Genomic DNA, 121,426 nt, shown 5'->3' on the forward strand with positions numbered 1-121,426 from the left:
CATCATGAGTTCAAAGCCCAGACAGGTCTACGTAGTGAGATCCTGGACAGCCAGGGCTACATAGAAAGACCTTGTCTCAAAAACAGAAACAGACAAGCAAATGACAACATTAAAAAACCAACAACACAAAATAAGCAAAGAGCAGAACAGGTGGCTTTCTGCTCTTCAGCCTGTGTCAGGGACAATGACACAAGTCTGTCAGTGTGATTTAGAGAAGGAGGGGCAGATCCCTAAGAGAAGAGAAAGAAACTTCAGCTTGCTTTAGAGACAACAAATGAGTATTCACACCTTACACAGTGTAACCTATTCTTGTGTCTTTCTTTTCATATCTCTTTTTTAAAAATGAGATTTCTAGACTGCTAGGTGCACAAAAATCTATGAAATCTATGAAAGGCTATGTACTATTTAAAATAGGTTTTAATAGAATCTTCTTATTGCAAGTGGTAAGGTTTCATAGAACACATTTCATGGCTGATAATAAAAGCTGAAGTTCTGGAGGGTCCCCACAACCTCCTCCCTCCCTAGTTGTCTGTTTCCTATCTTTCTGCTGGCCCTCAGGGCTTCAGTCTTTTTCCCTTACCAGATCCCAGATCAGGTCCCCCCCCCCCCATGCACCAGAAACCTGGGAGGTGAGAGATTCTCAGGACTCAAAGGGAGGGACCTTAGATGAAATGCCTGACAGAAGGGAGAGGGAACTTATAGAGCCCATCTCCTGTAGGAAGACAGGACATCAAATGAGGGAGGGGGCGGCATCCCACAGTCACAACTCTGACCCATAATTGTTCCTGTCTGAAAATATTACAGGGATGGAAATAAGGAGCCTGAGGAAAAGAAGGTCCAGAGACAGACCCAAAGAGGAATCCAGATCAACAGGAGGTCCCAAGGCCTGACACTATTACTGAGGCTATGGAGCGCTCACAAAAAGGGACCTAGCATGACCACACTCTGAAAGACCTAACAAGCAGCTGAAAGAGTCAGATGCAGATATTTGCACCCAATCAATGGACAGAAGCAACTGACCCCTGTTGTTGAATTAGGGAAAGACTGAAAGAAGCTGAACAGGAGGGTGACCCTGTAGGAGGACCAGCAGTCTCAATTAATTTGGACCCTGGAGATCTCTGAAACACTGGACCACCAAACAGGCAGCATACACCAGATGATATGAGGCCCCCAACACACATACACCCGAGAACTGCCAGGTCTGTGTTCATTCAGAGATGATGCATCTAACCCTCAAGAGACTGGAGGCCCCCGGGAGTTTAGAGGTCAGGTGGGGTGGGTTGTGGGGACATCCACGTGGAGAGAGAGGATTGGGGAGCAGGTATGGGATGTGAAGCAGTCAGGGTGGACGGGGTGGGGAGTACAATATGGAGTGTAAAAAAAAAAAAGCTGAAGTTCATCATAAGAATCCTTGGAAATAAGCATATTATAATATACTCTTTTCATTACTGTGGAGTTATGTAATAAGCATTATGTATTTGGTCTCTTATCCTGATTCCCACATGTGTTTAGGGGGTATAGAAAGGGGTTGGTACAGTACTAGCTTTCAAGATAAAAATGCCACCATCTTCAAAAGCTCAACTGGGTCTTCTCAGAAAAGACTCCCACAGCTGAGCCTGTTGACTGTTTGCTTCCCTCGTAGAAAGAAGAGGTGGGTGGGTGGGTGGGTGGGGTCATGGGTCAATCCCCCTTCCCAATCAGAACACCACATGGCCTTGGGGTCATGAGATTTAGGGGATATAGGTGGGAAAGGATGAGGACAGCAGGCTCCATCCATACAGTCTGGGAAGACAGCATCCCTGCTGCATGCAGACCTTCCAATGTGGCTGCTTCAGGTTATTTATGGCCCCTGCCCATAACTTCTCACCCATTGTTCTGTAAGGAAATTTGGTGAGCTTGTTGCTGCTTTCCCTAAGACTTAGAACCTAAGCAAAACTAGGTGGAATTGTACCTCAGTTTGTCATCTTAGGAGGAGGGGTAGATATTGTGTGTGCCTACCTCAGGGAAAGAAGGATAGCAACAGTGTATGTATATGTCATGTCTAAGTGTACATGTGATGTGATGTGATGTGATGTGATGTGATGTGATGTGATGTGATGTGATGTGATGTGATGTGATGTGATGTGATATGTGTACATGATGCTGAAGTCTGTGGGCTTATATGTGCTCCCCTCAGCCAGGGCCAGTGGAGACCAAAGGATGGTTCAGGTTTTCTCTCTTTATTGTTTTTCATTTTTTAATCATCATTTTATGTTAATTTATATGGGTATTTGTATGCATGTATGTGTGTGCATCACGTGTGTATCTGAAGAGGCCAGAAGAAAACACCAGAACTGGAACTGAAGTTACTGATCATTGTAGGTGTAGGAATTGAACTCAGGTCCCCTGGAAAAGCAGCCAGTGCTCTGAACTGCTGAGTCTTTGCCTGTAATCCCACTTAGTCTTATTGTTCTGCATTAGTGGGTCTCGCAGAACTTGGAGGTCACTATTTTGGCTAGGTTAGCTGTTTAGGAACTCCTCGGGATCGTTCTGTGTCTAACACAGTTCTGTGTCCAATGATGAGGTTACAGAACTGTGCCACCACGCTCAGCTTTCACACTGGTAATGGTGATTTGAACATAGGTCCTTATCCTTGTGCATCAAGCACATTACCCCCTGAGCAATTTCCAGAGCCCGTTCCTGGTTCCTGTCAATCTCTCCTCTCCCACTGACCTCAGAATCTCAGTATTAGGGATAGCTTTTGGATGAAAATGAGACAGCTAGTAGTCAGGACTCCTGGGTAGCTTCTTGCAGGGGAGAGCTTTTCATCAGAAAGTCCAAAGAATGATTAGAGGATTGTGACTTGCTTGCCCACCTCTACCCTCTATAGGTGGTAAATAGACTAAAGGTTGACTTGATCCCTAATAGCAAATAATGCTACTAATGATGTAATGAACATTCATGAAATCCCTTTTTATGGTTTGAGAAGTGTCTGGACACAGGTTCCTGGATGGTGGTGTGCACAGAGAGGACATGTCACCGAATACCCCTTTCTCCATGCCTGGCTCTGTTCACCTCTTCCATCATAGGGATCTCATTGGTGTTTTCTGAGCTGCTCTGGCAAATAAAGAGAATTCAAGGGTCACAAGAGTCTCCAGTTTAGAAGTGGGGGTCAAGATGGGAAGGGTCATAGACTTGAGTATTGGATTGACACATTAAGTGGTGCACAGTCTAGTCAAGACTAGATATGACACCATCTCCAAGTAAATGGTATCAGAATTGATGTGAATTATAGGACATATAGCTAGTATGTATTGCAGAACTATTCAGTCTATGAGAAATACCAGTATTCCTTAGTGTTCAGCACTGAAATGTTTGTGTTAACTAGTATGTCAGGTTAAAACAAAAAGGAATCCTGTCCCTCATTTTTAGAAGAACTAAGAGAACAGAGAGAGCTTTTGTAATTTGGTAAGACTATCAAGTAGTTTTTGTACTTTCTAGTTTAGTTGACGTTTCCTGGATGCTGCACTGAGAGGCAGTATAAAAAGATGGTTGAACTTGAGTTTCAGTTTGACATTGACTCACCCTGTGGTCCTAGGAAGACAATTGCTCTAATTCTCAATTTCCTCGATAAGATTGGCAGCAACAAAAAGGACTTGTTTGTGAAGAGAAATGAGGGAATTGCTCACAGTACACTTAACACACTTTCTCATTTTGTTGACTTCTGGCTACGACACTATACTATAATGCAATATCAAGAGTGAATGACGAGCTATTGAGGAAATATTTTTGCCTGGGACTCTTGAGGTTGTATTTTCCGCTTCACTCCCATGTTTGAGCTAAGAAACTCTTGTTAGCTTCCATAAAGTAGAGAGCCAACTTCTTGGCATCCTTTTCTTTGTTCAGAGCCTGCTAAGTTAGAGACCAAGTTCCTTTTGACTTTGGGAGAAAGATGGAAAGGGATAACCCTGTTGATGGATATTATTATCCCATATTTTTGGTTTTGGAGAAACTTTGAACATCACTTACAGTGGATGTCCTGTCACTGTTAAGAAGGACATAGTGGGGAAGCTCCCAGTAACTCCTGACAGATTCTTCTCTCAGATAAGCTTGCCAAGCTTACTTGGGCCCAAAGGAACAGTTAGCACGCAGCCAAGGGGAACAGCTTAAAGCACTTAAGAGCTTTTAAAACACAACTTTTCTCTTCATAAATATAAAATAATGTTTATTGTAGAAAATTGTAAAACAGATGCTATGAATTAATGTGTCCACTAAAAGTTCATGTGTTAGAAACACAATGCCCTAAATCACATGTTAGGACGATTTAAAGACAGGCCACTGGAACACAGTCAGGATTAAAGTCAGGAAAGCAGGAACCATATGATGCCATTATAAGAATAGGAATGGAGACCTGAGCTGGCACATATGCCCATTGTGTTTCACCGTGCAACACTCTCCACCATATTATGATGCAGTGAGATGACCCTACCCAGATCCAACAGACACAAGCAGGATGTCTTTGGCTTTCCAGTCTCTAGAAATGTGAATCTAGCAACTTCTACTCTTGGTCAATTACCTGGTCTGGGACATTTTGACATAGCAAGAGACTTCCTGTGTGTATTAAAAATAAAGGCATTTTAAGTTAGTTTTTGTTATCTTACAGAGCTACACAGCTAAGAGGAAGGAATATCCTTTTGAGAATCGCTATCCCAGATGTTTTTATGGCTGCTGCATATTTTCAAGTTTTCTGTGTGGGAAATTTCTTTATAGCATGTTGTAAAAACAACATAATATAGATTAATTATCTATCTATTTATCTATCTATCTATCTATCTATCTATCTATCTATCTATCTATCTATGTATCATCTCTCTTTTTTCCCTCTCTCCGTTTATTCATTGTCTTTCTAGCCATCTACCAAACATTTGTCAATTTGTATCTGTCTTCTAGCATCTATATCTATCATCTACTTACCTACCTATGTACCTATCTATCAACCCTGATGTCAGAAAAAGCTTATCTTTTTAACAATTTTAATATTTTTTACTTATTCACTTTACACCATTCACTGCCCACCCCCTGGTCATCCCCTCCCAAAATCCTTCTGTTCTCCTCTCTCCTCTTCTCCTCTTGGTGGGTGGGGGCCTCCCTTGATATCCCTCACCCCACTCTGGCACTTCAAGTCTCTGCAAGGCTAGGTTCTTCCTCTCCCACTGAGGCCAGAGAAGGCAGCCCAGCTTGTAGAACATATTCCACAGATAGGCAACAGCTTCTGGGATAGCCCCAACTCCAGTTGTTTAAGACTCACATGAAGACCAAGCTGCACACCTGTACATGTATGCAGGGAGGCCTAGGTCTAGCCTGTGTATGTTCTTTGGTTGGGTGTTCACACTCCGAGATCCCCAAGGGTCAAGGTTAGTTGACTATGTTGGTCTTCTTGTGGACTTCCTATCTCCTTTGGGACCCACAATCCTCCCTCCTATTATTCTATAAGAATCTCCAAGTCCATCCATTGTTTGGCTATGGGTGTCTGTATCTGTTTGAGTCAGCTACTGGGTGGAGCCTCTGAGAGAATAACAAACTCCTGTGTGCAAGGATAACAGAGTATCATTAATAGTATTAGGGTATAGTGCTTGCCCATGGATGGGTCTCAAGTTGGGTCAGTTATTGGTTGGCCATCCCCTCAGTCTCTGATTCTCCCCCCCACCCCCAATGAAAACAAGCTAATCTTTTAAGAATGCAAAAATAAGTGACTTAAACCTCAAAGAAAGAATGTGAAGTGATAATTTTTTACCTGGAGTCTCATGCCAGAAGATCGTATTTCACACAGTAATCATAAAACACATTATGAATTGAGTCCCTCGAACAGCCCAACTTGTTCAGAAGGACTTCATTGCTTGACTTTAAGACAGGACACTCCGGTGTTGCATTCAGAATGGCACAAATACTCAATTTTCCTAAAGTTTGAGAAAATTATTCTTAGGGTACATGTTTTTCAACTTATCTTCCAACAATTCTTTTATAGTTGCTCAGAAAAATCTTGGGAAGCTGGGAATTAAAAATCTTTCTTTCAGATGAATGGATTGTTTTCTGTTGGGTCACTGACCCTGGTCTCTTCCTTGGACTGCTTGTCTACTCTGAACATGCAAAGGGTAGCATTCCGAGTCATCTGTCAGGTACCAGGGGAGAAGAGGTGCTTTCAGATATGGTAATGCCAGAGGCATGTGCTTTGTAGGAATCCAAGATTTTCTATTTTACCCTGTAGCAAAAAGAAACACGAGTCCAAAAAGTCAATGTATAAGGTACACAGGGCAATCTTAAGGAGGCTTTGGGTAAAAAGAAAGGGAGAAAAGGATTTAATGGAAAGAATTCTAGATATTTTAGTGGTTATTTTAACTCATTGCTTTACCTGTAAGTAATTTCTTTTGGGTGACAAATCGGTCATCAGTTGTGTCTAGAGGCTCTGTGGAAAAGGCTGTAGCAATTAGCTAGGTTTCTTGGCATGTGGCTTATTTGTTAAGACTCTGCTGAACTCCCTCCCAGCCGGAGGACAGTGGTCCGCCCTGCACGGGAGCCCTCTGCCTCAGGAGCAGGGAGCGCCATCTTGGTTCCGGGACTCGCCGAACTTAGGAACTTAGTCTGCACAGGGGAGAGTGTGCACCACAGGGGCAGACAGCTTCTGGGATAGGCGGGAGCCACAGAGCCTCTGAGGCAGCAGCCTTTTGGGGCCGCAGACATCTGGCACCCTCCCAGCCAGAGGACAGTAGTCCGCCCTGCACGGGAGCCCTCTGCCTCAGGAGCAGCGAGCGCCATTTTGGTTCCGGGACTCCGCCTAACTTAGGAACTTAGTCTGCACAGGTGAGAGTGTGCACCACAGAAGCTGACAGCTTCTGTGACCTGCCAAAGCAACACAGCATCTGGGAAAGGTCCTGTTTTGGGCCTTCTTCTTCGGACAGGAGGAGGTCCAAACACCAGATATCTGTACACCTTCCCTGTAAGAGGAGAGCTGGCCAGCAGAGAGTGCTCTAACCACTGAAACTCAGAGGAGAGAGCCTGTCTCCCAGGTCTGCTGATAGACGGTAATCAGAATCACCAGAAGAACAATCTCTAAACAGAGACAACTATAACAACTAACTCCAGAGATTACCAGATAGCGAAAGGTAAACATAAGAATCTTACTAACAGAAACCAAGACCACTCACCATCATCAGAACCCAGCACTCCCACTTCGCCCAGTCCAGGGCACCCCAATACACCCGAAAAGCTAGACCTGGATTTAAAAGCATATCTCATGATGATGGTAGAGGACATCAAGAAGGACTTTAATAACTCACTTAAAGAAATACAGGAGAACACTGCTAAACAAGTAGAAGACATTAAAGAGGAAACACAAAAATCCCTTAAAGAATTGCAGGAAAACATAACCAAACAGGTAGAAGACATTAAAGAGGAAACACAAAAATCCCTTAAAGAATTGCAGGAAAAACAGACCAAACAGGTGATGGAATTGAATAAAACCATCCAAGACCTAAAAAGGGAAGTAGACACAATAAAGAAAACCCAAATTGAGGCAACGCTGGAGATAGAAACACTAGAAAAGAAATCTGGAACCATAGATGCGAGTATCAGCAACAGAATACAAGAGATGGAAGAGAGAATCTCAGGTGCAGAAGATTCCATAGAGAACATCGGCACAACAATCAAAGAAAATGGAAAATGCAAAAAGATCCTAACTCAAAACATCCAGGAAATACAGGACACAATGAGAAGACCAAACCTACGGATAATAGGAGTGGATGAGAATGAAGATTTTCAACTCAAAGGACCATCAAACATCTTCAACAAAATTATAGAAGAAAACTTCCCAAATCTAAAGAAAGAGATGCCCATGAACATACAAGAAGCCTACAGAACTCCAAATAGACTGGACCAGAAAAGAAATACCTCCCGACACATAATAATCAGAACAACAAATGCACTAAATAAAGATAGAATACGAAAAGCAGTAAGAGAAATAGGCCAAGTAACATATAAAGGCAAGCCTATCAGAATTACACCAGATTTTTCACCAGAGTCTATGAAAGCCAGAAGATCCTGGACAGATGTTATACAGACACTAAAAGAACACAAATTCCAGCCCAGGCTACTATACCCAGCCAAACTCTCAATTAACATAGATGGAGAAACCAAAGTATTCCATGACAAAACCAAATTCACACATTATCTTCCCACGAATCCAGCCCTTCAAAGGATAATAACAGAAAAAAACCAATACAAGGACGGGAACCACGCACTAGAAAAAACAAGAAGGTAATCCCTCAACAAACCTAAAAGAAGACAGCCACAAGAACAGAATGCCAACTTTAACAACAAAAATAACAGGAAGCAACAATTACTTTTTCTTAATATCTCTTAATATCAATGGACTCAACTCCCCAATAAAAAGACATAGACTAACAAACTGGCTACACAAACAAGACCCAACATTTTGCTGCTTACAGGAAACTCATCTCAGAGAAAAGGATAGACACTACCTCAGAATGAAAGGCTGGAAAACAATTTTCCAAGCAAATGGTATGAAGAAACAAGCTGGAGTAGCCATTCTAATATCTGATAAGATTGACTTCCAACCCAAAGTCATCAAAAAAGACAGGGAGGGGCACTTCATATTCATCAAAGGTAAAATCCTCCAAGAGGAACTATCAATTCTGAATATCTATGCTCCAAATACAAAGGCAGCCACATTCATTAAAGAAACTTTAGTAAATCTCAAAGCACACATTGCACCTCATACAATAATAGTGGGAGACTTCAACACACCACTTTCACCAATGGACAGATCATGGAAACAGAAACTAAACAGGGACACAGTGAAACTAACAGAAGTTATGAATCAAATGGATCTGGCAGATATCTACAGAACATTCTATCCTAAAACAAAAGGATATACCTTCTTCTCAGCACCTCATGGTACCTTCTCCAAAGTTGACCACATACGTGGTCACAAAACAGGCCTCAACAGATACAAAAATATTGAAATTGTCCCATGCATCCTATCAGATCACCATGGACTAAGGCTGATCTTCAATAACAAAATAAATAATAGAAAGCCAACATTCACGTGGAAACTGAACAACACTCTTCTCAATGATACCTTGGTCAAGGAAGGAATAAAGAAAGAAATTAAGGACTTTCTAGAGTTCAATGAAAATGAAGCCACAACATGCCCAAACTTATGGGACACAATGAAAGCATTTCTAAGAGGAAAACTCATAGCTCTGATTGCCTCCAAAAAGAAACTAGAGAGAGCACACATTAGCAGCTTGACAACACACCTAAAAGCGCTAGAACAAAAGGAAGCAAATTCACCCAAGAGGAGTTGATGGCAGGAAATAATCAAACTCAGGGGCGAAATCAACAAGTGGAAACAAAAAGAACTATTCAAAGAATCAACCAATCAAGGAGCTGGTTCTTTGAGAAAATCAACAAGATAGATAAACCCTTAGCCAGACTCACTAGAGGGCACAGGGAAAGCATCCTAATTAACAAAATCAGAAATGAAAAGGGAGACATAACAACAGATCCTGAAGACATCCAAAACACCATCAGATCCTTCTACAAAAGATTATACTCAACAAAACTGGAGAACCTGGATGAAATGGACAAGTTTCTAGACAGATACCAGGTACCAAAGTTGAATCAAGATCAGGTTAATGATCTAAACAGCCCTATATCCTGCAAAGAAATTGAAGCAGTCATTAATAGTTTCCCAACCAAAAAAAGCCCAGGACCAGATGGGTTTAGTGCAGAGTTCTATCAGACCTTCAAAGAAGATCTAATCCCAGTTCTTCACAAACTATTCCACAAAATAGAAACAGAAAGTACTCTACCCAACTCATTCTATGAAGCCACAATTACTCTGATACCTAAACCACAAAAAGACCCAACAAAGATAGACAACTTCAGACCAATATCCCTTATGAATATTGATGCAAAAATCCTCAATAAAGTTCTTGCTAACCGAATCCAAGAACACATCAAAACAATCATCCATCCTGACCAAGTAGGTTTCATCCCAGTGATGCAGGGATGGTTCAATATATGGAAATCCATCAATGTAATCCAGTATATAAACAAACTCAAAGACAAAAAGCACATGATCATCTCCTTAGATGTGGAAAAAGCATTTGACAAGATCCAACACCCATTCATGATAAAAGTCTTGGAAAGATCAGGAATTCAAGGCCCATACCTAAACATGATAAAAGCAATCTAGAGCAAACCAGTAGCCAACATCAAAGTAAATGGTGAGAAGCTTGAAGCAATCCCTCTGAAATCAGGGACTAGACAAGGCTGTCCTCTTTCTCCATACCTATTCAACATTGTACTTGAAGTCCTAGCCAGAGCAATTCGACAACAAAAGGAGATCAAAGGGATACAAATTGGAAAAGATGAAGTCAAAATATCACTTTTTGCAGATGATATGATAGTATATATAAGTGACCCTAAAAATTCCTCCAGAGAACTCCTAAACCTAATAAACAGCTTCGGTGAAGTAGCTGGATATAAAATTAACTCAAACAAATCAATGGCCTTTCTCTACACAAAGAATAAACAGGCTGAGAAAGAAATTAGGGAAACAACACCCTTCTCAATAGTCACAAATAATATAAAATATCTTGGTGTGACTCTAACTAAGGAAGTAAAGATCTGTATAATAAAAACTTCAAGTCTCTGAAGAAAGAAATTATAGAAGATCTCAGAAGATGGAAAGATCTCCCATGCTCATGGATTGGCAGGATCAACATTGTAAAAATGGCTATCTTGCCAAAAGCAATCTACAGATTCAATGCAATCCCCATCAAAATTCCAACTCAATTCTTCAACGAATTAGAATGTGCAATCTGCAAATTCATCTGGAATATCAAAAAACCTAGGATAGCAAAAACTCTTCTCAAGGATAAAAGAACCTCTGGTGGAATCACCATGCCGGACCTAAAGCTTTACTACAGAGCAATTGTGATAAAAACTGCGTGTTACTGGTATAGTGACAGACAAGTAGACCAATGGAATAAAATTGAAGACCCAGAAATGAACTCAAACACCTATGGTCACTTGATCTTCGACAAGGGAGCTAAAACCATCCAGTGGAAGAAAGACAGCATTTTCAACAAATGGTGCTGGCACAACTGATTTGTTATCATGTAGAAGAATGCAAAAGGATCCATTCCTATCTCCTTGTACTAATGTCAAGTCTAAGTGGATCAAGGAAGTTCACATAAAACCAGAGACACTGAAACTTATAGAGGAGAAAGTGGGGAAAAGTGTTGAAGATATGGGCACAGGGGAAAAATTCTTGAATAGAACAGCAATGGCTTGTGCTGTAGGATCGAGAATTGACAAGTGGGACCTCATGAAACTGCAAAGCTTCTGCAAGGCAAAAGACACCATCAATAAGACAAAAAAACCACCAACAGATTGGGAAAGGGTCTTTACCTATCCTAAATCAGATAAGGGACTAATATCCAATATATATAAAGAACTCAAGAAGGTGGACTCCAGAAAATCAAATAACCCCATTAAAAAATGGGGCTCAGAACTGAACAAAGAATTCTCACTTGAGGAATACCGAATGGCAGAGAAGCACCTGAAAAAATGTTCAACATCCTTAATCATCAGGGAAATGCAAATGAAAACAACCCTGAGATTCCACCTCACACCCGTCAGAATGGCTAAGATCAAAATTTCAGGTGACAGCAGATGCTGGCGAGGATTTGGAGAAAGAGGAACACTCCTCCATTGTTGGTGGGATTGCAAGCTTGTACAACCACTCTGGAAATCAGTCTGGCGGTTCCTCAGAAAATTGGACATAGTACTACCGGTGGATCCAGCAATACCTTTCCTGGGCATATATCCAGAAGATGTCCCAACCGGTAAGAAGGACACATGGTCCACTATGTTCATAGCAGCCTTATTTATAATAGCCAGAAGCTGGAAAGAACCCAGATACCCCTCAACAGAGGAATGGATACAGAAAATGTGGTACATTTACACAATGGAGTACTACTCAGCTATTAAAAAGAATGAATTTATGAAATTCCTAGCCAAATGGATGGACCTGGAGGGCATCATCTTGAGTGAGGTAATACAATCACAAAGGAACTCACAGAATATGCACAATATGTATTCACTGATAAGTGGATATTAGCCCAAAACTTAGGATACCCAAGATATAAGATACAATTTTCTAAACGCATGAAACTCAAGAAGAATGAAGACCAAAGTGTGGACACTATGCCCCTTCTTAGAATTGGGAACAAAACACCCATGGAAGGAGTTACAGAGACAAAGTTTGGAGCTGTGATGAAAGGATGGACCTTCTAGAGACTGCCATATCCAGGGATCCATCCTATAATCAGCTTCCAAACGCTGACACCATTGCCTACACTAGCAAGATTTTGCTGAAAGGACCCAGATATAGCTGTCTCTTGTGAGACTATGCCGGGGCCTAACAAACACAGAAGTGGATGCTCACAGTCAGCTATTGGATGGATTACAGGGCTCCCAATGGAGAAGCTAGAGAAAGTGCCCATGGAGTTAAAGGGATCTGCAACCCTATAGGGGGAACATCATGATGAACTAACCAGTACCCCGGAGCTCTTGTCTCTAGCTGCATATGTATTGAAAGATGGCCTAGTCGGCCATCACTGGAAAGAGAGGCCCATTGGACTTGCAAACTTTATCTGCCCCAATACAGGGGAATGCCAAAAGAATGGGAATGGGTGGGTAGGGAAGTGGGGTGGGGGTATGGAGGACTTTTGGGATAGCATTGGAAATGTAATTGAGGAAAATACGTAATAAAAATATTAAAAATTAAAAAAAAGACTCTGCTGAACTTCAAGTCTCATCTGCTTTTTTGAGGAAATTATGTGAACTCAGTAGAACAGGATGGAATGATAGAGATGAGGCTGTCATTTATAACTATTTCATTAAAAAATATCCCCTATTTCAGGTCAGAGTTGTTGAATATGGATGAGAGGGAGTGTAAAATAAAGTACACATAGTAGCAAAAAGAAAAGACTTCTCCAAATGAACAGACTAGGTGTCAGGGCGAATGTTTTCCTAATAACAACTAAAATGAATTAATAAAGGAAATTAAAGACAGAAAGAACCTGGGGTCTTCTGAGGCAGTGGGATTTTGTGAATCCTGAGCGGTCGGAATGAGAACTCAACAGTAAGTTCCATTTTCCTTTGTAGCAGAGTCAGGGCTGACGTGCTTGATCGCAGATCTTGGTTAATCATGGGGTTGGCAGTGCCATCGGTGGAACCTGGAACTCAGCTGGTTCCAACTGAAAACAGACTAATTCTCCTAAGGCAGAGGCCCAGCTTCAAAGGTATTCAGTGCCCAAACAGACCAGACAAGATGCAAGCCAGTATCACCCTGTCTTCCTTTTATACATTTCCCAGAGAAGCCAAAGCCAACCCCTCCCTTGGGTTTTGTTTCTCTTAGGCCCACTCCGTGAATTATCCTTGCTCTCTCCAGTACTCACAGTCACACTGTATTGCTTTTTTGTTTTCCAAGCATTTGTTTTAAAATTTGGTTGGTGGGTATTACAGCATTCATGTGAACAGATTTTTAACAAATCAATTTTTTGAGTTAAGGTATGGTTGCATACCTTAGCTGGTGTCAAAACCAAAATCTTCTACCTCAGACTCCTGCATGCTAGGATTATAAGGGTGTGTCAACATGCCTGGGCCTAGGGGATTTTCTTAAGCTGATCTTCACAAAAATGTGTCTTTCAGCAGAATGTAAAGTTAGACAAACATAGAGCTTTCTTGGAGCTACCTTCCTCTTCCCAAGACAATTTTCTCAAATGTGATTTTAGATATTATACCATGCTCAGCATCTTAATTAAACATAGTAGGGGACTAATAAAATTTCATACCATTGCATATGTGCTTGGCATTTGGTTCCAAGGCTCTGGTGCTTCTCAGCACCAGAAAAAAAAATATGCCAGATTTCTTGTTACTCTCAGAAGAGATCAGTATGTTTAACCCTATCGTACCTAGTACATTCTCACAAGTTAGATGACAGAGGAGTAAACGGTGCTGTGTTGCTCACCACCACATGTTGTTCAGTTTTCCTTCTGGACACAACTGCAGGCAATAAAGCACACGTAGAGGTTGTCAGCTCTCTTATTTCTGCTTCAGTTTTTGCTTTGAATGTCTATCTGTATTTGAATCTGAATATTCAGGTAGCAGTATTAACCACAAATGACACAGCTTGCTCAACAATTCACAGTGTAATGGGGACTGGATGTGAAATTTAATTGCTCATAAGCAAGCTTACAATTCTCAAAATGACAGCACAGTGGGTTACTGACTAATCCTTCTGAAGACCAATGCTAAAGCTCAAAAAACAAGCTTTGTCAATTTTCAAGGCCAAATCGAATTCTGGTGTGTTTCTCTTGAACATTTCATTATACACAGTTTTTGAACATCTTCAGTACAGTTTACTTTATATATCAGCATATAACAGTCCGAGGAGTGCCCGGATGCTTAAGAAACATCCCATACCCTACAAACATGCTCTCTCTCCTGGATTCCAATTGGCTAGCCAATGTTCATGAGTGGGCACTAAGTAGCAGTTCTGAGGATGGCTATCTTTTCATCTTTCTGCTGTCTGTCCCACACTATATCATTAAAATCTGAAAACTTTGATCACTTGATGTCTTCTCTTCTACTATTACATTTTACATTAAAATTGTACATCCATTTTATTATATGTAATATACATATAAAGATTTATTACCAACAGTATACCTTCACAGTTTTGCCTCAAGGATATACAAACCATCACATTCCACTCCCTGGTCCCCATAGACTTGTTCAAAAACATGAGTCTATGGGGACCATACTTAAACATAGCATAATGCAAAATGCATTTAGTGCAACTTTCAAAGTCCTCATAGTCTATAGCAGTTGCAACAATGTTAAAAGTCCAAAGTTCAAGGTCTCTTCTGAGATTCATTCAACTTAATTAACTGTAATCCCCAAAGCAAGGCAGGAAACCAGCCCGGCAAACTCCAAACTCTGCATCTCTATGGCTGATGTCAAAGTGGTCTTCAGATCTCCACTCCTTTTTCATCTTTTTTGACTGCAACAAACTGCTTCCTCCTGGGCTGGTTCCACTCCCTGTTAGCAGCTTTCCTCAGCATGTGTCCCATGGCTCTGGCATCTTTAACATCTTTGAGTCTCCAAGGCAAGTTCAATGTTACAGCTTCTTCTTTCAGTGTCTGGGATTCCACTTGATCTTTTGGACTCCTCCTAAGGACTGGCATCACTTCTCCATCTCTGTCCTCTGTAGCACTCTATGCTCAGGTTGATCCACTCCATTACGGCTGCTGTTCTTGGTGATCATCCCATGGTACTGACATCTCCAATACACTGGGGTGTTCCACTCCAACTAGGCTTCACCAATAGCCTCTCATAGGCTCTCTTCAGGGTGCCAAGCCTCAAATCCTTTGCATGACCCCTTCAATCCTGGGCCATCAACTACAGCTGAGACTTCACCTTCTCCAGTGGGCTTCCCTGGCCTCTCACAGTGCTAAGCCTCAGCTTCTCTCCATGATCCCTTCATTCCTTCACAAGCAGTACCACCTGAGTGACTCTTACACATTATCAAGTCCAGCCACAGCATGAGCTACAACCTTATCTATCTCTGGAACACAGCTTCTTTGTGCTCCCAGAAAACAATTTCCAGAAGATTTCACCTCAACGATGCTGGTCTCTTCTTAATCACCGCTAATTCCTTAGCTCCAGCTAACCAGCATCAATTTTCCCAGTAGTTCCTTCCATTCTTAACTCTAGAGCCAGAGGCACAATGGCTGAAGCTGCCGAGTTCTGCTGCTTACAGGAACTAGAATATGATCCCCTTGTATTATTACATTATCACTAGCTTTATGTTTTCTAAATCCTTCATTGCCTAAGCTTGGCTATCCTGGTTCTTGCTCTGTAGATTACCCTGAATGTAGAGATCAGCATGCTTGTCTCATGGGATTAAAGGTGTGTACCACCATGCCTGGATCTAATTTAGCTGGGTAGGATCTTGCCCCAAGATCCCACTCCCTTAATCTTTATCTCCTAGAACACAAGATTTTGCTCCATTTCACTTCCTGGTACTCCTTTAATACTCAAACCATATATTTTATATTTTTCCTTTCTAAGCTTGCTATGCTTGTTCAAACTTCTCTTCATAAGACTTAACCAGAGAACAAAGTCTCTGCTGGGCTTTTTTGAAACTTCTTTTGTCAATGCAATTAATCCAAGTCTCTTCACCTTAGCCTCAGGCAAACTTTTCAGACAAGGGCAAAAAGTAGCCACATTCTTCACCAAAATACCACAAAAACAGTCTTGATGCCACATTCTGAAATTCTTCTCCTTTGAAATCTCTTGGGCCAGGTCAACACAGTTCAAATTACTCCCAGCAACAAAATCTTCCATATTCCTACTAGGATGACCCATTAAGCCCCATTTAAAGCATTCCACTGCTTTCCAAATCCAAAATCCCAAAATCCACATTCTTTCAAATAAAAGCATGGTCAGGCCTATCACAGCAATACCCCACTCCCAGTACCAACTCTGTATTAGTTAGGGTTTTACTGCTGTGAACAGACACTATGACCAAGGCAAGTCTTATAAAAAAACAACATTTAATTGGGGCTGGCTTACAGGTTCAGAGGTTCAGTCCATTATCATCAAGGTGGGAGCATAACAGTATCCAGGCAGGCATGGCGCAGGAGGAGCTGAGAGTTCTATGTCTTCATCCAAAGGCTGCTAGTGGAAGACTGACTTCTAGGCAACTAGGGTGAGGATCTTATACCCACACCCACAGTGACACACCCATTCCAACCAGGTCACACCTATTCCAACAAGGCCACACCTTCAGATGGTGCCACTCCCTGGTCCAAGGATATACAAACCATCACATTATTATTGTATCTTTATATTTTGTTATTATATATTATATATTTTATATGTATTATTTATTTTGCTTACATGCTTGTCTGTGTACCACATGCATGCCTATTAGCTTGGAGACCAGATGATGGCATTGGATCCTCTGGAACTTGAGTTGGAGACAGTTCTGAGATACTTTGTGGGTGCTGAGAATTGAACATAGATCTTCTGCAAAAGTAGCATGTGTTCTCAACTTTTGGACCTAATCTCTAGCCCACAATTTTCATTAAAAATTATATATATAATTTAAATATAATATAATATAAAATAAATTATATAATATAATATAAACTATATTACAATAAAATATATGATATTATATAAATATAACACATAAATATAAATATAATTATAAATAAATATAATATTGAGCAATGTAAATATTTATAAATAATATAAAATATATATAGTATATAATATAATGCAATAAATATTATATTTTATTATAATAGAATTCTATTATAGTTATAATATATTATAAATTATATTATAACTTATTTAATGAAACAAATATAATTATGTTATGCTTATTATATTAATATTTTAGTATTTTATTATATTATATATTATTATGCTATGTTTTATTAGGCTTTATCATTGTTTTTTCAAAAAGTTTTCTTTTCCTACTTTGGTCTCAGTTTCTTTTCAATTCCTTTGCATTTAATTTGAGAATGTCACACATGTATAGAATGTATTATTCTCATATCATTCCCTTTGCTCCCTTTCAATTCCTCCAAGTCCACCTTCCAACTTCATGTTCTTTTATCATGACTGTCTTCCCATTCCTGCTGAAATTTTGACTGGCTTAATCAGGTTGTCAGAACCGCTGTTTATGCTGTCTAACAACCATGTCACATCCATTCCCAGCATTCCTCTCTGTCTTCTGGTTCTTATAGTCTCCCCTCCTCCTCTCCCATGATGTCCCCTGAAACGTAGACACATTCTTGGCTGTGTACTTTGTACACTTATTCAGCCCTGATGGCTTTAACAAAGTTGCTTCAGGGATTCCTCTCAAGAGAGTCCTTATTTGTTATGGCAAATTGAGTTTGATCATTTGTGTCACAACTTTCAAATCTACGTTTCTGACCATGAAGTTGCTGCAGAACTCCAGATCTAAGCCACTAGTCACCTATTGCTCCTATCACTGCTAAGGTAACCATGCTGTTCCCTTGTAAGTTCTCCCAATGAGAGGCTCACCACCTAATCAATTACACAAGCTTAACCTGAAAGCATTACCATGGAGTTTCATCTTTGTCTCACTTTCCACATCCAATTTTCTATCAGGACTTGTGTCTCTATATGGTAAAATGTGTATCCCCTTTCTCTCTACTGATGGTCTCAGCTCTTCTCACATTTTGAAATGATTTATCCTCAAATGAATCTCACCTGGATATTTTAAAGAATTAAATCTGATTATAGAATTCTCCTAACCCTTAACACTCTATATTACCTTTAGAATAACACACTGACGTGAGATAATTTTGACTCTCTTTTCAGTTCCAACTCTTTTTCACTCTCATTTTTTTTCTGCGTCAATCATTCTGAAGCATTATATCAATTTCTGAATAAACCATTCTCTCTTTCCTCTAAGGCACAAATAGAAATCCTGAGCAAGAAATCTCAACTTAATGATTTGTGTATTAGAGACAATTCATCCTTTCCCAATAATGGGTAGCGAATTTGTTCTGTTAAACTCTATCCCTTCTGGAAAATAAGAAATCAAATAATATGTCAGTCTCATCAAGAAGTTCACACCTGCTTCTTAGAAAAAGCCATTTGAATTTGAGGGAGCCAGCTGGCTATCTGCTTTCTTGGGCAGAGGCTGGGCATGGCTTATGTATGCTATGCTTATTGGATAGTGTTTCCTGTAACACTGTGTGTAGATTGTCTTTAACAGTAGTCTGTGTCTTTTCACTGCCTTCTCAATGGCTGCTGTACTGGTGACAGTATACAGAGGTGTGTGTGTGTGTGTGTGTGTGTGTGTATGTGGGGGGGCAGTGGAACAGAATTATATGAGAGCAGAGTTTCATTGCCTGTTCTCAGTGAGTGTATTGTAGTCAGGGCTTAATCTCCTAATAGTCACTATTTCTTTGTTTTATGATTTTATAACTTGGGATATTATTGGGAAAGCCGGCTCCCTGAATTATGGCTACAGTCAGAGTCAGCTTTTGAAATGTCCTCTGCAGAAATCAAGACTTGTTTGTAAGTAAGAAATTAAATATATAATGGTCTTTTTGCATTGGCTGTTTCTATCCATGTACATTTTTTTTGAGCCTTGAATTTACCGCAGTAGAGCCAAATTTCCCATCCAGACTGTTGGCAGATTGCAGCCAAGCATTTACTAATAAGACAGTGGTGCGGTTTGTCCCCTCTTGTATGATCTGACTTTAGCACCCAAGAAATGCAGAGCTCACAGAAGGAACATGCTCTTTCTTCCTGATGGTATTACTTTTTAACTTGAGATTTCCACTCTTCTTAGTTCACCCCATAAAACGGAGTTAAAACAATTTGAGATCATGAGGAAAAATTCCGTCAGGAAAAAAAGAGCATGGTTTCTGGAAGACGTTTCTTCTCCTAACACAGCACAGACTTTAAAGGTCAACAACTGGAGTGTGTGCTCTAGGAGCTCAACAAACTCTCCAAAGTAACAGACTTCGGCCCCAGCTCTATCCAACTTGGCATATGCCTGATGTGTATTATTTAGCATTTATTCCTTGTACATTTTTCTTGATATACCTTACTTAACAAGGGGAGGAACTAAATATTCAGTTTCCTGATCCTCCTTGAATGTACAGGTGGGCATGTAATGAAGAATTAGTCAGTGAAATAAGTACAAAGCCTTACAATTAAAAGCAAAGGTTCTCAATAAGAAGGGATTTCCCCCACCCTTTCAACCCTTGCCTCCTGCAGCAGTTGGAAGAGCTGGCTCCGGGGTCACAAAAATGGGAGAGTTGGCCCCACCAGTCACTCACTGCAGCACTTGGGAGAACAGGCTCTGGACCTTCCCTGGGCAGCACAGTAGAGCTGTCTCTGCTGGCATGGGTGTGGGTGAGTTAGCCCAAAGGTATGAGAGCAGAAGAGCTGGCCTTGCCTCTTGAGGGTTGCAACATTAGGTGTGCTAGTTGAAAAGCTCACTCTGGTGGTGCAGGGACAGGAGAGATGGTGGACTGAACAACTTAGCTAACACACAGGCTCAGATCTATGATTTTGAGTTGACTCACCCCAAAATCTGCCTCATCTGTGAACTGCTGGAGTGAAAGTGCCAGTCCTATAGATACAGTGCTGCGGGATCTCCACCATACAGGGCAAAACCAGGATAACCAGGATCTCCATGACACAGGGCAACAACAGGAAAACCAGGAGGAGTCCCAGGGAGGATCCATGATTTTGATGGTGTAGCAGAAGGCAGAGACCACCAACCAGAGTAATCAGTCATTGTAACAACATTTACAAGTAAAGAAGTGTGGACAAAAGGGTGTACTGTGTGACATACCGTGACACACTATGGTGTCCACAACTATGCTTTGTTTTATTCTGTTTATTTGTATTTGTGTTTTTATTTTCTTTTGGGGTGGAGGAGAGATTACAAGGGCAGAGGGTGGGTATGAAAAGAAGGGAGATGAGTGAGATTGCGGTGCATGGAGCAAAACTCACAGATAATGTTTTATTTTAAAAAGCATTTTTTTCTTCTTTTCCCTTTTATTCTATTATAAAATGAAATACTGTATTTAGAAACGAAGGTCAATTAGCAATCCTCTTTGACAGTGTGGCCATGAAGGAGCCCAGGAGGCTGTCTTGGGATTCTAGGCAACAGCATCAGTTAATAACCCTGGACTTTCTGTGAGTTTGAAGAACATATGTCCATTTTTAAACAATTATGTTGGGTTCCTGTTATTGTAGCCAGTGTAATCTGGCATCTAGACTGAGGGATCCATAGACCATTAGATCCATTGTCTCAGTTGGGGTTACCAATAATGTGATAAAAAATGATGGCCAGTTGGAGAGATAGCTCAATAATTGAGTATGCATGTCACCTCTAGAAGGCCCAACTTCAATCCCCAGTACCATGTCATATGGCTAGCTACTGTCTGTAACTCTAGCTCCTAGACAAAGCCTCTGTGGGCACGTGCATTCATGTGTATACAGACTTACACATAAATAAAAATAATGAAAAAATGTTGTTTTTTAAAGGTAGGGCACGGTGATACACACTTTTAATTCTAGTACTCAGGAGACAGAGGCAGAAGGATATCTGTGAGTTCAAGGCCAGCCTGGTCTACTGTAGGACCATGAAAGGCAGCCTGGTTCCCAGTTGAGCTAAGGTTGGACACCCTGAGGAATGGCAGGCATTTTGCAATGCTCCTGGACACTAGCATCCTGACAGGAGGCCACAGACCTCCATAGATTTGTGTTCTTTAGTCACGTAAAGGCAACGCCCCAAGCCCCTCCACAGGTAGAGGTCACATAGCCTCATGACAGATCTTCATTTTAATGAGGTATCTAAAGGCCTGGAGGCTTAGCCAATAAACTCCCTTCCCAGACACTCTTCTCTGCAAAAGGTATTTAACCTCAGGTAAACCCGGAGAACTGGGTTACGGTTTTATTCATCTACTTTCTGCCATGATAATAAATTTCTTAAAACCATGGACTGCCTCTTTTCATTGAGATCTGCTATGGGGAGCAATAGAACAGGCCTTCGCCCAAAGAGCTGACTGTCTAATATTCCACAAAAGGCTTCTCAGCACTTCCAGCCATGATCTCCACAAGCCAAGCTGCTTGCCAAACAAGCCAAGGACTCTCTCCTCCTCCCACCCATCCAGCCGAGTGCCCCTTTTCCCTTTGTCCCTGGGCTAGATCAAGCCTGTGGACCCCAACTTCATTCTCAGTTCTTCCACAGCATCCAGAGGCGCCTGTACGCCTAAAAGTCTGAGAACCACACAGCCCTAGCCTCCTTGCAGGCCTGGGGACCCATGAGACAGCTCCAGTGTCCCTGGGACCTCAGACTGTGCTCCCCCATCCCCAGAGTGGTGTCCCACAGCTTCCCATAGCCTGACACTCACCCGGCATTGGTGCCTGTGCCAGCTTAGGGCAAGCACAGTCAAAACTCCCTCATCCCGCCTCCCCAAGAGGCTTGAGCCCTGTGGCAGAGCTGACGTGGGCCACCACAAACCCTACAGTCTACATGGTGAGTTCTAGGACAGCCAAAACCATATAGAGACTCAAAAATCTAAACCCAAACTAACAATTTTTTTTTACCATGATCCAAAATAACTTGTAGGAGAAAGGGTTTATTTCACATATAAATCCATATTATAGTCTATCCTTGAAGGAACTCAGAGCAAGAACTCAAGTCAGGAATTTGGAAGCTGAAACTAATGCACAGGCAATGGGAAATTGCTACTTATTGACTTCTTCCTTATGAGTTTCTTACAGTACCCAGGGCTACCATCCCACTGGAGCTACCACACACAGTGAGCTGGGCACGCCCTCCTCAATCATCAATCAAGAAAGGGCCTCACAAACCAATGTGGTAGGGGCACTTTCTTAATGAGAATCCCTCTTACAAAGGACTCAAGTTTGTATCAAGTTGACATAAAAGTAATCAACCTGCCCACAAATACTCTTTATTATATTATTGAAAAACAATCTTTCTAAGCATGTGAGATGGAGGCTTGAAGAATTTTGCTTTTGTGATAATAGAAATTAATATTATGGAAGTTGGGATGTTGTAGAACCTTTAGAAGCTTACCTGTTGTGAAAGGTCACTGGTAGGGTCAGAGAAGGGACATAACCTGGCTCTGGTTTTAGTGGAGATTTTTGCTTTGTGGCCCACCATGGTGTGAACAGCCTCTGGCACATATGCCTGCCACCATGAGTATACCTTTCTGTCATAACAGACTGAAACCTGACACCATGAGCTGATCATAGACTTTTTCCTTTTGTTCTATTTTTTATTGGATATTTTTAAAATTTACATTAAAATGTAATCCCCTTCTCCAGTCTCCCACCCCAGAAACCTCCTATCCCATCTTCCTTCTCCCTGCTTCTATGAGGGTGTTCCTTTACCCACCCACACACTACCAACTCCCTGCCTAGCATTCCCCTACACTGGGGCACCTAGCCTTCACAGGACCAAGGGCCTGTCCTAGCACTGATGCCCAACAAGGCCATCCTCTGGTACATATGCAACTGGAGCCATAGGTCCCTCCATGTATACTCCTTGGTTGGTATTTTTTGTCACAATGATGCAGACATAACTCACGTAGGGCATATAAGCTCCTTTTGGACAGCTTTCTACCATATTTCTTCCCTACTAGTCTCTTTCCAACATTCATGTCTATTTCATTTGTGTCTCTCCAGGTCTGGCCAGGGCTCTCTGTGTACTTTGGGACCAGAGCTTACGGGATATATCAGTGGGAATGAAATTGAAGACAGTGGTTACCCCTCTACCAGAATCTATCAGTAGCCTGTAGTTCATCAGTAAGGGGTAGTGTCCCATAAACCCTACTTTCATTCATGTCTGGTTGTTGAAGCACTTTTCTGTAGACCTACAGATGGAAGGTCAGAATTACTTTGGTTGCTTCCTATCTAGAGGACAGAGTTTTAGGGTTTCTCCTTGTCGTTTGGCTGTTAAATTCTTTCATTCTCTCTTCCACAAATTCCTTTGAGCCTTGAATGAGCAGTATAAATCACTCCTTTAAGGCTGAGGTTTCATCTGTCACTTACTCTCAGCATCTCTGGCAGACAGGAGTTTCTGCATTCACAGCAGTTCACTGCAAATAGCTTTTTGATTAGGGTTGAGAGTAGCTTTTGTCTAAGGCTGTAGACATAGATACTTAGGAGCCAGATTGATGCTATGTCCATTTAGCTAACCGCCACTAGTAGTGTTTTTTTTTTTTTTTTTTTCCTCCTGGGGCATGGGTTTGTTTATTTTTAACCAGGCTTCACTCAAAAAGATTTTTGTTTTTAGTTTTTTAACTTTCTGGTGAATCCTGATGTTTCTTGGCTTGTGATAACAAAACTTTAAATTCTCTGTTCATCTTCCCATCGTCTTTACCCTGGGTTTTCATATCATCTGGTTATTGAAAGATATTTAATTTACTTAGTGAGTGTGTAGTGTGGGAAGTGAGGGTTTCATGAAACAGGTATTGTCAGACAACAATTTGACAGAATTTGTTCTGTCCTTCTAGTATGTGGGTCGCAGGGACTGATCTTGGTTGATCATAGATTATATTTAGGATGATTTTTTAATTCTAGAGTAGGATTTATTACCTTGGTATATGCATATTAATTATATTTAAACAAATCTTTATGTGCAGATATCAGGGAATAGGACCAGGATGTGTTTTTAGACACAATTTACCCCTCTGCACTTTCTAGGGCTGGGATTTCAGTGTTTCCCAGGTCTACTATGAACCGTGGGTTTATCTTCCCAGAAAAAATGATTTTAACATGTTTTAACTGTTATTCATCTTTAACTGTATTCATCTTTAAGTTACTTGGGGCCAAAGCTGGGTACTTACATCCCTACCTATCTAGCACAGTGCCTGGAACATAGAAGAAAAATTGATAAGTATTACTAAAATGATGGATTTCAACCAGTATGTAGAAATACTGAGGCGGTAACATTTGGGCTAATATGAAAATACATGGAGAAATATTCTATTTCTTTAAAGTTAACTATGGTTTTTACTTGACTATTGTATGGGTCAAGGTTGGCATTAATGAAAAAAAAACATTCCTTTGCATACAAACTCCCCAAAATCAATATGCAAATACATATTCCCAAACTAATTTACACAGAAGGAGATAGAGTGTGAACTGATCTCTGTTAGTAAAAGAGGACTGCACACTGTTAGCTGGTAACCATGGCAGAGAGAGAGAGAGAGAGAACATGAGAAATAAGGCTGACAGAATGGGTAGGAGAGAGAGTAGCAGATCAGATCGTGAGCAAGAAGATGAGCAGTGGGCTCAGCTGAGTTGCTCAGTGAGCAACAATTGAATTCCATTGTTGCATATGAATAAGGGTCTGTCAAACCGTACATTCTAGTTGCTGCCCAGTAGCCCTGCCTACTCAAGAGTAAAAAGTCTTGCAAATCCTTTTCATACTTGGTGCTTTGGGAAATGAAATGTGGGCTAAGCCATGCACATCTGTGACATAATAATGTAGCAAGTTAATAGCAGCTTTTGGGAACAATGGGAAAAGATGTCCGTGATGCAGTGAATCTGAGCAGGCATCCAGAATGAAGGAAGTAGCATTGTAAATATATGAAATAGGAGCTTGAGACATCTTCCTTTTGCATTAATGGGAATTTGGACAATGGAGATTACTAGGGACTTAAAAGATGGTTGAATTGCATGTGTGTGTAAGTGTGCATGCACTCACACACATGTACACACACAAACTCAAACACACACACACACACAGACAAACCTGTTTTTTGGTTTTTAAACAGTCTAAGATGTATTCAGGAAAAAGATGCAATGGATGCTTTATCACTATCACTAGAAGACAACTGATAAGGGTTGATAAGTGTTGGGTGTGGTAAAAAAGGTACTCTGGGTATAGGTCAAAAGCTGAGATGCAGGACCTCCCACTAGGACATTCATGTATTTACTGCTGCTTTGGGAAGGCTGACCTTATTCAAGAGAACCCAAACAATCCCTTTAAGGAGTTTGAGGTTAGATGGAGAAAACAGTCAGATGTCTTCACATGGCATTACTGGGCTTTTTGTCTTCCTCTCCCACTTTTCAGTATGAAACACAACATAAGCAAGCATTGTAAACACAGACTACCTCATCTTATTGTTGCTCACAACTACCTCAAATACAAGTTTCTCCCTAATTAGTCTGTGATTGACTGGGTTAGTCCTATGCCACTTTCCTTTGGTTGAGTTTGCACTATACTGGTAGACACACTTATGGCAGGGAGTTGCACACTTTCTTCTTCAGTGCTAGGGACTGAACATAAATCTCACATTTGCTAAGTAAGTGTGCAATTTGAACCACACTCTGACCCAGGCTGTTGGCCTTTGAATGCTATTATCTATGCATCAGTGATTCTAAGATCCAAGGGCTCACTGCAAGGCAAAGTAACTTTTAATGGGGAGAAGGTTTCATTATTTCTATGGGTTAACTCTGAAATTAAGTAATTTGTGGGACATGATAGCAGAATGGAGGATGTACTAGCCTTCCACGTATTTAAACAAAGGTCTGAGTTCATCTTGTGTGCAACCCTGGCTTATGTTCTGTTTATGGAGTGTATACTCTTAGTGTCTTACTGGTTCCTCAGGAGCCTTCAGTGGGTTTGAGTTCTGCATGCAAAAATACTTGGTAGCTGTTGCTTCCATCCTGAACAGAATTCTATATTAACTTTCTCTAAGAGAGATTCAAAGTGTTCTACAAATTGTGCCTGGCATGCAAACCAGACTTAAAATAAAGTCCCAGATGGAGACGCCTACACAAATGTACAGAGTGAACAGCTAAAGAAAACAAGTAAATGCCATCACCACCCTGGGAGTTGGAAGTTCTATAAAATATTGTGTTGGTAAGTTGAGGGCTCACACTGAATCTGTACATTATTCTAGGTAGCATGCACATTCTAACAAAACTAAACTTTTGACCCACAAACACGGAATATCTTTTTACTTATTTGCACATTAATCCACTTTTAAAACCAGTTTTATATGTTTCAATACATGATTTCCCCAAATCTTTGGTTAAGTCTGTTTCTAAGAGTTTGATTTTATTTTTTTAAAACTGTTGTAAATGAGATTATTTTCTTGATTTATTTTTGAATAGTTCATTAGCAATATGTAGGATAGTTTATAGAAATGCACTGATTTTGTATCTCACAGTTTTCCTGCTCTTATTTACTAGTGGAGAAGGAGAATGAGAAAGAAAGAGAGAGAGAGAGACACAGAGAGAGAGAGAGAGAGAGAGAGAGAGAGAGAGAGAGAGAGAGAGAGAGAGAGAGAGAGAGAGAGAGAGAGAGAGAGAAAGAGAGAGAGAGAGAGGAGACTTCAGGGTTTCCTATGTGTGAAAGCATGCATTCTAACAAGATAATATTGTCCCCTTTAGACTTCTCCTGTTCCTCATTCCTTTCTCTTGCCTAATAATTCTTAATAATTCCAACTAGGACCAATCTAGCACTATAATGACTGTTTAACTGGCAAAAATGATGACTCTTTTTCTGATATTAGCAAAATAACTTTGAAGTTTTCATCATTTCATGTGATGTTGTCTGTGAGCTTGTCTCATTTGACTTTTGTTGAAAGGAAGGTTCCAGCACTTGGGCACATAGCAGGAATAAGAAAAGCAGCATTGAAGAGCTAAGGGAGGAGAGGGTTGAATGATGGGTGTCACCTCTCCCCTTATCACAGATAGCAGAGAATACACCCTCCATCTGGGAGCAGGGAGTATAATAATACTTTTCCTGAACCCTAAGGTTGAGACTATCTCAGTGAAACTCAGCACTGGAAAGCCCACATCCTCAAACTCCACAGTAGTCCCTGGTAAACCCACCAGACATATCTCACCACCACACTTGATACTGTAGCCTATTATAGCACCAGCCCTTGCACAAAAACTACCCAACAAACTAATGCTTGAGACTGGAACTCCCAGACCCAAGGATCTACACTGTCACATGACCACAGGCTTCAGTAATCTGTGTCCAGGCCAGTAACAGATGAGCCCATGGCAGGGATGACATGGTGGCTCAGGATGCTCTATGCTGGGAGGAAGCAGCAGGAGACAGCAGCTCCTCAGTTCCTGGAAGATGAGGAAGCAGAGAATGCATGTTAAGACAGAGCTAGGGACAATTCACCCATGAGCATCCTACAGTGGCCCACTTTCTCCTGCTAGAGGAAGGTGGTCCTGGAAAGTTTTATGTTAACTTGACACAAGCCATTTGAGATGAAAGTCTCATTTGAGATGAGAGAACCTCAACTGAGAAGATGGCTTCATAATACGGGCTGCAGACCAGTCTGAAGGGCATTTTCTTAGTGATTGATGGGTGAGGTTCCAGTCTATTGTGGGAGGTGCTATTGCTGGGCTGGTATTCCTGGGTTCCATAAGAAAGCAGGCTGAATAAGTCATAAAGGGTAAACCAGTGAGCAGTACTTCTTCATGGGCTTCTATCTCCAGGTTCCTGCCCTTTTTGAGTTCCTGCCCTGACCTCCTTTGATGATGTACAGGGATATAGATGTGTAAGCCAAATAAATTCTTTCCTCCTCAAGCTGCATTTGGCTATGGTGTTTGATCTCAGCGATAGTAACCCTAACTGAGACAACGGTCAATGTAATATTATCATCTGGGAGACCAAGTTTAATTCATGAGCCTTTCAGGGACATTCTGATTCAAACCATGTCACGTGGCATGGGAGAAAATAATGCCATATTTGTATTTCTCACCATATGTAATGCTTTCTTCTGTCACCCCGAGTTAGTCTTCCTCAAGCATAGTCTTCTTTTCCTCTCCCTCCTCTCACTCAGTCCCCCCTCTCTCTGTATTCGTGTGTATGCACATGTATGTGTGCATGCATGTGTGCGTGTGCATGCACAAAGACTGTGCATATGACAGAAAACATGTGCTATTTGTCTTTCTCAGTTTGTCTTCTTTCATTTGTCATGATGACCTCCAGTTCCATCCATTCTGTGCCAATGATATTGCTTAATTCTTCTTTACAACTGAATAAACACTATTGTGTTGAAGGAAGTGTTTCAAATTGAGAACAGGAAAATTGGGTGTTTGTTTAAATTCTATATTTTTTAATGGTTAAAAAAAAAAGAGGCCACTACCCTATTTTGAATAAGTATCACACTCCTTTTATCTATTGACCTGTTAATGGGGATCTAGGCAGATTCTACAACTATACTATATATATATTGTGAACATGCAGTAATAAATACAGAAGTGTAGACATGTCTGTGGAACCCTAACACACACACACACACACACTCACACACACACACACACACACACACACACACACACACACACACACACACACACACACACATACACAGTGTGGGGAGAGGGAGAGAGATTTGGGGAGTGGTATAGCTAGATTATATAGCAGCTATCTTTTTAGGTTAAATTTTTCTTGATTTTTTTCAGAAGCAAATTGCCCTCTTAATATAAGTTTTATTTTCTTATTTATATATTTAGTTAGTTTTATGTGTATGTGTGCTTTTCTTGTGTGGATGTATATGTGTGCCTGCTATCCACAGAGCCAGAAGAAGGCACCAAATCCCTTGGAACTGTAGTTAAGGATAGTTGTGAGCCACCTTGTGTGTTCTAGAGATTGAAGTGGGGGTCATCTGCAAAAGTAAGGAGCACTCCTAGCTGCTGAGCCATCTCTTTGGTCCTCTCTGCTTTTAGGTTTTTGGAGGCCTTCCATTCTGACTTCCACAGTGGTTGTACTAGCTGTGTCTTAGGGTTTCTCTTGCCCTGTATCTCCACTCTTGTTTGTTGTTTGTTTTCTCATGGCAGCCATTTCAAACTGGCTTAGGTGGACTCTTAGTTAATAAGGATATTGAATGTTTTTTTCAAACAGCGGTTGGCTTGTATTTATTCTTCAATTATTCTGAGAAGTTCCTGCTCAACAAATTTTTGTTAACTTTTTAAAAACAAATTGATATTTTCCATTTTAAATTAAAATATAACTATATCACTTCCCACTTCCCCATTTCCTTCCTCCCTAGTCCACCATAGATACTCAAAGTGAAAGCCTGCTTTTCTGGTATTGTTGCATATTTACTCTTCAAGCAGTATAAGTCAGTTTTCCCTTTACCTGCTCTAGATTTTTCCATTTAACGATACTTAAACCTTTCTACATTTCAATCAAGTTGTTTCCAACCTTGAAATGCAATGTACTTTTTCAACTGCCATTTAACTTATCTTCAACAGCGAGACACTCCTGGTTTACTTCCAACCATCTCCCTGCTATCAGAATAAAGGAAGACTGCCATAAGTCTCAGCCACAATGCACCCGAGTACCTGTAAGTGAAGTCACCCGAGTCTCAGATGCTTACCAATCTTTAGTTGAGAATAAGAGGCTTCAGAACAATAAGCCTAAAATTCTCCAAGAACTCCCCAAGAACAAAGCCAGCCCAGGCTAGGAAAGAATGCAAAGTATTTTATGGTGATGAATTGTGGTAATTTGACTTGGCACTTTGGACAAATACTGTAGGGCTTTTTTTTTTTTATAAAGGGATAAAATGGTGAGCCCTGAGCTTGGGTAATTCAGCCAACACTTACAACAGACTGGCTGCAAGAACCTCTGTGGAGTCTGTCTTCAGATCTCCATTTTCCCACATTTTTGTGTGAGTTCAAACCACTCCCCCTTTTGGAGACTTTACCCCTCCCACTGACAGGTTGCTAGTATGGAGCAGAAGAACTGGGACATCACAGAGAGAAGTCCTGGCTCTAGCTTGCCTCCTCAATACAGCTGAATGGGGGCTGTAAATAGCTCATTGGTTTGCTGGTCACTCTGTCTGCAGCCAGTTCCTCTCTCTACCCAGCAAGTGGCTTACAAAACATGTTTCCAGCCCATTTGTTCTTGTTCTCAAGGAGACAGCCAATATATATTTGGCAAAGTACATTATAGTAGAGACTCTACTTCAAAGGCAGCAGTTGGATCAAACTATGCTGAAAAATCCCTACTAACCTGTCATAAATTTAATACTTGTGAGTACAGTCAATAACTTTCAAATGCTAAAGGCATAAAATATGGTAGAAAAATGGATAAATATATTCTTAAGGAAGACTCTTGCTTCCTCCTTGCTATACAATCCTTATCTCAACAATGTGGACTAAAGGAGCTGGTCTATAGAAACCATCCATACTGACAAGTTGAATAAGCATTTTTTGGTTTCATATGTGAATAGACTACCTTTGCTATTTGCAGATATGTTGGCCATATGGAATCCTTTTTAGGGCTTTGTGCACCAAGGATTCTGCTTTTGTTTTGTTTTTGCCAGACAGTAGTTATTTCAACTTAATAATTCTAAAGAAAATCCCTTCTTACTTTTAAATACAAACTTAACATTTCTCTCAATGAGAGTAAAGTGTGAAAGAAATAAAGAACTCTCTATAGAAGTAAAGTTTTTGTTTGTTTGTTTCTGGTTTTAAATTCAGGACAACCAAATCAACTTTGTATAAAAATCAAGTAATAACCCTGGTCAAAATACAAATTACTTTGTTCTGATATCTTATATTGGAATTTAGTGATTAAAACATATAAGCGGGTTTGAAACTGGTTACCTTGAAGGGTGAGAAAACAAAATTATGACAGTGATGCATATGCTTAGAAAATATATTTTATTTATTCCTCATTTCACTGATCTCTACTTACCTGTGTGCTTATTACATCCCTATAAATTGTTGCTATATATTAGAAGTACAGCGAGATGCCGCTGCTGAACAAGTATACGTCACTGCATGTTAACTGTCCTTGGTCATATATTATAGAAATATACAATCATGGTGCAAGAAGAGAACCACCTCTGCAAAACTGTCCACTGACCTCCACGTGGGCACTATGGCATGCACACATCTCATAAAAAATACATAAATAAAGTAATAAAAAGTTTTAAAAATAGGCAATCATAATGTGAGCTTTTAAAAGCAAGGTGAGAGATACATGCAGAGTGCAATGGACTCTGGCAACATAGGTGAGCATATGCATGCAGGTGTGTTATTCATTTCTGCCGTCCTTCCAAACACTCTTCCTATCCTTTCAAGTGCTGTTTATTCAACAGGCACTAGTCAAGGTGCCGGAGATACCTTAGTGAATACAAAAACCAGTGTCAGTCCTTAAAGCGGAGTAATAGGCAAAAATAAATAAATAAGTTATATATAATTATTGTAAGGGTGTAAAGGAGTTTAGCAGAGTGCTGTGCTATAAGATAGAATAATAATGTATAGACCACAGGATATTGGAGTATCAAGGAAAAACTCTTTGAGAATATCCTATTATAGGTAAATTTACAGTCATCAAAAGAGCTTTCTAAGAGCAGGGAAGAGTTGTGTAAAGGCCCTGAGGTATAAAGAGTTTGACAAGTTCAAGATATGGTAAGGGATATGATATAAGTAAATAAGAATAAGAAAGTAGAATTGGAGAAACAATAGATACTTACACTTCTGTTCCCAGGCTTAATCAAAGAGCCCTCCTTTCCCGATGAGTAAAGGTGGTTGCTGAGACTTGTGGCTATAAAGGATGCTGGGAATATGTGATGGACAAGTGCTCAGCCTCAAGAAAGACATTCATACCATCTGCTCTAAAGCTCCAGGAATCCTGCGGAAGAGGTGGTGGGGAGAATGTAAGAACCCAAAGATAGGCAGAAGTGCCATGAAGGGCCATCTTTTGGGTAGGACAGACATGCTGCAATCATGAGCTCAGAGCAGCTGCAGATGTGTGTGCTGGAGTGGGCCAAGACCAAACAGATCAGGAATAATGTGAGGATGAAGAAGCAGCTCATGAGGCCCCCATCTCTCACTAGAAAACTATTTGCTACTGATAGGTGTAGGGAGAAGGGGAGTCATTCTCTTCAACTGAGCACCCACTCATGACCCCACCAGATGACAATGGGTAGTTCTGAGCCAGTCTCAGAGATAGTCCTGGTCAAATTAATGAGTCATAAAACAAAGTCAAGTCATGTATCTGGTAAAGTGAATAGTAGGGAGGGGTTAACAGGGATAGGAGAGAGATAAGCATGGCTAGGTAGGAAGAATAAATTGATCAGAATACACTGCGTGCATGTATAAAGTTGCCAAAGAATTTTTTACTAAATTTATTTATTTATTTACTTTACAAACCAATATTAGCCCTTCCTCTCCTCCCAGTACCCTTCATGCAAATCAACCCCCCATTACACCTTTCCCTTCTCTTTTGAGAAGGGGAAGACCTTCCCATCAAGTTGTTGCAGGACTAGGTACATCCTCTCCCACTGAGGCCAGACAAGGGGCAAGGGATCTACAGGCAGGAAGCAGACTCAGGGACAGCCCCTGTGCCAGTTGTTGGGGAACCCACATGAAGACCAAACTGCTCATTAACTACTTATGTTCAGGTGGCCTAAGTCCAGCCTGGGCTTGCTCATTGGTTGGCCCTTCAGTCTCTTGGAGCCCCCTATGGTCCTGGTTAGTTGACTTTGGTGATCTTCCTGTAGAGTCCATGTCCTCTTTGGGTCCCTCAATATTTCTCCCAATGGAGACTCCCCAAGCTCCATATAATGTTTGGGTATGAGTTTCTGCATCTCTTCCCATTGGTTGCTGGGTGGAGCCTCTCAGAGGACAGTTATGGTAGGTTCCTGTCTGTAAGCACAACGGAGTATCATTAATAGTGTCAGGGATTGGTTCTTGCCCATGGGATAGGTCTCAATTTGTGGCAGTCATTGGTTGGCCATTTCCTCAGTCTCTCCTCCTTCTTTGTCCTTGCATATCTTGAAGGCAGGGCAAATTTTGGGTCAAAGGCTTTTGAGTCAAAGGATATTTGCTGTACTTATCCCTCCACTGGGAATCCTGCCTGTCTATATGAATCCTGCCTGTTAGGAATTTCAGCTAGAGTCACAGCCAAAGAAATGTTAGTCAATAAATAATTTAAAAAATCCAGAAAACAAAAGTAGAAGTAAGCAGGTGGATAATCTGGAAACTTAACAAAAGAAGTGAGGTTTATTTTCAATAGATGGTGGTCTATCAGTCACTCTTTGTTTGTTTGTTTATCTACCTACCTATTTATTTATTTATTTATTTATCTATTTATCCTTCTACCATATATTACATCTCAACTGCAATTTCCCCTTCTTCATCTTCTCCCAGCTCCTGCCCCCATCTTCCTTCTCTTCTAGACACACTCCTCCTTCAGTTTCCCTTCAGAAAAGGGCAGGCCTCCCAGGGATATAAACCAAACATGGCACATTAAGTTCAGTATGACTAGGCGCCTCCCCTTATATCAAGGCTGGACAAAGCAATTCAGTAGGAAGAAAAGGCTTCTAAAAGGAGGCAAAAGGGTCAGAGGCCACCCCCACTCTTTCTGTTATGTTCTCCACAAGAAGACCAAACTACACAACCATAACGTATTCACAATGCCTAGGTCAAACCCGTGTGGCCTCTGCAATTTTCCTGTGAGCCCTTAAAAGCCCAGGTTAGTTAATTCTATGAGTTTTCCTGTGGTATGTCTGGCTCCTAAAATTATTCTTCCTCTTCCTCTTCCTCTTCCTCTTTGTCAGGATTCAGAAATCCCTTATTCTTTTCTCCTAAAGCTGAAACGGCTTGGTAGCCTATGGTTTGTCTCTTCTGAACCGTGGCACATGAGAGAATTTCCATCACTCAGACCTTCCTGCACAGTCCCCCTACACTCTGGAGGTCCTGAGAAGGTTCTTTTTGGATACAAGTCAGGTAACTACTCAGTAAGTGCCGGGATGTGTGTAAATGGACATATTAGATATTCAGGTTTTCCCCAGGGTCTTTCCCCAAATCAAAGCTCTCTCTTTGGTTTATAAAGTCGTGTGGAGTTGAAGGCAAACCGTCTGGTGCTTCTGACTCATCTGCATTTAACTCATTACCATGTTATTCTTTTACAGTGGTCTGAAGTTTAAGAAATCTCTTGGGACTTATTTATTTAAACAAGAAAAAAAAACCCATTTAACTTTAAAAGCCCCTTTTAACTTTTTCATCTTAGGAGCAGGAAATTATGATTTCATAAATACAAATAAATGAAAAAAAAAACCTAAGTCAGTTGGCGGCATAATGACTCACAATGCTTGTGTTGCTCTTAAATTAACTAAGTAGATGCCACAGATCCACACCACAAGAAAGCCTTGGCCTCACAGCCAATGGGTGTCTCTTTTGTAAACTGGAACACATCACAGTGCCATAGTTTCCCAATTTACTTCTTTACTTTGTCTCAATGTTAGGCTGTCAGACCTCAGAGATTCTTAAAGTATCAGTCCTGTAATAAGAGACAGCCAAGCCATGACTGCAATCACACTGACATGGTCTGAATAGACCTTTGTAGGAGGTCGTTTCATTGGTTAAAGAACTTGGGGTTAAAAGACTGGGTTTATGAAAAAGAAGATCTTTATCGGTCTATGTGACATCTAAGGTTACAGGTAAAAGGAAATGCAGGTATAGGAGACACAGAAGCTCAAATACGAGTCTCAAATTTAGAGGTGCTAACAGCATTGATGAATGCCTTCACGAAATGACAGCATGGGTAAAGTAACTTGACAGATGCTGCCAGGTTCCAGTGGGGCCCTCTAAGGACATGCCCTTGCTAGTACCTCTGTATTTGAGAATATCTAGGTCTTAGACTAGGCCAGAGGACAGTCCTAAACCAAGCCCTATGCTGAAAGCTCACAGTTCTCTCACTGGCCTGTCCTCAGCTGTGTTCTACACAGGGATCTGGTGGATTGACTGAGTCATGCTACACTCAGCAGGATGAAGAAGGGAAGGAACATTTGTTAGGTAACTCAAGGCATTGTTTCTACAAGAAGAGACAGTAAATACTGAGTGAAAGCTATCCAACAACATTTAATGAAAACAAGCAAGCTTAAATAGTCATAGATAAGTAAAGAGTTATGTAAATGGCCACACTGCACATATTCATCTGACATTTGAATCTCCATGGTGAAAGTGGGACCACAATTTGGATCAAAGTCCCCATTTTGTCATAAATTACCGAGTCCACTCTGCCAAGTCCTTTCACTTCCCTGCGCCTCAGTATCCTCATTTCTAAAAGGAAGGGCTTGAACTTGGTGTTCCCTCCAAGTTTCTCCCCGTGGCTCTGAAATGGTAATGATTCCCAGCTTGCCAAAGCAGAAAGGGAAGATTCTCCTGGCCTAGGATTTCATGGAAAAGAAAACGGAAGCAGACCCAGGTGCAGGGCAGAAAAGGGAGCCAGCAGCCCTTGGGCTATAAAGTGAAGGAAGCAAGCAGGATGCTCAGGGGACTGAGGTCAACCTCAGGACAGAACATCTTCACAAGCTGAAGAGCACCCTCCAGGTTCCTTGAGACTCTGTGAAATGAACACACTGGAGCAGTGGTGAGAGTTGCCATAGAGAGGGATAAATAGACTGTTGTTTAGTGCAGTAACTTGGATTCTGCCATAAGTCTTCTCACACTCAAAATAAATATTATATATGGCTTCCATCAGTGCTGCTTAATCCAGAAAGTAAAACGTACAGTGTCTTTTCTGAGGTGTTAGAAATATAATAATTTGGAGCCTGAGAGATGGCGTTGTGCTTCAGAGCACTCTGCTCTTTCAGAGAATCTGAGTTTGATTCCCAATACTCACGGGAGGTAGCTCACAACTGCTTGTGCCTCCAGTTCCGGGGTATGCAACACCATCTCTGGCCTCCCTGAACACCTCCACACAAGCAGCATGCACCCACACAGAAACATTTCCATACACACAAGTAAAGCATCACTGTGAAAAAGAAATACACTAATTTGACATGCCCTTACTCTAATGTAGAGTTCTTAAAATAAATGCATTTTTGAAACTGAAATTTTCTTCATATGCTAAAAAGGTAACATGAATTGCATATGAGCATTTTATACATATAAGTGTGTGTGTATATATATGCATGTATGTATGTGTATGCATATATATGTATATATGTATGTATGTATGTATACATTAGTTCCCTAGTAAGATATGTAGTTGCTTGCATTGAGAGAGAAAGGTTTCAAAGATCTTTTAGTTCAGGTTATATTGGAGTTTTGAAATTAATATTTGAAGAGTTTTTAGGATTTTCCAACATTGGGTAAAAATCTATGGTCCATGCACACCCCCAGTTAACTGACATTGCATCAGGTAAAGTAAGAAAAGAGGAATAGAGTCTGTGATGTCATTGAATACATAGTTGTTTTTTGCTATTATTTCAAGGTATGTGGAATTCAGTACCTTGCCTTTTCCCTCTCTGTGAATTGATGGTGTTGGAAACAAACGGTCCTGTCCCTCTTGCCACACTGCCTTTGTTCTCATTTCATTCCCCAGCCTTTCACTGATTGGCTCCCATTAGTCTATGAATGATGCTCCAGCATTTGGTGGGCTGAGTTTTCTCCCCAGCTCTTCCTTGACTGATTCTAGTCAAGCGGTACAGACCCTCTGTACATAGTCTTCCTTTATTTTTATTGGCCTGCTTTCCCTCTCCGTGCTCTGTACTGTTCCTTTTCTCTTGTTCTGCATGTTTTCATTGGTGAGTTCATGGATTGCCTACTGAGTTTATCGGCTTCCTGTTGTTCGAACAAAATACCTGAGATTATCACCTTAAAAAGTATTACTTTTGGTTTACGATTTGAAAGATTTTTGGCCAATGGTTGGATTTTGTTGACATGTTCTTCTTGGGCCTGTGGTCTATACAACTTGGTGACAGTAATTGATAGGCTGGGAGGCAAGTGGGGACTAAGGTCCCAAAACTCCCTTCAAGGGCATGTCCCTAACGACTACAAAGTCTTCCACTCCACCCCTTATTTTATCAGACCCCAGTAGCACCTCAGGGTAAGGAATAAATATTCAAGATATGGATCCTTTGGAAACACTTGAAATCAAACCTAGGGCCCCTTTCTAGGTGTTTCTGTCACTTGCCTATTCACATCCCCATCTTGGAGCTCTGATCTGACTCACCCAAATAAAACCAGGCCTTCATCTAGTCTACCCTTCCTTTTGCCCTTATACCCTCTGATCCTCCACCCACAGACACAGATATAGAAACACAGATACAGACGAGGACAGAAAAACAGACATGATAGAAAGACAGACAGACAGACAACAGACAGACGTGCGCATAAGCATGTTTATGCGCAGCTACTTAAGAACAACTAGCCATCCATTAACTCAAGAGAGAATCCTGAATGCAGGACTATCTGTTATATTTAATTTATCTTTCCTTTACACTTCTCTTCTCCGTCATTTCCTTTACCATTTTCTTAACTCATACTTTCTTCACCTACCCATGTCACTCAGCAGCCTCCGAACTCCCTTCCTTGTGCCCCATAACCTCTCTAGAACCCATTCTTGCCGGTGCTGCTGCTGTCTTTCACAAGGTGTGACCAGGCCAGCACTCTGCCCCCATGTGTGAGGTCCTGCCCTCAGGATTGAGGCCACAGTTCTTACAAAGATAAGACCCTAGGTTTCATGCTACTATGCTCCTAAATTCTCCTTTGGGTTCCCACTATGTAGTATGACCATAGTGGCTATTTATAGTACTCCAAAGTCAATCCTCACTTTCCTCGTCCCTTTACAGTTGTCAATCTCATTTTCTAAAGCTACTCTATCCTCTCAAAGCTTAATTAACGTACATTTATGATTCAAATTCAGCTTAGACATCTGTTCCTCCAGGAAGTTCTATTTTTTTTCTGATTATGCCCCGTTAATTAAAAACAAACCACCCTTCAGTAAGTTCTAGATCAATATGCAGGACCTCCTCCGCATACCCAGAAAACTGTATTTACAATCCTATTATATCATGGTTTATAGCATTCAATTTCTTTTACTAGATTCAAGCTGTGTGAGTAAAGGTCAGGAGGTTCGTATCTTCATTTCTGAGATCTGTCATTTCCTTCATGAAACCTGGGTTGAAAGATGGAACAAATATGCTTATTCATGTGCCCATACACATGCCCATACACATGTACACAGACCACACACATATTCAGCCTTCAAAACACATTCAATATGTTTTTATCGGACCATTAACTCTAGGAAATGATGTTTTAATTTTCATAATTCAAATGGGTAGTTATTGCTCAGGATAGGTAAGATTATTTTTTAGCGAACATATCTAATCTCAGACATCATGTAGCTTCAGCTCATTACATGGCCCTAGCAGGATAAGCCTAGCTTGTGTCTAGAATTGTGAAAAATATCTGTAATATTTGCCAATCAGAATTTTAGAAGTGAAGATTTTCAGTTTGTTTTTCTATATACTGGGATCCACATCAATGACAAGAAGTAGAGTTTAATCTCTTTCACATGTTGAATTTAAAAATATTCTAGATAATCAATGTGATTTATTATCTCTCCTACACTATCATTGTTAATAGTTCTTTGAAGGTGATTTAATTACATGCATGTGTTGGGTAGAATGTGAAGACAAGATGCATGTGGACAGTGTGTTGTGATCAAAACAGGGGAAGAGATGTCTCCATTTCTTTTTTTATTAGATATTTTCTTCATTTACATTTCAAATGCTATCCCCAAAACCCCCTATACCCCCTGCCCTGCCCCCTAGCCTACCCACTCCCGCTTCCTGGCCCTGGCATTCCCCTGTACTGGGGCATATGATCTTCACAATAATAAGGGCCTCTCCTCCCATTGATGGCTGACTAAGCCATCCTCTGCTACATATGCAACTAGAGACACAGCTCTGGGGGGTACTGGTTAGTTCATATTAGGCCAACCACAGATTTTAAGTTGAGTATTAACATGTAGTAATTGTACTCATTTGTTGAATATGGTGTGATATTTGAGTATGTGTATATCGTCTGTTCATCAAACCAGGGCAGGAATGATGCCCTACATCTCCTTATTGCTACTTTGTGTCTGGATACCTCAACCCTATAGATTTTTGAGAGCTCTGGTTACCCCAGCGGGTGTTGCTTCTATTCCCTATGACTTGGGTATCTGCTATTTAGCCTCTGTTCCCTTCAAATCATCGTCCAAGTCTTTCGACCTTATGCCCTCCCTGGCGAGCACATAGCCGAGCACCATAAGAATCCTTCCTGCCCTGCCTACTCTCCTTCCTTAACCATCACCTCCCCTAGCCTGAATGCTTGCACAGCATGCTGCTGCCCCCCTCTCCTTCTCCTCCCTTAACCTGATACATTGCACCTGAAATGTATCCTACTAAGGTCATTGTGTTACCGTGTGTCTCATAAACTCACAGAATAAAGAAGGAAACCTAAAGCTCACCACTCAGTGCCTGCTGCACACGTGTTTCCAAATTCCACTGTGACATTACTTTCTCATTATCTTCATGGGAAAGCCTTTGGATCATGCATTAGACTCCACTGGACCTTTTTATTTCTTATTGTTCCTCATGTAATATGGACAACCACTATCCCTTAGGGTTGTTTAATGATTGAATGAAGCAGTAAGCAATATTTGAAAAGCCCCGGTCACATAGTCACACATCCTGTCTGCCCTTGTTATTATTGTGTTGCACTGTTAAAAATACAAATGATAACTTTCTGACACTTCCATTAACATCTCCTCTTGTCTGCATCCACACAATATGCCAGTGTCATCATTCAATGTCTAGGATTTGTTGAGAAGAGAGAGTTTAATAAAAGGAATACAAATACTGATGGCTGGAAAGCTCAAAGACAAAACAGCCAGAGCTCAGATCTCTGCAATGTGTGCCTCCAGTTCTTATCCTTCAAATGGTGGCAGGCCTTTACTGTCTTCAGTTTTGTTAAGTTTCACTGAGACTGTCAACTATGAAGCAGCTGATCTGAGGTGCTATTAGCAAAAGATGGGAGAACCCGTCTTAGTCACTGCCAGGTTTTTACTGCATTCTCCCTTTTCAGCAAAAGAATTGCCAAAGCCTTTGGTTACCTCCTGATGGAGTTGTCAGGGTCAGTTTAAATCCATTGTATTTCTTTTTTTTAATTGTTTTTTATTGATTCTTTGTGAATTTCACATCACACATGCCAGTTCCAGTCCTCTCTCTGTCACTTCAAATCTTCCCTTTGCCCTTGCAGAGGGGATCCCATCCTGCTGAGAAGAAAACAAAAATTTAAAAACAAACAAACAAAAATCCATTTCACCATGGAAGCTGAAGTGTGTCACATAGTGTACCCTTTTATTCAAACAGCTCTACTTACAAGTGTTCATTGCAATGAGTCAGATTGAGTGGCCAAAGGTATCACACCATATTCTGGCACATTTACTTAGGACAAGGGTCACACACATTTGCCTGTCCTTTATAAATGCACTCAGACTTAATTGCTTGTAATAGTGCTATAAAATGTTATATTATATAAAACAATTGAACTATAAAATCTAGAAACTTGAGATTTAGTTAGTACCCCAGTACATTGTAAATACCTCCATTAATGATGACTGAAAATAACATGATTGCAATAAAGTTTATATTTAAGTCAAAAGTTTTACATATACTTCCATTGCATATGAATATATACTCCATTGCATATGTGTTATATATATACACACACATATATACTATATATATGTGTGTGTGTGTGTATGTGTGTGTGTGCAAGTGTGCATGCATGTGTATGGCACGGGGCTCTTGTACTGTTCAGAGAACAACTTGGAGGAGTTGGGTCCTGGAGATTGAACTCAGTTTGTCATGCTTGATGACAAGTACCTGTCTTCTCTGAGCCTTCTTGTTAGCCCCAAATATTGTTTAAGAAGCAAATAATATTTCTTCCTAAAATACAATTCAGCTTCAATTGTTCCTGAAGTTAACTTTTCTTTTGAATTAATTTTTTATTAGGTATTTTCCTCATTTACATTTCCAATGCTATCCAAAAAGTCCCCAATATACTCCCCCCCCCTCACTTCCCTAGCCACCCACTCCCACATTTTGGCCCTGGCATTCCCCTGTACTGGGGCATATAAAGTTGGAAAGTCCAATGGGCCTTTCTTTCCAGTGATGGCCTACTAGGCCATCTTTTGATACAAATACAGCTAGAGACAAGAGCTCTGGGGTACTGGTTAGTTCATAATAATGATCCACCTATGGAGTTGCAGTTCCCTTTAGCTCCTTGGGTACTTTCTCTAGCTCCTCCATTGGGGGCCCTGTGATCCATCCAATAGCTGACTGTTAGTATCCACTTCTGTGTTTGCTAGGCCCCGGCATTGTCTCACAAGAGACAGCTATATCTGGGTCCTTTCAGCAAAATCTTGCTAGTATATGCAATGGTGTCAGCGTTTGGAAGCTGATTATGGGATGGATCCCTGGATATGGCAGTCTTTAGATGGTCCATCCTTTCGTCACAGCTCCAAACTTTGTCTCTGTAACTCTTTCCATGGGTGTTTTGTTACCAATTCTAAAAAGGGGCACAGTGTCCACACTTTGGTCTTCATTCTTCTTGAGTTTCATGCGTTTAACAAATTGTATCTTATATCTTGGGTATCCTAAGTTTTTGGGCTAATATCCACTTATCAGTGAGTACATACTGTGTGAGTTCCTTTGTGATTGTGTTACCTCACTCAGGATGATGCCCTCCAGGTCCATCCATTTGCCTAGGAATTTCATAAATTCATTCCTTTTAATAGCTGAGTAGTACTCCATTGTGTAAATGTACCACATTTTCTGTATCCATTCCTCTGTTGAGGGGCATCTGGGTTCTTTCCAGCTTCTGGCTATTATAAATAAGGCTGCTATGAACATAGTGGAGCATGTGTCCTTCTTACCGGTTGGAACATCTTCTGGATATATGCCCAGGAGAGGTATTGCTGGATCCTCCGGTAGTATTATGTCCAATTTTCTGAGGAACCGCCAAACTGATTTCCAGAGTGGTTGTACAAGCTTGCAATCCCACCAACAATGAAGGAGTATTCCTCTTCCTCCACATCCTCGCCAGCATCTGCTGTCACCTGAATTTTTGATCTTAGTCATTCTGACTGGTGTGAGGTGGAATCTCAGGGTTGTTTTGATTTGCATTTCCCTGATGATTAAGGATGTTGAACATTTTTTCAGGTGCTTCTCTGCCATTCAGTATTCCTCAGGTGAGAATTCTTTGTTCAGTTCTGAGCCCCATTTTTTTTTTTTTTTTTTTTTGGTTTTTCGAGACAGGGATTCTCTGTGTAGTCCTGGCTGTCCTGGAACTCACTCTGTAGACCAGGCTGGCCTCGAACTCAGAAATCCTCCTGCCTCTGCCTTCCAAGTGTTGGGATCAAAGGCGTGTGCCACCACGCCCGGCTTGAGCCCCATTTTTTAATGGGGTTATTTGATTTTCTGGAGACCACCTTCTTGAGTTCTTTATATATATTGGATATTAGTCCCCTATCTGATTTAGGATAGGTAAAGATCCTTTCCCAATCTGTTGGTGGTCTTTTTGTCTTATTGATGGTGTCTTTTGCCTTGCAGAAGCTTTGCAACTTTATGAGGTCCCATTTATCGATTCTTGATCTTACAGCACAAGCCTTTACTGTTCTATTCAGGAATTTTTCCCCTGTACCCATATCTTCGAGGCTTTTCCCTACTTTCTCCTCTATAAGTTTCAGTGTCTCTGGTTTTATGTGGAGTTCCTTAATCCACTTAGATTTGACCTTAGTACAAGGAGATAGGAATGGATCAATTCGCATTCTTCTACATGATAACTACCAGTTGTGCCAGCACCATTTGTTGAAAATGCTGTCTTTTTTCCACTGGATGGTTTTAGCTCCCTTGTCGAAGATCATATGACCATAGGTGTGTGGGTTCATCTCAGGGTCTTCAATTCTGTTCCATTGGTCTACTTGTCTGTCACTATACCAGTACCATGCAGTTTTTATCACAATTGCTCTGTAGTACAGCTTTAGGTCAGGCATGGTGATTCCACCAGAGGTTCTTTTATCCTTGAGAAGGGTTTTTGCTATCCTAGGTTTTTTGTTGTTCCAGATGAATTTGCAGATTGCCCTTTCCAATTCATTGAAGAATTGAGTTGGAATTTTGATGGGGATTGCATTGAATCTGTAGATTGCTTTTGGTAAGATAGCCATTTTTACAATGTTGATCCTTCCAATCCATGAGCATGGGAGGTCTTTCCATCTTCTGAGATCTTCTTTAATTTCTTTCTTCAGAGACTTGAAGTTCTTGTCATACAGATCTTTCACTTCCTTAGTTAGAGTCACGCCAAGGTATTTTATATTGTTTGTGACTATTGAGAAGGGTGTTGTTTCCTTAATTTTCTTCTCAGCCTGTTTATCCTTTGTGTACAGAAAGGCCATTGACTTTCTTGAGTTAATTTGATATCCAGCTACTTCATTGAAGCTGTTTATCAGGCTTAGGAGGTCTCTGGTGGAATTTTTAGGGTCACTTATATATACTATCATATCATCTGCAAAGAGTGATATTTTGACTTCTTCTTTTCCAATTTGTATCCCCTTGATCTCTTTTTGTTGTCTAATTGTTCTGGCTAGGACTTCAAGTACAATGTTGAATAGGTATGGAGAAAGTGGACAGCCTTGTCTAGTCCCTGATTTTAGAGGGATTTCTTCCAGCTTCTCACCATTTACTTTGATGTTGGCTACTGGTTTGCTGTAGATTGCTTTTATCATGTTTAGGTATGGGCCTTGAATTCCTGATCTTTCCAAGACTTTTATCATGAAGGGGTGTTGGATTTTGTCAAAGGCTTTCTCAGCATCTAATGAGATGATCATGTGGTTTTGGTCTTTGAGTTTGTTTATATAATAGATTACATTGATGGATTTCCGTATATTGAACCATCCTTGCATCCCTGGGATGAAACCCACTTGGTCAGGATGGATGATTGTTTTGGTGTGTTCTTGGATTCGGTTAGCGAGAACTTTATTGAGGATTTTTGCATCGATATTCATACGGGAAATTGGTCTGAAGTTCTCTATCTTTGTTGGGTCTTTTTGTGGTTTAGGTATCAGAGTAATTGTGGCTTCATAGAATGAGTTGGGTAGAGTACCTTCTTTTTCTATTTTGTGGAATATTTTGTGAAGAACTGGGATTTGATCTTCTTTGAAGGTCTGATAGAACTCTACACTAAACCCATCTGGTCCTGGGCTTTTTTTAGTTGGGAGACTATTAATGACTGCTTCTATGTTTTTTAGGGGATATGGGACTGTTTAGATCATTAACCTGATCTTGATTTAACTTTGGTACCTGGTATCTGTCTAGAAACTTCTCCATTTCATCCAGGTTCTCCAGTTTTGTTCAGTATAGCCTTTGTAGAAGGATCTGATGGTGTTTTGGATTTCTTCAGGATCTGTTGTTATGTCTCCCTTTTCATTTCTGATTTTGTTAATTAGAATACTTTCCCTATACCCTCTAGTGAGTCTGGCTAAGGGTTTATCTATCTTGTTGATTTTCTCAAAGAACCAGCTCCTTGATTGGTTGATTCTTTGAATAGTTCTTCTTGTTTCCACTTGGTTGATTTCACCCCTGAGTTTGATTATTTCCTGCCTTCTACTCCTCTTTGGTGAATTTGCTTCCTTTCGTTCTAGAGCTTTTAGGTGTGTTGTCAAGCTGCTAGTGTGTGCTCTCTCTAGTTTCTTTTTGGAGGCACTCAGAGCTATGAGTTTTCCTCTTAGAAATGCTTTCATTGTGTCCCATAAGTTTGGGTATGTTGTGGCTTTATTTTCATTAAACTCCAAAAAGTCCTTAATTTCTTTCTTTATTCCTTCCTTGACCAAGGTATCATTGAGAAGACTGTTGTTTAGTTTCCACATGTGTGTTGGCTTTCTATTATTTATTTTGTTATTGAAGATCAGCCTTAGTCCATGGTGATCTGATAGGATGCATGGGACAATTTCAATATTTTTGTATATGTTGAGGCTTGTTTTGTGACCAATTATGTGGTCAATTTTGGAGAAGGTACCATGAGGTACTGAGAAGAAGGTATATCCTTTTGTTTTAGGATAAAATGTTCTGCAGATATCTGTCAGATCCATTTGTTTCATAACCTCTGTTAGTTTCACTGTGTCTCTGTTTAGTTTCTGCTTCCATTATCTGTCCATTGGTGAAAATGGTGTGTTGAAGTCTCCCACTATTATTGTGTGAGGTGCAATGTGTGCTTTGAGCTTTACTAAAGTTTCTTTAATGAATGTGGCTGCCTTTGTATTTGGAGCATAGATATTCAGAATTGATAGCTCTTCTTGGAGGATTTTACATTTGATGAGTATGAAGTGCCCTTCCTTTTCTTTTTTGATGACTTTGGGTTGGAAGTCGATTTTAGTAGATATTAGGATGGCTACTCCAGCTTGTTTCTTCCTACCATTTGCTTGAAAAATTGTTTTCCAGCCTTTCATTCTGATGTAGTGTCTATCTTTTTCTCTGAGATGAGTTTCCTGTAAGCAGCAATATGTTGGGTCCTGTTTGTGTAGCCAGTCTGTTAGTCTATGTCTTTTTTTGAGGAGTTGAGTCCATTGATATTAAGAGATATTAGGGAGAAGTAATTGTTGCTTCCTTTTATTTTTGTTGTTAGAATTGGCATTCTGTTCTTGTGGCAGTCTTCTTTTAGGTTTGTTGAGGGATTACCTTCTTGTTTTTTCTAGGATGTGATTTCCGTCCTTGTATTGTTTTTTTTTTTTTTTTTTTTTTTCTGTTATTATCCTTTGAGGGGCTGGATTCCTGGAAAGATAATGTGTGAATTTGGTTTTGTCGTGGAATACTTTGGTTTCTCCATCTATGGTAATTGAGAGTTTGGCTGGGTATAGCCTGGGCTGGAATTTGTGTTCTCTTAGTTTCTGTATAACATATGTCCAGGCCCTTCTGGCTTTCATAGTCTCTGGTGAAAAATCTGGTGTAATTCTGATAGGCTTGCCTTTATATGTTACTTGACCTTTTTCCCTTACTGCTTTTAGTATTCTATCTTTATTTAGTGCATTTGTTGTTCTGATTATTATGTGTCGGGAGGAATTTCTTTCCTGGTCCAGTCTATTTGGAGTTCTGTAGGCTTCTTGTATGTTCATGGGCATCTCTTTCTTTAGGTTTGGGAAATTTTCTTCTATAACTTTGTTGAAGATATTTGCCGGTCCTTTGAGTTGGATATCTTCATTCTCATCTACTCCTATTACCAGTAGGTTTGGTCTGCTCATTGTGTCCTGTATTTCCTGGATGTTTTGAGTTAGGATCTTTTTGGATTTTGTATTTTCTTTGATTGTTGTGCCGATGTTCTCTATGGAGTCTTCTTCACCTGAGATTCTCTCTTCCATCTCTTGTATTCTGTTGCTGATGCTCACATCTATGCTTCCAGATTTCTTTCCTAGTGTTTCTATCTCCAGCGTTTCCTCAATTTGGGTTTTCTTTATTGTGTCTACTTCCGTTTTAGGTCTTGGATGGTTTTATTTAATTCCATCACCTGTTTGGTCTGGTTTTCCTGCAATTCTTTAAGGGATTTTTGTGCTTCCTTTTTAATGTCTTCTACCTGTTTAGCAGTGTTCTCCTGCAATTCTTTAAGGGATTTTTGTGCTTCCTCTTTAATGTCTTCTACCTGTTTAGCAGTGTTCTCTTGTATTTCTTTCAGTGTGTTATTAAAGTCCTTCTTGATGTCCTCTACCATCATCTTGAGATATGCTTTTAGATCCGGGTCTAGCTTTTTTGGTGTGTTGGGGTGCCCTGGAATGGGCGAAGTAGGAGTGCTGGGTTCTGATGATGGTGAGTGGTCTTGGTTTCTGTTAGTAAGATTATTACGTTTACCTTTCACCATCTGGTAATCTCTGGAGTTAGTTGTTATAGTTGTCTCTGTTTAGAGATTTGAGCAGAGGCTGTGTTGCACTCACCAGAAGTCTTAAGATCCCATGGCGGGTGTCCTGGGTAGCTGGCACGTGTCAGCTGACTGCGCCCTAGCTACTCCTGTGCTGGTCGGACCGGAAGGAGTGAAGTTAACTTTTTAAAAGTTGCATTATTTTTGGAGTTAGCATTCTGAACAGAGAGTGGAGCCATGCAGAATTGCAGTCTTATTTTTATTGAGGAGTCTCTATTTACCCTATATAGATGTCCTAATTAGGGTTTTACTGCTGTGAACAGACACCATGACCAAGGCAAATCGTATAAAGGACAACATTTAATTGGGGTGGGCTTACAGGTTCAGAGGATCAGTCCATTATCATCAAAGTGGGAGCAGGGCAGCATCCAGTCAGGCATGATGCAGGCAGAGCTGAGAGTTCTACATCTTCATCTGAAGGAAGCTAGTAGAATACTGGCTTCCAGGCAGCTAGGATGAGGGTCTTAAAACACACACCCACAGTGACACACCTACTCCAACAAGGTCACACCTCCTAATAGTGCCACTCCCTGGGCCAAGCATATACACAAACATCTCAATAAGGAGGCATTAATGGACCAAAGAAATGCCTCTACTCAAGTGTAGCTTTTTGATGAAGTGAGTTTTTCTGGGGTTACTTAAGCAATTATGGTGGAGGGGTTACTAACATGGTTGTCATGCTAGCAGGAAGTTTCCTGCTTAAGGCAATTGTTAACTGCTTACATATCCTTTGGGAGGGCCAGAGCCTCTTGTGCCTAGTCAACTGCTTTGTGAGTCCACTTCTCCTTCCACAAGTAAATGTTAGTGGGTCCTAGCTTATGTGATCACAATTACTCTGGCCTGCAGGTTGGGGGAGGGATATGTGGGCACAGGGTTAGGGCTAGTCCCCATATTAAAATACAAGGTATGGGGAACATGCATGTAATTTCAGAGAGAGAGAGAGAGGAGATAAAAGCCCATGGGCTTCATGCACAGCTACTCTAGCCAAGCAATGAGCTGCAGGTTTAGTGAGAGACCTGTTCTCACACAAACAAGGTTGTGCGTGATGGAAGAAGATCTGGTGTTAACACCTGGTCTCATAAATATACATGTGTGCACATGTGTACATAGCAAGTACAAAAGAAAGCAGAAGAATAAACAAGACATGTCAAAGTCCACGCCATACATGGATGCGGAGCTCCACAAGGAGCAAGAGCTCTACAGAAGAGAGGGAATTTATGGGACAGAGGGAATTTGATGTGTATAGCTGTTTTTATTTCAGGGTTAGAATGAGAGGGAAGTTTGACTTCTACAAACCAGATCTGGGTAATGTTAGCCTCAGAAGAACAAAGCAGGGCCCAGATAGATACCTCTGGAGGGAGTCACTGGTTGGAGCCAGGCTGCTTTGCTCAAACAATGAGTCAAACACAGCTGCTGTGATTCTTACGACCCGGATAGACTCATTATCTAGACCACAGAGAAAAGTGGGACTAAAAATTAGGAGATTTATCTCTAATCACATCCCCCAGCCAGAGTGGAAGGTGTTTTAGCTGAAACTCAATTCAATGCTCCTTTTCTGGAGCCAACAGACCAAACTACCTGGAGAATGACCCGATTCTGGTCACAAAGACAATGACAATAAGGCTTACCATAGACCATGGCACTTTTCCTTCTGCGTGTACTCCTATTGTGGAATGTAAGTCGACTTTCAGAGGGCACTGTTAGTAACTTGATCACTGTGAAGGGTTTTAGCAAAGGAGGGAAGAACAGAAGGAGAAGGAATGTTTGCTAAGGGTGCCCCGTGTCTACTGTTCAAATTGTATCTGGGGTCATAGTGAATGATACCAGGAGGTGTTGGGAAGTCAGCTGCTCGTGGTAACATGTGGAATGTCCAAGAACATACAAAACACTGTTATGTTCAGTCCCCAAACCTCTGCCGCCACCCCCACCACTCTCTTACTGCCCTGTGAAAACAGGTATTCTAATCATATTCCAGCCCTCCATTGCTTTTCAGTCTTGAGCTCTGGTCGGTGCCTAAAGAGGGGCTGAGGTTTTTGGCTCTCACCCAGAGTAGCATGTTACACACTGCCTTAAAGTTTCATATTTCCCAGAGGAAAGAGACTCAGAATGGAAAATATTGCTGAAGTTTCCCACCCTTGAGCAGCTGCCTACCACATTTCTAAAATATATCCTGAGCGCCCTCTGCTGGCCGGAGGGAAGCATAGCTTACGGGACAGTAAGCATCTGTTTTGTTGTTTGCTTGTTCTTTGATCAATCAGAATAGAAATGGAAATTATTAAGTGGTCAAAAGAGAAAAGCAGCGAGGCCTAAGAAGAAATCTCACTTGTGGCTTTGCAATGCAAATATAAGCTCCGCCTAATGGGTTCCATGAAAAAAGTATTCTCATTTTGACCTGAAGTCTTGTTTGGGGACATTTCACCAGAAGAATTGATCAACTGATCATAAATAGCTACTGTGAGTGACCAGAACTCATTTAAGTTCTAGTTAGGGTTGGGCAGGGTTCCGTAAATTGTAAAACAGAACCCAATGGGAGCTTAAAATGCAGTGTCACATTTTAAAGAATTCAAGTATTCACTTGGTAGCTTAGTGACCAGTAAAGTACTTTAAGAAAGGATGAAAAGTTTATCAGGCTGGGGTGTGAGAACTAAGCTAGACAGAGATCAAGGGAGAGGTCCTCTTTCTTTTGTAAAATACTCCGTCATTCCTTCATCAGATTCATGATTTGTGACAAAGATTAGAAAGTCACAGCTCAGCTACTTGCGACAGGTTCAGGGCTATTACTTTGCAAGGCAATGAATGCCATTGCTTGCTGGCTGTGACACACTTCATGACACAGACATGGCTATATTCTGGATGTATTGCTGTCTTAGTTAGGGTTTCTATTGCTGCAATAAAAGATCCTGTATGGCCAAAAGCAACTTGGGGAGAAAAGGCTTTATTTGATCTTCCACTTCCACATCACAGTCTATGATCAAAGGCAGCCAGGGAAGGGACTCAGGTAGGAACCTAGAGGCAGGAACTGAAGTAGAAACCATGGAGCAATGCTGCTTACTGACTTTGCTCCATCTGACTTGCTCAGTCTGCTATCTTGGGTAACTCAGGACCGCTTGCCTAGGGCTGGCAGCAATCATAGTGGGCTGGGCTCTTTTCTATCAATCACTAATCAAGAAACTCTCACAATTACTTTACATGAGTCTCCTATCTTTTTTAAAATATATTTTATTATGTATTTTCCTCAATTACATTTTCAATGCTATCCCAAAAGTCCCCCATACCCTCCCCCTGACTCCCCTACCCACCCAGTCCCACTTTTTGGCCCTGGCGTTCCCCTGTACTGGGGCATATAAAGTTTGCAAGTCCAATGGGCCTCTCTTTCCAGTGATGGCCGACTAGGCCATCATTTGATACATATGCAGCTAGAGTCAAGAGCTCTGGGGTACTGGTTAGCTCATAATGTTGTTCCACCTATAGGGTTGCAGATCCCTTCAGCTCCTTGAGTACTTTCCCTAGCTCCTCCATTGGGGGCCCTATAATCCATCCAATAGCTGACTGTGAGCATCCACTTCTGTGCTTGCTAGGCCCCGGCATAGTCTCACAAGAGACAGCTATATCTGGGTCTTTCAGCAAAATCTTGCTAGTGTATGTCTCCTAGCTTTTAAGAAGCTCATTTATACATTGGTCAAAAATGATGGCCATGAGAGAATATACTTGAAATTGTGAAGATTAAATTTGATGTATGCAGAATTCTTAAATTAGTGACTAGCACACAATGTATGCTCAATAAATCGTATTGGCTATTTTTATTCTGCAGCCAAAAGAGGGGTATCACTCATGTGTTCAAAGCTCTGTTTAGTGAAAGAAATGTACACTCTCCTTTTGCAATCATCATGTAGAGCAGGCTGTAGAATTGTAGTAATTTTAAACATTCTTTGATTTGTCTAATTCTTTCCAAGGTTCACACAACACAGGGATGTGGATTTATTTTGTAAAACAGGTTATATTATTTGTAAGAGTTTTTTCATATAACTGTACCCATTTTTTGGGTATAGCATGATATTTCAACATATATATAAAACGCCTGATAATTGTGTCAAGGCAATTAGTATAAGGCAGCCTATCTTTACTGTTTTGAAATATATAATTTGTTATTGTTAATTTCAGTCTCCCACTGGGCATGAGAACACCGGGACCTTAATCCTGTCCTAGGTGCTATTTTGTACACACTGCCTAACTTCTCCCAATTATCCCTCTGCCTTCTCTGTACCTGAAAAGCCCTGTTCTACTCTCTGAAGTTGATTCTTTATTTAAGTGCCTTCAGATCCGGTTTCTAAAAGACAGCTCAAAATGTCAGAACAGATTTGAATTTTATAGGTTAATGGGAAATGTTGAGGAAGGCATAATAAAAATCCTTATGATGGATATAGAAAGAAAGCTTCATTATTCAAACTGAAGGGGGAAAACCCATGAATTCAAAGCAGTCCGGCAATAATTAATATCCCAGCAGCTTCTCTCACCCCAGAAGCTGCTCTACGTTTGCTTTGTTTCCTCTACTGTCAATCCAATCAGTGGTCCCGATTAGAGAAGACCATTCACTTGATTATGTGGCACGTGACATGTCCCAAAGTGGAAAAGTAAGAGGAACTTCAGGCTTATCACTTGAGGAACGGGACCGCTGTCAGCCATAGAGTTATTGTATTAGGATGCCAGTTCACTGTACACTGTGGATGTCACTCAAGGGATTATGGGATGGAGCTAGAGCCCCTAGGACAAAGCACAGTTCCTCAACCTGACCTGGATGCTTAACGTCTGCTGACACATACCACGAGTCCTGCAGGCACCACCCTCTTAGCCTCCATGCGCCATCAGAGCAGAAGCTTCTCCCTCCCTAAGCACAATCTTTTCTTTTGAGCCTTTACAAGTGGATACTGCTCTGTCATACCTGGTTCGAGATTTTTGATTGACTTTTCAGAGTATCCGTCTATTGCTTCTACCAAGAAGCACTCTGATCCATTTCCCCTTCAACTAGACTAGTTAGCTTTAAGGCCTTCTTCCTAAGGGTAACTAGTTTTGTGACATTGCATGTTTATTTCTGTGTCTGTCTCTTCAAGGAAAGCCACTGTATGGAGTCTCCTTCGCCATCTTACTCCCCCCTCTTGGACAGTGACCACCTACGTTGGCTGTCCTTAGTTGTTCTGAATGATTGAAAAGAGTTCTTCCATTGCTCAGAACTTCCAGTTCACAGTTGATACTGAACCTTCCTGGTGAAGCCACCCTTTGGGCATTACCATAAAGAATGCCCAAAACTCTGCAGATTGTCAAGACAATCAACAAAACTTTTCTTTTATAAAATATTGACTCCTAATTATAATTTACTGAGTGACTAGAGACTACGTTGCCACCAAGAATGGCAAGGACTACTGGCTGCCATTAGAAGCTATGAAGTTTGAGGGAGGCTGTGGGTCTCAGAGGAAATCTGGCTCCGCTGAACCTTGATTTCCAACTTCCACCATACAGAACAGTGTTTGGGTTGTTTTAAGTATTAGTCTGTAGCAATCTGTTACTATAGTTCTCTCTCTCTCTCTCTCTCTCTCTCTCTCTCTCTCTCTCTCTCTCTCACACACACACACACACACACACACACACATGAGAGAGAGAGAGAGAGAGAGAGAGAGAGAGAGAGAGAGAGAGAGAGATGCACATATGTAGAGGGGATTGAACCTCTGGCCTTATGAATACTAGGTAATCACTCTACTCCTGAGCTGCCTAATATATCCCCTGCCCAGTGTACATTAAGCCAGAAGCCAGACCACAACATTCCTCAATGGCTTCCCTGCTAACACAGAAAGAGTCCCTTGCAACTGATGAGAATCTCTTTCTATAAGCTTCACCCCGACCCTGCTTTTTAAAACTTTACCTCACGTAGTCCTTTCACTCCTGATTCTCTAGACACAAGATGCTTTTCTTGCTGGAGCTTGATCATACCAGATGATTTCTTAACAGGACCAGGTTATCAGCCTCCCCTTCAGCTGCAGGATTCCTCTTGTTTATTCTGTATTAGTCTTTCCTTCCCATCAGAGGTTAGAGTTCCCTGACCCTCCTATATGCTACTTGTTTTGATTTCTCTTTAGCACTCGTGAACATTTACCTCAAAATACACAATAACCATCTCTCAGATTCCATGAGAAATTGCCCCATGGAAACAAATCTTCATATGTCTAAGTCTCATATGACTATAAAATGGTCATATTTGCATATGACCTATGCACATCTTTGCATACACTGAAAATCATCTCAGCATTACTTATGCATTAAATGCTATGTGGAGAGTTGCTGTGCTATATGATATAAAGAATAATAGCAAGGAAAGTTTGCCTGTTTAGTTCAGACATAATTGATTTTTTAAAAATATTTTCTATCCGTGATCAGTTGAACCTGAAGATATACAGAATCTCAATCTACAGAAGGACAATTATATTTTACATTTTATATTTAGTGCCTCCTTGCCCTTAAGTGGAAGCCCCGTGAGAAGAGGCACTTCATTTTCTTTACATCTAGAACACACATAAGAATTAAATAAATGTATGTTAAATGAGTGGATGGATGAGAGATCTCTTAAATCTTCTGAGTTTCCCCCACTGGAAAAATTTCAGAAAAGCAGAATTCCAAATAAATGTCAAGATTTTGAAATTTTAAAAAGCAAAGTGTACTCAGTACTCTAGCAACTAGATTGCATCCTCTAATAATATGAGTTGAACAACGTTAACAAATTAATTTCCTATTTACTTGAAATGAACTTGAATTTACTTGAGATTCAAATGTAAAGGAGCCAGAAGCAGGTAGAAGACATCTAGTCACTTCAGGATTCAGGCTCCCTATTGTGCTGGTTTGAATTCGAGTGGCCCCCATAGGCTTGTAGGGAATGGCAACAGGATGTGTGGCCTTGTTGTAGTTGGTGTGGCCTTGTTGGAGGAAGTGTGTCAATGGGGCAGGCTTTGAGATTTCCAATGATCAAGTCAGGTCTGGTGTCACTTCCTGGTGTCTGGGGAACCTGATAGAGAACTCTCATCTACCCCTCCAGCGCTGAGTCTGCCTGCATGCCACCATGCTTCCCGCCATGATGATAATGGACTAAACCTCTGAACTGTAAGCTAGCCTCTAATTAAATGCTGTCCTTTGTAAGAGTTGCTGTGATCATAGTGTCTCTTCACAGCAATAGGAAGCCTTAGACAACTAGTAAGACATCAAATTAGCATATACAATCAGCAAACATGATCTAGTGAAGATCTAATGAGGAGAGCCATCCATGCTAATATGAAGGAACCCCTTACAATATTCCTGTACGTCTGCTTTAGCTAGCTATCTGATTCCATTTTTTTTTTGTATTGGAAAGGTAAGTTTGTTCAAATTTCTTCAGAGAACAAGAAGAACTAAGAAGGAAACAAGCTACAGTTAGCTACTGGAAACACAGTAGTTTATAGGACACTTAAGAAAAACTGGTGTTTCGTTGGTTAATGGTGAGTACCCTTAAAGATAAGATTTGATAAATTTTAAAATCTCAACTGCTTTATTGGGTAAATATAACCAGTATAACAGCAATCAGGGACATGTGAGGAAGCACTCCTATAAATGTAATGATCCAGATCACAGAAGGTATAGAGGGACGGATACTGACAAATGACAACTGGTGGTCAGTATAACTGCGGTCCTACAGAAGGATAAGGAAAACCTGAGGGTTAACAGGGAACACAGAATGTGTCAGCCTGCCTTATGATGAGGAGATGGGCTTTCGGAGCTAAAAAGAAACACAAATAAGAAGCCCATCCAAGTTCCCAAAAGTTTATTGATGCCTCAAATGGTATGTACTACCAAAGAAAATATGCAACCCTAAACTCGTGGCCTTGGTGGAACCTTGAGACATGGGATGGGGCATTTGAATGATGGGAACCCAGTGGATCATAAACACTTAATTCTGTTTGCCCTCCAAGTATTTTGAAGCATTTCCAAACCCTTACTCTACAGTAACGAACATTTTATAAGCTCACCTATAATATAGAAGATTCTGATTTCTTAATTTTCCTTTAAAAAAAGTAGCCATTCATCCCACTGTTGCCAAGTGATAGCTTACTTCTGCACAGGCTTGATCTGCACTTCCTGGTAGCTATCCGTGTTGACATCTAGTCATGTGCTTGCTGGCTGGCCATTCTTAGCTTTGCTTTGGACTCATTTCGTACAAGTGCTAGGACAAATTTTAAATTGGGTTATCTGATTGAGTTATAAAAATGTTTTATACGTTCTGTATACTATATTCCTTGATTTTTCCCCATTCTGTAAGTTACCATTTCACATCTTTATAGTACCCTCTGATACCCAACTTTTTTGTAGTTTGTCTGTTTTATCCATTTCTTAAAGTCTATTTTATCCATTTCTTTTTGTTACTGTTGTAGTTGCTTTTGTTGTCTTTTCAGTGTTAAACAGGAGAATCTAAGGCATTTGCAAGGTCACAAGGCTTTATTCCTCTTTTGTCCCCCTGAGTTTTATCTTATGCATCATTTGTGGAAGAAAAATGTCCTAAAATGAAAATACATACATTTGCAAGACAATGGACATCTAAAATATATCACTTGAAGTGACATCTGACTCAACTCAGCATCCAACCTTGGCAGAATACCCATGAATTTGTCATTATAACATCACATAATGCACCTTCCAGAAGCAACTGCCTGAGTATTGCGTGGTCTGCTGAAGGCATGAGATACCAACACAGACTCTCAAGTTCAAGTGATGTTGCTGGTTGTCATAGACTCACGGAATCTGAGATTTCTATAAGAAACTGCTTTCCAAATGAAGAACACACAGGGTTGGGGAGAAAAAAGAGATGTAAATAGAAGTCACTCCATTTCCCCATGCTACCTCACCTTACCAAGGACTTGACATTTTGGGTTCTTCTCAGGGAACAAAATGATTCATTTACCAGCTTTAGTCAATGGTGAAGCATTTCAGGCTCTTTTTTTTTTAAATATTTTTTTCATTATGTATTTTCCTCAATTACATTTCCAATGCTATCCCAAAGGTCCCCCATACCCTCTCCCCACTTCCCTACCCACCCATTCCCATTTTTTTGGCCCTGGCATTCCCCTGTACTGGGGCATATAAAGTTTGCCTGTCCAATGGGCCTCTCTTTCCAGTGATGGCCGACTAGGCCATCTTTTGATACATATGCAGCTAGAGTCAAGAGCTCCGGGGTACTGGTTAGTTTATAATGTTGTTCCACCTACAGGGTTGCAGATCTCTTTAGCTGCTTGGATACTTTCTCTAGCTCCTCCATTGGGGGCCCTGTGATCCATCCAATAGCTGACTGTGAGCATCCACTTATGTATTTGCTAGGCTCTGGCCTAGTCTCACAAGAGACAGCTATATCAGGGTCCTTTCAGCAAACGCTTGCTAGTGTATGCAATGGTGTCATCATTTGGAGGCTAATTATGGGATGGATCCCTGGATATGGCAGTCTCTAGATGGTCCATCCTTTTGTCTCAGCTCCAAACTTTGTCTCTGTAACTCCTTCCATGGTTGATTGTTTCCAATTCTAAGAAGGGGCAAAGATATAAGCTACAATTTGCAAAACACATGAAACTGAAGAAGAACGAAGACCAAAGTGTGGACACTTTGCATTTTAGACTCTTATGAATCAATGCATAAGAGGCCATTGCCCTCTGAGGGTAGTCAGAACGTATTGGTAAAGAGGACAGCTGTTTTGGCATCGTGAATGCAAAGGGGAATATGAAAAGACTTCCATATATATATATATATATACATATATATATATATATACATACATATATATATATGTGTAGTGTATGTATGTAAATGTGTGTTTGTATATATGTGTATATATGTATGCGTGTGTGTATACATATATGTGTATATATGTATGCTCAATGGCCCCATGTGCAAAAATTGTCAGAGAATAGTTTCAAGACACACCGGATACTGCACAAAGGCATGTAGAGAAGTGTGAGTGACAGCAAATTCAGAATTGGCTACTCAGAGGGAGGGAGATGGTGAAAATTACTTGTGGTTCTCCAACCATCCCCAGTGATATAGCCCTGTTTATTCACTAATGTCTTTTTAAATCTCTTCCCCTTGAGAAGAGTCTCACAGCGGGATGGGTTCAAGGGTATGGAGAAGTGGATTTATTGGGTAGAAGGGACAAAAAGCAGAAGTTAGAATGCATGCTCTTCAGATTTCCAGCCAAGACCCATACACAGAAGTCACACCAGGGCCTATGGAATCTTTGTTAGTGTTTGAGTCAATGAGCAGAGAATTGCCAATGATAGGTCATGGTGATGGAACAGGGCTTGCCAAGTTTAAGAATCTGGGCCTTTTCTGTGGCCTATCTTGATGCTGGAGGTCATGATTAGCTCAAGAAGACTTTCTCAGGGGAGCTCAGGCTGGGGCTCTTCCTACCTGAGCTGACTCCTTCTGCCCTCACTAGAGCCATCCATGCCTGTGGAGCAGGACACCTTCCTACTTATATTCATTTCCCATAGTCATTACCTCCCAAACTAACTCAACCCTGGTTCCTCTTCCCCAGGGATCTGTTCAGAGACTTACAGGATCATTAGTGGGTGATATGGGAGGTGCAAATAAGCAACTTGCCTTTTTCATACTTCTGTTGAAAGAACTATTTTTTGCCTCTTCTTAAATGTAATATAACCAGAAAACTCTGCCCATGCTATGTGAGAAAATTTCAAATTTTCTCAGATAACTTTTGAGGTAAAGGTACACAACAAAAAAATAAAATATATTCCATTAGGAAAGAACGTGGACTCACGTTTACAAAAAGAAAAATGGGGTAACTATCATCTCTTTTGGAAAACCAAAGTGCAGTATTCATGATAACAGTTAGGAATTATGACCACCAGCCCCCAGATTATACATCTCACCTCATTTTCTTATCCACAGCATCCATCAAACAAGCATACGGTATCAGTCCACTTCCATGACTTTGATGTTGGTCATCACACATTAGAAAGGTCTGTCCAGCTCAGTTTTAGGGATTGCTATGCAATCGGGCCAACTATTAGAAAACAGCTGACTCAGCATGAGGTAATGAAGTTCACTGAAGTGTCTCCTGGCCCCTTTAACATAGCCCCTTCCATACCAAGATGAACAGACTGAAGAACAGAACAGCGAAGAACTCCTGTATCTGTCCGGACTGTAGCTGCCCAACAGTATCCTCTTCATGCAGGTTTGGCCTGAAATCCTTTTTATTTTTTGAGACAAGGTTTTACGTACTCCAGGCTAGCCTTGAATTTACTTTGAAGCCAGTGATGACCTTAAGCTTCTGCTACTTCTGCCTCCACTTCCCGGCTGGTGGGATTGCAGGTACATGCCCCCACATTCTATGGTTCTGGGTATCAAAACCAGAGCTAGATATTGGAGGCAATCCTCCTTGACTCCACCCCTGGTAGTTGACCTATTAGTTTAATTAAAATCAGGGGTCTGGTTTAGGACAAAAAATAGTCTAAGACAAGATATGATTATGTGGTTAAACACTCTGCTAAATACTTTTTGAAGGGCAAAGGAGGTAAAAATCTGGGAGAATGGAGGCTTACAGAGAAATCGAGAGACAAATATAAGTCTCTGAAGCTTAGCTTTCTCATGGTAAGCGGAGGACTCTGGCTGTCCTCCAATGTGTTTTAGTCCCCTAATCTTTAACATAAGGTAATGGTATCTAGGCCTTCCAGTAGTTCTAATGAGTTGTAGGTGAGACAATAATTTTTAAAATGCTTTAAACACCACCTGACATACACAGTATACAGACAGGCCAGATGCTTTTAAAATACAGCAGAGTACACATTTCACCTCAATTTCCCTCTCATTTTACCTTCTCATGCTCACCCCAGAAAATGACTTACTGATATTTTCTGAGAGATTCATTTTACTCAGAGCTATCAGAAACAGAGCCCATTCATCGGTCTGGAACTTCAATCTGGTTCTTACTAAATAGTTAACTGAATGTTAAAATGAATGGCATTAAAAAAAATAAATAAAAAAGAGTGACCCAAAAGGTTATCAAATGAATACTTTATTAGAGTCATAACACTTATAAAATAAATTTATCAGATTTTAAGACCAGCCAACACTTTTTCATTTTTACAGCTAAGATACGTAGAGAGATTCTTAAAACACCTTTGTCTTTGTTCAAGTGCTTCGTCGCTCAGCTCACAAAATCTAGAATGCAATGAATCTACAGACCTAAGTATTCACAGTTAGTCAGCTTTGAGTTTTCTTTTTGCTAACCTAGAAGCCATACATTTACAAAAGTACCACCAATACATCTGAATGAATTCATTTGAGTTAATACCACACTGAGCATGGCTTGGTACACCTGGGGGAAAACAAAATCTCAACTAAATTCTAGTGGACTACATTTTAGGGATTCCACGTACAGTGTATCTTTATGGCACATTTGTGACTTCATAGTATATAATTCATAATACAGGTTTTTCAGTGTGTGGTCTGGAGCTGGAAAAACAGGAGGGAAGTCAGGCATTTTAGAAGAGCTAAGACATGAGTGGAAAGCCATAAGACTGATTTCTTCAACCTACATATAGAAATACATCTCTTCTTCAGCTGTATTCCAAACTGAGCTCCCTCTTGGTTCTTCTTCTGGGGGAGTATTAGATAAACAGCACTTGAACACTGTGCATTGGTGTTATTCATTCATGTTTTTCACTATGTTCCAGGGAGTCCAATACTCCAACCATACATGGCACTCTTAGGTGATGGGTCAGCTCGAGAGCAATTCCCAAGCCTCCATTTCCAAAGGCAGCCCTACTAAAACAATAGGGAATTGGCCTGTATAAGAATGCGGTGGGAACTGTGGTCACTCATGATCTGTTGCCAAACCTGGGACACATACAGGTGGACTAGGATTGTTTTCTGTTCTATTCAGTCAGATCCAGTTTTTGTTTTAGCTCTTGTGTTAAACGTCCTTTGCCTGTCTGACACCAATGTAAAAACAACATAGATATCCAGGCTATTATCAAAGCATGTAAGAATCTATAGCTTTATGTTATAGTTAATCTGTTACTCAAATTCAGCTCAGAAAGCAATGCAAAAACAATAAGAAGTTAAAAATTCAACTCTTCAGAGAGCTATTTGGAAAAGCTTTACATACATAAATATTTATATATTCATGCATAGGCCAAACAACCACAGTCTATGGCATAAATAAACCAAAGTAAGACATCAGTAGCAAGATACTAGATCCAGTAGTGATTAATTGCCTCTGGGGATCATGTCTTAAGTACTCTCGTGTGAGTGCCTTGCTGAGCTATTAGGAAATCATTAGTTTGGAGTTTATTTCCTACCTTATTTTGCTCTTCATCCAAGGCTCTGCTGGGGTTAGCTTGAGAAATTATATGACCTTTCAAGGGTAATATTTGACTATTAAACAAAGGCAACGTGAGTGATGCATAATGAAACAAAATATGTTATGTGGTTTGTCTAATGAGGTTGATAAACTTTCATGATTAGTTCAATAGAACACAGAACACCTAAGGTTTTGATGGCAGTAGTTGATAAAATTATGGTCTGTAGACCACATACAGTCTTGCTCCCTTTTTGTAATAAGCTTTATTAAGATACAGATATTTATTTACACATCATCTGTAGCTGCTTTTATGTCATCATAGGATGGAACAATTGCCACAGATACTATATGGCCTATTAAAGCCTACATATGTGCTACCTGGCCTTTTTGTAAAAAAAAATGTGTATCATTTCCTGTTTTATACTAAAGATAGAATTAGATGAGAAGCCTGCATGAGATGTATTGTTTTAGTTATTTACTATTATTAAGGTTCGGGTGACTCAACCAAAAAAAAAAAAAAAAAAAAGGAATACTATTGTTTTGTGAACAGTGTCTGTGTATTTTAAGAATATACAATGGAAATGCATTTAAAAAGAAAAGAGAGATGAAAAAGGACAGGATATTTCTCTAACATCAGAATAAAATGAAAATCCCACCCATGTAACAAACCACAGCTGGCACTGAGGTCCTCTCTGTACTAAGCTAACAATGTTTGGAATGTTATATTGGGACAAATGGTACCCAAGTGATCAGAGCTATAAAGTAGACAAATGAAACCAGCACACAACTGTCAGTTTCCAAGGAGTGTTACGGTCGCCATCTTCGCAAAGCCAGACCCAAACTGCAACCATAACAAGCTGTTGTCATAAAGGCAAAAACCTAAGAAAAGGACAAAGAAACACTGTCATCAGATTCACAACATGGACTTTTAGAAGTTGCATCCTGAGAGGCCACTGAACAAATCCTCGACAACTGACCTGTAGATACTTCAACAGGACAAGAGTTTAGAGTGATCTGTGGTTCAATGACTTTGTTTCGTTACCTCCCAGCGCTGGCCCTCCCTCTGTACACTAGAGCTCTTAGCTTTCATATCTGCAGGCAGCCTTACTTTCACCATCCGCTCACATGTCAGGCTTACTTGTTAAGTATTTATGAAACCCTAGGCAGTGTATTAAAAAATTCACTCTGAGTTATCTCATCATCCAGTAGTTTCATAGCTAAGAAGACCCCAAGGACACATCAAATCATTTCTGTCATCTTTAGAACTCAGTAGACAAAACCCATAGGAATGTGTTCTGAGTTCTGTCCCTCCTCAGGTGGGAGACAGTTGTCCCAGGCCAAGCCCTCTTGGAGCTGTTTCCTTGGTGTCATGGTTGGCGTCATTAACACCCACTGTGCATACATCACTGTGCTTGGTGCAGATAAACAAATAGTACCCATTGTCCTGAAATTCAGGGACTGTGAGCCAAAGGAGAGAAGATTCGAGGCCAATTCAAAATGATAAAATATGACTATATAGGGCAGAGATTCCTTTGTTTGTTTGTTTTTCAAGACAGGGTTTTTCTGTGTGGTTCTGGTTGTCCTGGAACTCATTCAATAGACCAGGCTGGCTTCAAACTCCGAGATCCAATGCCTTTGCCTCCCAAGTACTGGGATTAAAGGCATGTGTCACCATCGCCTGGTACCTGGCAAGGGTAGAGATTCCTAACCAGGAAACTGCAGCCTGAGAAGGGAGGACAGATCCATTCACAGAAATTTTTGTCACAGTTTAATTAACCCTTCCCATTTTGCTTGTTTTGGTAATATATTTTTAATATCGACAATGCCCTCTGAGTGAGAATAATTGCTTTGGGAATTTGTCAATAGTGAGAAGGAATTGCCCCATCCTCAACTCTACTGAGTGAAAAAGAAAAGGAAAACATTTAGCCCAGTGGGACACATGAATGGATGAGCAATTTCAGCTGCTGAAAACTCAAGACCTAGAGTTCTGATTGGACTGGAGTGAGTGGGAAAAATGGAATGCCATGAAAGACTTGAAGCATTGGTCTATGCATCGAGGTGGCTTCACTCGGGCAGGGGGACAAAGACACAGGTTTTCAGAAGAAGTATACCTGGAAAAGAACAGTCTAGAAACTTCCAAAACTAAAGAGGAAAAGATACTAGGTTCAGTAATGCACTATAGTATAGGAACCATTAAACATCAATTAAGATGCTTCATTTCAGAAAGTAGTTTCAATTTGTGGTAGTTTTAAAAATTATCCATGAGACCAACCTGGTTTACCAAGTGAGTTTCAGGAGAGCCAGGCTGTTAAACAGAGAAAGCCTATCTCTCAAACCACCTCCACCCCCCCCCCCAAAAAAAATGTATCCATGAAAACAAAAAATTATTATTTCTTTGCACTATTTAATACAAAATGACAGGTTCACTACAGTGTATGAATGAAAGAGGATTCATGTTTTAAAGTCCCCAGAGAAGGCTTTCTCCTGTATCCCATCTGTTACAGTGACTGGTGAATTTGCCTTTCCGCTCACCAGCACTGACCCCAACAATAAGAACTGAAACTTGTTCATGTCAGCCCCATATTGAGAAAACACCCTTCTATTTGGTCCCCTCACCAGGTCTGAAATTTACAAAGAGAGAACACTATAGTGGATTCTTTTTACAAAATCAAGCACTAATAGACTTGTTGCCTTCCCAGATAATGTCAACAGTGTTGGTCTGCAGTAGAGTCACCCACAATGGGGGTGATGAGAGGACTTTGCTCACAGGACAACAAAATAGATACATAAATAGCTATTATACATTTGGTTCTAAAGGCTACTATTAAAAGGCTACTGATGCCCGAGGAGTCTCCCGGATGCTTTTCCCATGGTGCACTTACTGTGGCAGCCACGTTGATATTATACTGGTTGTCGTTGAGTAGTGGCTTCACAGTCATGGTTGTGTTGCACTGAAGGTCATGCAGGGAGGTGGCCGCTGCTTCCAGTAAAAACGCTCCGAAGTAGAAGACGAAGACTATGAAATGGTAGACAAAATCCTAAGGAGCAGAGGAGAGGCATTTATAGGTAACAACACGAAGATGCTTTACTGTTTTTTATTGTAAATGCAATCTTAAACAGGAAAACTCAGCCCATTTAATCAAATTATCTTAAGTATATCCATTGTTTATTTTGAATACTTTGGCAAAATTAGAAGCATTAGACTCTACATAAGCCCATCCTTAACTGTAGAGGGATAGTGATTGTCAGCTGCGGGGAGAGGGAGGAATAAGTTGACCACGTTCCCGTGGAAGGCCACATGTCCAAAAACATTTGGGAACACAATTTGATCTCGAAGAATATTTTTAAAAGAGGTGATACAGAGCTGGATGCCTTGGGTGATTATGATCAAAACATATTGTATGGAAAGTTTCAAACTCTCAAAGAACTAATAAAAAAATCAGTGAATCTATTTAATTTGGTACAATAGTAACTTTTCTTATATATTGAATTTTCAAATAGAATATAATATCAGTTTAGATTAATATACAAAGATATCCATATTAATTACAATAAGATAAAAGGTCTTTAAATTAAATTAAATTTAAAACTAAGATAAATGCCATTTTAAAGTCCAAATAAAATTATATCAATTTCATATACTTAATACATATTTTAGTATTTGTTATTGCAATTATAATTATGTATTATTCTATATTCTCCAAGATACAGACTTAGTGATAGAATTCAATGGCATACAACCTTGTATTTCATTAAATAAAAGGAATCAATACTACTGCAAAAGTTATTTGTTATTTTGTGCACTGGTAGAATTAATGTGAAGCAGAACTTATCGTAATCCAGTTTTACTTGAAATATACCATTTACATATTTTATATTTATAGCTGCCATATTCCAGTGTCTTCAGCTGTATAAATTCTTATCCTTACAGTAGTCATTTACTATCTCTTTTGCAAACAAAATTTCCTCTTTCTCTTCATACAAAGATTAGCTTTGGGGGTAGGACCAGTATCATGCTTATCTGATTCCAAAGTTCTTCATTCTTTCATTAAAAAATCTAAATTAATTAGTAATTTTTACTGACTAATAGAAATTATATACTCATTGTATGTATTTTAGCATATGCATGCATTATGAAGCAACTACATTGAACTACTTATTATCATCTCATATACTCACCCTTTACATGGTGAGAACTCTCCACTCAGCAGTTTTCCAGAATACATTGCTATCAACTAGAATCTGTGCTGTAGAGCCTATGAGGGTACTATTGCTTCCCGAGTTACTGCAATGCTTTGGCAAATGCCTTCCCAACCCTATCTCCCCACTTTATTCATAACACCTCATTTTTTTCTCCAATGAGTTCAATTTTTTCACCTTTCACCAATTGAAGTTATGATGAACAGTATTTGGTGCCTGGCTTATTCATTTTACAGATCCTCCATGCTCATCTACATTATTGTGAATACCAGGATTGTCTTCAGTTCTAAACAGCCAAATAGCTTTGTGTATATACAGTATGTTTTATTTACCTATCAATGACTAGGGGAGACTTAAGCTGATTACATATGATGGCTACTATAAACAATCCTGCAAAGAAAAAATGTGGGCGCAGACAGATGGACTGACTTCATGACCTCTATATACGTATAGAGAGAGTCATGGATCATATGGGAGTTCAATTGCTAAGTTTTGGAGAAAATTTCATAGTAACAGTGCTCATTTGCATGTTTGAGAGCTCTCTTCAAAGCCTACCTTTCCCTTCTCAAACAATACTACTAACAAAATTACAAAAGGGAATGTTGTACTAAATGTCTACTAAACAGCATTGTCCATAGAATTATTCCTATTATGCCTAGAATGCTAAATCAAATTTAACCAGGGCGAGATACATAAGGTATAATGGAAAAATGCTTTCTATGAAACACCTGTCATTGCGAAGTCATCCACATCACATACATACTGACCATACATCTAACCCACAGCCAATGCTCAGATACATGCAGTCATGTGTCTACTCAATAAATGTTCATGGACAAAGGTCAATATCCAATGGAATGTCAGTGGGTTAATGAATTAAATGTATCTTACTGGGTTATTAATTAATAGCTGTAAAAATTAAGAAGGTGAATTGAGATTGACTATTAATCACTCATTCTCAAGTTTAGATTTATCTTAAAAAGCCAAGCTAGGGGGTGGGACAACAGGTCAGAGAGTAAAGTACTTGACATGCAAACACAGGACTTGAATCCTAACCTGGCACTCATGTTAAAAAGCCTGAAATGGTGGAGTGCACCTGTAATCTCAGAACTGAGGAGATGGGAATAGACAATGGATCCTTGGGGATTGACGGACAGCTAGTCAAATGACTCCAGATCCCAGAGAGGGATTCTGTGGAGGTTTAGTCTTTTGCTACATATTGCAATGCTAAAACCGGGCCCCCAGGGTCTCGTTGCCCACAGGGACGAGGTGTACACCAAATGATGCTATGTAACCTTGCTCTTTAACGTAAAACCAATGGTTGAATAAAGATGCCTACAGATTTTAGCTAGGCAGAAGAGAGGTGGGCGGGAATTCAGCTCCCAGGGCTGAGGGTCTGAAGCTGAGACCACAAGGAGAGAAGAGAGAGGTGAAGGGAGGAGAAGATGCCAAGGGGTAGGTGAATCATGGCTACATGGTCATGAAGGCTGGCCAGTTGGTGTAAGAGCGTCCCAGGCAGAGCATGGCAATCTATATTTTGGGGTTGACAGAGAAGTAGACAAAATACCTTAGAGTGTTGATGTCTGCTCAGCTCTAGTGGTATTGAGGCTTATTATAAATATAAAGGTTTTGTGTCTGTTCCTTGGGAACTGAATGATCAAAGGTGGATTAGATCTAATTTTTAGTTCAATAGGATTCTGTCTCAAAAAGCAAGATAGAAGGCCCCTAAGAAGGAACAATACCCAAGGCCCCACAGACACACTCATCCACATGAACACACATACATAGCTAAACACACACCTCTGACACCTCTCGCACAGAAAGGCAAAGGTACAGTTTAGTGATGTGACTTGCAACAGTTAGGAGATTTACTGCCTATTTTTGGCATGACTCCATCCCATCAGCTTTTGTGACTGGATTTTGGTTCTTATGGGACTTTCTTTCTTGGGTTTCAGTAGATGTGGGACGTGCTTAAGTGTCTGAGCCAAAGACACAGTCTTCTCGAGTGGCTTTCAGGGAGTCACAGTACATTTGGGCTGAACCTAGTCACTGTGCCCAATGCAGGATCTCAGTGGTGTTGTGGAGCTTCTCATGGACTTGGCAAACACTGCATCACGAATGAGGGTTTTCCAATTTATTTTACATCCGTTGGCATTGTCTAATACAGGTCTTTCTTTTTCTCCCCATAAAAGATACCAAGTGCATGTGCACAAGAGCTTATGTGCATGCATGAATGTTCTTGTTCTCTCCCTCTCTCTCTCTCTCTCTCTCTCTCTCTCTCTCTCTCTCTCTCTTTCACACACACACACACACACACACATGAAAATCAAAGCCAAAACCCAAACCAACCACTAATAACATAATCTTCTATTTCCTTTTTGGATTTTTAAAAATTAATTTATTCTCTCATATATTATATCCTGACTGCAGCCTCCCTTCCATCCTCCCCCTCTCACCCCTCCTCCCCATCCATTCCTCCTCTAGTTCCCTTCAGAAACGAGCAGGTCTCCCAAGGATACCAATCAGACGTGGCATATTGAGGGGCAATAAAGATTAGGCACCTCCCCTTATATCAAGACTGGATGAGACAACTCAGTAGGAGTTTAAAGTCCATAAAGCATCAGAAACAGCCCCCTCCCACTCCCTCTGTTAGGAGTCGCACAAAACCACTGTACAATAATAATATATCTACAGAGGGCCTAGGTTAGACCCGTGCAGACTCCCTGATGGTTGGTTCAGTCTCAGTGAGTCCCTATGAGTCTGGGTTTGTAGATTCTGTGTTCTCATCCCCACTGGCTCCTACAATCTTTCCTCCCCTTCTATGCAGAATAAACTAACTCCTGCCTTATGTTTAGCTGTGGGTCTCTGTATCTGTTTCCATGATTTGCCGGATGGACCCTCTGCAAAATCTCCTTTGCTAAATCTTTCTTAGAGCCTGTTCCTTAGTGGCTTTGAGATTACTTAAGCTTTTTTTAAAAAATGTTTTCACTTCTTGACCAGTAAGTAGGTTTAGATACGTTATTAACCACACAATGATTCTTTTGCTGCCCTGTCTATTTCAGAAACGTCTTGAAAGCCTCTCCCAGGCCTGTGCACCTGACCACTAAAGAGCTACACACTAACATCTGACCACTCTGCTTGTCCACGGGAGCCACGCAAAATGTCTTCTGTAAGGTTCACTCATGGTTTGGAACACTTGGACTACACTAGAGGTTCTCAGATCCTGGAACAAAGCAGAACCACCTAGAGAATTTACTTAAGCACAGAGAAATGACTACCATCCCCTAGTCTTGGACTCAGCAGTCTAGATAGGGTTGGCTGAGGCTGGGCATTTCTGACAGGAGTCCCGGTGATGCTGATACCTGGCTTGGTGGCTACATTTTAAACCACCATCTTTGACAGTTCTTCATTAGCATAGGCCCAGTCCCATTCTGAGTCTTGTTTGCATGCCCATTCTCCAAACCAGTCCTGCTAGCTCTCGTATACCCCAGAGCCTTCCTTGCCTCTCCACACTTTTATCAGACAAACTCAACCTTAAAAACTGCTTGGAATTTTTTTTCCAACCCACATGATCATTCCCAAAATTCTAATCTTGAGAGAAGTGTTCTGCTTTTTTGCTCAGGGATGAACATTAAATAGTTTGAGAGAGGTGGGGGAGGGGTAAGGAGAAGGGAGGGGCAGAAAGGAAAGAAAGAAAGAAAAGGAAAGGACAGAAAAATATCTGTACACCTATGGGGAACCCTGGTTCCACAGCAGCCGAGAAAAGAGAAGACAGCCACTAAAACCTAGTTTTACTGTTGGTAGCATACATCATAACCCCAGCATAGGAGTTTGAACAAGGTGGATGACCAGTTTGGGCTACAGTTTGGGTTTACATATGTGTAGCAAGACCATCTCAAAGGAAAAAAAGTGTCCAGGTCTAAGTCGCATAGAATGTTGCTCAGGACATTTAAATTATTAGGTGATAGTCTTAGCTGGAATCTGATTAAATGTATGCCCATGAGACTTCTGTAAAATAAAGTGGGATTTGTTAAATTGTGTAAGATTTAAACATCTCTTTAAAAAAGCATTCTTCCTTAGCATATTTCCCCTAAAAAAGGGAGGGGTATGAATATGAAATATCTTCTTCAAAGTTAAACCAAAGTGGTGTTATCCTTCTATACAGGGGCAGGGAGAAAGCCCCCGATCTCCAGTTACTTCAAAGTCAAAACTGGCTTCTTATCAGGGCAGATCTGTGATCCTCACCACTTGGAGGTTGAGGTGAAGTTGAGTTCAATGGCATCCTGGGAAAGTAAGACCCTGCCTCAATATAAACAGTGAAAAAGGTCTGGAGATGGAGCTCAGAGATGGAGAGCCCGCTTAGCATGCAGAAGGCCTCCTGAGGGCCAATCTCCAATATTAGTCAGAAACAGGAAAATCTTGCCTTTCTTCAAATGGAGAAACAGTTTCTTTGTTTTTTGTTTTTTTGTTTGTTTGTTTCTTTTTTTTTAAATGCACCAGCTATACCCAGAATAGAAAGCATGTGAAAAAAAATACTAAACATATCTTACATTATGAATGTGAATCTAATACCAATTAATGAAAAATAGAAAATTTGCCCAGGAAATGACTTGGTGGTTAGAGGGCTTGCCAGGTAAGCAAGAGAGTCAAAATCTGGCTTCCCTAGTTCCTACTTAAATGCCAAGTATGTGTGGGAGCTCCCTCATCTTCCAGTCTCCAGAAAGCAGAGGTCAGGGAACCCCAGAGCAAACTGGGCACCAAGACAAGCTCAATCATTGAACTCTGGTTTGAATGAGACTCCGCCTCACAGATGGATGAGGAAGAATTATTGAGGCTGATTCTTGACTTTAACCTTGGGTTCACAGACATAGGCACATGCATGTTTGCATACCCAAATATATGTGTCCATGCATGTATACGCACATATATGCACACCACATTCACACACTATAAATATGGAAAATGAAAAAAAATCACTGTTAGTGTTTACAATAAATACTTGTAGAGAGTAAATTATTTCTAAAATGCACTCCTATTTCTCTCAATTGGAGTACAAAGTAGCATTAAATTATTTGCAGGGGAAATAATTAATTTTTTATCAGTTAATGCCTAATAATTTCAGAATGCATCAATTAGAAATTGTATCAATCTGATGAGGATGCCATGATGAGTGTGACTCAAAAACTCTCGTGGCCTGGGAGCGCACAGCAAGCATTACAACCCACATAAGGCCTGGAGATGTGATCAGAACAGGCATCCATGTGAGTAAAGCTGCATAGAACATTGAAAGAAAATCTTTTTTTTAAGGATTTGAAGATATTTTTATTGAATTATTTTGTTTATTGACAATTTCATATGTATATATAATATATTTATATAGTTTGATTACACTCAATTCCTTTTTTTTTTGACTTTTAAAAATTTATTTACATTCCAAATGTTATCCCCTTTCCCGGTTTCTCCTCTGCAAACCCTGTATCCCATCCCTCCTCCTTACCCTGTTTCTATGAGGGTGCTCCCCACCCACCTACCCACTCCCATCTCACTGCCCTAGCATTCCTCTACACTGGGGTATCAAGTCTTCACAGGACCAAGGGCCTCCCATCCCAGTGATGCCAGATAAGGCCCCTTCAGCTCCTTCAGTCCTTCCCCTATCTCCTCCATCAGGATCCCTGTGCTCGTCTGATGGTTGGTTTCGAGCATCCTTGAAATCTTTAAACCTAAACAGCACTTAGTAAACTCTATGGAGGCAGGAGCTAGCATGCCCACCATGTGCTGAGCCCCTGCTATAGCAACAATAGTGTCACATGTTGTGTACAGTTATTGCATGATGGATAATGTTAGCTGGAAAATACCACCTCTGAGATGGCCCAAACATTGAAACGGAGTACTAAAGTTTGTGCAAATATCCCCAAATTTTAAAAGTCTACACATTTGAGACATTCTTAGCTTTAAGCACCTTCTCAGCCCATACCTAGTTCCTTTCCTTAACTGCAAATGTATGAGAACATAGGCTAATCTTCCCAGATGAACTATGGGAAAAGCATTAGAGGTTTCCTTTTTTAAAAACTTTTGTTTGTTTGTTTTGTTTTGTCTCACTGTGTTAGCCCAACGTGGCCTCGGACTTAAGACCTTCCGGCCTCATTCTACAGGGTGCTGGGTTGTGGATTTGTACCATCAGGCCCAGCTTTCCAACAGTCACTTTGATATAGTGGTGAAATTTAAACAAGGAGAACATTTATAGTTTATTGCTTGATCATTACAGGTAATGCTACAAACGGGAGGGCAATGCCACGTTGGGAAGACCAATAAACTACTAAAAATGCTTTAGTACTGAAAAGAAGATTCAGTACAAGCAGGGGGAGGAATACAGAACGGATATCTGTCTAACAAGACCAGGAATGACATCATAAAGTATTTAAGCATTTAAGTGGTACACGTATCAACCCATTAGAGAGAATACAGGATCCCAGAAACATTTCCAGATTGAACACTCAGTTGCTAGGCAATCAGGAGATCCAGGACTCCCATGGGAATGGTCTGGTGGTGTGTGATACAGCATTTGAGAAGAGCCAGCAAGATGGGTAATGATTATTAAGGCTCCTGAAGTACCAGCAGGAGCAGAGCGGAACAGAGACATGGAGCAATCTTTAAGTCAGATGCCTGAAGGACCTGCTTTCCCTTAGTAACTTTGGAGATCAGCTGATCCACTTGCAGACCTTCTCATGAGAAAGTCAGGCACTTGCAAAGAGGAGATGAACTATTTCTCTGTACCCTAATTTGGGACTGTGGACTTTATCACATGATCAAATAACAAATATTGAAATTTGAGAAAATGTAGGAAAACACTACCTTAGCAACTGCATAGAACTAGACTCTTCAAAGTTCTGAACTACAAGTTTCTTGTCTTTAAGGAATTAGAATTATTGTCATTTGGAGATTAGAGCCCAGACACAAAGCTAAGCACCATGAATGCATTATTTCTATTATTCTTTAAGGGCATCTGGCAAGGCAGTTGCTATTACTTCCATCTTACAGAGACAGAATTGGAATACAGAGCAGTTAACTATTTTGTCCAAGGCAAATCAAGCTTCATGTGAAAGCCTGTTGAAAGCTGTGACCACTACACTAGACTGCTTTCTTAGCTTTATCCTAACCCATGCCACCCTTAGCCTGTGTGCTGCCTTAGAGGACAGCCCTATTTGCTGGATGCCTCTGCTAAAGACATTTGGAATTATAGTTCTCCTTACATTTTGCAAGTGAAATACTTCCCCTTAGCATTTGCCACTAAAGCTGCTGAGCTGGGGGAATGCTATTATGCTCAAAAACAACATATAAAGATCAAACGATGGTCTGACTTAAGTTCCAAAACAGTGTGATTCAGAAGCTAAAGAGTTCTCTATGAGCATCACTAAAGCCCTGTCACTGGATTGGAGCGGAATCATCCCCACTTGTCTTTCAAAATGCATCCCAGAGAATGAAGGATCACTGCTATGAAAGAGAATCTCCACGCAACACATGGGGCAATACAATGTCGGTCGTTTGTAGGGAATGGTAGCTTATCTTAAACATTGAGTTGAACATCGTGCTATCAATTTATCTTTCAGGACTCAGCAATTAATTTTAGAGAAGAACTAATGATAAAATATTCTCTTTTGAAAACAACACGGAGCTATGTGTTTTCTGCAAAGCTTGGACAATCTGGCCACTTCTGTGTCTGTGCATTTCCTGGGTGTGAATTTAATCAATTATGCATTGAAAAATATTCAGAAAAATATGTGTCTATAGGAAATATGTACAGACATTCTTCTCCTGTCTTCATTATCCAAACAACACAGTATAGAAACTACATGCAGGGGCTGGAGAGATGGCTCACTGGTTAATAGCACTTATACTCTGGCAGAGGACATTGGTTCCATTCCTAGCAACCACATATAGTTCTCAATCATCTTCTGGCCTCCATAAACACCAGGAATGCACAGAGATACACACAAGTAAAATATTCACACATAAAATAAAATGAATGAATCTTTTTTAAAGCTGTGTGCATAGCATTTACGATGTGCATTCTAAGTAACCTACAGATGATATAAAACTTGTAATACAATGCATGTAGATACTATGTAAATTAAACCTGCATGCTTAATTATATATTTAAATATATACAAACATATGTATGACCTGAGAATCTATAGATGTATAAAATCTATAGTATCCCAGGTATGAGGGTATGTTATGCAATCAGTGCCCTGCTTATTAAGGTATGACTAAACCCATTTAAATATCCAAAGAAGAAATGAATGGAAAATTTCAAGCATATGTAACTGAGATCTCAAAGGCATCTGTTCTAATATTCAGTTATAATTCAATTCATCTGTTGTATGATATGAAATAGTTTTCAAATAAATCATAAAAATAGCAGTGTAATTTTTCAGTTCTATCAATGTGGAAATTTGACAAACCAAGGTCCTGCTGTCCACCATACCCACACATGGGCACCATAGTGGCCTCCTCATGCTGATCTGTCTTCTCCTCTATGCAGCAACAGAAAGAGTAGCGTCGTGGGCACTAATGAACAGGGTGGGATATTTGTACATTTCTTACATTTTCTTGCATTAGGCTTACTATAAAAATTTCTTACCAGGAAGTTCCAGTTGGCATCAATCTGAGTCACCATACCAGAGAGGAACAAGCCCAGGAAGAGAAGCGAAAAGAAGAAAGCTGTCACCGACACAAACATGACCCATCCTTGGAGCAGAGGTAGAGGAACATTGGAGGAAGCAACCAAAATCCACACAAGTCCTCCAAGTACCTGAAAGAAAAAAAGAACACAGTCGTCGATTTGCATTCGAACACTCAAAAAAAAAAAAAAAAAAAAAAAAAAAAAAGAACAGGGTAGCAGCTTTGTATTAGAGTCCACTTCTCTGCTGAGTTAACCCCATTTGCATCCACATTGCTCTCCCATTCTGACCTGAAGCCCCTGTATGCCTCTCTGCTACCCCAGTTTTCATTGTTTCCATATCATTACACAACATGTGTTCTTCCCGTAAGTGCAAAACTAGCTCTAACACAGAGGTCAAGTCAGCTCTGGACCTAGATTTTCATGTTGGAGTCTCTTCCTCATCCAGGTATTCTCTAGTTATCTACACACACTGCAATGTTTCCCAGCCATTTGCACACACCGGCAGTGCTCTTCAGACAGCCACACACACCTCCAGTGTTCCCCAGACATCCACAACACCTGCAGAGTTCCCCAGACACACACACACACACACACACACACACACACACACACATTGGGTTTTTATTCCAGTCGACATCGTACTGCTTGGTCTTCCTTCCCACTCCTTCCTTTCTCACTGATTGTTAGAGTTTCTGAGAGAAGGAGAGCTGTAACTCTCTAATTTCCCATGTGCGGTGCTCATGGTTCTGTGTCCATCATACCTACTTGTACTTTTGACATCAGTTCCTACCCTATACGATCATAGCTGCAACTGTTGTCAAGAGAGTTAGCAAGGCAAGCCATCAGCACTCATTGTCTGCCATGTGCTGGGAATCAAATTTGTGTCTTAGATTCATGTAATAAGTGATAGCTACTAATAACATCCAGGCACTGTGCTAAATGCTGGGAATAAAATCAAGCTGCACTGGCCTCTATTACACAACTGAGTCTATTCTAGGAAATGGACAGCAAAGCAAGTGCTGAAAATACTGCTGAACCAATGCCAGAGCTGGCAGAAAACTGGGCACTACACTTCCTCTAAGTAAATGCTCCGGATGCAGATCTGAGCAGTCAGGGAATGTATCCTAGAAGTCATAAGCCCCAGGATGGGGCTGGGTGTAGAGGGAGTCTAGGCAGCAGAGAAATCTGGTGGTGACGGATAGAAGGACAGGTACCTTAGCACAGCAAAGAACACAGATCATAGCCAACTGGTAATAAGCTAGAGGGTATTGAGGACACATAGAGCAATTCAGTTCATGGTAGGGCAATGGAGGCCATGATTGTCTTGAACAAGAAGTGGCATATTCAAGGCCTGCACCTGGAAGGTTTGCTGGCTAGAATGTGAAAACGGACTGAGTAGGGAAGGATGCAGGAGAGGGAAGGATGCAGGACTGAGGGCCACATGGGATGACAGTGTAGCATTACTTATCATGAATGAATGGAGAACAGAGAGGAGGTGATGGGTTAGATAGACATTTCTAAGTAGAGGATGATGGTGCTTGATCAGATATAGGGCACGGCAGGCAAAGCATGGAAGGGAAATCCCCAGATTCTGGCAACGGGAACTAGGATGACGTCAGAAAACACAGGAGGAGAAACTGGGGCAATGATACCCAGTCTTCTCCCATCAAAGCAAGAAAAGTGGGGTGGCCTTTGTAAGACAGAGTAGGCTTTCTGTGATCTTACCAGTCTCTTATGTCCTTTTCCTTTAAAAAATTTATTTATTTTTATTTATGTGCATCTGTGTTTTGCCAGCATGTTTCAGTTTGATGGTGGTGGATCCCCTGGAGCTTGAGTTACAGACAGTTGTGAGCTGCCATGTGTATGCTGGGAATTAAACCTTGGTCCTCTGATTGAGCAGCCAGTGCTCTTAACTGCTGAGCCATCTGTCCAGTCCCCCTTTTTATCTTATGCCACCAAACCCTATCACAGAAAGAGAAAAAAAATCCACAGCTCAGAAACAAATCTCTTTTGTGTCTGCGTGGCTGGCACTGCTGGACCAGTAAGTCACTGGAGTGTGCTTGAGTCCCTAACTCATACCTAACCTTGAACCATTATCTTTAAAACAAAACAAAACAAAACAAAACAAAACAAAACAAAACAAAACTCTGTTAAGCTCTACCTATTCTCAGCTACCCTCTCTCGTCTCATCATCCCCAAAAGGATGTGAATACTTGGCCTTTTCTCTGTCTTCACTACCAGACTTTCTTGGCAGTACACTATTTTTTATATCTCTGCATCCAAGTCATTTATTATTCCCATGGTAACTCTTTCCTAACTACCAGTCAAAGACTAGTATACATTTGGCAACACAAAAAGTCTGCTCACACCCTTGCTTCAAAGATGCCTTGGGCAGCTAGGAACCCTTCTTCCTGCTCTCCCACAACCCCATACAAGATGTTCTCAATATTTGTTCAGTGAACATACAGACTACAGTGCTAGACAAGTGCTTATCTAAGAGCAATCTGAGATCCAACCCTGAAAGACCAGCAGGCATCTGCTTGTAGATTTCTTTGTACTTAAGTAATATACAAATTGTACAAATCGCAAAGGATAAAACTTCAAGTTTTACAACAAATGGCTCAAGCTAGGTGTGGTGGTACATTCCTTTAACTCCAGCAGAGGCAAAGGCAGGTGGATCTCCAAGTTTAAGGCCAGCCTGATCTATAAAAGTGAGTTCCAGGACAGCCAGGGCTACACAGAGAAACACTGCTTAAAAAAAAAGCCAGACAAAAAACTCAGTCATATATCTTGATGATATACTCTGAAGAAACATTCTACACACAATATATATTACCACTTGTGTAATGATAGTTCAGTATCCATTTAATAAACTTATAGCTGTGCTAATATATCTCAATTCCTATTACTTTCAAATAAAAAATTAACAACCCCTAATATTTTATACAATAAATTTAAGTGATGAATATTAATGTATGTTAATTTTAACTGCCAGTTTATTAGTTATCATGAAAGTTAGAATAAGCTTGTTCCAGAGTAGAATATCTCCTCTCTTACATCACTTACTGAATATTTGAAGGCAGTAAGAATGTCTCTAACTTGCTTTTCAGTCTTTTTGCTGGTAGTCTTTCCTTATTCTCTATTTACAAAAATTTTATATTACTGAAAATACAATTTATAAGTTGTGAATCATTATTAAATTTCAATTAATTCAGGCAACATTTACTTCGAAGCTCTGTGCAAAGATAATGAGGAACTAAGAACAACTGGTCATCATTTATTTAAGAGCCAAATTGAGCAGACAAGCACACTCACACAACTGAGGCATTGTGGTAAGTTCACATCTCTAAATAATCTTTCAGAATAAAAGTAGTATTGAATAAACCTGAACTCAAATAGATGGGCCCCAAACCTATTCTGCTAGACACATAGCAAGAACATTCAAGAAAACACAAACAAAACAAAACAAAACAACCCCAAAAAACCCAACAACAACAACCTCGCAAACAGATGAGATTCCAGCTCTGAATATTCTAACTGAGGGAGAAATACATGCCATTAAATCTGATTGGGGAACAGATTGTGGCAAGTGTTATAAAAAGGAGCACAGTGAGTTCTGTGTGATGGGAGAGGGGGCCAGCAATGTAACTGGAGGCATCCTGAAAGGTGGGCAGCACGGCAGGATTGATGTCAGACTTGGGCAGAGATACTAACAAGAAAGAATATGGGTTAACTGCTCTTTCGAACTCTAAATTATACCCTTTCCTACACCTTGAGCTTTGAAAAGGAAACTGGGTACTTATAGAAGAAGTGATCTGATTGGCCCCATTTGTGGAGGGTGGGTGGCATGGCAACGGAAGGGAGAAGAGAGAATGAGTGCTAGTTTCTTCTTTCTCAATTAATCCCACCCACATAGCAACATCTATGTGTTTGTTCTGCTCATGGGCTAGCTTTGAATGACAGTGGCTCAGTGCATTTAAGTTCTCATTTAAAGGAATGAGTGGATGGCACAATTATGCTTACATTAGATAGCCATTTTTCCCCACTTCAAGAGTTTCATTAACTGTCATCTGCAAAACCCTGGGTTCAAAATACACACACACACACACACACACACACACACACACACACACACACACACAACACACACACACACACAGACAGACACACACAAACAAATATCCAGCAGCAGACTGAAACAGATGAAGAGACTCATAGCCAAACATTGGGCAGAGCTTGCGGTATCTTTTTTTCCTTTTGTTTTTGGATATTTTCTTTATTTATATTTCAAATGTTATCCCCTTTCCTGGTTTCCTCTCTGAAAACTCCCCTATCCCCCTCCCTCTGCTCACCAAGCCACTCATACCTGCTTCCTGGCCCTGGCATTCCCTCACACTGGGGCATAGAGCCTTCACTGGACCAAGGGCCTTTCCTCCCATTGATGTCCGATAAGGCCATCCTCTGCTACATATGCAGCTGGAGCCATGAATCCAACCATGTGTAGTCTTTGTTTGGTGGTTTAGTCCCTGGGAGCTCTGGGGGTACTAGTTAGTTCATATTGTTGCTCCCCCTATGGGGCTGCAAACTCCTTCAGCTCCTTGGGTCCTTTCTCTAGCTCCTTCATTGGGGACCCTGTGCTCAGTCCAATGGATGGCTTCGAGAACCCATCTTTGCATTTGTCAGGCACTGGCAGAGCCTCTCTGGAGAGAGCTATATCAGGCTCCTGTCAGCAGATCTTGGTGAGTCTTGTAAAAGAGTTAGGGAAAGAACTAAGCAAGCCTGAGGGGTCAAGGACAAAAGACCCACTGAGTCAACTAACCTGAGCCTGTAGAGCTCAAAGAGACTGAACCACCAACCAAAGAGCATGCAGGGGCTGGACGTAGGCCCCTTACCCCTTTGTAGCAGGTGTGCAGCTTGGTCTTCATGTCAGTCCCCTAACAATGGGCGTGGGGATTGTCTCTGAATGTTGCCTGCACTGGATCCCTTTCCCCTACCTAGACTGCCTGTTTCAGCCTCAATGGGTGAGGAGGTGCTTAGTCATGCTGGGACTAGATGTCCTAGGGTGGAGTGGTACCCTGGGGGGGGGGGAACTCCTCCTTCTCTTGGAGAAAGGGGGAGGGGGGAAGGGATTTGTAAGGATGGGATTGGGAGAAGAGGAGGGAGGGGGCTGTGATTGGGGATGTAATATGAATAAATAAAATAATGAAAAGAAGAAGAGGAAGAGGAGGAGGAAGAAGAAGAAGAGGAGGAGGAGGAAGAGGAAGAAGAAGAAGAAGAAGAAGAAGAAGAAGAAGAAGAAGAAGAAGAAGCAGCAGCAACAACAATGTTGATTCTGTAGAAGTCACTATGGTTTTGACCCATGTATTTCTTCCCTTCTTCTGATTTCCTTTCCCTTCTAAGCCTTTCAATTTGGCTTCAACATTAATACGTGAGATTCCCATGAGACTGGCTGTGCTTGGAATACTGGATTCCAGTTTTGGGCTTTAGTAAACTTGGAACATTTCCCAAGTAAGTGATAATAGCCAGTGTCCCTGTTCAGGGGAAGTAGTCCCACTATTAGGGATGAACAGGAGAACACTGAAATGGTTAATAGAGGGAAAGAGCTGATAAAGTATCCTGGCAACAGCAAGTGTGTAAACTGCAAAGAGAGGATTGCATATGCCATCACTCCCCCACGTTCATTTGCATCTTGGATCTGAGACCACATTCTGACCTCATGTCTACCTCTGCCTGCTGCTGCTCCCAGGTGTTCTAAAAAGCATGTTAATTATGTAGAAAATGTGCTTTCACTTCAAATTTCTGTAAGGAACTAAATCAGGGCTCAGGGATTCAACCAAGCTTCCAACAAAAAGGCTCCTCTGCATCCAGGTACCACAAAGGAAAGAACCTTCTAGAAACACCCTCCAGCTTCCCTGTTGTTGGCTGTTCACATCTTCTTGGCCCAACTTTATGAATATCTGGCAAATGTGTGTTCAATTATGTTCTGAGGTGAAGTTATTAATGTGTTCCCCGTTAGGTTTTGAGAGTGCAGTGTTCACCTGAGGCTGTGTTGGGGGGCTGTGGAATTTTTTGGAGGTGGGGCCTACCTGGAAGAAGTGGGTCACTACAGGTCATGCTTTGGGGGTCATTGTCTAGTCCCCTTTCTGGCTTGAGTTCTCCTTCTACTTCTAACTTGCTGGTTAGAAGGGATCTGAGGAGCCATAGGTGCATAGAAGTCCACGATGCATTCCCCACTCTGATGAACTGTATCCTCCTAAACTGTGAGCCAAAGTAAATTCTCTCTCCTTTAGGTTGCATGAACCAGGTAGTTTATCATCACAGCTAATGGGAAATAAAAGCAATAGACTACTCATTTCTAAAACAACAGATTTTATTTTTTTGGTTTAAAATGCATATGCTAATTAGCTTTCAGCTCTGTAGACCAGAAGCCTTCCCCCCACCATACAAACAAGAGGGGCAGATAGTCACCTACAGATCACAATACACTGAACCCTCACAGCTGGACCTGAGCACAGTTTCCTGAGAAACTACAGGCTCGTGAAATACACAGCCCCACAAGAAAACATGGTCCTGGCAGGGGCGAAATGCTTGTGATTTGGGCTGTGTGGATTACAGACTTCTCAACCTGCCTTCTATTTGGATGGCTCTCCTATGCTCCCAAAGGAATCCTTTTGGCAAATATCTCTTCTCTTTTCCAAAGATACTCATTTCCTTCCTGACAGGTTCTGACATTTTCCAACCTTCTTGACACCTCCATTTTTTTATATACCTTACTACTATTAAGTAAACATGCAAATTTGTAATGTTTGAGAGAACACCAATCTTAAGAGACAATTTCCCGTGCCTAATACCCTAGAGAAAAACACTTCGTTATTTAGAATTTTGTGCTGTATGGTTATCTGCATGAATGGCCATGCCATCTCTCTTCTGCAGCAGGGAGACTGAACAACCAGCAGGCTTGGGGGTGGGGAGTAACTCTGTCTCTCAGGATTGGCTTACAGAATTAATTTGAGCATGAAATCAACAATAATACAATCACAGAATTATTAGCCAACATATACTGGGTTTTTATGGTCAGATCTGTGCTAAGGGTTTTGTTTTTTTTTATCAACGTAACCCTTACAGAGCCTAAGAGATATTATGAGCCCCCTTTATAGGGAAGTTAGTTGAGGGGCAGAACACTCAGTCACCTTGCCAAAGCTGCACAGTTAACAAATGTGGGATTTCAACCTGGCACTGGGTGCCAGAGCTTACAGGGCTTATGCTTTTATCAGTATACTTTTATGCCCCTTTAAACATTAGTGTTTATTCTAGACTTAGATTTCTACCAACTATCCAAATGACTGCCTCCAGTCACATAAAACTGGCCCAATGGTAACATGGGGAAGTTTCATGCAAATGCTTTAAACCCTTCACCTACTTATTAAGTGCTTCTGTTTTAATGAGTGCCCATGTACTGGGTACCTATTCAAAATTATAGTTACAAAAATAAGTTGAATTAGAATTTATTACCCACATAAACAGAGAATCTATAGTAACTACATGCTACGTTCAATTTATATCTTGAAGTTTTGTTTTGTTTTTAAACTGGAAACATACTTATGTCAAGAGATACAATATTTTACTGATAGATACCTTTACAAGCTGTGCCATAAAATACAAATTCATTTACAATGTAGCTGTGCCCAAGAGTCCTCATACTAGAGAATTTGGGCACCCACCCACATCAAACCTCTTTCATTCAGTAAAGTTCCTTTTTCAATCCCTTTTCTCTGTATTCCAGTACATTATTCCATCCTTTACACACAAAGAATGAGCCACCCTTGTCCATGTGTCTGCCCAGCATGCCACAAATCACTGCATAGCTGACCTGTGGTACCATATCTCCCAGAAAAACTTCTCTGGCCAGAAGCCACCCTCTGTGTTTCTGTGGTTACTGATGCATGCATCCTTTTGACCATTTACCACATCTAGATTGAAATCATAGGCTCACATGCCTTTTACTCACTGGGCTGTAAAGTCAGAATTGGTGACATTTCCTTAAATGTTTCTGAAAACTGGGAAACCAGGTGGTTCTTTCTACATAAGGTGTTCAATAGTATTCTGCCCCAAAGGGACAGAAACCAATCAGTGAGCAAGACATGCACCTTCAGATCCAAGGTACACCTGGCTGTCTGAAGGCCAGCCCATTTCCTGGTACGAGATGGATGTCTAAGACAGGTAGGACAAGCAGAAGCATGTCCTTCTTAGTTAATTTTCTAGTAATTATTGGCAACAAGCACCACCCGTGACAAGATCTTTGGATGCTGAGGAAGAACATGGACGTGATGGAAAAACAGTCATGTCTTGCAAACATACCCGACCAACACCAATTTTCAATCTTCTTTGGTCCCCATTTGCCCAAAATACCTTCTTAATTCCTCAACTGATACTGTTAAGTTTTGATTACTTTAGCCCCTAGGCACCTGCCTGCCTGCTCCCTAACCATGCTGACATCCATTCAGATTGCTCCTGGATTAACCTTGGCACAGGTTATAGATTACACTAATCTGGAGGTTCAAGTCAGAATGATTTGTTATTTCTGAATTAGGGACACAACAGATTATAAGAAGCAAGGGCAAGCCGGGCAGTGGTGGCGCACGCCTTTAATCCCAGCACTTGGGAGGCAGAGGCAGGCGGATTTCTGAGTTCAAAGGCCAACCTGGTCTACAGAATGAGTTCCAGGACAGCCAGGACTACACAGAGAAACCCTGTCTGGAAAAAAAAAAAAAAAAAAAAAGAAGCAAAGGCAGAAAAAGACATATGCAGACTTGGTCTATGAACTCAAGTCTGTTAATTACAAAATAAGTTTTACTTTCTGGTTTGTATTTAAATTACATTTGTCAGTGCTACAAAGTCATCCCTTCACCTCATATGACTCGAACTTCCATGTCAGTTTTCTGACTAGCTACTGCAAACTCTAAAATAGAAACCAAATGGTGCAGTAGAGAAGTGTGCTCTGGCCTCTTTACATTTGTATTTATCATTTCCTGTGCTTTCTGAAATCTCCTTTTAGTATGTAGGTAACACACTATCATGGGCATTAAACATGCCTGCATGCCAATGTCCTGCCAAGAACTGGACAGACTATTACCTCCTTTTATTCTACTGACAGCCTTCCTTTTGAAAGTCTCTATGCAAAAGTTAAGAGTGTCAGGCAGGGTTGCTATGAAAAGACTGCACCCTCTTCTATGAACAGGCCAATGAGGAATTCAGGTCAAACTGTCTAACTGGGAGAAATATTAGAATTTACAACCTTAAACAGCATATCTGCTCCCACACTGCTTTTCACCACTCAACAGTTCTTTTTGAATATTCTTAAACACTGTGTTATAGCCAATACCATAGCATAGCATTTGCTGACTTCTGCACGTGTGTCACACCGAGTCCAGTAGCCTGGTACCAGTTCCTCATCACTGGCCTTGTTAATTCAGTCCCATCCCAGCAGCTATGTCCAGTCTACAGCTCTTACTACCAGGCACATTTTTATACAGTCATATAAAGCAAATCTCTCCCCTTTGACCTTTCCGTTTGCAGCTCAAGGTCAATCCTTTCAGCAAGTTGGTTCAAAGTCTTCAAAATTTTAGTTCCTATTTCCTACAGGGCTGTGATTCAGGGAACATGAACGGTGAACAAAGACATCTGGCACGGGCATTGGCTTACTTTCTCTTACAAAACGTTAAAGGGTCTTTTTTTGCGATGGAAGACTGTTAACTCATAGGTACAAGGGGAAAAGGTATTATGCATAGGATAAAAACGCTTGTAGAGATGCAAGCACATTGGTTTCTAGGCCTTCTAATCTACTTCAAACAGTGTCGCTTTGCAATCAAAATCTATTTTCTAGACAAGGAAAGAAAGCTCTAAATACCAGCACATTTACATGTTAGTAAGACTGTATTCAAAGACATTGATTAGTTGGCAATAACTGGAAATACCTTCCAGAGTACCCTACAAGACTGCACTTGCCTCTGCCCCTTCCTTCTCACCACCCTCCCCTTGTGCTCCTCCTCAGATACATCTTGTATTTCAGTCATGTCTAGTAGCACCTGAGAGAACATCCAAGTTCACATATTAGTTGATCCACTAATATAGGAACCATTAATAAATATATGAACAGCCCACTACGAAGCCTCCAGCTTTTCTCCTGAAATTTTTCCATCCTTCTTTTTCTTGGTATTATTTCAGGATCTTATCAGTTCTTATCTGAACTGTATTAATCGATCATTGATCTCCTGCCTTTTTAACTTTAATCTCTGTGTTTTACAAAGAAATGTCATTAAAGATTTCTAAGGTGCAAAGCTGACCAGGTTTGACCCTGTCCTCAGCAATCCTCTGTGGAGAACAGATTCAAAGCCCGACCTAACATCTGCCAGCAAACCACAGCTTCAGCCTTACTAGCAGCCTCTTCCTTCTCTTTTCCTATCTTCTCATCAGTCACACCAAAATACTAACACTTGCTAGAAATTTCATGGTATGGTCTGACTATTTTTCTCTTTTCTTAATCTCTGAGGCTTGTATGTGCCTTTCTTCCTACCTGGAATTTTGTCTCACCACTTCAGGCTAACCTCAAATGTTACTGCCCCCATTCCAGCTCCCAGTCCTAGCTCTCCAGTAGCTAAACACTCTCTTTCTTGTAAGTATTTCCAGGTCTATCTCAGCATTTCACAAAACTGTAAATGCATTTAACTTTTATATCCTGCTACACCACCTATCTATGTATCCATCTATGTATGTATGTATGTATGTATGTATGTATGTATCTATCTATCTATCTATCTATCTATCTATCTATCTACCTATCATCTGTCTACCCGAAACAAGGTCTCTCTAAGTAGCCGTTGGCTTCACGTAAGTAGCCAAATTAGCTTCCATCTCACAGAGATCCACTTGCCCCTGTTTCCTGGATGTGGAAATTAAAGGCATGCAGCAATATGCCCGGAATACACAACTGCTTTTAAGGGCAAGGACTATACTGGCTATCAGATTCTCAGGGCATAAAGAGACGGCCCGATGAAGAGTGTGTCCTTTAGTATATTATTATGTTAAATAAAGGGAAAATAATTATGGCACTAAAACCACTACAGTTAGAAGAATGTAGAAACTGTGTTCTAGAATTCCTCTCATAAAGAGAAATGTACACAAATGATTTGGAGGTGTTTTTAAACAGTGACGCTGTGAGAGCCACTGAATAAGTCAATGTCACTGTTCTCCACAATTAACAGTGCTATGCTTGATTTTTTCTTACACATTTTTATAAAATAATGTCATTGAGGCGAGAAGCCTAACCTTCTCGTGCATCATGTGAATAAAGACCCTCTGATATTACAGCTAGGCCTAGTCAGAAAATGGTTTTCAATTATATTTCACCTTTCGTGACCGCATTTCTTCCAAACAGAAGTGACTTTTTTTTTTTTTTTTGTATAACCTCTTAACTAGATCAGAAGAGCTTTCAGGTGAGGAGGCATCCAAATAGTTTTGTGCGCACTAGGAAGTCATTAAATCTTCACTCTAGAAACACTGAGAGGATCTGACAATTGTAACTTTTGTTCATGAGAACAAGTGTGGGCATGGCATGACACTGTGTTAGTGTAAACAGCCTTGGGTGTCAGACCTCACATGTTCCTATTAGTTGTGACAGGGTCTGCTTTGCTGTTCACTGTCTAAGTGAGGCTCTCTGGTCCAAGAAGTTTCTGGGATTCCATTGTATCTACCTGCAATCTCACACAGGAGCAATGACTGCAAACAGAAACTACCTCAGAGGGCAGCAATTCACGAGTTCTAGTGTTTGAACACAGGCCCACATACTTTTGCTTCAAGTCCTTTACTCCTTGAGCCACTGTCCTAGCCCAGGAAATGATAATTTTTGGAGTTACTGTTTTCAGTCTGAGCTAAAAAGCTTGGCTTTGCAGATGGGATGGATCCCTAGGTGAGATGGTCTCTGGATGGCCTTTTCTCCAGTCTCTGTTCCATTTTTTTGTCCCTGTCTTTCCTTTGGACAGGAACATTTCTGGGTTAAAAATTTTTAAATGGGTGGGTGGCCCCATCCCTCAACGGGGGGCCATGCCTATGTATTGGAGGTGGTCCCTTCAGGTTCTATCTCTCCTTTGTTGGCCATTTCAGTCATGGGCTCTAGGAACTCATCTCACCTGCAGACACCAAACCCCCACACTATAGTTGATGTCAAGCAGCACTTGCTGACAGGAGCCTGGTATGGCTGTTCCCTGAAGTTCTACCAGCACCTGACCAATACAGATGCAGATAATCACAGCCAACCATCAGACTGAGCCTGGAGACCCCAATGAAAGAGCTAGGGGAAAGACTGAAGGAGCTGAAGGGGTTTGCAACCCTATAGGAAGTACAGTATCAACTAATTGAACCACCCAGAGCTCTCAGGGACTAACTATCAACCAAAGAGTATACATGGAGGGATCCATGGCTCCAGATACATATGTAGTAGAGGATAGCCTTATCTGACATGAGTGGGAGGGGAAGTTCTTGGTCCTGTTTACGCTCGATGCCCCAGCATAGGGGGATCCTAGAGCAATGAAGCAGGAGTGGGAGGAATACTGTCATAGAGGCAAAGGGGAAGCGAGGGAGGGATGGGATACGGGGTTTGTAATCAGGAAAGGGGATATCATTTGAAATGTAAATGAATAAAATGATTAATAAAAAAGACTTGGTTTTGCAATTCTAACTTTGTGTTAAATTTTATAGATACATGGTAAGGATATATATGGAAAGAATAACTTAGCCCAAACTCAAAGGGTTGGCAAGTCAGAAAACCAGTGGTAGAACATAACTATCTAAAAACAATTTCATGAATGCAAAGTTGGAATATGCCCCACTTATGAAACAGGTATTGTAAATTGCCCTACTTGGTTCTGATGGGGGGGGGCAGACACTATTTACAGAAAGTCATAAGTGCAGTACAGTACCAGAAACTGGAATTAAATTCCTTGTGCAAAGTTAGTATGAGAACTGAGTTCTAAGATCACGGTCTCATTAGCAGAACCTCCTACTGATAGATGAAACCATCTTCACCGAATACAGCTTGCATAGCTTCAGACAGCAACATGACCCAAAACGAAGAAATCTTGGCGGTAAACGGATTTCAATGGAAGGTCAAATTTTAAAGAGAGTATAAGAGATAGCTAGAAACATTAACAGAAGTTAAAATAATTGGTTCTCCGTGTGGAGTTTACTTAGTATTTGAGACTGTGCCTAGGGAATCCTCACATTTAGTTTTCAGGGAGAGGAACCATGGGAGTCTGTAACTTAGGAATCAAAAAAGGAATAAAAAATATCCTAGAGCAATCATCAAATGTAGGGGTCAGGGCGTTTCAAGTGAGTCACTTCTCTCTTGTCTGAACGCCCCTCAGGGTGGGTATTCTAGTTAGAAGACCACGGAGGTGATCTGGCTGCTCTCTTCATCTTATGATCCAGTATCACTGAGCATTCCAGAAGGATGGGGGCCAAAAAGGAACCTTTGGTTTGGCTCCATGAGGCCTCTCATTTCCCTGAGGTCACTGGGTTCATTGGTACATTTTGATCCTCCCCATGGGGACAGGTAACAGAAGTTCAGGGAGGGGGTAAAAAGATAACTTCAACTTAAATTTGGAAAGACATTTGACCATAAAAAAAAAAATTGTAGGGCTGGTAGAGTAGCTTGGCCAGTAAGGTGCTTGCACCTTAGTCCTGAGGTCCTGACTTCAACTCTCAGGATGCACTTAAGACAAGCTGGGTATGTTGTTGTGTGATGTCTATGCTAGCTGAGCCCTGGCCAGCCACACTATTCTACAAGGCAGTAAGAGAACTTGATCAGCCTGATCCCCATACTCGCCCTCAAAAGAGTTGACAGGATGGTGAGATGGTTCAGTGGTGGGAAGTCCCTGACCTCAAACCTCTGAACCTTAGTTTGACCCCTGGAACCCACAAAGTAAAAGTAGAGAATCCACTCCTGAAGTTGTCCTCTTACTTCCATAAAGTATTATGGAAGTGATCATGCCCTCCCCTTCCCTCAATTAATAAGCAAAATATGAAAAAGAAACAGTGGGCAGTCTCTGAGGAATGACACCCAAGGTTGTCCTTTGGCCTCCATATGCACTTGCACACACAAGCATGAGCCCACACACATGCACCCACATCAACAGAACATGCATGTGTGCGCATGTGCATGCACACACACACACACACACACACCGTGCAAATTCAAAGAGACACTTCTATCTTTATAAGCGTCTAAGCACATGTCAGGGTTAGGTAAGTTTCCAGAGGAGCAGAAGTTTAAGAAAGCAGGAAGCAAGCCATGTTTTTGGAAATGTGTGAGATACTTCCTCACATTTCCAGGATCTAATCATTCTATCAGTTCTAACAAACACACATATTCACATTTGTGAGGAAATTCTCTTTTCTACACAGCCTGGTTCAAAGACTCTATCAGTGGGTTGCAGCTATACTATGTATTAGAATCCCCAGGGACCTTAAAAAAATTAGCTGACTCTGGGTGCTCCCCTAGAGACTCTGATTTAATTAGGCTGGGCTGGCAACAGGACTTGTAAGAGCTGCCAAGTTATTAAGTACAGCAAGAGAACTAACTACTATGGTAGATAGGAAAAGGAGATATGAAGTTGGGAGGGGTTCAATAAGTCACCTCTATGATTTGTTAACCTTTAGTACTAGTGTCCCATAAAGTGTGGCACATCCACAGGTGGATCCTGAGTATCACTTGATTTAGTAAGACTTCCGTGCACGGAATATATATATATATATATATATATATATATATATATATATATATATATATATATACACATATACATACACACATACATACATACATATGAAAGACTTCTGTGTGTATGTTTTAGCTATATATTTGAATAACTATAAGGAACCAACCTATCAAATTGGAGATTAAATGTACATTACTCCTGAGAATGAGCCTAACTTCTACCAAAGTTTAGGCTGTGCCTCTATGTCTTCAGATCTTCTGTAAATTCCAGGATAAGTAGGACGTAAGTAAAGCCGTGGGAAGAACTCGTGAAAGAGGAAGCAAGCACGTGGAACTTGAGGAACATGGCAGGAAAGGAGCCCAGAATCTGGGATCTCTTTCTCTGCAACGATTCCTGTTTTAAAAGATGTGTCCCCTCCACAGTTAGGAGTCTGGTCCAATGCCATCTCCTCCCTGTTCCTCTCACATGGATGCCTGCCACCCACCTCAGTCATTCCTACGATGCTGAATCGGGCTCAAACCCGAACCCACGCCAGGGTCTTCTAGTGTCACACTCACTATCTGATCTCAGGTGCCACTGCCTGTGACTCATTCACTTGGGTCTCTTCTTTCAGATTCAAATCTGAGCTAAACCCAAGGTGGCTTGGCTACCTAAGCATAATGGGGCAGAAAACCAATGCCCACGAGGTTTTCAGCTCAGCAGCACAAAAGGGAACCCCGAGTGACCTAGATCCAGGTTATGCAAACTCGCAGGAGTGGATGAGGGTTGACATGAAAACCCTAAACAGAGCAAACAGAACCAGCCGGCAGGAATGACACCGCTTTGCTGACATTTCTTTCTATTTGACATTCTCCTGGCATGACGCAACCCCAGTTGCCCAATTTCTATTTGCACATTTCCCCCTTGTCCACAAGGAGCTTCAAAACCTCCCAACTCCACAGCATTCCTTTCGCTAAGTTCAAGTGTCTAGTTCAACAAGGTGGCAGGGCAGGCTTGTGGCATCAACTTGACTTTGGGCGGAGCAAAGTGTTCTGAGGTGGTTTGGAATTCTCAGGTAAACTTAGAAAGGACGAGGTGCAAAGGCAAGAGCTGAGGCTGACTGCTCCACTTCCACTTTGCCCCTCCATTTTCACACCCACTTGATTACACACTGCCTGCTGCACCTACAACCTCACCTCTCTCCCTGCCCTGTTCTTTCCCAATCCAAAGGGCACTGGCTATGGCAAGGGTGAGTCTGGTGAAAACCATACCCAGGCTTCAGCCTCCTCTTCCTTTCCCTGGCGCCTTGCGTCCAGGCTTTCCACATCCTAACAGCTTCCTGGCCACCCAGTCATCAGTTCACCTTTGCACCACCCAACAAAATGGCAGGTTGGCAACGGGAAAGGCCGAGAACGCTGGTTCCTCCTCTAGTCAAACGCAGCTCCTATCAAAAGCCCAGAGTCCCCAAGATCCAACAGGAGAGGGCTCCTGCCCAAGTCCCTAATCATGGGGCCCCTAGCCTGCTCGGTCTCTAGGGCACATTTCCATTCCAGGCCGGCGAGCAGGTGTCCGCGTAACAGGTGCCAGGCAAGAGGCCCGGGTCCTACGTGGAGAGGACCCCGAGACTGACTCCAGGAAAAGGCCACTTCTAGAGGAAGAAGGCTGAGGGAGGGGTGTTCAGAGGGACCAAGCCCGGGCTGGGGGCAAGGATGCTGCCTGTCCATGCTCCCGGGGCTCGATCGTCACCTAAGCTGCCCCACTTACAATCTCCAGGCAGACGAAAGCTCCGGAGTACGTCCTTAGGATGTCGGGGCCAGCGGGCAGGGTGACCCGGGGCGCCGGGAAGGACACGGCAGGGTTCGGGGGCGGCGGGACTGCTCCGCCGGCCGACATGCTGCCGCTGCTACGTCTCCGTGCACCGCCGCCGCCGCCACCGCCTCCCGCGTCCCGCCTCCGCCTCCCGGGCTTGGACGCCGCCGCCGCCGCCGCCACCGATCAGATCCGCGGGGTTCAGGCGTGCTGCTCGCGGAAAGGGTGTGGCCACGGGCCCTCTACCGACAGAGCCCCGCCCCGTCACGTGGGCACAGGTGAGCGCGCCTCCGCCCTAGCGACCGTCAGGGTCACCAGCACAGGTGTGGTGCGCCCCAGCCTCAGGCGCCAGCTCTGCAGCCCTCCTGGATCTTCAGATCACTTGCTGCTCCTGCACTAACTGTCTGCTGGTTCCCACCTGCCCATCCCACTCAAGTCTCACCGCTGGTCCTCACCCACTTTCCCCAGTTGGGTAGGAAGACAGAGGCTGTGACTCAGAAGGAAAACACCAAGTTGCCAGGCACACCTGGTGATGCCTGTTTTAAAGGCGATTCTAGGGCGGTTTTCAGGGTCATGTGGCACATTGGAGTCGTTGGCAGTGGGACCCTGGAGGAATGCCTTGAGTCATTTCTGTTCTGGTCTCAGAAATCCGTATGAGGATGTCCACCAATGATGGGCAAAAGAGTTAGGTGTACAGGAAGCGATGTAGCTTATAGGATGGTAGCTATTTTTTTTTCCAGTTTTGACGTCAATAATCATACACAAAATGTTAGCTTCATTATGTTTCCACACAGACACTTTTTATTTCATTCTCAGAAATGTATTCTTTGCTATTGCTTTTAAAGACTTAACAATTATTAAAACAAAACAGCACACTACTATATATGAATGCCAAGCCCCAGTTTCCCCCCTTGCATTCCCATTTTACTGGTTTTGCTGTCAATGTTCTGAAAGTGGAAAGAACAAAGGGACATTTCTCAGAGATCATCTAAAGATAAGTTTCACAGATCAGCACACATGTAGACCAAGTTGGTAAAACCTGACCCAGGCATGGGGATACGCGCCCAGAATCATAGTACTTCATAGAGTGTGGATTGCCCTGAGTTTGAAGTCAGCATAGACTGCAAAGCTGGTAATAGGACAGCTTGGGATACCTAGAAAGAACCTGTCAAGCAACAAGAGCAGCGATCAAGTATGTGGATATGTAAACGTGTGTCTTCTATACACATATGCATGCATGCACACATTCACACACACACACACACACACACACACACACACACACACACACACACACACAAACCTATTCCAGTATCAGACATTCTACAAATTGAGTCTTGTTCTGATCTATCAAGTTTAGCTCTTGAACTGTGAGTTACTCCCTGCATGGGTTGTCAGCAGGTTTTAACCTATGTCTTTATTATTTTAATAATCGAAACTCATAGGTGTGGTGGTGGCACTACAGCAAAAGCCACAAAAGAGGGTGTGGATGAAACCTTGTTTGGGCTTCCTGACACCACCACCTGTTAGTCACCAGTTTCTGGCAGTTCATGTGTGCTGGCTATCTAGTAGGAAACCTCAACTTCTCTGTATTGCTTTGTTCAATCGATGAACTTTTCTGTGTCCAGACCCTGATTGGCAAGAGATCTTTGTTTTCTTTTCTTTTTTTTCATATTTTTTATTGGGTATTTATTTCATTTACATTTCCAATGCTATCCCAAAAGTCCCCCACACGCTCCCCCACCCACTCCCCTACCCACCCACTCCCCTACCCACCCACACCCCTACCCACCCACTCCCCTACCCACCCACTCCCACTTCTTGGCCCTGGCTTTCCCCTGTACTGAGGCATATAAAGTTTGCACGGCCAATGGGCCTCTCTTTCCACTGATGGCCTACTAGGCCATCTTCTGATACATATGCAGCTAGAGACACGAGTTCTGAGAGGTACTGGGTAGTTCATATTGTTGTTGCACCTATAGGATTGCAGATCCCTTCAGCTCCTTGAGTACTTTCCCTAGCTCCTCCATTGGGAGCCCTGTGATCCATCCAATAGCTGACTGTGAGCATCCACTTCTGTGTTTGCCAGGCCCCGGCATAGTCTCACAAGAGACAGCCATATCTGGGTCCTTTTAGCAAAATCTTGATAGTGTATGCAATGGTGTCAGTGTTTGGAAGCTGATTATGGGATGGATCCTCAGATATGGCAGTTTCTAGGTGGTCCATCTTTTCGTCTCAGCTCCAACCTTTGTCTCTGTAACTCCTTCCATGGGTGTTTTGTTCCCAATTCTAAGAAGGGGCAAAGTGTCCACACTTTGGTCTTCGTTCTTCTTGAGTTTCATGTGTTTAGCAAATTGTATCTTATATCTTGGGTATTCTAAATTTCTGAGCTAATATCCACTTATCAGTGAGTACATATTGTGTGAGTTCTTTTGTGATTGGGTTACCTCACTCAGGATGATGCTCTTCTGCCTAGGCAGCACTTAAAGGATCTTCAAAGGTGAGGCCACTCCAGAGAATTTGTTATGGAAATGCCCAGTAACTACATACAAGGTACCAAAGTGTTGTGGTGAGTGAACTTGAAATGACCTTGGACTTTGTAGATCCATTAATGACCTAAAACTTCACCCGTGTATATTTTAAAGGTGTCACCAAAAAGAACACAGCTACTAAACCCCTTTCCAGCACCTACTTTGCCATAACTGCTTTGTACCCGCCCCTACCTACTTTGGTTTCCCAAATGGTCAGGAGAATGAGAGACTGCTATGTACCTCTCTCCTACATAATAGCAAATGTGCTCAATAACTAATGCTCTTTCTGGAATGGACTCCCTTTTCATGATCACTATCTATATCAGTATTGTTTTTCTTGATGATCCCAATTTCATCTCGATGATGGCAACTCTAGCATCCATTCCCTCCATGATTATTTCTTTCTCCACAAACTCAGCTCTGAGTTCTTAACAGTGTGATCCTCTTATCCATTTCTGTGACCTCTAGCATGCCTTACATTGCTGAGGTTTGGTCTTTTGCTATGTATTGTAACTCTGGCCCCCATGGCCTGGTTGCCCCCAGAGACAAGAGAATCTACATACATAAAGTACTGTCATGTGAACCTGTCACTTAAATTAAAACTATTGGTTGAATAAAGATGCCAACAGCCTATAGCTAGGTAGAAGAGAGATAGGTGGAGTTGCAGTTCCCTGGGCTTGGGGTCTGAGGAGATACCACAGGGAGAGAGAAGGTGGAGAGTGAGAAAGACTCCATGGGATAGGTGAGTCATGAACACATGGCCGTGAGGGCTGGCCAATTGAATGTAAGAGCTGCCCAGGTGGAACCTAACTTAGAGGGTAGATATGTGCCCAGCTCTACTACATTAAAGGCTTACTATAAATATAAGAGTTGTATGTCTTTTACCTGGGAGCTAAATGACCACAGGTGGGTAGAAATCTAACTGAGATTAAATAATGACTACAGCATTGTTTTGCTTGTAGATTTTCTCTGAACACTCTTTCTTTCTTTCTTTCTTTCTTTCTTTCTTTCTTTCTTTCTTTCTTTCTTTCTTTCTTTCTCTCTCTCTCTCTCTCTTTCTTTTGTTCGTTCGATCGTTCTTTCGTTCTTTCTGTCTTTCTGTCTTCCTTCCTTTTCCTTCCTTCCTTCCTTCCTTCCTTCCTTCCTTCCTTCCTTCCTTCCTTCCTTCCTTCTTTCCTTCCTTCCTTCCTCCCTCCCTCCCTCCCTTCCTCCCTTCCTTCTCCCTCCCTCCCCCTCTCTCTTTCTTTTTAAAAATCATTTGCTATATGTAATAGCCCCATCTCCTGACTTCCCACACATTCTTTCTTCTGATAATACATCCTTTCTTTTATACTACTTCCATACCCTAAGGACTCTTTCCTAGAAGGTTCCTTTGGGTCATAGGGACATTACTTTATGGCAGCTTTCCCTGAGGTTTCACAGGACCTGTCCCTTCAGGTGTGTGCCCATGACTTGATGGACTTATGCCCCTCACAGCTATTACCTTGCTGAATTAAAGTTGTGTTCGCTTGTCTCCTATCCCTTAGCTAGAGTTGTGTAACAGGATATTAATTTCAAAAGTTCAGTGGTGGCACCAGGAAACAGGGAGTATTGGGTATCAAGGTGAGCTGTGTATCAGCCTATTGGAAGTTTAAAGTGGGATTGGTTTGCAAGCTCATTGGACAATCTGTGAACTACTGTCTTCTGTTAGAATATTTCAATCTCAGGAATGAGAAAGTTCGAAAAGAAGATTGTTGGGGGCAAGGTGGAAGAATCACACTTCCTCTCTTTTTATTCTTCACCATTCCCTGTCTGATTACAGGAAGTTGTTAACCTTTAGTAGCATTGCATAATGCAAGTTCGAGTTCAATCAGCCTCCCCAGTGAACTTTCTTGGTTTTGTGGCCATTACTTTCTTTTCTCTTCTTCCTGCTCATATGAAAATTTGAAGTCTGCCTCAGCTTGTCATTTTACATTTCTGTCTGGAAATGATTCTTTCAATTTCCTTTTTTTTTCACTTTCTAATTTACATTTTCCATTCAGTCTTTTTTCCTCTATAAATATCTTCAAATTTCCCTTATTACCTAAGCCAGCAACGTCTGACCTCTACTCTAAACAGGAGAACTAACATCCCTGAATTACAAGGAACAACTAAAATCTAAGAGGAAAATACATGAAATCATGCTATTTTTTTTTAAGGCTTTGCATAGAATGCAGTGCAGAATTGTGATTGGATAGGAAAGTAACGATGGTAGCACTATGGATTTCTGAGGTTGAAGAATTTTCAGAGTGCAAGAGGGAGCCATCCTTGGTAGAAGGCTGCAGTCTCCTGGAGTTTAGGTGATGGAAGCTTGAAATTTAAGGAAATAAACAGGCTCAGAGTTCATGGGTTACTGAAAAGGAAAAGTTATATACCAGTCAAAACTGAGGAGTCACCAAAAGGGTCCCTGAAATCTTCTGGGGAGTACAGATGGATAAAGTACTGTGGGGAAACTCCCAATAAATGGTGTACTAGATAGACTCAGTACTGTGCCTGAGTACTACGGCCATGTTCATGTTGGATAAATGTCTGCTTTAGTCCAATATCACAAATCTTTTATTAACCTCTCTCTGTTTTTTGAGATACATTCTTCTAGTTTTGGTTAACCTTAAACTCCTGATATGATCCTCCTGTCTCTGCCAAGTGCTGGGGTTGGAAGTATGAGCTAAGACATCTGCCACAAATCCTTAAAAAAAAGTCATCAAAAGTGCCAGGTGGTGGGGTGGATGTTTTTAATCCCAGCACTGGGTAGGCAGATCTCTGAGTTCAAGGCCAGCCTGGTCTATAGAGTGAGTTCCAAGGCAGCCAGGGTCTTTATAGAAAAACCCTGTCTCAAAACAAAAACAAACCAAACCAAAAACAAACAACCTTCCAAAACAAACAGAAACCAAAACACACAGCAAACAGCAAGATAAAGTACACAGTGTTGGGCATTCAATTATAAGTCGCCAGTCTTATGGAGAAAGCAGGGATAATAAAATATAACAATCAACCTTTATATAGAGGCCAGAAATCAGCTCAGGTGATGTTTCTCAGTGGAAGAAAACAAAATAGTTATTATAAATGGATGTCATATATAAAAGTGGAACATATTAAATAAAAACAGATGTAACCAAATTGAGCTGTATATAAAGACAACAACTTGACAAATTAAAACTACGCTGTAGAAGATTAACTGTAGGCTAGCTCCTGAGGAAGATAAGACTATTTAACTTGAAGATGTGTAAGTAGAACCTAATGTTTTATATATACTGGGAAAACGACTGAATGAATGTGCCTGTGAAATGTGTAGTTGAAATGTTTTGATATATTTGTAATCAGAGTCTTAAAAGAAGATGGACTAAGGATTATTTAAAGAAACGATAGCTGAATAATATTCAATTAAAAAAAAAGATATACCCACAGAGTTAACAAACTCTACAGATTTGAAACCTGAAGAAACCAAGTCACATGCTAATCAACTTGCTTAAAAGCCATGATGAAAAGCTTTGAAGTAACCAGAAAAGAACCCTCACATTATTCAGAGCAACAGAGATAGAAAGACCAAGATCAGACAGAGGTAGCGATTTAAGCCACTAGACAGATGAATGTCATCATTAAACTATCAAAAGGAAGAAATAAATATGGTCCCTGTACAAGTCTATGCACTATAAGACAAAAATATGTTTTCAAAACTGAAAGTGAAACATAATTCTTTTTTCATGTATGAAAAGAATTCAAAATGATTGAGAGTGGGAAATGCATTACAGTAAAGGGCATGGTTTAGGTAGGAAATGTTAGGGACACCTGAAAATCTAATTCTACACAGAGAAAATACAGAGAAAGGATGTACATGTGAGAAACACAGGATGCCTTGGATTGTGTGTGTTTCTGGGGTGAGCATGCGTGCCTCTCTCTCTCTCTCTCTCTTTCTCTCTCTCTCTCTCTCTGTGTATGTGTGTGTGTGTGTGTGTGTGTGTGTGTGTGTGTGTGTAAGAGTGCCAGTGGTGGCCAGAGTCTGATATAAGGTGTCTTCTTCAGTTACCTTTTTTTTGTATTAACTTGGAAATCAATTTTTAATATTTTCATGTATTCTTTGCCATTCTTTTTAATATTTCCCACAACAGGTGGTGAACCAACGTGTTGGGCAAGAATCCATTAGAAATTTAAGATTACTAGTCTGAGAGTTAGATTTTTATTTATTTACTTATTTTTATTTAAGTGAGTAGTTGGATAATACTGAGATGAGTCCCATGGACTCAAGGGTGGGAACTGCTAGCAGCAGGCTCTGACATTCCCAGTTGTGGGGAGTTGCAGGCTGCTCTGAGTCAGGAGAAGGAGGATGGGAGTTGCCTACTTCTTAAGGCAGAGATGGATTGAACTGTGAATTTATAAAATTGGGCTTATTTGCTTTTAGGAAAGATTTAGATACCGATTTTTTTCCGAATCATGTGGGGATTTTTGCCCACCGTTCAGAACTAGCATAGGGAAAATTAGACACTGACTCCAAATAGAGAGGACAGAGCTAATTACCTGCTATAACAGATATTAATCAGTATAATGTCTGTAGCTCCAGGTGGAGAGCAGAACAGATATTATAACAGGTATTAATAAAATTAATGTCTGTGGCTCCAGGTAGAGAGACAAACAGAAAGATGGTATATAGATATATATTGCTCCAATACACCTCACACGATACTCAAATTCTGTGTAACCTGGACACCACAGGAATCTTGGGTTTTTATGCTGCTTGGCAAAATAGAAAAAGCCAAAATAATAGGTACATACAGTATTTTAGTTTACTTCATTTGTTTTGGGTTGTTTTAACTTTCAAAATGGGTGTGATTTTGAGTTTTGTGGTTATATTATTCCTCTGGGAGAGAGGTCAATATAAAGGTTTTTCTGGTCACTGGCTCGAGGGTATGCTGATTTGGAAGAAAGGTTTTGACTCTGCATTTTTAGAAAAGGGATTAGTGTTTATATACTTTCCACAGTAATATGGATCAGACTTGATAGATGGAGACACTCCCTGCCCCAAGGACTTGATTCCAGAGAATCAAACAAAAAAGTTATCTCGATGATAACTAAAATTTTGTTTAGAGATATGTATATTATAGGATATACAGCCTTGGCGAGTCTCACAGTCAGACATGCTGAACTGATGAACTCCTGCTTGAACTCCTGATGTTTTGGACTTCAGCCGGATCCAGTCAGGACACAGACACCAGAGATTAATACAATCATTGATGTGTCCTTCTTAAGGCCAACCAACTCCCCCATTTTCCCTACCCTTCCCCCTCCTTCAAAAATATCTCAACATTCATATTAATATTCAGCTTGAAGAAGTTACAAAGAGTCATTGTCCCAGTCCCCTGGGCTTTGGGGCTGGAGGTGAATATTCTGAGGTTGCCTTTCTAGAGAATTTAGAAATGGTCATAATTGGAACAGGGAGGAAATAGCTAGAATTGATTGTATAACCGCGATCTCATTTGGTAGAAATCTTTATAATTGTTACTAGTTGAAGTCATAATTTCTTATTTTGGTACAGAATTTATTTTGATGCAAAATCAGTTTTCATTGGTATAAATTTCTTCTATTGATACAAACATTTTATAAGTACAAAGCTTAGGCTCAGTCCTTCTATAACTGTTATTATAAACTGATCTGAGATGATTAAGTCTGTGAGTTAACAGTCAAATAGCAAACCCAGGGCTCTGAGCTTATTGCTAGGGTGTTTTCAAGATATTTAATTAGAAATCGCTGAAAGTAGTTAACGGAGAGCAGTCCAGATTACTTTACATAGATAGTTGGTTTTCAAGAATGTCAGAAATCCACAGAATGTGACGTTTAATGTTATTTATTCACTTGTTGTTAAGACAAATCTGCTCCTAACAGCTTTCCATTCATGGATTCACAAAAGCAACTGAGCATCTTCCCTCCAGGGGAAGCTGTACATTTGGGCTAAGTTGCCACTGGGCAGAAATTGCCACTCTCTCCTGCAGACCTGTACTGTTCTTGAAAGGACACAATTTATAGGTTAGGACAGCTTAGTTCTGCCAAGACAGAATAGACGAGTCCTTAATAACTCCTATTTTTTCAAAGGTCTGTCAGATGATCCTGGGCCAGAAGGCTGAAGACAGATGTTCCAACTTCCTGACTTACTAGGGATGTATAGGTAAGTAGCTGTCTCTACAATTTGTCTCAGTTCTGGAAACTGTGTTAGACTTCCTATATATTTTCAGTTAATGTTGGTCATTCTTGGTCATTCAGCTAATGTTGGTCATTCTGACTAGGTTGAAAGACTACTTACAGTCTCATAGCCAACCCAGGCTATTTCCATTGAGAGAACAGATTTGAGAGGATGGTTTTCAGATGGCATACAATCTAAAGGCAGGACATAAGTCAGGTGTAGAATTTTAAGTCTTTTAAGTTAGGATAGATGACAATGTTCTATTTTATTGACAAAATGATAGACTGGGTTTTAAGTCTATCTTGTACTTTATAAATTACAAAATGGTAATAGTTGTGCTCAATTTATATCTGAGATAAAAGAGTCTTTTAAGTGAACAGAAATGGAGAAGTCTTGCCATGGTGCTATTGTATTTTGATGTTAATTCCATTTTTCCCAGGAGGGGTTGTCTGGACCAAGGAATGAGTCACGTACACAGTACACAGGTGACTCCTTGTGAACTATTTCCTAATGAATAAAGGAATCAATCACTGGGTGAGTAGGCAGGAATTTTGGGGCAGGAGGAGGAAGAGAAGAGGTAGGAGAGAGATACAGGCTCTTGGATGGGGACAGCTGGAGAACAAGATGTAGCATCTTCTGGATTAGATGGTGAAACCTCCAGGATTTGCCACAGGAGGATGGCTTACAAAATTAGCATTCTAGTTGTTGTAACCAGAGATTGACTGACCATTGATTCCAAACTAAGTTTGTGTGGTGTTTTTCTTCACGCAGCAGTTAAGCTGGGTTCCAGAGAAAAAGTTATGGTGGCAAAGTTATTTGTTTGCCTGATGTGCATAACAAAAGGCAATGGAAATTTTGAGGCATGGGGCTGGCATGGTAATGACCAGCCAGTGGGAACTTAGGGAGCTGGGTGGAGAGATTTTGGAGCTCTGAGTCAGAGAGTCTCCACAAGAACTGGTCAGTGAGACTGCAGGGGCTGAGAGTAGCTGGGTCAAGCGTGGGAAGTTGCTGCTCTTTTTAATATTTCCCACAACACTAATGGATACATGCTACTGTGTCCAGATGAGTTTACGATGTAGACCAGTCTCACCTCAAACTCACAGAGATCTGCCTTCTTCTGCCTTCTGGTGTTGGGATTAAAGGTATATGCCACCAGGCAAGGCTTGTGCTCTATTTTTTTTTTACATGAATGGTGACGATCCAAGCTCTAGTCTTTATGTTAATATAGAAAACACTTTTTTGATCTGAGTTTATAAAAAATATTTTAACCAATTCCTTGAGATATGTTAAATTTAAAAAGTATTTTACATTAGAATTGGTAAAATAAAATTCGACAATTTTATATTTTAAGATTTATAGTAGGTGTAAGAATTACACTGCAGCTCTATAATATCACAGAGGTCTTGAGAAGGAAATACCAACTGTATCCCCAACTCCTTCTGCTTCACTTACACTGTTTGAATAGTGCATTAAGTTAGATTATCAAAATTTAGAGATGTCATTTGTGAAATCTGAAGGAATAACAAAAAAGAAAGAAGGTGTAGCTGATAAATAAACAAAGGAGCCCTACAGAATTCACAAAACATGCACAATTAGTTCAAAAGAAGCCAGGCAAAGACAAAGAAAAGATTAAAAAATCAGATAAACTCATTGTCTACAAAAATCTTACTTTAAATACAAAGAAAAAATATAAAGCTATGTGGTGGTGCTACATGTCTTTAATTTAAGCACTCAGGCATAGACGCTGGCAGATCTCTGAATTTGAGAGTGTAAAGTGGTATACCATAAGAAGAATAATTTTTTAAAGCTCATGGGATGCCTTTATTAGACTAAACATTTTTCAATTCCATGAAAGCTATCAAGAATAAGGTGGGTCAGTGAATAATGATAAAAGGGCCAATTTATCAAGAGGGTTTAACATTTCCAAACTTTTATTTGCTTTATAATAATTTATAAATATATGATATAGAAATAATAATTATAAGTGTAGAAAGGTGTAAAGAAATCCACAACTGAAATGAAGCCTTACATTGCCACCTTTCTTGATAATTGGTAAATTAGAAAAATCAGCACTGGTACAGAAGACTTATCACCCCATCCAAAAGTGTATCTGCTCTTCTAGATGTATATTTTTGTGTAAATAATTGATACATAAATGCTTTGGGGAAACCTGGACTGGGAATAAATAACAGCTAGAAACTGAAGAGGCCAGAAAAAGGTGTGTGACTTTAGGCCAAAGTCAGGCTGATGCTGTTGAAAAGCTGGGATGGAGTTCTAAGATATCCTAAAGCCCTCATGTCTGTTGACCTGACTATTAGACTACTGAAACAACCCCAATGAAATGGGAATTTCCCCAGGACTCAACATGCTGGAGAGAAGGAAAAGCCATCAGCCAGAGGTGGAACTTGTTGCCCAGGAGAGAATTTCACACAGTTCCAAGTACTTGAATGAGCCTGAAGTCCAGACAAGGATGGTTCAGAAATTGTCCAAACTATGCCTTGACAGATTTTTTAGATTTGCAAATTCTTGGCTGTTCATTTAAAACTTTAATGTCACTTCAGGACCCAAAGAAATGACTGTGGACATTCACTGGCTCGTTCCTCCTCTTTCTAATCTGAACGAGATTAATTTCCCTTTTCTCTGTTTTATCTCTTCTCTCCTTATTGAGGATGGGTGGCTAGACTCAACTTAGGGCACAGGTTAATCCTCCAAAGTCAACACTTTACTTGGGATCACTGGAGAAGGTGAAGTGCTCCAAGCATTTGCACATAAAATGGCTCCCTGTCTTCCAGGCACTCACCTAGGGTACCACCTCAGAAGGCACACAGGAGGGGTGTGTAAAGGGATGGACTTGGGGGTGCAATGGCACCAGTTCCCTCATTCCCTTGTTACACCTCAAACTCCAACCTCTTGCTCAGATTTCAAGCATCTGTCTTTTGGAATGACCTTGCACCCGAAACTCAGCATGTCCTAGAGTAAAATTTCCCTCCAATTCTTTACCTTTCTTTTGGCTTCTTCTACTGCTCTTTCTATTACTATATTTCACAGTTACCCAGTTTTTAATTTTATTTAAAAATACTTTGTTCTGTCAAACTTCCTATGTCTAGTTATTTGTGATGACTAATTCCAAGTCATCATGACCCTTCTTCTCTGATGTTTCATTTATAAGCCACTCATTCATTTCCATTTCTGCAAGCAAAGTTGAGTTACCTTTCCTTTGAATGACACATACTAAATAAAAGTTGTAAATGTGGACATTTGTCATCTACTCTCCATTCTCTGGTAAAGTTTAGATAGTTCTCTGACACTGGCTTCATCAAACTGGGCTAGACACCTATTCTTGCCCGCCTCCCTTCTGATTCCTGCCTAATCCATCCCAAGCAAACAAGTAGGAGGCATTGTCTCTCTTGAATGATCCTTCCTTTAGCCTTTGCATATACAAACTTGAGCTGCTCTTTAACTTCCTGCTTGACAATCACAATGCCTGAAGCCAAGTTTGAACGTTTCTATCTTTCCAACAGTTCCCACGTTCTGTCTTATGTAGCAGCCACACACTAGGTCATACGCAAATGAATATGTACATACGCATATTTATGAGCATTCAAACTCATAAATAATATTGCATGTTATTTGTTCCTTTTGTGTATTGATTGATTGATTGATTGATTGATTGGTAGTGTTTGGGTATTGAGCTTAAGGCCACATGTATGCTAGAAAGCACTCTATAATTGAGCATGACAATGAATTCTTCTTTCTTTCTTTCTTTCTTTCTTTCTTTCTTTCTTTCTTTCTTTCTTTCTTTCTTTCTTCTTCTTCTTCCTCTTCCTCTTCCTCTCCTTCTCCTTCTCCTTCTCCTTCTCCTTCTCCTTCTCCTTCTCCTTCTCCTTCTCCTTCTCCTTCTCCTTCTCCTTCTCCTTCTCCTTCTCCTCCTCCTCCTCCTCCTCCTCCTCCTCCTCCTCCTCCTCCTCCTCCTCCTCCTCCTCCTTCTCCTTCTCCTTCTCCTTCTCTCCTCCTCCTCCTCCTCCTCTCCTCCTCCTCCTCCTTCTCCCCTTCCCCTTCTCCCCTTCCCCTTCCCCTTCTTCTTCTTCTTCTTCTTCTTCTTCTTCTTCTTCTTCTTCTTCTTCTTCTTCTTCTTCTTCTTCTTCTTCTTCTTCTTCTTCCTCCTCCTCCTCCTCCTCCTCCTCCTCCTCTCCTTCTCCTTCTCCTTCTCCTTCTCCTTCTCCTTCTCCTTCTCCTTCTCCTTCTCCTTCTCCTTCTCCTTCTCCTTCTCCTTCTCCTTCTCCTTCTCCTTCTCCTTCTCCTTCTCCTTCTCCTCCTCCTCCTCCTCCTCCTCCTCCTCCTCCTCCTCCTCCTCCTCCTCCTCCTTCTCCTTCTCCTTCTCCTCCTCCTCCTCCTCTCCTCCTCCTCCTCCTTCTCCCCTTCCCCTTCTCCCCTTCCCCTTCCCCCTTCTTCTTCTTCTTCTTCTTCTTCTTCTTCTTCTTCTTCTTCTTCTTCTTCTTCTTCTTCTTCTTCTTCTTCTTCTTCTTCTTCTTCCTCCTCCTCCTCCTCCTCCTCCTCCTCTTCCTCTCCTTCTCCTTCTCCTTCTCCTTCTCCTTCTCCTTCTCCTTCTCCTTCTCCTTCTCCTTCTCCTTCTCCTTCTCCTTCTCCTCCTCCTCCTCCTCCTCCTCCTCCTCCTCCTCCTCCTCCTCCTCCTCCTTCTCCTTCTCCTTCTCCTCCTCCTCCTCCTCCTCCTCTCCTCCTCCTCCTCCTTCTCCCCTTCCCCTTCTCCCCTTCCCCTTCCCCCTTCTTCTTCTTCTTCTTCTTCTTCTTCTTCTTCTTCTTCTTCTTCTTCTTCTTCTTCTTCTTCTTCTTCTTCTTCTTCTTCTTCTTCTTCCTCCTCCTCCTCCTCCTCCTCCTCTTCCTCTCCTTCTCCTTCTCCTTCTCCTTCTCCTTCTCCTTCTCCTTCTCCTTCTCCTCCTCCTCCTCCTCCTCCTCCTCCTCTCCTCCTCCTCCTCCTTCTCCCCTTCCCCTTCTCCCCTTCCCCTTCCCCCTTCTTCTTCTTCTTCTTCTTCTTCTTCTTCTTCTTCTTCTTCTTCTTCTTCTTCTTCTTCTTCTTCTTCTTCTTCTTCTTCTTCTTCTTCTTCTCCTTCTCTTCCTCCTCCTTTTTCTCCTCCTTCTTCTCCTCCTTCTTCCCCTCCTTCTTCTCCTCCTTCTTCCCCTCCTTCTTCTCCTCCTCCTTCTCTTCCTTCTCCTCCTCCTTCTTCTCCTCCTTCTCCTCCTTCTCCTCCTCCTTCTCCTCCTTCTTCCCTTTCTCCTCCTTTTTCTCCTCCTCTTTCTCTTCTTCTTCTTTTTCACTTTTTCTTTTGGAACAGGATCTCATTAACTTTCAAGGGTGGCCTTGAACTCACCCTGTTGCCCACATTTGAATTTGAAATCCTTGTGACATACCCTCTAGTAGCTGAAATTACAGGCTTAGCTTAAGTCATCCTTTTATTTCACAGATTCATTTTGTATTGTGACCAATCTTTCCCAGATACTAGAGATATACTGGCATATATGATTGACAGAAACTTTATCAGCCTTCTGGTTTGAGGGAACAGACATCAGTGATACAAAAACCTGTTTTAAATTATGATAAATATTATAAAGGGCATTGGTTAGGACTCTAAATTGCAAGCAATAGAACTGGAATGTAGGTGGTTTAAATAAAAGTATATTTTACTGAGAAGACTTGTAGAAATTCACAGACTTGGCAGGGATGTTATAAAACTCAAACTCAGAAAATAGAGCAGATATATAGCTAAAGTCACAAAATCACATACAAAGCTCAGTGACAGGAATAGTCTAGTGCTGATGACATGGCCTTTATTTTTTCTTTCTTATTACTCAAAGTTTCTGTAGCCCTAGAGCTCAGTGTAGAGACCAAGCTGGCCCCAAGTTCAAGCCAATTCTCCTGCCTCAGCCTGCTCAAAGCTGGCATTGTGGGTATGAACCACCACGCCTAGTCAGGCTCTACTTTCTGTTCTACCAATCACCAGAACCATTCACTCTTGCAATAACTAGATTCTTGATTCCACCACCACACAGTTCCCTTGCCACCCATGTCTCCTTAAAATTGGAGCCTCTGCCACCACCTACGCTTCTTAGAGCTGTGTGTTATTTAAATCTAGAAACCAGTTTGTCCATCCCGCTAAAGCTGTGGTCTAGATGAAAGGAAGATGAGGACCATGGGTCTCTGCTTTTCGACTTACATAATGAGAAATGGCTTCATGGCTCAGTGTAGCTTAAACTTTGGAAAACTGGTCAGATAAACATTTGGTTTGGGTACTGAGCTGTCAAGATGACAACAGCTGGTGTTCTTTACATGGTGAGCATGCAAATGTTTAGTTGAGTATCTTCATCCAACATGGGAAGCTGGGGAGACCTTTAATCAGTAAATGATGTACACTCAGAGATGAATACAAGCTCATTTGAAGGATAGAGTCATAGAGTCTAGAAGATGTGTGCCTAAGATACACAGTAAATATCTGTTGTGTGATAAACATCATTAATAATAAGACATGCATCAAAGAAAATATGCCTGAAAAATGTATTGTTAGTTTTGTTTCTTGGCACTTACCAAATTTTATCCAACACACAGTGATTTTTAGAGTATATAAAATAAAGAAATGGATTGATGTTTATACAAAACATTTATACAAGAGAGAATGGGTGTTGCCAGGACTTTTACTTAAGAAAAGCCATTTGAAATTGCTGAGTTTATACTAAGCACTATGTCACATCAAAAGAGAGAAAGAAATGTTTCCCTAGGGTTTTGTACTATATCAGTGTTCTTTAAGACTTGCCCAGAAGCAGATTCTACCTTGCTAGAAAATTATTCCATGATAGATAAGACCTATTAAGCTAATTATCTTCTAATAATATTACATGTATAAGTATAGCCTGTAGACAGATCTTAGTAGAGACCAGCAGTTTCTGAGGATATAAGATTGTGATTCTATTAGTCCAGTTTTGCAAACTGTATCTTGGGTATTCTAAGTTTCTGGGCTAATATCCACTTAGTAGTGAGTGCATATCATGTGTGTTCTTTTGTGATACGGTTACCTCACTCAGGATGATATCCTTCAGGTCCTTCCATTTGCCTAAGAATTTCATAAATTCATTGTTTCTAATAGCTGAGTAGTACTCCATTGTGCAAATGTTCCACATTTTCTGTATCCATTCCTCTGTTGAGGGACATCTGGGTTCTGTCCAGCTTCTGGCTATTATAAATAAGGCTGCTATGAACATAGTGGAGCATGTGTCCTTATTACCAGTTGGAACATCTTCTGGATATATGCCCAGGAGAGGTATTGCGGGATACTCTGGTAGTACTATGTCCAATTTTCTGAGGAACCGCCAGACTGATTTCCAGAGTGGTTGTACCAGCTTGCAATCCCACCAACAATGGAGGAGTGTTCCTCTTTTTCCACATCCTTGCCAGCATCTGCTGTCACCTAAATTTTTTATCTTAGCCATTCTGACTGGTGTGAGGTGTAATCTGAGGGTTGTCTTGATTTGCATTTCCCTGATCATTAAGGGCACTGAACATTTTTTCAGGTGCTTCTCAGCCCTTTGATATTCCTTAGTTGAGAATTCTTTGTTTAGCTCTGTACCCTATTTTTAATGGGGTTATTTGATTTTCTGGAGTCCAGTTTCTTGAGTTATTCACATGATATGCACTCACTGGTAAGTTGATATTAGCCCAGAAACTTAGAATACCCAAGATACAATTAAAAAAAAAACACATGAAACCCAAAAAAAGGAAGTATGGTTACTTCGTCCCTCCTTAGAATGATGAACAAAATACCCATGGAAGGAGTTACAGAGAGAAAGTTTGGAGCTAAGATGGAAGGAAGGATCATCCAGAGACTGCCCCACCTGGGGATCCATCCTATAAATAACCACCAAACCCAGACACTATTACATATGCCAGCAAGATTTTGTTGACATGACCCTGATATAGCTGTCTCTTGTGAGCCTATGCCAGTGCCTGGCAAATACAGAAGTGGATGCTCACCATCATCTATTTGATGGAACACAGGTCCCCCAATGGAGGAGCTAGAGAAAGTACCCAGGGAGCTGAAGGGGTCTGTAACTCTATAGGAGGAACAACAATATGAACTAACCAGTATGTAGCAGAAGATGGCCTAGTCAGCCATCATTGGGAGGAGAGGCCCTTGGTCTTGCAAAGATTATGTGCCCCAGTAAAGGGGAATGTCAGGGCCATTAAGTGGGAGTGGGTGGGTTGGGGAGCAGGGCGGGGGGGAGGGTATAGGGGACTTTCCGGATAGCATTTGAAATGTAATTGAAGAAAATATCTAATAATATTGTTTTTAAAAAGAACAGTTTTAGGTTCACAGAAGACCTCTGTGGACAGTAGGAAGCTTTCTCACACACCTCCCAACTTCTACACATTGTTATCACCCATCCCTGATGGTTAGCTTCAAAACTGACCATCTGACCATCACAGTTGTGCATCTTCTGAGTTTGGACAAACTGTGTGATGATTAGTGCTGTGCACTGTAGTATCATACAAAGAAGTTTCGATACTTTGAAAATGGTCTGTGTGCCACCTGAACATCTGCCCTTTCTCCAAGTGCTTAGCAATCATTCATCTTGTTCTATTGTAAAAATCTCCCTATTCTAGAATAATCACATAGCACACAAGCTTTTCAGACTGATCTCCTTCTACAAATAACACACATTTAAGTTTTCTTTGCATCCTTTTATAGTTCAATAACATTTATTTCTAGGACTAAATAATATTTTATTGTCTAGCTTACAGGTTGTAAAAAGAACACATACTTAAAATACTGTTTGCAGAGTAAGGAGATTTTACTGAAAAGTTGGGTAAAATGATAAACAGATGGTGTGTGTCTTATTACTCTTTTAAAAAAATTGGCTGTTAATTATGTGTCTATGCAAGTTTCACTTAATGCATAAATGTACATGTATCTTGTGCACATTGGTTATGGAAGAGTCAAGAGGGTGTTGGATCCCCTGGAACTAGAGTTACAAATGGTTATGAACCATCTCCTTTGGAAGAGCAGCCAGCTCTTCATTTGACTGTAGCATTTCTCCATCCCATTACACTCTTTTTAAACCCCATCTTTCTTGAAACACATAGTACTTGGGGAAGGGGAAGTCTAATGTTCCTACCTCTATTGTGTAGGTCAAGATCAGACTCTATGTTCACAAAAACTGTTATTTTGGCAGTGGATCGAGATGATGTGAAAAAATGTATCAGAATGCCTGTTGGATGAAAAAAAAAAAAGAAAGTTCTAGAATGGAGAAGAGTTAACCTGGGTGGATGAATTCTTCTTCTCCACTATTCTCTTGGAGAACTCTGGCTATGTGTAATAGAGAAGGAAGAATAAGCATGGCAGAATGATCCTACATGAACTGGCTGTTACTTAAATGGTGCTGACTTTAAAGGATACGAATAAGGAAATACATTTCTCCTCCTCCTCCAACTTCCCTGCAGCCTTTATGTTCATTGTCTTTAACTATCTTTGGGATGTTACAAACTGGTTTACAGTGTGTATAACTGGTAGAAAGCAGACTTCTTTTTAATTAAACATATTCCATTATAGTAATTAGTCTGCTATGTTCTCATTAAATGGAATTATCCATCACTTTTCCTAAACATTGCATTTGTTCATAGCCTTAAACTGTCTCAGGCTCCTCCCATGCTAAGTACTCATTAACCTGCTCTCTTTAAATGCATCCTCACTTGAACACTAAGGAGCTGTCTTCCCCTTTTTGTTTTTCACAATGGATCCAATGTTATCCAGATAAAAAAAAATTGTGGTACTAAATTTTACACGTTAAGTGAGCACTTATATCAATATAAAATCAGCTATACAGTTTATATAGGATTTATTTTATTTATGAAATGTAAGGCATATATTATGTATATACAGATACAAATATACATGCATATATATGTATATATATATATATATATATATATATATATATATATAGAGAGAGAGAGAGAGAGAGAAATTGTTTGGCAATAGACTGTAACAGTTAAGCCAAGTATTAAGTTGTAATTCCCAAGTTCCATCATGTGTGTGACTTCAGGCAAGTACCTTTACTATACAATGTCATAGAGTTTCTTTCCCATAGAATAAACAACGGTTGTAAAATCCTTAACTAGTGAATAGTCCTTCCTGTAAAATCTACAATTAGATGAGTATTAACATTTAATCACAAAAGCAAGAAGCTCATGACTGTCATGGAGTAGAGAATACAAGCAAGAGGAGGAAGGAGATAAGGGAGGGTAATAGGTATGAACATAGTCACCCTAAGTGGATGAGATGTGGAGAATTAAGTAAAAATTAAGAAAAACAAACAAACAAACAAACAAACAAACTTACCAACTCCAACTGACAATGAGTTCTGCTTTAAAAAAAAATGTGTTTGGGCATTCAAGTGTATACAACCATGGTGGGAACAGGCAGAAGCAGGGTTATGAAAAACATTATAAAAACTTGTTACGCAACCTTGCCTGGGGAAGGCCAGGTCTGGCTACTGTAGAAATGTCTGGCAGGTGACAGGTAGCTGTGGTCCTGCCTCTCCTACTTTTCAGTGTGACTTTGCACTCTGGGTGAGGTAGTTGTATTCCCGGATAGACTATGGAAGAACCTGAATCAGAGACAATCTAATCTGGATTTCAGATAAAACACATTTTGGTGCAAGGATACTCTAAATATTACGTTTATACTTTAAAGGTAATTTCCATGTAACTGAAAGTCAAATTTAACTCAACATTTGTATTCATTGAATCTGGCAGCCCTATTCTGTGATCAGTTTTGGCCAGCATGGCCCATCACTGGAACAAAAACCTAGGGGCAGAGCAGGGGAAATTAGGAATGGATCAGAAGTTTTGGCAGATAATGCATTTCTCACTAATATTTGCCTGGAGGGTAGTTTGCCTGTTTACAAACTATTTCATCTTTTTGGAAACAGGACTTTATGTCTTTTAATGAGCTGGAATTCTCTAGTCTTACTCTATGCAGCTTCAATGAGTTAAAAGCCCGTTTCTGCCTGCAAGCTAAGAACGCAGAGGAACCTGTCCAGTCTTCCTATCCCTTTGTAATCCAGACTGATTCTGTGAGACAAAATCTCAAGGCTCCACTGTTCCCACCAAACTGCTACACTAGGGTATTCTTTCTTTTAAAATGGTTATTTATTATTTATTGTGTGCGAGTGTATGGTTGCATGTACATATGTTGTACTACTTGTGTACCTGTGCTTTGGAGACCAGAAGATGGGGTTTGGAGTCTATGGAGGTTTGTGAGCTGCCATGTAGGTGCTGGGAACCAAACCCAAGGTGCTCTACAAGAACAATTTAACACTAAGTCATCTCTCCAGCCCTTACCCTTTTCATTTTAATTGTGTGTATGTGTGTGTGTGTGTATGTGTGTGCGCGCTCACTCCTGTGCACAAGCACATGTATATGTGTAGGGGGTATGTTAGAAAGTCAGAAGACAACTTTGGCTTTGAGTTCTCATATTCTATCTTGTTCAGACATGGTCTTCCTTATTGTTTTATGTGGCTGCACTGTTTATTCTAGGCTAACTGGCTAAAGGGCTTCTGGAAAATTCTTCTGTCTTTGTCTCCTCCTGTCTTGCTATGAGAGAGTTCAGATTACAGATTTGCACCATTGCATAGAGCTTTCTCCATGAGTTAAAGAGATAGGGATGAACCTCAGGCTATCACGCTTGGATGGCCTGCTGATCCATCTTCCCAGCCTAAGACATTCTTGAATCTGGATATGCCAAGGATCAGTGTTAACTATGGAGTTAGCTATACCAGAAAGCAGAGTCAACACAGGGATAGACAGTAGGGAAGGAAAATTACATTGTAAATTCATTTGAGATCTTAGATCTACTGCTCCATTCATAGTAAACCTCTTTGAACAGGTTTGGCTAGACACACATGTGAATCTAGACAAGGTAGTAGCCAAGACATTTACATGGCAATTCTGTAAGAAACTAGTAAAGATACAATGCCTGGCAGATTAATGGAACCATGTTTAAATTTATATGGTAAATTACTTACAAAGAAAGTCAAAGGTTGGCTCTCTGGTATATGTTGTGGTGATCATTTCAGAGGCACAGTCACTTACAAATGTACCAGGGTTGTACATTAGATGTGTGCTCTTTTGTATAGCAAAACGTTTAATAAGAAATGAAGCATGATGTAATTTAAGGTTTGAGAAATAACCTCCAAAGGGAAACAAAAGCAGATAGAGAACACATTCCCTCCAAAGTGAGATGAACAAAGACAGATACCTAGTTGCTGAGGAACTAATTTTAGATACCAGCTAAATTTTGTTATATTTTGTACCACTCCCTGAAGCAAAAGGGACAAAACACCTAACTCCATATGAAACTAGAAGAGGCAAGAAGGCACAATGTTTAGGGAAGTGGACTCAGAGCCAGCTCACAGAGATTGTGTCTCATGTTACTGAAGAATTGTATGTTCTGTCAAAACTCAGAAAGGCTGAGTTCCAAGGCTTTGTTTACATGGATACATACCTGACCTCTAGAATACTGTGAGGTACCTCCACAGTACCCTAGTGATGTATCTCTTGCAGTGGATACATTGTGGTCTTCCTCCCTCCCTCCCTCCCTCCCTCCCTCCCTCCCTCCCTCCCTCCCTCCCTCCCTTCCTTCCTTCCTTCCTTCCTTCCTTCCTTCCTTCCTTCCTTCCTTCCTTCCTTCCTTTTTTCTTTCTTCCTTCTCCCCTCTCTATTTCCCTTTTTCTGTTAGTTCAGGAATCTCCTCAAAATTTCAAAATCCCCTACCTTGAAATACAGCCTACTACCCAATTCAGAAGCTAAGGAGTCTAGCTCCTCATTACCTGTTCCCTCTGTAATCTCCCCTGCCACCATAGTTGAATGTGCTGCATAAGCATGTCTTGTTAGATATGTCTACTTCAGAGTTTCTTATAGATTTTAGTAGGCAAACTAAGAAAACTCAAAATCAATCTGATTGGGTGGCCATATGTGCCCCTCCCCCACCCCTGTGCACATATCGAACATGATTGGTTTAGTGGTCACTGTTCCAGGGGCAGCTTGATTATCTGTGAAACCAAATGCATGGACAGAGCCCAGTGGAGGCAGTGGTAACTCCAGCAGAAGTTCCAAGTGGTTCACAGATTTCTGTTTCTTTTCAGCTTTACGTTTAGCTTCTCTGGGGTACAGCTTATGTTTTTAATAAAACCATTTTATGTTTATAATACAGAGTTTTTCTCTCAAAGGCTAATAAGAGTCCTATTGATACATCTCCCAAGACAAAATTGTCTTGACTTGCCTCCCACCTACCTCTTACCTCTTACTGTTTTTACTCCAGGTAACCATGCATATAAGATTTTGGATTCTCAAATTCTTTAATAACTACAGAAATGCATTTATAAAACAAGGCATTTGAGGAAATGTGTATAAAATGGCATGCATTTACCCGAGTATATTTTTACTCTTCTGTTGCTCTGATAAAACTTCATAAACATGGCAATTTGTAGAAGCAAAGGTTTATTTGGCTTATCATTCTGGGGAGATAATCGTCCATGATTGGGGAACAGAAGTGGCATGGAGTTGGAGCAGCAACTGAGAGCTCAATTTCAAATACAAATGGGACTTAGAGGGGTACAGGTGGGGGTTGGGGATAGGGGTGCAAGTGTTAGTTGGGTAGGTGGTGGGGATTTTGAAACCTCAGCAGATGGCTTTTGAAACCTCAAGACTGTCCCCTGTGACATACTCCCTCCTGCAAGGTCATGCATCCTAAACCTACCTAAACAGCATCACTAAGTGGAAAACTGCGTATTTAGGTGCCAGAGACTATGGGGGTGGCATCTTCTTGAGATTGAGCAAATATAGAAAACATTTGAGTAAACCGTGGTTGTGTGTAGTCACAACAGCTGGTATGTCTGTGATCCCACTCATTTTCCTCTATATATTTGCATACTGATGCTAACTGTACCCCAACAGACTCTCAACTGTCTATGTCTTATGTCAACTTTTACAGACTAGAGTCATCTGCAAGGAGTGAACCTGAATTGAGAAAATGTCTCCATAAGATTGTGCTTCAGGCAAGCCTGTAGAACATGTTCTTAATTAGTGATGGATGAGGTTGAGGGCAGCCTAGTGTATATGAGACCACCCCTGGGCTAATGGTTTTGGGTTCTATAAGAAAGCAGGCTGAGCATGCCTTGAAAGCAGTACCCCTCCATAACCTCTGCATCAGCTCCTGCCTCCAGGTTCCTGCCCTGTTAGAGATCCTGCCCTGACTTCCTTTTATGATGAACAGTGCTGTGGAATTACAAGGCAAATAAAGCCTTTCCTCCCGTTTGCTTTGGTCATGGTGTTTCATCACAGCAATAGTAACCCTGACTAAGACAACCTCTTTCATTCTCTGTTGTGAGATATTACAAGCATTTCTCATTTAACACAGATCATTTTTTTTTCTGGTTGTGTTTTTAGTATTGCACTGATATAGAAACCCCTGAAGTTAAATATCTTTGTCGGTAAGATCCTTTTCAAAAGTCATGTTGTCAAGTGAAAGGAGTGGAATTGCTTTGACACATAAATGCACTTGCTATCCAAGGGCCCTTTCACGAGCTACGTTGTGTGGTCATGTACTACGTGTGTGGTCATCTACGGGGTCATTTGTGTTGATCAGCTTCTATTGCCAAGATGAATCACTTGAGGAGGTCAGCTCATGGTTCCGGAGATGAGTCCATGTTTGTCTGTCTCCATTGCTCTTCAGCTGTGATGAGGCAAAATCATCATGGCAGAAGGTGACAGATGGAAGCGGCTCCCATAGTCAGCTGGGACGCAGGGAAAAGAATTTCCAAATCAAATATACTTCATTTAAGAGGCATAGCCCCCAATGAGTCTCTCCACTAAGAACCTGCCAACGTACTCATTTATTGATTAGGTCACACATCTTGTAATCAAATCCTTTCTCAGGGCATCATTCAAAATAAGAAGCAAAGCCACATCCCACAGGGTAACTTCACAAGAAGAAAGGAACACATCTTGATGTTCCCGAGACATGAGAATGATGGCAGCAGCTCTACCTTTCCACAACACATTTGTCTTTGCTGAAGAATGACATTCCTCCCTCCACTTGCCCATGACCATGATGTAGGCCAGTATTTTTCTTTGTTGTTATAAAAGGCCCTCTCCTTTCTTCTCTTTGCTTGGGTTCTTTGAAACGATTTGTCTTCCTAATGCATGTTTGTAGAAAGGACAATCTTGACCCGATCCTCCTGCAACCCCCTCCTCAGTGCCAGGGTTCTGGGCGTGGAGCACCACATCCCGTTTATTTAGTGCTTGGAACTGGACTCAGGACTTTGTGTAAAATTCTGCCAACAAAACTATATCCAAAATGCAATGTTTAAATTATTAAAATAAGTTGCCAATGTTTTAAAATGGTAAGGAGAGGCTGAAAAAGATGCCTTAGTGGTTAACAGCACTTGCTCTTCCAGAGGACTCAGGTTCCATTCCCAGCTCCCACATGTTGTTTCACAACAGTCTACAACTTCAATTCCATAGGTTCTAATTCCCTCTTCTGGTTTTTCTGAGCATCGTGGTCTTTCTGACATGCCTGTGGTATATAGGCATGTAGACAAAACTCCCATACACATAAAATGAAATGATTTAAGAAGGTGAGAGAAAAAACCTAAAATCCTGAAACAATAGGCTGATATTCTTCAGAGTCGAGAAATTCTGGACACGATGATGACTGGCTGTACCCCTCCAGAGTAGTCTTATGCTCTTACATTGCTTCTGGGCCCTGAACAACCAATTTCCTTATTGATATCCATCTGCAGAAAGGAAATAAAGGTTCACACCCCAGCCACACTGCCTGACTGTAAAACTTACTTCTATCGACTTGCTAATTGTATATTCCTGGTGATTTTTCCATGCCTTAATGGTGCCTTAATGTTTTCTCTACAAAGCAGAGTTAAGAATGCCCATCTTCTGAGCTGTCGTGAGAGTTAAATGCATTTATGAAATGATTTAGACTTGGTTTTTTTTTTTGAAGTTGATTATCAACTATAGGAGTTTTCTTTTTTTTTTAATTAGGTAATTTCCTCAATTACATTTCCAATGTTATCCAAAAAGTCCACAATACACCCCCCCAGTCCCCCACCCACCCACACCCACCCCCTGGCCCTGGCATTCCCTTGTACTGGGGCATATAAAGTTGGCAAGTCCAATGGGCCTCTCTTTCCAGTGATGGCCTACTAGGCCATCTTTTGATACAAATGCAGCTAGAGACAAGAGCTCTGGGGTACTGGTTAGTTCATAATAATGATCCACCTATGGGGTTGCAGTTCCCTTTAGCTCCTTGGGTACTTTCTCTAGCTCCTCCATTGGGGGCCCTGTGATCCTCCAATAGCTGACTGTGAGCATCCACTTCTGTGTTTGCTAGGCCCCGGCATTGTCTCACAAGAGACAGCTGTATCTGGGTCCTTTCAGCAAAATCTTGCTAGTGTATGCAATGGTGTCAGAGTTTGGAAGCTGATTATGGGATGGATCCCTGGATATGGCAGTCTTTAGATGGTCCATCCTTTCTTCACAGCTCCAAACTTTATCTCTGTAACTCTTTCCATGGGTGTTTTGTTCCCAATTCCAAGAAGGGGCACAGTGTCCACACTTTGGTCTTCTTTCTTCTTGAGTTTCATGCGTTTAACAAATTGTATCTTATATCTTCGGTATCCTAAGTTTTTGGGCTAATATCCACTTATCAGTGAGTACATATTGTGTGAGTTCCTTTGTGAATATGTTACCTCACTCAGAATGATGCCCTCCAGATCTATCCATTTGCCTAGGAATTTCATAAATTCATTCCTTTTAATAGCTGAGTAGTACTCCATTGTGTAAATGTACCACATTTTCTGTATCCATTCCTCTGTTGAGGGACATCTGGGTTTTTTCCAGCTTCTGGCTATTATAAATAAGGCTGCTATGAACATAGTGGAGCATGTGTCCTTCTTACCGGTTGGAACATCTTCTGGATATATGCCCAGGAGAGGTATTGCTGGATCCTCTGGTAGTATTATGACCAATTTTCTGAGGAACCGCCAAACTGATTTCCAGAGTGGTTGTACCAGCTTGCAATCCCACCAACAATGAAGGAGTGTTCCTCTTTCTCCACATCCTTGCCAGCATCTGCTGTCACCTGAATTTTTGATCTTAGCCATTCTGACTGGTGTGAGGTGGAATCTCAGGGTTGTTTTGATTTGCATTTCCCTGATGATTAAGGATGTTGAACATTTTTTCAGGTGCTTCTCTGCCATTTGGTATTCCTCAGGTGAGAATTCTTTGTTCAGTTCTGAGCCCCATTTTTTAACGGGGTTATTTGATTTTCTGGAGTCCACCTTCTTGAGTTCTTTATATATATTGGATATTAGTCCCCTATCTGATTTAGGATAGGTAAAGATCCTTTCCCAATCTGTTGGTGGTCTTTTTGTCTTATTGATGATGACTTTTGCCTTGCAGAAGCTTTGCAACTTTATGAGGTCCCATTTATCGATTCTCGATCTTACAGCGCAAGCCTTTGCTGTTCTATTCAGGAATTTTTCCCCTGTACCCATATCTTCAAGGCTTTTCCCTACTTTCTCCTCTATAAGTTTCAGTGTCTCTGGTTTTATGTGGAGTTCCTTAATCCACTTAGATTTGACCTTGGTACAAGGAGATAGGAATGGATCAATTCGCATTCTTCTACATGATAACCACCAGTTGTGCCAGCACCATTTGTTGAAAATGCTGTCTTTTTTCCACTGGATGGTTTTTGCTCCCTTGTCAAAGATCAAGTGACCATAGGTATGTGGGTTGATCTCAGGGTCTTCAATTCTGTTCCATTGGTCTACTTGTCTGTTGTTATACCAGTACCATGCAGTTTTTATCACAATTGCTCTGTAGTACAGCTTTAGGGCCGGCATGGTGATTCCTCCAGAGGTTCTTTTATCCTTGAGAAGAGTTTTTGCTATCCTAGGTGTTTTGTTGTTCCAGATGAATTTGCAGATTGCCCTTTCCAATTCGTTGAAGAATTGAGTTGGAATTTTGATGGGGATTGCATTGAATCTGTAGATTGCTTTTGGCAAGATAGCCATTTTTACAATGTTGATCCTGCCAGTCCATGAGCATGGGAGTTCTTTCCATCTTCTGAGATCTTCTTTCTTTCTTCAGAAACTTGAAGTTCTTGTCATACAGATCTTTCACTTCCTTAGTTAGAGTCACGCCAAGGTATTTTATATTGTTTGTGACTATTGAGAAGGGTGTTGTTTCCCTAATTTCCTTCTCAGCCTGTTTATCCTTTGTGTACAGAAAGGCCATTGACTTGCTTGAGTTAATTTTATATCCACCTACTTCATTGAAGCTGTTTATCAGGCTTAGGAGGTCTCTGGTCGAATTTTTAGGGTCACTTATGTATACTATCATATCATCTGCAAAGAGTGATATTTTGACTTCTTCTTTTCCAATTTGTATCCCCTTGATCTCCTTTTGTTGTCTAATTGTTCTGGCTAGGATTTGAAGTACAATGTTGAATAGGTAGGGAGAGAGTGGACAGCCTTTTCTAGTCCCTGATTTTAGTGGGATTTCTTCCAGCTTCTCACCATTTACTTTGATGTAGGCTACTGGTTTGCTGTAGATTGCTTTTATCATGTTTAGGTATGGGCCTTGAATCCCTGATCTTTCCAAGACTTTTTTTTTTTTTAAATCTTGCTTTATTTATTTATTTATTTTTCCTCAGTTACATTTCCAGTGCTATCCCAAAAGTCCCCCATAGCGCCCCCCACTTCCCTACCCACTCATTCCCATTCTTTTGGCCCTGGCATTCCCCTATATTGGGGCATATAAAGTTTGCAAGTCCAATGGGCCTCTCTTTCCAGTGATGGCCGAATAGGCCATCTTTCGATACATATGCAGCCAGAGACAAGAGCTCCGGGGTTCTGGTTAGTACATCATGTTGTTCCAACAATAGGGTTGCAGATCCCTTTAGCTCCTTGGGTACTTTCTCTAGCTTCTCCATTGGGAGCCCTGTGATACATCCAATAGCTGACTGTGAACATCCACTCCTGTGTTTGCTAGGCCCCGGCATCGTCTCACAAGAGACAGCTATATTTGGGTCCTTTCAGCAAAATCTTGCTAGTGTATGCAATGGTGTCAGCGTTTAGAAGCTGCTTATGGGATGGATCCCTGGATACGGCAGTCTCTAAATGGTCCATCCTTTCATCACAGCTACGAACTTTGTCTCTGTAACTCCTTCCATGGGTGTTTTGTTCCCAATTCTAAGAAGGGGCACAGTGTCCCCACTTTGGTCTTCATTCTTCTTGAGTTTCATGCGTTTAGCAAATTGTATCTTATATCTTGGGTATCCTAAGTTTTGGGCTAATATCCACTTATCAGTGAATACATATTGTGTGAGTTCTTTTGTGATTGTGTTACTTCACTCAAGATGATGCCCTCCAGGTCCATCCATTTGGCTAGGAATTTCATAAATTCATTCTTTTTAATAGCTGAGTAGTACTCCATTGTGTAAATGTACCATAATTTCTGTATCCATTCCTCTGTTGAGGGACATCTGGGTTCTTTCCAGCTTCTGGCTATTATAAATAGGGCTGCTATGAACATAGTGGAGCATGTGTCCTTTTTACCGGTTGGGACAACTTCTGGATATATGCCCAGGAGAGGTATTGCTGGATCCTCCGGTAGTACTATGTCCAATTTTCTGAGGAACCGCCAGACTGATTTCCAGAGTGGTTGTACAAGCTTGGAATCCCACCAACAATGGAGGAGTGTTCCTTTTTCTCCACATCCTCGCCAGCATCTGCTGTCACCTGAATTTTTGATCTTAGCCATTCTGACTGGTGAGAGGTGGAATCTCAGGGTTGTTTTGATTTGCATTTCCCTGATGATTAAGGATGTTGAACATTTTTTCAGGTGCTTCTCTGCCATTCGGTATTCCTCAGGTGAGAATTCTTTGTTCAGTTCTTAGCCCCATTTTTTAATGGGGTTATTTGACTTTCTGGAGTCCACCTTCTTGAGTTCTTTATATATATTGGATATTAGTCCCTTATCTGATTTAGGATAGGTGAAGATCCTTTCCCAAGCTGTTGGTGGTTTTTTTGTCTTATTGATGGTGTCTTTAGCCTTGCAGAAGCTTTGCAGTTTCATTAGGTCCCACTTGTCAATTCTCGATCTTACAGCACAAGCCATTACTGTTCTATTCAGGCATTTTTCCCCTGTGCCCATATCTTCAAGGCTTTTCCCCACTTTCTCCTCTATAAGTTTCAGTGTCTCTGGTTTTATGTGAAGTTCCTTGATCCACTTAGACTTGACCTTAGTACAAGGAGATAGGAATGGATCGATTCGCATTCTTCTACATGTTAACAACCAGTTGTGCCAGCACCATTTGTTGAAAATGCTGTCTTTCTTCCACTGGATGTTTTTAGCTCCCTTGTCGAAGATCAAGTTACCGTAGGTGTGTGGGTTCATTTCTGGGTCTTCAATTCTATTCCATTGGTCTATTTGTCTGTCACTATACCAGTACCATGCAGTTTTTATCACAATTGCTCTGTAGTAAAGCTTTAGGTCCGGCATGGTGATTCTACCAGAGGTTCTTTTATCCTTGAGAAGAGTTTTTGCTATCCTAGGTTTTTTGTTATTCCAGATGAATTTGCAGATTGCACTTTCTAATTCATTGAGGAATTGAGTTGGAATTTTGATGGGGATTGCATTGAATCTATAGATTGCTTTTGGCAAGATAGCCATTTTTACAATGTTGATCCTGCCAATCCATGAGCATGGGAGATCTTTCCATCTTCTGAGATCTTCTATAATTTCTTTCTTCAGAGACTTGAAGTTTTTATTATACAGATCTTTCACTTCCTTAGTTAGAGTCACGCCAAGATATTTTATATTATTTGTGACTATTGAGAAGGGTGTTGTTTCCCTAATTTCTTTCTCAGCCTGTTTATTCTTTGTGTAGAGAAAGGCCATTGATTTGTTTGAGTTAATTTTATATCCAGCTACTTCACCGAAGCTGTTTATCAGGTTTAGGAGTTCTCTGGTGGAATTTTTAGGGTCACTTATATATACTATCATATCATCTGCAAAAAGTGATATTTTGACTTCATCTTTTCCAATTTGTATCCCTTTGATCTCCTTTTGTTGTCGAATTGCTCTGGCTAGGACTTCAAGTACAATGTTTAATAGGTGTGGAGAAAGTGGACAGCCTTGTCTAGTCCCTGATTTTAGAGGGATTACTTCAAGCTTCTCACCATTTACTTTGATGTTGGCTACTGGTTTGATGTAGATTGCTTTTATCATGTTTAGGTATGGGTCTTGAATTCCTGATCTTTCCAAGACTTTTATCATGAATGGGTGTTGGCTCTTGTCAAATGCTTTTTCCGCATCTAATGAGATGACCATGTGGTTTTTGTCTTTGAGTTTGTTTATATACTGGATTACGTTGATGGATTTCCGTATATTGAACCATCCCTGCATCCCTGGGATGAAACCTACTTGGTCAGGATGGATTATTGTTTTGATGTGTTCTTGGATTCGGTTAGCGAGAACTTTATTGAGGATTTTTGCATCGATATTCATAAGGGAAATTGGTCTGAAGTTCTCTATCTTTGTTGGGTCTTTTTGTGGTTTAGGTATCAGAGTAATTGTGGCTTCATAGAATGAGTTGGGTAGAGTACCTTCTGTTTCTATTTTGTGGAATAGTTTGTGAAGAACTGGGATTAGATCTTCTTTGAAGGTCTGATAGAACACTGCACTAAACCCATCTTTTCCTGGGCTTTTTTTGGTTGGGAGACTATTAATGACTGCTTCTATTTTTTTAGGGGATATGGGACTGTTTAGATCATTAACCTGATCTTGATTTAGCTTTGGTACCTGTTATATGTCTAGAAACTTGTCCATTTCATCCAGGTTCTCCAATTTTGTTGAGTATAGCCTTTTGTAGAAGGATCTGATGGTGTTTTGGATTTCTTCAGAATCTGTTGTTATGTCTCCCTTTTCATTTCTGATTTTGTTAATTAGAATACTTTCCCTTTGCCCTCTAGTGAGTCTGGCTAAGGGTTTATCTATCTTGTTGATTTTCTCAAAGAACCAGATCCTGGATTGGTTGATTCTTTGAATAGTTCTTCTTGTTTCCACTTGGTTGATTTCACCCCTGAGTTTGATTATTTCCTTTCTTCTACTCCTCTTGGGTGAATTTGCTTCCTTTTGTTCTAGTGCTTTTAGGTGTGTTGTCAAGCTACTAGTGTGTGCTCTCTCTAATTTCTTTTTGGAGGCACTCAGAGCTATGAGTTATCCTCTTAGAAATGCTTTCATTGTGTCCTATAAGTTTGGGTAGGTATGTTGTGGCTTCATTTTCATTAAACTCTAAAAAGTCCTTAATTTCTTTCTTTATTCCTTCC

General features: G+C 40.9%; 1 protein-coding gene across 1 annotated transcript; it reads right to left on the bottom strand.

Moving 5' to 3' along the window:
- Nucleotides 1–59,484: 59,484 nt before the first annotated feature.
- On the bottom strand, nt 59,485–90,595 carry Mal2 (mal, T cell differentiation protein 2). The gene is made up of 4 exons (XM_021183583.3): nt 90,188–90,595; nt 73,632–73,802; nt 63,673–63,828; nt 59,485–61,669 (listed from the first exon to the last, which is right to left on the bottom strand). Exons 1-4 carry the CDS (start codon nt 90,314–90,316, stop codon nt 61,598–61,600), a joined length of 528 nt encoding a protein of 175 aa, XP_021039242.1. The 5' UTR covers nt 90,317–90,595; the 3' UTR covers nt 59,485–61,597.
- Nucleotides 90,596–121,426: the final 30,831 nt, after the last annotated feature.

Source organism: Mus caroli, unplaced genomic scaffold (genome assembly GCF_978045245.1).
Source record: "Mus caroli unplaced genomic scaffold, Mus_caroli_1 scaffold_16, whole genome shotgun sequence".
Lineage (NCBI taxonomy): Eukaryota > Metazoa > Chordata > Mammalia > Rodentia > Muridae > Mus > Mus caroli.

What these genes read in the sequence shown, in the direction of transcription:
- Mal2 (XM_021183583.3), bottom strand. Translation starts at nt 90,316, where the DNA reads ATGTCGGCCGGCGGAGCAGTCCCGCCGCCCCCGAACCCTGCCGTGTCC. An exon ending in CTTTCGTCTGCCTGGAGATT is followed by an intron (nt 73,803 to 90,187) that starts GTAAGTGGGGCA and finishes TTTTTCTTTCAG; the next exon opens with GTACTTGGAGGACTTGTGTG. An exon ending in ATGCCAACTGGAACTTCCTG is followed by an intron (nt 63,829 to 73,631) that starts GTAAGAAATTTT and finishes TCTGCTCCTTAG; the next exon opens with GATTTTGTCTACCATTTCAT.